The following is a 144,179-nucleotide window of genomic DNA, read 5'->3' on the forward strand; positions in this document are numbered from 1 at the left end:
AAGTGCAGAGACTGCGCAGTGGAAGATGTGCTCGAGAAACAGTTTTTCCTATGTGAGCCTGATTGCAGTGGTCGCAGAGCTGTGGACGTGCAGGAGACTAAAGCAAGAAGCAAGAGGCAAGCCGAGGGTCTCGGAGGGGAAAAGGAACTCCCAATACGAGTGGCCAGACTATAGACACCTGTTAAAGAGAAGGGTGTGGGTCCCCAGCGAGCCAGAAGCAGCAGAAGTTGAAGTGGAATTCAGTGCAACACACATCTCAAGTGTCTGAGAAGCCAGTGAGTGACGCACAGCATTCTAACACTTTGCGCGAGCCTTGCCAGTAACAGTATCCAGCTCCTGATTCACTCGCGTACGGCTTTTTGCGAGCAGAAGTTGTTTGTTGCAATCACAATATTATTAACAATGAACATGTAACACTCGCGTCTATTGTGAAAGACCTAACACTTGCGTGAGAAGCTAATATTGCTGAAATCCATTGTTCAATGATTTAAAGACTTGCTGTCTAATGGAGTGGTTGCATGTCCCTAATTAAGATGGGCTAACGCTCTCTAAACCATTTCCGAATACCTAATCTTGACAACACCCAAGTTATAAGTTATTAAGTGTGAGAACTACATCAAAAGAGGTTGCATGTGCCTAATTGTGAATCCCAAAGGAAGTCAGAACTATAACCTTTACCATTACACCAGAATACAATTCTCTATTTATCTTTAAACCTTGAAATCTACTTTAAACAGAGGCTGCGTGTGCCTAATTGTGTTTTCAACTGAAAGACTGAACCTTCTACTGTATTTAGAAGTGACATTCTTTTCATTTCTACGAAGTGAAGAGTCTAAACTATTAAAGAGAAGAACAAGCATTACTCAAGCCAAGAGGCACCCCCTTTTTTATAGTGACACCAACCTTTCGGAGAATTAAAGAGCCATCCAACTGCACTGTGAAGTTGGTAACACTCAAGTGGCCTATGATACATGTGTGCCAGTATTACCTGAACCTGAGAGAGTGGCACCAAGGCTTCTGGGTAATTACTTGGGCTGATAACTGCCAGAAAGCTGTGTGTAAAGCTGGGGAAGGGTAACTAATTGCTTGTGAAGAATATTCTGAAGTAGGCACAACCAGTGGTACCAAAGACTCTGGAAACCAGAGAGAAGTGAGTCTTATGCGCAAAACCAGGTTTTATTGTGGCAGACAAACAGGAGAGGCAAAAGTCTGCCCATTTTGAGAAAGTCACTGAAAGGAAGAGTGCCTTGCCAACCTGAAGCGGTTGAAGTGTATCTTGTCGGAGCCTGTCTAACAATTCAAAGTACTGAGCTGTGGTAGAAGTACTTAAACTGTGGTGGTATACAAAGTTGTCAGCAGATGTAACATTGAAGTGGTCTGAAACAGTAACTTATTCTGGTACAAAGGTGACTATTCTCATAGTACCAACAGTAGAAGTGTGGTTGTTGAAGTGGAAGCAGCAGCACAAGGAAACATCCTGACAAATATACCAATGTAAAGTTGTAACTAAAGAAGTCCTAAAGAATTGTTTATTATTGGCATTAGGGAATATTACACCTTCTTTTGAACTGTGGCAAACTATCTGGAATACGAGACAATTTATCATAACCAGGATTACCATTGGTGCTATTTCTTTTCTGGAAGTTGGAAGTGGATCTTTCATTCAGGAACAAAGATTTGTTACCAGTGGATTTTTGTTTGATGAACTTTTTGCTTGGCTTGGAAATGGCAGAGAAGGATACCGGCCAGGCTCAAAGACTATCTGTTGGACCGCACGGATGAGTGAAGAAGAGATCCGGGAAGCGTAAGTAGAAAAGAGTCTCAAAGTGTCAGATTCAGTCCTTACCTCTTTGCTCCTTGACTCCTTTGCTGAGAAGTGGTAAGGCCTGTCCTTCCAGGTAGCCACTGTGCAACCTGATTACAAGACAACAGGTAAGCACTGCGGCCGCCCTGAGAGCCAGGTCCCAGGGAAAAAAAACCTTGAGGGGGAAAAACTCCCAAGGTGCAGAGAAAGTGTCCAGGTAAGTTCAGGGATCCAAGGATGTGTTCCCTGTGGTTTAGAAGAATGCTCCAGTCCAGGAGACATTGTCCTTTTAGATATCTGCTTCTTACTCGTTATGTATGTAACCACTGCCCCTATTGTCTCACCCTGCACTGTAACTCTGCTCTGCTGTAAACCAAACTTTAGTTTTTTGTGCCTACTACCTATTCCTTGTCCTGCTTCGCTTTTTGCACTGTAACATTGCCTTACTGTAACCCAAGCTTTAAGATGTCTTGTGCCATGTTGCGCCCAGTTACCTATGGGTTTGGTGTGCCCTACAAATAAATAAACAAACAAACAAAAAAACACACAATGTGCTGAGAGTCCAACAATGAAAGTGCAGCAACGAAAACTCTGAATTCCAGGAAGTTGTTAGATAGGGACAGCCCAGCTGGCGCTCTGGGAGAAACACGAAGGAAGGCCTCTACTGAGCCGTGCCGAGGAGGAGGAGCCAACAGAAAGGAGCGGAGGAGTCACGAGAAGGCAAGGTAAGGCAAACAACTGAAGTAGCTTGGGAAACCTAGAGACAGAGAAGCGCGGTAGAACTGTGCTGAAGGCAGGGAAGCCAATGTGCTTCGGGGGGAAGCGCTAGGGAATCTGGAGACCAAAAGAAACAGACAAGGAAGGAGAGAGGGAGAAACAAGTAGGAATTTAAGCTCGAAGACAAGGCTACCTAGCGTACCGCAATATAGATCTATTGCAATGCGGCGAGCCTTCTGGCTGATCTCTATTTATTTCCAGATGGCAAACGTCCTGAACCACGCACGCGTGATGACGTCGATGCGTGGTATGAACGTCTGGGCACCATCTTGAGCCGGGATACAAAACGAAAGCGCTTCAGAAAGGAATCCTGGTCCAATAGGCGCCAGCGAAGCGAATGCATAACACAAAGTCAATGAGGGGCAGCATGTTTATTATGTTTTCTTTACAATGTTGCTGTGATGGGTTTGGTTTGTTTAATGGTGGTTATAAAAGGGATGTGGTTATGTATATACAGACCCAGGTGCATGCCGACATACATACGTCACCAGATCAGAGGTGGATAAATAAAGAGTGGCGCTGACTGGCGACAGTCACGTTCCAGATAACTATCATCCGTGTATGTTCATACAGGAATCCAGAGAGGCATCCCCTCTCCATGTAAGGGGCACCAGCAGCCCCCAACAGCCAGCACAAACAAACATGGACATATTTACATTGATCAAACGCATGGATCGTGGTGTTCACCGGAAGGTGCGCTAACACTGTTGCACCCTTGCCCAGCACATTCTAACCTCCTAGGACTATCCAAAAGTCCTGTCCTTTTGTAGGAAACAACAAGAGAAGATTACTAGTAAAGGTGGCCACAATCCTGAAAACAGACTCCCGCAGAGGCTCCTTAATTTCCATTATACTCTACTCCTGTTGCTCTTCTATAGATAGGGTATGGTATTCATAGATGCCAACTTGTCTCAGGTTCGACAGGTTGGTCAATTACAATGTCTATACCACTAGCCCACTCCTCACCTGATGATTCTGTGTGGGACTCAGAAGGCTCGTCGGAAGAATTCTTCTCCTTCTTCTATCTCTATCTCTATCTTCTATGTTGCAGTAGAAGGAAGCAGCCAAGTCTGAGGAGTGACTACAATGACCAGCATGCACTGGTTCCACCAATGCTTGAGCAAAGCTCCGCTACTCAAAGCAGTAGTCCTGGGGATATGTGAGACACAATCGGATGCCCAAGCATTTGTCCGGGAGGCATGTGGATAACACATTGTACGAATCACCCAATAGTGAAAGGAGGGGCCGTGAGTGAGGCACACACGCAGCGGTGCCAGACGCCGCGCACAGAAAACAGCGAAGGCTGGAAATTCGCCTGGAGAGAAGAAAGCACAGCAGAAGCCACTCGAAAGTGGAATAAGAATGCCACTGACGAACAACACAAGAGAAAGCGGAACAACACACAAAGGTACTGGGAATAATGGGGAAGGAACACGTGAAGGAGCGTAAGCAAACTCACTGAGGTAACAAAGTAAGGAAGTTGCAACGCACAGGTGCTTTTCATTAGCAGATATTTAAAGCAGCTACTGAAGGAAGACACCGCGCGTTGAAATTGAGTAATTAGTCTTTTTTCCATATCACCCATCTTCTCCATAGTTTCCATGGGCGATATGTGACAGTATGACCCCTTCTCACTGGTCGTCCTCCCTGCTTTCCCGGGTGTAAGCGATGGAACCTTTGGATGAGATGAGGTGCAGATATGTGTCGAACGGGTTCCCATGAACTCTCAGACATTGGGTATCCCTTCCAGAACACTAGATAGTGCAAGGTGCCCTTCTTGTACCTTGAATCAAGGAGTCTGGATATTTCCTATTCCTCTGTTATTCCATTCTGTTGGGATACGAGTTTCTTTACTTTTCTGGTGTGTGAATCTTCCACAAATTCCTTAAGTAAGGAAGAGTGAAACACTGGATGGATTCACCGTAGTTTGGCGGGGACAGCTAAGCGAAAGGCCACCGGATTGATCTTAGCCGTGATCTGGAAGGGTCTGATATAACGGGGAGAGAATTCTCCTTGGTGTAGCTACCTGGGTAGGTACTTGGTCGACAACCAGACTTTGGTACCAACGTCCCATTGAGGGTTTGGTTGTCGCTTGAGGTCTGCCCACCTCTTGCTTCTTTGACTTGACATCTCAAGGTTGGCTCGTGTTCTTTTGTGAAGATCCTGAAGTGTTTCCATAAACTGGTCCACCGAAGGTACGTTAGTAGAGACCGGACCAAACAGAGGAATGTGTCTGGGATGGAATCCGTAGGTACAAGAGAAGGGGCTCATGCCCGTAGACAAATGTCTGCTGTTGTTGTAAGAAATCTCTGCTATGGGCAGAAGTTGATACCAATCACTCTGCTCGTGATTGCAGAAACACCTGATGTATTGTTCTAAGGTTGCGTTGAGGCATTCGGTTTGCCCGTTGCTCTCTGGATGAAACCCTAGCGAAAGGGATCTTTTTATCCCTAAAGACCTTGTGGAATTATAAGGCAGGAGACAGGTGGATGCTGAAATAATATTTAATTCTGGGATAATAGTGGATGTGGAAAAGTCAATAAATGAAAATGTCCAAGTGGTTTCTTCACCGAGGATTCCTCCTTCCCCAATACACTGGTGAAAATGTCAGTTGTCTTCCATCTCGAGGTGTCCGGATAGGCACACCACTCCGTTCTTGCTTCACTCCTCTCCTCCGCGTCCTGTAAAAAGAACAGACAGAGTTGGCTATATTAGGCCGGCCTTTGTACTTTCCCCCAGCTTCAAACCCCCACCAATCACCAGGGCCCCTGCCTAGCTGTTCATTCATTGATTGGGGCGGCTTTGTCCTGCCTCCCTTAAAGGCTGTCGTCCCGGCCGTCACTTCGGCCTGCTTTCCGGAGTTCTGGGGAAAGACCCGAGGTGATTACATCAGCGCGGCTCGTAAGTGGCCATGACCAGGCTACATACGGGCAGACCCTGGCATCTGGCTTCCCTCCCCATCTGTGACGTGCCTTGTGACTGCTGTGGGGTGCCTCGTGGCTGCGCTCCTGCCCTCCCTCATTCTGACCTGCAGGATCCTCGAAGGTTGCCCCCCCCTTTCCGGCTCAGATCCATTGCACGGTGAGTAACGGGTCCTGCAAACGCTGCTAGGCCTAACATGCGCAGTGTTTCCTGATTGTGTCCCATTGTTGTTATTGTGCCGGGCTCCCTTGTTATGCAGCCTCTCATGGCCGTCCGTCCTCGGTGCACTGTCTGCCTTCCATGCCTTCTTCATTGGTTCCTCCTTACAGACTTGCACAGAACAGTCCAGAATTTGGATGTGAATTGTGAGCCGCGATCAGAAACTATGGCGTGGGGAAGTCCGTGTAACCTGACCACATCTCTCAAAAACACCTCTGCAGTGATACATGCTGTGGGTAATCCTTTCAATGGTGAAAAATTAGCTAATTTGCTGAATGAATCGATTGTGACCATGATGGCTGACTAACTGTTGGAAACGGGCAAATCCACAATGAAATCAGTGGAAATGTGTTGCCATGGACCTTCCGGTGGAGGTTCCTGCTGTAGGAGTCCTAAAGGTCTGCAGTAAGCATACTTGTTCTGAGCACATATGGGACATGATGCTACATAGTTTCTAACATCCTTTGTCATAGTGGGCCATCATAAATGCCTATAAATCAACTCTAAAGTGGCATTTTGTCCCTTGTGCCCCGCTAATGGTATATCATGACACCAGGCCATGACCTGTTCTTGAAGCTCTGTCGTGGGCAAAAACAAATAACTTTCCTTGAATAATAATTCTCCTCTTTGAGTCATTCCCTTGTTCAAAATGTCTTTTCCCTTGCTCTGGGCATTTTGTACTTGTTGAGGAAAAGAGTTAACAGTGTTAACAAAGGCTGGGCGTGGCCAAGGAGCCATGTGAGAGGACGGGACTTCTAGTGGGCTCCCGCAGATCCTACAATCATCCGGAGAAATATAGTGCAAAACTGCAGCATTCGACTACAAAATATAGGATGGTGCGTGTGAAGCCTGAGGGAACGAGGAGGTGCATTGCATACTTGATCCGGAAGGCGAGAGAGTAACGTTGCCCAAAATAAGTTGGCGAGACGCGGGCGAGCGAACAAAGGAAGATGGCCGCCGACTGAGAAATAACAGACAAAGGACCCGCTGCGGGCTCAGGAGATGCGAAGGCAGCCTCGAATAATGACACGGCGCCCTGGGAGGCACGGACCTTTGAAAGTTATGAATGGCACGCCGTGTGCGGAATTGATGCTAAGGTCAGATGAGGTTGGGAAGACAAAAGGCCTTGCGAAATGCGAGGGAGCTGAGCCAGTGCCTGGGAGAGCGAGAAACTGACTACGGCGAGATACATTATCGCTCCGCTCCGGAGCCGGATTAAGCAAATAGACTGAGCCACGTCAACGCACACGGCATCAGATACATTGTATCCACCGCAGCAACTGGCGGTGAAGCGGCCGCGGAAGGGGGGCCTGGGTGCAGAGGAAAGTGCACACGGCAGCATCAGGCTGAAAGGTGCCACAGAGAGCTACGGACTGGCCTCAAGTAGGCACAAAGGGCACTTCACCCCAACGTATGCGGCTGCAAAGGAGGAAGCACAAAAAAATGTGCAATGAGAACAGGAGTGTTCCCGGAGTGGAATTGGCACAGACAATTTGATAAGGCAGAGGGGCAGCAAGAAGCAGTGTGAAACGCAGAGATCCAGGGGTGCGGCTTACAAGGATTATAGAGCCAAACCGGGACAAAGAGAGACAATCAAGGCGGTGGTGTCACGCACCCCACACCAGGCAGACTCCGGGTGAGAGACACGGCCAAGGAACTTATGAGAAGGCTGGCCGTGTTCCCAAGTGGCACAAACGTGTAAAACAACGGCGTTGCGGAAAGGCACGAAATAGAGTCACATGCATGGCACTGGAGCTATTATCTGGGGAGAATCCCTGGGAAGAGATGAGCACGCCATGCCCGCAATGAAGCGCGTGAGACCCACACATTGAACAGGGCCTGGTGGCAAACAACTGGAAGGGAGCTAAGAAGCGCCGAGTGAGAAACACACCAACCACAGCGGACAGAACCCGAGCAGTAGAACCTGGCCCAGGGTGGGGAAACCAAGGCAACATCAGCAGCGGAGTACACACCCAGTAAACGGGAGGCCATGGGAATTGTCCCCAACAAAGTTTAAACACTATATGGGCTGAAGCAAGAAAGGAAGATAGTGATTACAGCCCGGGCAACGGCGAGTAGAACCGGAGTGGCATTGAGATGATGTCCACCTTACTCAAGACAAAACTGAAACAACAGACAATGGAGGATTATACGAAAACACCCCAATCATCTGAAGGGATAGAGACAAGAACCCGCAGGCGGAAGCAACCCTGCAGCGGGACGATCGGCAAATTCTAGATGCGATTACGGACCTGAAGTTCGCCTGGGAAACTAAACTAGATGCAGCCATGAACGAAATCAGAGCATCATTGGACCTCAAAATAGGGGCAGTACAAGAGGATGTCAACTTACTACGGCAAGATGTAAAGAAAATAGCAGAACGTACAGGTGAGCAGGAGAAGACAGCAACGACAAATACAGCTGCTTGTGCGTCACATAATTCAGAGATCCAAGTATTGCGCCAACAAGTGGGCAACTTGGAAAATAGAGCGGAGGAAGCGGAAGGACGGGCCCGAAGGAATAATATTCGCATAGTGGGGCTTCCTGAAGGAGAAGAAGGCTCTAACCCCACGGAATACATTGAAACCATGCTACTGCAAGAAATAGCAGGCAGGGTATTCACCCAGGGATTTGCGGTTGAGAGGGCGCAGAGGGCACTGATGAGGAAACCACCACCTGGAGCGCCTCCAAGGCCGAAAATAGCCAAAATCCTGAATTACCGAGACAGGGAGAAGATCCTGGAATTCTTCCGCAAAGGAGGCACGATACACAAGGCATCTGCCCCCATAACAGCTTACCCGGATTACACTCTCATGGTGCAGAGGAAGAGATTGAACTACGGTACTGTGAAGAAGAGGTTAAGAGCGACATGCCTTAAGTACCTGCTGATGTACCCAGCGAGGCTGAAAGTATTCCATAAAAACAGGGCTTTGTTTTATGATACCCCGGAGGACGCGACGGAGTGGCTAGATGCGCAGCACTGCCCCTCAGGGACGGATATGCGGAAGGAAGACGGCACTGAGAAATGACATGGTGGCCTGGGAGGCAGAGGTGCTGTATGACTTTAACACTGGGACTAAAATGTAATGTAATGCACATAGACTGGAATGGTTAGGACTGAATAATATAAATTCAATGCACATAACGAAATGTAGCAAAGGTGTGGGAGACACAGGGGCCACACTCTCGCACCCCAGAAGTATGGTTAGAAAGGCCACTGATAGAGGGGTGGCCTTCTACTGCACCTCTAGTACCGGTAACCCGGGACGGAACGTGGGATCGTGTGAGATCCAGGGATGGAGCTGGGCAATTGTTGGGGACGGGAAGGGAGGGAGGTTGGGGGGTGTTGGGGGAGCTGAAGTGTTATTTGTTGGGAGTAGTTTATAGAACGGAAAACGAGCTTACACACCTGTGCACATGCGCCTTATGCAGAAGAGAGAGAATGGCTGGAAAGGAACTGGATATAGCTGAAATATGGGGGACCTTAAAGCAATTACATGGAATGTAAGTGGGCTCAACAGTTATCTGAAAAGAAATAAGATTATGATGTATCTAAGAAGGAAAAAGATAGACATCGCCTTGATACAGGAAACTCATTTCACAAAAGAAAAACAGGAGGTGATCCAAAAGAAATGGAAGGGAACTGTTATTGGCGCGCCGTACCCGGCGTACACTAGAGGGGTGATCCCGTGGGTAGCCCTGCATGTCCCAATCAAACTATTACAGACCACAATAGATGCAGATGGGAGGATGGTGGCAATAAGGGGGCTGGTAGAGAATTAAGAAATATGTATTAAAAACACATACGCCCGAACCAGGACACGGTGTCGTACATCATACACCAAAGTCAATTCATACCTGGAGAGGGCGATGATATGGGGAGGGAACTTTAACTGTACCATGGTACATTGGATCCAAGGGTAGACAGATCAGATACGAAATGGGATAAACCTGCCCCGGCGGCTAAAGCCCTGAAGACTCTGCTGTGGGAGCCCTGGTTAGAAGACCTGTGGAGGGTACATCACCCACATGATAGATAGTACTCGCATTACTCGGCCCCACAGAAGCTATATACGAGGCTAGACTACATGTTTGCTACACAGGAAATGATGGTGGAGATAATGAGCACAGAATACAAAGCGAGGGTCCCATCGGACCACTCGCCATTGGTTCTAACGTGGCAATATCTGCCCCCGAGAGCTAGGATTCCAACATGGAGGCTTAGAGCGCAGGCATTACAAGATATGGAATTCAGAGAAGACCTGAGAGAAGAAATTATAGATTACTTCAAGAACAACACTGGCAGTGTAGATTCGGCGGGTACTTTATGGGAAGCATTCAAGGTGGTGATAAGGGGTGCAGCAATAGCTAAATCCAAAGGGCTGCCAGGAGGGATATTGAAGGAATTGCTAAAAGCAGAGACAAAACTGGAGAAGGTGATGGGCGAAGGGGGGGGACTCCGAGGAGGCAGCTGGAACCATAAGTCAACTGCAGCAGGAATGTGTGGGATACTGGGATAGGTTGTGTAATTTAAGCTACAAGAAATACACAGAGAGGCAGCATGCGGGCGGGGACAAACCGGGAAGAATGATGGCTTGGTTGTACAAAAATGAGTCCCCTAGACCAGTGATCAGAGCAGTAGTGGGGGAGAGTGGGCACATAGTGGATACCCAGGAAGAAGTCACTAGAGAGTTTCTGGAATTTTATAAGAGGGGGGTGGCGATAGCACAGAGATAGCGGAAACACTGGAAGACATTGGGCCTGATTACGACTCAGGCGGTAAGGGATTACCGGTACCGGTAAGGGCACTGGTACCGGTAATCCCTTACTGCCCTATTCCGAGGTCCCTTTGTGGGTCCTCCCTTAATGCCTGGTTTTACCAGGTGTTAAGGACAGGACCCGCAAAAGGACTTTGGAGCTAATAACGGTACCGCAATTAGCGGAACCGTTATTAGCGCCTTCCCCATTCCCATTGAGCCCTAACGGGGCTCAAATTCGAATGGGGAAGGGCCATGATGAATGGGGAATTACCACCCCCACCAACCTTGGAATGCGGCGGTAACTGCGCCATTCACCATGGCGGAATCGGTAAGGTTTTGGAGGCAACCATGGCGCAAATAGCGCCATGGTTACCGCCTGGGCCGTAATGAGTCCCATTGGCTTGCCTAAAATAAGTGCTGAAGAAAGAGAGGGTCTAGAAGCCCCAATCACAATAGAGGAAATAGAAGAAGTGGTGGTGCTATTGCCCACCGGTCAGACCCCAGGAACTGATGGGCTCCCAAGTGAGTTCTATAAAAAGTATAAGAATGAGGTGCTCACCTCGCTGCTAGCAATGTTGAACGAGGCATTCTGTCACGGAATTCCCCCGGTGTCTTCTTACGCACGGACCTGGTCTTGTATAAGCCCGCGCGAGCCTCTTCTGGCTCCAGCGTGCGTTCAGAGCTCCAGGATTCAGACACTCCGGGATCCAGGAACGAAGAGGGTAAGCACACAGCACACGAGTCCGGGAAACAAGGAGGAAGGAAGAGGGTAATGGGAATGGAATTAGGAGGTCCAGGAACAAGGACAACGGTGTAGCGAACTACGGACCACACGTCTAGTCACTGCTTGCAGTAGCATTGAGACGCGCGGGCCCGCGGTGGCGCGGCCTATTTGTAAATACGCTACATATGACGTAAGGACAAGGAAGATGTTGCACGTTAGACGGCCATGTTAGGAGTATCAAGGAGTGTAAGCCCCGTTGTGACAAGGACCATGAGGTCCAAAAGGGGCTTGTTGTACGGATCATGACAGCATGCCCCCTCCGAAGACTCGTTCCACCGGGTTTGCCCGGGTGTATGAGATGGTATCTTCTGAACAATCGAGGGGTATTCAGGTTAGAAGCTGGTTCCCAGGTTCTTTCACTTGGAGGATATCCTTTCCATTCAACCAGGTATTGAAGCTGACCCCGTTTATACCTGGAATCGCATATTCGGGACACTTCATATTCCACTTGGTCGTCCACCACCACCGGAGGGGGTCTGCAAGATTTCCGGGAAGATCGGATGTAGGGTTTTAATAAAGAAGTGTGAAAAATTGGGTGAATCTTCTTCCAGGAATCGGGTAGCTTGAGTCGGTATGAGACAGGATTTATGATTTCCTTGACGGGAAATGGACCATAGTACCGGGGGGCCAGTTTGTTTGGCCATAAGTGTCGGGGTAGTAGCTTCGAGGACAACCAGACTTGATCACCAACTGCATATGAAGGCCCTGGTCTTCTTTTAGAATCAGCATTTTGTTTAGTTCGAATTCTGGCCTTCTCTAAGTGTTCCTTGGCTTTCTTGTGTACATTGATAAGTGTTTCTATCCAGGAGTCAATGGTAGGAACAGGTGTGGGATGTGGAAGAACAGAGGGTAACACTGATGGATGGAATCCTTGACTGCAATAAAAGGGGCTGGTGTTGATTGCCGAATGATCAGAATTGTTGTATGCAAACTCAGCCACGGGTATTAGGAGCGACCAGTCGTCCTGAACCTTAGTGGCGAAACAGCAAAGGTATTGTTCCAGGGTCTGGTTTACACGTTCCGTAGCTCCATTGGTTTGTGGATGATAACCTGATGAGAGAGTGCATTGGATTCCCAGAATACGACAGAGATGTTTCCAGAATTGTGAGACGTATTGAGGTCCTCGGTCTGATATGATCTTGGAAGGAAGTCCATGTAGGCGGAAAATGTGTTCCAGGAGGATTCCAGCTAGCTCTGATGAGGACGGTAGATTATGCAGGGGTGTAAAGTGAGCCATGTGAGTGAACAAGTCAATGGTAACCATGATAGTCGTGTATCCCCTGGAAGGTGGCAATTCCACAATGAAGTCTGTAGCGATGAATTCCCATGGTCTTGTTGGTAGAGTAGGTTGTAGTAGGAGACCTGCTGGTCTCTTGTTATCGTGTTTGTTCTGACTACAAATAGAACAGGCTTGGATGTACAGTTGTACGTCTATCTTCATTCTAGGCCACCAAAATTGTCTTTGTATAAGACGGAGGGTGTTGGTGATGCCACAATGTCCAGAATGAAGGGTATCGTGGCAGAGGTTGATTATCCTTTGTTGTAATTTCTGTGTGGGATGACTAGAGCATTATCCTTGAACAAGTATCCATCCTTGATTCTTAGAATCCATTGATTCTTCCTTGAAATATCCTTCCAGAGTTCAGAGCATTGGGTTTGTATCCGAATTTCTTCGAGGAGACTGACTGCTTGGGCTACAAAAATTGTGCGGGGAAACATCTTGGGATAGGTCCGGTCTTCAATTGTTTCGTAGTCAGGACGTCGGGATAAGGCACCAGCAATTATGTTCTGTGATCCGGGGGACATGATGGATATGGAACTGGTACTGGGCAAAGAAGAAGGCCCAACGGGCCTGACGACTGTTCTTACACTCCAAGGATTGTAGAACTTGAAGATTCTGATGGTCCGTGCGGACCTGGACTGGATGTCTTGCTCCCAGGAGTAGGTGTCGACATTCGGTGAAGGCTTGACGGATGGCTAACAGTTCCTTTTCCAGGACAGAGTAATGTGTCTCACTGGGAGTCAGAGTTCTTGAAAGATAAGCAATAGGGTGTTCCATCTTGTCCTCAAACTCTTGCTTCAGCACTGCTCCTATGGCGTAGTTAGAGGCATCCGTCTCCACTATGAATGGTCGATTTATGCCGGGTTGTGCTAGGATGGGGGCTTGAGTAAACTCTGTCTTTAAACGTTGGAATGCCTTGTCTTGAGGTGTAGACCAGAGGAAGGGAGTGTCTTTCTTCAAGAGTGCAATGATCGGCTGAACAATCTCAGAAAAGGTGGGTATGAACTTCCGGTAGAAATTGGCTAGCCCCAGGAAGGATTGAACTTGTTTCACAGAAGTGGGAGCCGGCCAGGATAATATGGCTTTTACCTTTGACTGATCCATCCCAATTCCTTCTGGACTAAGGACAAATCCTAGGTAATGAACAGAGGTCACATTAAACAGGCATTTCTCGGGTTTGGCTAGGAGTCTATGTTCACGTAGTCATTGTAAGACAGCCTTAACATGTTCTTCATGCCTTAGAAGGTCCTTGGAATAGATCAGGATATTGTCCAGGTAGACGATGATGAAGATGAACAGCATATTGGAGAACACCCTATCCATGAAACATTGAAAGACGGCAGGGGCAGTAGCAAGTCCAAAGCGCATTACCAGATATTTGAAGTGTCCAAAGGGTGTTCGGAAGGCTGTTTTCCATTCGTCCCCTTCCCTGATACGGATCAGATGATAGACACCCTTGAGATCCAGTTTCGTGAAGATTACAGCTCCTCTCACCGCTTCCAGGCAATCCGAGATCAAGGGAAAAGGGTAGCGGTCCTTCAGGGTGCATTGATTTAATCCGCGATAATCGAGGCAATGTCTAAGTTCCTTGGTGTCCTTCTTGGGAGCAAAAAACAGTGAGGCTCCAGCTGGGGATTTCGATGGTGTTATGGTGCCATTTTCAAGGTTGGTATCCAAGTATTCTCGTAGGGCTCTCTTTTCAGGTTCGGATAGGATGAACATCCTCCCTAAGGGAATCACTGCTGAGGGTTCTGTGTCTATGGCGCAGTCTTCAGGTCTGTGAGGGGGTAGAGCCTGGACTATGGCAGTTGAGAACACATCAGCATAACTCTGATAGGCCTTTGGAACCGATACGATATTGGAAACCATGAGTGGACCTTGCTGATCTATTGATGGTTCTTTGGAAGGTGTCATTGATGATTTCAGGAATAGACAGTGAGACATACAAAACTCAGATCCAAGAAATAAGGATCCTGCTGCCCAGTTGATATAAGGATTATGCTCCTGTAACCAGGGCATACCCAGGACCATGGGAGAATGAGCAGACTTAATGATGTCAAATCTGATCAGCTCTTGGTGATGTTTTATTGAAAGTTGGATCTCTTTAGTCTGCAGGCTTATAGGCCCTGAAGTGAGGGGTCTTCCATCGATCGCTTCCACCGGTTGCATGGTACTTCGTGTCTCGTATGGAATGTGGTGACACGTAACCCAATCTTGATAAATGAATACTCCCATAGCTCCGCAGTCAACCAAGGCCAAAATGGAGTAGGTCTTATTCTTGGATGGCGATAGAAGGGCCTGTACAATCACTAGGCTGTTTTGTCCAGGAGAGTTCAAGGATGGAATAGACGTGGAGCAAACATCTCTCTCCCAAAGCGTTGCTCCATCTAGGATCGGGAGCTGGCGTTTCTCGAACGCCGCGGAGGGGCTAGAGGGCATTCTCTAACCAGGTGTTTATCCGAGGCACAGTACATGCATAGCCCGTATGAATCCTTCTCATCCTTTCTTGCGGGGATATGGGTCCACGGAAGGCTCCTATCTGCATAGGTTCTGGTTCAGTAGCTGACCCTGGATTTGTGTCAGTCTTGGAGGTAATCTCGAAGGAGGCCTTCGGGGGAGTTACTTTGGATTTCCTTTTTTCTGCCTTTCTTTCCTGGATACGAAAATGTATTTGCATGGCAAGGTCCAAAAGGGCCTGTAACGAGCTTGGGCGAGCCACTCTGGCCAATTAATCTTTGATCTCCTCATTCAGTCCCCTTCTGAAACGTGTAAAACTTGCTTCAGGAGACCAGTCAGCTTCCTTGGTCAATTGCTTGAATCGGGTTACATACGTAAGCATATCCTGGGATCCTTGATGAAAGTCTAGCAGGCGCTCCTGGGCACTATAGACCTGCTCGGGGCGGTCAAACATGTTTTTAAGGGCTTGTATGAAACCGTCGTAGTCATTCAGGAGGGCATCACCAGAATTGACTAAGGGCGTAGCTCAAGTTAGAGCATTTCCAGAAAGGTGTGAAATTATGAAGCCAACCTTAGCCCTAGGGGTTGAAAAGAAATAGGGCTTAAAAGTAAAGTGAACCAAACAAGAATCAAGGAATCCACGAAGGGTTTTTTCCGACCCATCGTATTTGTCAACAATCCCGCCCAGCAATACGCTTTCCTTTGTGGCAGAATCACGGGATAGAACTAATTGTTTGAGAGCTGCATTTTCCACCTTTAAATTTTGTACCTCGGTCATTAGTTCTTGCATGCCACGCATGAGATCCTGAACAGCCGCTTCCATGTCGGCTTCGACTTCGGTCGTTTGCCGTCTCAAACTGTCACGGAATTCCCCCTTTCTCACCTGGGAGCGATCCTTGTAGGATTTCTTGGGCGGTGTCTTCTTACGCACGGACCTGGTCTTGTATAAGCCCGCGCGAGCCTCTTCTGGCTCCAGCGTGCGTTCAGAGTGTTGCGCTCATCTGGCTCCCACAGAGGCATCGATCGGAACTGGACAGCTGCGGTCTCCACCAATGTGACGCGTAGGGCCGAGATGACGGACTGGACTGGCGCACCTAGCTTCGTTTGCTTGGCCCGTAGGAATATTCTTCTGCAAATGGAGAAAGGGAATTAACCACCCGTGGAGTTGAGCGTAAATCCCCCCACCCCCACTGTTCTCCCCACAGATCACCTTTGATGTCCCCTCTTATAGTCGCACCTGATGGTTTGAAAAGATGAGCTCTCCATCCTGCATTGAGCGCAGGGGCGCGTTGATAACCAGTTGCTTCACTGGCTCGAAGGAATTGGTGAGTTCCAGAACAATATTGACTCCAAGATTCCTGGCAAGACGCCGTAAGTATAAAGTTCGTAAGAGTTTAAATGCCTGACTTTCACTCTTGTCCGATTCCTTGCAGGTTGCAGCTTGACCCTAATGAAGAGTTCCTCGTGGCTGTTCTAAAGCTTGATGGTCGTGCAGATATTTGTACCTCCGTCCCTAAGTACCGCACAGGCAAGGCAAAGTATACTGCCTGTGCAGTCTTTAAGGCCATAGGTGTTGTAAGCCGTCAGACAGGAACTAGGAACACCGGAAAAACACCCCAGGAACCACTGTAAGGCAATGAATGGTTGTTAACCAAATGAAAGGACAACAATGCAATGCAAGCAATAGAAGTATTAAAGCTTACCCCCAATGTACAATAATGGTGCCTTGAAGGGACAGCTAACAGGTGGCAAGGTAAAGAGGCTAGGTTTCTGCAAGGCTTTGTGAGAAACAACACCTGGGTCAGCTGACAGAGACCAAACAGTATGGTTCCGACGATGTAGTTCAGGATACGTAGTTTCAAGGTGCCGAGGTTGAACAGAGGCAGTCTGGATGGCACCGAAAACAAAGTACCAAAAAACGGAAACCAGGGAATAGGCAAATCAGGTCCGTAGAACAATCCGAGGTCGAAAGGAGGAACAAACCAGAGTCCGAGGAACTGGCAAAATCAGGTCCGTAAAGCAATCCGAGATCTAGGTAACCGAGAATCGAAGAGTAGCAGCAAGTGTCACAAAGTCCCCACGGTAGTCAGCTGTGAAGCATTGTTTCCATGTTTGCGGCCGCTTTTATACCTGCTTGAAGCCGTCACGTAACGTGCGGCCGATCACGTGGTCTTGATCACGTGCTGTCGGGGTTGCTGTAGGAGGATCGGCGTGTGCCGCTTGAAGCCTGTACAACGAGGAAGCTGTCGGCATGTGAGTCTCTATGGCAACTGCCAGCGAAATGAAGGACGGAAGACTCCCGGGCAGCCGGCTGTTGTTCTTCATCGCAAGGCAGGACGCAGTCGCCTTATTGTGTGCATCATGAGTGACCTTGCAGGTGGGTGTAGGGGAGATCGAGTGCGTGCAACTGGGGGTGTAATGCGAGAATTGACCGGGGAAGTGATGCGGGGCGTGACAGTGGCAACCGGTAGTATTCTGGTAAGGATTTGTATTTTCCAACACAGTTCGATAAAATAAAGTCATTATGTAACCTGTTGCTTTCTCCCTTATTCAGGCGCTGAGAGAAAGTATGAAGTCTTGGGGAATAATACCTCCGGCGGTAAAATCAGGTAAGTCTATTGTGGTGAGGAGGGTTCCCCTTGTTAGTCCCTTTGTGTCACTTTGCTGTCCTTTTGTTTCCCCTTAGGGGCCGGGGTTCGGCGAAGATGCAGTGGAAGCTGCGCCGACCCGTGAAGAGGAAAAGTACCCCCAATGGTAAAATCAGGTAAGTCTATGGGGGGGTAACTAATATTCCTCTGTGTATTCCCTTAGCTCACCTTGCTGTTCTTGTCTTCTCCTCAGGTGCCGGAGTGCGGCAGGAACATGCAGGAGGATGCGGTGGAATGTGAAGATGCTGCGAAGGCCGGTGAGTTCAGCGCGGCGCTGCAGCAGGCGAGGCGACACGCATAAAATAACTTCTTTCTTCCAGCTCGAAGGCGCGATGGATCGGGAATTCAGGTAAGGATTAAAGGTATTGCTCTTGTTCTAACCTTTTCTCCTTCTTTGTCCCTTTTTCTAGGAGCTCCAAACTCGAGGCGGGCGTGGCAGAAGGCTGGATGCAGACTTGCAGGCACAGTGAGCTTTACGCTGCTGGATGCAGAATAAGGCGAAGCGTGTGCTACTCTTCGGGCGTGGTTTAAATAGCCTCCAAAGTAGTCCCAGGTAAGTATTCCTCCCCAGCCCCGCCCGAGTAAAAATAGTCCCTAAGTAAAGTAGTCCCTTCCAAGCCTCTTTTGGCTTGGAGCTCTTGCAGCATGGTCTGCATCAGGTAATTTTGCAGCATGGTCTGCAACAGGTAAGTTTTCATCTATGAGCCTGGCGCCTATGGCGCCAGGACTGACTCTCCATATGAGCCTGGCGCCATAGGCGCCAGGACTGGACCCAAATAAGCCTCTAGCAGGGGTTGTTGGGCTTGCTTAGGATAACTTGATGCCTGCTTCTGGGGTTGCTGGACGTGGTCTGGGTCCCCGGGGGTAGGCATCATGACAGCACTCCCCCCCCAAGGCCCCTCCTAAAGTCGTTCTTTCCTGTGGTTTCGGTTTGTCTGGGAAATTTCGTTGGAATTTTTTCACCAATCGGGGTGCATGAACATGGTCACTAGGTTCCCATGACCTTTCCTGTGGTCCGTAACCTTTCCAGTCGATTAAATAAAAGAGTTTTGACTTTATCAGCTTGGAGTCCAGGATGTTCTTAACTTCAAATTCGGGTTCTCCGTCTACAAGGATAGGGTCTGGTGGCTTGGTTAGTCTTGTCCCTGATTGCACTGGCTTCAAAAGTGACACATGAAAGACGGGCTGAATTTGCATATTAGCAGGTAAGTCCAACTTGACAGCCACCGGGTTGATAATGGCCTTAATAGAGTAAGGTCCCAAATATCTGGGGTTAAAGGTTTGTGTTTCCTTTAGAGGTATATGTTTTGTGGCTAACCATACTTGGTCCCCTATCTAGTATTGTGGGGTATCACTTCTATGCCGATCAGCATCTTTCTTGTATTTTTCTTTCGCCTGTTTTAAATGTGTAGTTGCTTCCTTAAAGGCTTGTGTAATCGTAGCGTGCAGATGGTCCACTGCGGGCATTTCTAAGTGTTGGGGTGAGTCAAGGTCTGAGTTTCGAGGATGGTGCCCATATAAGGTATAAAAGGGGCTTTGTCCAGTTCCAGAGTGTACTGAATTATTGTATGCATATTCGGCGATCCAAAGAATGTCTTACCAATTACTCTCCGTCTGATGTAACATACAACGCAGGTATTGTTCGAGAGTCTGGTTGGTCCTCTCCGTTTGACCATCGGTCTGGGGGTGGTGACTGGTCGATAACCTCACATCGATTTGCGCCAATTGACAGCATTTTTTCCAAAAATTTGAAATGAATTGACTGCCCCGGTCAGAGACCAATATGGACGGAAATCCGTGTTTGCAAACAATGTTTTCGAGGAAATCCTTGGCCAGGATTGAAGATGAAGGTAATCCCTTTAAAGGAATAAAGTGGGCCATCTTGGAAAAAAGATCTACAATAACTAGAATGGTGTTAAATCCATTGCATGGGGGTAGATCAGTAATAAAGTCTAACAATAAGGTGTGCCATGGTGTAGGCGGAATGTCTAAAGGTTGTAAGAGTCCAGCTGGTTTTTTCTTTTGACTTTTGTTTTGGGCGCAAATGCCACAAGACATCACAAATGATTTAATATCCTTTCGCCAGGTGGGCCACCAGAATTGTCTTTTAATTTTAGCTTCAGTTTTTGCAATACCTGGGTGCCCCTCCATTAGGGTATCATGATAACAGGAAATGACTAGCTCTTGTAGTTCCTTGTGTGGCAGAAATAGCCGCCCTTGGTAATAAGGCAGATCATTGGTGACAGAGTAGTCCAGGCCTTATTTTACCCAGTCTTGCAGGGTTGTAGGATCAAAGAGTTGCTGGATCTTTACCTGAATGTCCTCTAGTTTCTGTAGAGTAGTCATGCCAAGAATTCTTTGTTCGGAAATTATAGGTACTGGTTCTGGGTTCACTTCTGCCTCTCCCATCCCTATTCGGGATAAGGCGTCTGCTTTGCCATTCTTACAACCTGGTCGATAGGTTATTACGAAATCAAACTCGGCAAAGAACAATGCCCATCGGAGTTGACGTGACGATTAGGCCTTGGCTGTCTTTAAATACTGTAAGTTCCGGTGATCGGTGATCACAGTAATGGTATGCCTGGCACCGAGAAGATAGTGCCGCCAAGCCTTGAAGGCGGATTTAATGGCTAATAACTCTTTGTCGGTAACCGCATAGTTTAACTCGGGTGCCGAGAACTTTCTGGACTAAAATGCTACTGGATGAAGCTGGCCAGTTTCAGGGTCCTTTTGAGACAGGACAGCTCCCATGGCTAGACTGGATGCATCGGTTTCCACTATGTATGGAAGTTCAGGGCGCGGGTGCTTTAATACAGGTGCAGATGTGAATTTCGCTTTCAGCTCTTGGAAGGCATGTTCAGCTTCTTCATTCCACATAAAGCGTTTATTTTTTCGCAAGAGTGCTGTGATGGGATGTACAACATGTGAAAAATCTGGAATGAATCTGCAGTGGAAATTGGCAAAGCCGAGCATGCTTTGTACTCCTTTAACTGAACTTGGTGATGGCCACTTAAGGATTGCGTCCACCTTTCGTGAGTCCATTCGGACTCCCTTTGGGGTCAGGATAAACCCAAGGAATTCAACTTCTGTGGCATGAAAAATGCATTTTTCCAGTTTTGCATATAGTTTGTGCTGGCGCAATTTCTCAAGGACTGCTCGGACGTGCTTCACATGGTCAGATTCTGAAGAGGAGTATACTAGAATATCATCGATATATACGACAACACAAACGTCAATGAGTTCACGAAGGACATCGTTCATGAAGTATTGGAAGGCTGCTGGTGCATTGCACAACCCGAAAGGCATCACCTGGTATTTGAATAACCCATACTTAGTGCGGAAAGCAGTCTTCCATTCGTCGCCTTCTTTTACACGTACCAGATGGTATGCCCCCCGGAGATCTAATTTAGTGTATATACAAGCGTCCTTCACTTGGTCTAGTAGTTCAGGGATCAGAGGCAATGGGTATCGGTTCTTAACAGTTATCTGGTTTAATGCGCGGTAGTCTATGCACGTTCTGAGGTCACCTTCCCTTTTGGGCACGAAGAACAAAGCTGAAGATGCAGGGGACTTGGATGGGCGAATAAAGCCATTGGCAAGGTACTGGTCTAAGTAATGTCGTAGGTGAAGGTTCTCAGGTTCCGTAAGGGCATAGATCCTGCTACAAGGGGGTTGTGCACCGAGTATGAGATCGATTTGACAATCGTACGATCTGTGAGGTGTTAAGGTGTTTGCCTGTTCTTTTTGGAAGACGTCCTGGAATTCTTGGTATTCTGGAGGTAGTTGCATGACTGCTGTGGTTACTGTGGCCAGGCCTGCGTTCTGACTTTTCTTTGGGTAACAGGTTTGTGCACAATCCGGGAAGGTTATTCTCTTCTCTCGCCAATCAATACAAGGATTATGTGTTTCCAACCAAGGTATCCCCAGTATTATTTGGAACTGTGGGGCTTTGATTAGATCAAACACAATAGTCTCTCGATGCCCATCCTGACCCAATAGTGTCATCTCTGCGGTGGAATGAGTTACAGGCCCAGAGGCAATTTCAGTTCCATCGACTGTGGTGATGACAACTGAGGTGGTTTTTTGGCAGAGAGGTAGATTCATCCTGGAAGCCAATTCATAGTCCACATAATTTTCTATGGCCCCACTATCAATGTATGCCCTTACTGCGTGCATACGCGATGGCTGCCCTGGATCTACGAGGACCATTGGTATGATGAAATGCGAGGTCTGAGTATCCTTCTTCAAGCTCGGCAAGCGGACCTCTACGCTTGTCGGGTGTGGTTATTTCCTGAGTCTGACTCCATATGGCTTTTATCAGCAGCTCCTACCACCTTATTGGGTGGCTTTACAGGGCAATCCCGTAGAAAATGCCCAGAAGTTCCACAATATAGACACAATTGCATTTGCTGTCTCCTTTCTCTTTCCTTCTGGGTTAAGAATCCTTTAACCCCTCCGATTTGCATGGGTTCTGAAGCATCTGCTCCTTTGGGGTTAGCGTGGGTTTTGACCAACACCCGATTCTCAAACTTGGCTCGATCAGCTTTTCTGTTCTGAAGTCTGTGATCTAACTGGACCACTAAGTCTATATATTCAGCGCAGTCTTGAGGTGGGTTCACGACTTGAGCCAAGACATCCTTGAGTTCTCCTCGAAGCCCTCGATGAAATAACGTGATTCGTTTTACCTCAGGCCATCCAGTTTCTACTATCAACCTATTAAAGGTTGCGATGTAGGATAGAAGGTCCTGGTTACCCTGTCGTAGGGACAAAAGTTCGTTATCCAGGGCCTGTCCTTGGGAGTGCCGGGCAAACAGTCTTTCCATGCTCGTTTGAAAGCCCTGAAAATCCCGAAGAATTGGGTCATCCTGAGTAACTAGTGGAATTGACCAATCAGCTGCACTGCCGCTGAGATATGACAATACAAAGGCTACCTTGGCTTGATCATTTGGGAAGGCTCCAGGTCTGCATAAAAAGTGCAAGCGGCATTGGTTCATAAACACGGCAAACCTTTTGGGATCTCCAGCAAAGCGTTCGGGTGGAGCTAATGGAATATTTCCTGGTAGGTTTATTTGCACAGGGTTACTCGATAACACAGGAGCTGGATTTCCTCCGGAACCAGGTAGGGGTGCTTGTCCAGCCTGGCTTTGCAATAGTTGCCTAGCAAGGTCATCAGTTCGCTTCTTTGACAAAATCAGTTCTCTCCTAAGAGCATTGGTTTCTTGACGGGCGGAATGCACTTCAGCCCTCAGTTCCCCTAGTAATTGGGCCAATTGGTCAGTCTCTGAGGTATCCATAACGCCCAGGTGGGAATTTGTGGGTAGGCTTTGCGTTCTGTTACGCTCACCTGGCTCCCACAGAGGCGTCGATCGGAGCTGGACAGCTGCGGTCTCCACCAATGTGACGTGTAGGGCCGAGATGACGGACTGGACTGGCCCACCTAGCTTCGTTTGCTTGGCCCGTAGGAATATTCTTCTGCAAATGGAGAAAGGGAATTAACCACCCGTGGAGTTGAGCGTAAATCACCCCACCCCCGCTGTTCTCCCCACAGATCACCTTTGATGTCCCCTCTTATAGTCTCACCTGATGGTTTGAAAAGATGAGCTCTCCATCCTGCATTGAGCGCAGGGGCGCGTTGATAACCAGTTGCTTCACTGGCTCGAAGGAATTGGTGAGTTCCAGAACAATATTGACTCAGAGATTCCCTGCAAGACGCCGTAAGTATAAAGTTCGTAAGAGTTCAAATGCCTGACTTTCACTCTTGTCCGATTCCTTGCAGGTTGCAGCTTGACCCTAATGAAGAGTTCCTCGTGGCAACCGGTAGTATTCTGGTAAGGATTTGTATTTTCCAACACAGTTCGATAAATAAAGTCAATATGTAACCTGTTGCTTTCTCCCTTTATCAGGCGCTGAGAGAAAGTATGAAGTCTTGGGGAATAATACCTCTGGCGGTAAAATCAATTAAGTCTATTGTGGTGAGGAGGGTTCCCCTTGTTAGTCCCTTTGTTTCACCTTGCTGTCCTTTTGTTTCCCCTAAGGGGCCGGGGTTTGGCGAAGATGCAGTGGAAGCTGCGCCGACCCGTGAAGAGGAATAGTACCCCCAGTGGTAAAATCAGGTAAGTCTATGGGGGGGTAACTAATATTCCTCTTTGTATTCCCTTAGCTCACATTGCTGTTCTTGTCTTCTCCTTAGGGGCCGGAGTGCGGCGGGAACATGCAGGAGGATGCGGTGGAATGTGACGATGCTGCGAAGGCCAGTGAGTTCAGCGCGGCGCTGCAGCAGGCGAGGCGACACGCATAAAATAACTTCTTTCTTCCAGCTCGAAGGCGCTATGGATCGGGAATTCAGGTAAGGATTAAAGGTATTGCTCTTGTTCTAACCTTTTCTCCTTCTTTCTCCCTTTTTCTAGGAGCTCCAAACTCGAGGCGGGCGTGGCAGAAGGCTGGATGCAGACTTGCAGGCACGGTGAGCGTTACGCTGCTGGGTGGAGAATAACGCGAAGCGTGTGCTGCTCTTTGGGCGTGGTTTAAATAGCCTCCAAAGTAGTCCCAGGTGAGTATTCCTCCCCAGCCCCGCTCGAGTAAAAAATAGTCCCTAGGTAAAGTAGTCCCTTCCAAGCCTCTTTTGGCTTGGAGCTCTTGCAGCATGGTCTGCATCAGGTAAGTTTGCAGCATGGTCTGCATCAGGTAAGTTTTCATCTATGAGCCTGGCGCCTATGGCACCAGGACTGACTCGCCATATGAGCCTGGCGCCATAGGCGCCAGGACTGGACCCATATAGCCCCTAGCAGGGGTTGTTGGGCTTGCTTAGGATAACTTGATGCCTGCTTCCGGGGTTGCTGGACGTGGTCTGGGTCCCCTGGGGTAGGCATCATTACACAGAGCTCCAGGATTCAGACACTCTGGGATCCAGGAACGAAGAGGGTAAGCACACAGCACACGAGTCCTGGAAACAAGGAGGAAGGAAGAGGGCAATGGGAATGGAATTAGGAAGTCCAGGAACAAGGACAACAGTGTAGCGAACTACGGAGCACACGTCTAGTCGCTGCTTGCAGTAGCATTGAGATGCGCGGGCCCGCGGATGCGCGGCCTATTTCTAAATACGCTACGTCTGACGTAAGGACAAGGAAGATGTTGCACGTTAGACGGCCATGCTGGGAGTATCAAGGAGTGTAAGCCCCATTGTGACAAGGACCATGAGGTCCAAAAGGGGCGTGTTCTGCGGATCATGACACATTCGAAATAGGAACGCTACCACAATCCCTGAGAGAAGCGATTATTATCCCACTCCCTAAACCTAATAAACCAGGCATGGAGTGTGGATCATATAGACCACTGACGATGCTAAATCAAGACAGCAAAATACTTCCTGCGGTGTTGGCCAACAGAATGAAGAGAGTCATTGGCAACTTGATACATCCCGATCAAACGGGGTATCTCCCGAGCACACCATATCAGACAACTTAAAACGGCTCCACTGGGTCATGGAACGCACAAGAGGAGACCCGAGTGAGAGTGCTATGGTATCACTTGATGCAGTCAAAGCCTTTGACCCCGTCAACTGGCCCTGGCTGATGGCATCCCTGAGTAAATATGGGATGGGACCAGGATACCTCAGATGGGTGAAATTGCTGTATAGCACGCCGCTGGCCAGGGTTAAGACGGGGGCCTGTATCTCGGAGAAGTGGCAACTCGGCAGGGGCACCAGGCAGGGATGCCCATGGTCGCCAATGCTGTATATACTAGTGTTGGAACCCCTGGCAATATATATTTAAGACAACAATATGGAATAATCGGGATCCACACAAATGGGGAACCGCACCTAATCTCGTTATATGCAGACGATATGCTGCTGTACCTGCAATACCCTGCGGAAAACCTCCAATACATACTAGAAATCATGGAGCGATTCACGTTACTATCGGGCATTGCTGTTAACCCTAGGAAATCATGTATATTCCCATTGGGGAGGTACGTAGGGGTCCCAAAGGAACAACTGCCAGTCCTGCAAATACCATGGGAGACCGAGACATTCAAATATTTGGGGATAGACATTTATCACACGGTGGTAAAGGAACACAGGCATAACACTGAGAAAGCAGTAGCAAGCATAGAAAATAGTATGAAATTCTGGACTAAACTACCCCTGGCTATGATGGGAAGGGGGGCATTATTGAAAATGGTCGTATTGCCTAGATTATTGCATTATTTCGGAAACATACCGTATATGATACCAAAACGTTTTTTTTTGCCAAACTTTAGAGCATATGTAGGGGGTTCCTCTGGCACGGCACTAGGAATAGAATTGCCCTGTGGAAATTGCAGAACATGTACGACAGAGGGGGTATAAAACTGCCGTATTTTGAGGCCTATTACCTAGCAAGTAAATTGAAAGATGTGGTTAAATGGTTATCTGAGGACCCTACGTCCAGACTGTTGAGTTTAGAGTGCGGCCCGTACTTCCTTAAAGAGATGATATGGCTCCCTAAATCGGAGTTGAATGTGTGCCCGGGGATGCTGGAGTTGGGATGGGAGATATGGCGTAAGGCATGTCAGGTTATGGAGAACCCAACCCCATGTTCCCCGCAAGTGCCGTTAGTGGCATTCACTGAAGGGGATGAACAATTGAGGAGATTGATTTGTTGTCGATGGGATTCAGTGGGGGTAGCATCAGTGGGAGACATATGGCAAGAGGGGAAGATAAAAGAATTCGGGTTGCTGGTGGAGGAAACTGGCCTACAAGTGGGGCAATACATCACTTACACTAGAATGGTAAGGCGGATCAAAAAGACATGATCAGAAATAACGCTAGAAGAACAACCAGATGAAGCCTTAGAAATTATGTGTGACATGGCAGATGGAGGACATGAGATTTCCAGAATCTACAAGCTCTTAATGTCCAGGATTGAGAAAGAAGTGACCCAATTAAGACTAGACTGGGAAGAAGAGGCTGGGGAACCTATGAGTGTCGGTCAATGGGAAAGAGCCCAAGGGTACCATAAAAAGGTGTCCAGAAACGCGAGACTGCAGCAGATACAGCTATATGTAACCCACAGGGCATACTTGACTCCCCAACGGATAGCTAGATTTGAGAATGCTGAACGACAAACATGCCCTAGATGTGGAGAAGTTAATGCAGGAATGACACATATGTTTTGGGCATGTCCAGAAATTGGGAAGTTCTGGGGAGAGATAGCCCGTCGGTTAAAGGAGAAAGGGATAAAGATAAACGTGGATGATAGGGGGGGTTCCCTAGACCGCGTCAATTCATATATGTAAGCAAGCTGAAGGACTAGGCATACATACTTGCCAAACAGAGAATTGCCATGGGATGGAAGGCAAGCCACAGACCCAGAGTAGAGGCATGGTGGAGGTACCTACAGAAATGGACAGAAGTTGAAACAGCAGTATGGCAAGAGGCGAGCAACGGGGGGGGGGGAAGCAGGGTCCCTGATGGCATGGAGACTACTGATAGCTACATTATATGAGCCCACCCAGAATGGCCTCAGCGAGAATGAATCTGCTGAAGAGAAGGTTGCAGGCATACCTTGAAATGAAGGAATAGCAGAACGTGAGGTGGAGTAGGCTTGAGTTGGGGGGGAGGGTTAAAGGTAAACAGCAGAGGCTAAACGTCAAGTATTAGATGTTGCAGACTCATGATGTATATTGCTGGTTTGTTGAATGTTAATAGTTTGTTGTGAAAATTAATCAAAATATGTTTTTTAAAAACACAGTGTTAACAAACCTCTTCCCTGCCAAAAGAATCTCTTGACCCTGAGCTCCTCCAAAGTCTCCTTGACTGCGTGAGAGAGCGTCAGCAAGAGGATTGTCTTTTCCTGGTAAGTATGTCAGAACAAAATCAAATTGTGAAATAAAATAAGCCCATCTTGCATGTCTGGAGTTCTGACATTCCATCTTCTGGAGTACCTTCAGATTTTGATGATCTGTACGGACCTGGAATAGGCAAATCGTTCCTTGTAAAAGATGTCTCCACTCTTCGAATGCCTGTCTAATAGCCAAAAGTTCTCTTTCTAGTACTGAGTAATTTCGTTCACTAGGGCTGAGTGTTCTGGAGTAATAGGCGATGGGGTGTTCCATTTCGTCCTCCTTCTTTTGCAACAACTCTGCCCCAATTGCACCACCTGAAATGTCAGTTTCCACAATAAAAGGCGAGGACTGGTCCGGTTGTCTCAATATAGGAGTGGTCACAAATACTGTTTTGAGTCTTTGGAATGTTTGTTCTGTCGTTAGATCCCAAACATACTTAACACCCTTCTTTAAGAGGTTTATGATAGGTAGGATGATATCAGAAAAGTTTGGTATAAACTTAGGGTAGAAGTTTGCAAGACCTAAGAATCTCTGTACATCCTTCACTGAGGTGGGTACTGGCCATTGAGTTATTGCTTGAGTCTTGCTAGGATCCATTTGCACACTGTCTGCGGAGAGTATAAATTCTAGGTAAGGTACGGTTGTAGCTTCAAAGACATGTTGACGGTGTTCTTCCAGATTGGTAGAAAAAATGAGTATGTCATCCAAATGAACCACAACTGAAGAATATTGTAGATCTGCAAATATCTTGTACATAAACCGTTGGAACTGGGACCGTGCATTTACCAAACCGAAAGGCATAACTCTATACTCATAATGCCCAAGGGGAGTTCTAAAAGCCGCCTTCCACTCGTCCCTTTCACGGATTCTTAAAAGATGGTATGCTCCCCTAAGATCTAATTTGGTGAAAAGACGTGCTCCTTGGACAGCCTCAATAATGTCTTTCATTAAGGGCATTGGTCTCTTATTGTTAGGTTGTTTAGACCTCTATAATCGATGCACGGCCTTAGTTCGGTGGTTCCTTTCTTAGAGATAAAGAAAAGGGACGCCCCTGCCGATGAGGAGGATTCGCAGATGAGTCCATTCTGCAAGTTAGTGGCTAAATATTCCCTGAGTGCTTCCTTTTCAGGCAACGACAATGGAAACATTCTTCCAAAAGGTACCTCTGCATCTGGTATTTGTTCGATCTTGCAATCCTCCTTTCAATGAGGCGGAAGATTCCGTGGTTGAGTGTCCAAAAAGACATCAGTGTAATCCTGGTATTGGGCAGGAATCATATTGACACTGTTAATGGTTCTTTGTACCATTGTCTGTACATTGGATAGAGCCGGTTCTGAAGTCAGACAATGTTGACAGCAGTATTGGGAGTGGAATTCAACAGAGTTCAGACACAAATCTATATTTGGGTTGTGTCTTCGAAGCCATGGTATGCCCAATATGACAAGAAAATGTACTGCCCGGATAAGATCAAAGGATAAGTATTCATGATGATTGGACATCCAGACTCTTGTCTCCTGGGTCTCTTGACTGATGGGTCCAGAGGTTAATGGTGTGCCATCAACTCCTTCCACTGGAATCGGTCGTATCTTGGAGCGTCTCGGAATTTGATGATTCATGGCCCATTTAGCATCCACAAAGTTACTGGCTGCTCTACAATCCAACATGGCCAAACATTCAATAGGTTTCCATTGGTTCCAGTCCAAAAGAACCTTGATTACCATGAGAGTGTTGCTGTTAATCAGGGCTGGTTGAGCTACTGCACAGAGATTTATCGAAGACTCCCCACCCTTATCCCTGTTCAAGGTCGGGGTCTTTCGTTTCCCTGTCTTCTGGGAGGCACCTCAGGACAGTCACGTAACAAATGAGTGTTGGAGCCGCAGTACATGCACAGTCCGAGATCTTTGCATCTCTTTCATTCACTTGCCGTAAGCGGTCCTCTTGCTGTTCCTATCTGCATGGGTTCTTCGGCGGGAATCTTTTCAGGTGTTGAGGGTAGACTAGGTAGGGCTAAAAAAGAACGTGGTCTCTTCTTCTCTGCTCTCCTTTCGGACATGCGATACTCTATCTGCAGTACCAAAGTCACTAGTTCCTGAAAAGATGCAGGTCTGGCTACTCTAGCCAATTCGTCCTTTATGTCTTTGTCCAGACCCCAACGAAAAATGGCTTGTTGAGCCGTCTCCGGGCAATCTGCTTCGGTGGCCATTTTCTGAAAGTTGGTGACATAGGTTTGTAGGTCTGAGGTTCCTTGACGTATTTCTAACAGATTCTCAAATGTTGAATAGAAGACTTCATGTCTTTCAAATCTTTCCTTAAAATGCGTTACAAAAGAGCCATAGTTGTTTGATGCTGGGTCTGTATTAGTCACTAATGGAGTGGCCCAAGCCAGGGCGTCACTTACCATGTTTGAGATCAGAAATCCCACCTTAGTCCTGTCCAACTCATATGTTTTAGGGCGAAAGGTGAAATGTGTAGTACAAGCATCCAGGAATTCCTTTATCTTCTTTGGGTTGCCATCGAATTTACCACAGGGCATAGAAATGGGAGGTAAGTCTCCCTTAGTGTCTTCTCTCTGTTGGACTTGTTGTCTCAAAACGTGTTATCGGCTCGTAGGTTTTGTACTTCGACAGTTAGAGCCTGTATGGCATGTGCCATTTCCTGAAATTGCTCGAGACTAGCCATCCTTTCTTGGTGTTGCAATCTCTCAGGTTCGACAGGTTGGTCAATTACAATGTTTATACCACTAGCCCACTCCTCACCCGATGATTCTGTGTGGGACTCAGAAGGCTTGTCGGAAGAACTCTCCTCCCTCTTCTCTCTCCAGGCTGTTCTTGTCTTCTTGGTGATGGTCTAGCCCTTTTGCTTGAAGAGATAAGGACGAGCTCGCCTGGAGGCCACTTTGCCTATAAGGCTGTTTGCCTGGCAGCGGGGACTCCAGGGAGCCCACCCCAAACCAGGGAAAAGCTGGATTGAAAAACCCTGGTAGGTCTTGTTGAGGTAGGTTGCGGTTTGTGAAGTTCGCGGAGTAATCCAGCAGTAGAAATGGTGCAAAAGTCTGTAGTTATTGTCTTCAAATACCAGAATGCACTGGTGTGTCACAGTAGAAGGAAGCAGCCAAGTCTGAGGAGTGACTACAATGACCAGCATGCACTGGTTGCACCAACGCTTGAGCAAAGCTCTGGTGCTCAAAGCAGTAGTCCTGGGGATATGTGAAACACAATCGGATGCCCAAGCAGTTGTCCGGGAGGCGTGTGGATAACACGCGGTACGAATCACCCGATAGTGAAAGGAGGGGCTGTGAGTGAGGCACACACGGCAGCGGCGCCAGACACCGTGCACAGAAAACAGCGAAGGCTGGAAATTCACCCGCAGCGGAAGAAAGCACAGCAGAAGCCGCTCGAAAGTGGAATAGGAATGCCACTGACGAACAACACAAGGGAAAGCGGAACAACACACATAGGTACTGGGAATAATGGGGAAGGAACACAGGAAGGAGCATAGGCAAACTCACTGAGGAAACAAAGTAAGGAAGTTGCAACGCACAGATGCTTTTCATTAGCAGATATTTAAAGCAGCTACTGAAGGAAGACTAGAGCGCACTGCGTGTTGAAATGGAGTAATTAGTCTTTTTTCCATATCGGCCATCTTCTCCATAGTTTCCATGGGCAATATGTAACAACTTGTCACAGTGGGCTCGAGGGTCACTTCTGTGTTGCTCACACACCCCTGGCTTGCACTCCATAAATTTGCATAGCCCCACCAACCTCCATGCAAGTACAAAATGCACATTGAAGACAGCTGCAGTAGATTTAGAAAGAAGTACAGTTCTCCTTTCTTTAGCTTTTTGTAATAGTGTCTAATGTGTAGATAAGTGTCTCCTCGGGATGGAAGAGAACTGGAAGAGAAAGGATAGACTGTATTCATGGCCCAAATACAAGTCCACTTACCCATCTTAAGCAGGAAACTGTGGGTCACAGTCGCAGTATCCCCAACTTGCCAGCCCAGATAGTTATAGGGAGTAGTGTACCCTACTTCGACCAATTGGTCTCCCACATTGCCCAAGTTGGGGTAAAAATAACAACCCGATAGGGTGGACCTCCCCATTTGATAGAACCATCTCACCCAAAGGTAGCAGAAACCCCATTGTTCTTTTTTGAAGACAGCAACATTAGGTGCTTCTCTCTTGACTTTCAAGAGTACAGAAAAAGTAAAGAACTAGTAAAAGTGGACCTCTTAGATCATTTTCTCTTGAAGGACAAAGAGATCAGCGTTTTAAGGGCAAAGGTACGTGATGAAACTGAAGATGTCGTCCCTTCTTCTGACAAACCGGAAATGCCCAAAGACTATAAGTATCCCTCTTCTGAGGGACAAACTAGTACTGGGACGAGGAAGATCACTTCAGAGAAACAAAGTGAACGGTCTACTTTAATACGCGATGTCAATTTCTGGAATGGAAGCAGATGGCCGGCACAGGAGTTTAAAAAGGATCTCAGCTGTAAAACAGATGAGAGAGACGAGCCTGAAGGAGACCAGTCTGAGGGAGATGAACCCCCGAGAACGAGATCTGATAGAAGGGGTTTCTGAGAAGACACAGCTGGTTGCCTGCACCAAGCAAGCTGAGGGAAGCCAAACAGGAAGCCATGGAGCGAGGTAGAGGAAAGGCTGACGAAAGTCCAAGTTCGAAAGGACTAAGTGCGTTTGTGCCGGTACTTACCCTGAGGCTATCCGAGCTCTGATGACCCACTTGCAGCGCAGGACGCGCAGTGGGGAAGGGAGAAATGCTGCCCAAAGTGCTGCAGAAGCCACCACTCTCCGAAAAGCTGTTTGAACCTCACCAAACAACACGCTGGTACTGTTCAAGAAGACGAAAACAGGTATGCGGGTTTACCGCACATTGTTAGAGGTCCAGGGAAGCTTGAGAATAATCCAAAGAGATAAAAGAGAGGGTCTGGGACCCACAAACAGAATCAAAGACAGTTACCCACTTGGCAGGAGAGTCAACCAAGAGGGAGCAATGCCACTGTGAGTCTGGCATCTGCACCCAAAAGAGAGAGTCTGGGGCCCAAAAGAGAACCAAAAACAGTTGCTCACTTGACAGGAGAGAAAACCAAGGGGGAGTAACGGTGCTGTGTGACCCTGGGATCAGCACCCACATCAGAAAGCAAGGTCTAAAGACAAGAGGGTCTGGACCCTGTAAAAGAGACATTTATTGAGAATTCCCCAGTTGACCAACAGAAGATGCCAAACTATCTTTTAAAGTCTAACCCCTACATAGCAAATTGGAAACCAGGGAGACCCTGGTAATAATAAAGAAAAAATCTAAACTTGGAAGAGAGATACCGGGGGTCAATATAATATAAAGACTGGAAATATTGAGACTTTACCTTATCTGTGATCCAGCCTCTTGATGGTGGAATAGGCTAGGGGAAAGGAACTCTACCCCAGTCTTGGAACTTTGTGTTTTTTTAACATTTCTTTTTTTATCACTTTACTACCAGCTAAACTGGGATCTTTTCTGGGGTTTTTAGAACATCAAGAACATAGTTTTATTTGGTAAAGAATACCCTTAAACAGTTATATTAGAATGTACGTGTTAGGGGCAGAAGTAGGTTTTTGGCACAATGGTGACAGACTGTTTTGTTTCATACTTCCTGATATTTTTATACATTTCTTTAGAGGCGGGGACCCCCCTTTTAGTTTTAGGGAAGAGAGGTATTTTTCCAACCCTTTTTTTCTTTCATGAAAGCCTTTATCCAAAATCATGCTAACCTTGTGTCTGACTCTGACTTCTGCACCCTTACAATCCCCACATCAGCATCGCCCCTTCCCAAAACACCCACCCTCAAACTCACCCTTCCCAAAACACCTGTCACTCACCGTACAGGGGTGGCCTGGATTGGCGACTACGTCTGTATGGTTGGTGATTTGCTTGAAGAGCTCGGGTTGGAGCCTCCACCCGAGCCTCCTCTCTGTGAGGGATAAAGATCTTTTTAATGATATGGCCCTCTACTGGTGAACAGTACAAAGGACCCGATCACTCAAAAGAGCGGGGAGAACACACCGCCACGGTACCAGCTGCAAGGAAAAAAAGAAACGGTGAGTAACGGGTGACAGGTAAAATGACATAAACTATATCCTTGCTCTGGTGTATACTTGATAAGTCCTCCCCCCTGATTAGTGGCTAGAAACACATGGACGCCTTCCCACCTAATGGTACAAAACAAAAGAAATATCAATGTAATAGGCTGGAATATAAACTCTTGATGGAGTACCCAAAAAGGATGATGTCAGATCTTACCAATGAATGTACTGGTTCGACTTCCAGAGAAACAACGACAGGTATAAAATTAAAAAAAAGGGAATTAGTGATTAGTAGGGAAACTAGACCCGGGCGGCACGAGGGGCGCTCTAGTTCCGGGTTGGTGCACAATCAGCGTAGCGTCCCAAGTGCACGTAAGTAATCATCAACAGGAGGAATGCCAGTACAGGTTGGAAAAGGGAAGTTTAGGATAGGCAGTCCAATAACAGCAATAAGTCACTAATTAGCGAGTGGAAACACTCACATTACCGGAGGACCCAGATCCAGAGGATGTATAGCGAGTTGCTGAAGATGGGATGTCAACGGCAATCGTTATGAGGTGCAATCCGTGAGAGTAGCCAAGGGTCTGGTACACAAGCTGATAAGCCAATAACAAAATCGTAATCAGAAGAAGTCTGTGAGAGTAGCAGGGTCTAGTACACGGGTCGGGAAGCCAAGGACAGAATCATAATCTAATTCAGTCCGTGAGAGTAACAAAGGGTCTGGTACACAAGCTGACAAGCCAATAAAAAAATCGTAATCAGAAGAAGTCCGTGGGAGTAACAGGGTCTAGTACACGGGTCGGGAAGCCAAGGACAGAATCGTAATCTAATTCAGTCTGTGAGAGTAGCAAAAGGTCTGGTACACGAGTTGAAACGCCAGGAACAGAATCGCAAAGCAGGGAAGTCCGTAAAGGAAAGCAGGAATCAATTTGGCACGGAAGCAAGGAAGACGTGACTTCGGGGAGTAACTTCAATTAGAAGCAGTGAAGAACGTTTCACAGCTGCTTAAGTAGGCAGAGCTTCTTCATGACTGGAAAACATAGGTCACCTGACACAAGCATGGCAGCTTGGGAGATGTAGTCCCAATACAGGCACCTGTTGTCTAGTGACGCCGAAGACACCATCTAGCAAAAAATGGTGCAACAAAACGGCGCACACCATGCAGGATTGCCACAGTTCTGTGCGCAGTCCCACGGCGCCCGCAAGAGTGTTTATCCAGGAGCACGGGGAAGCCGAACCGCCGCACGCGCATAGGGTGAAGTGTGATGTGACAACACCCAACCTCAAACTCACCCTACCCAAAACACCCACCCTTAAAATCACCCTTCCCAAAACACTCACCCTCAAACTCACCCTCCCAAAACACCCATCCTAAAAGTCAGCCTCCCAAAGACACCCACCCTCAGAACACCCCTGCAGTGTCCAACTGTCATTTCCTTCCCCTATTGGCCTTGCGTTCCTGCTCCTTGTCAGTGAGGAGGTGCAGTGAATGACTCCTTGGGGTGCTGGGTAGGGAGCCCTCTGTGGGGTTGCATAAGTGGATGGGTTAGAACCCTGGGCCTCGATGTACTGCAGTGTTTGCTGAATGGCCTGGGCCATCGACTCTGTGATGTGGGGAAGAATCAGTATGCTCAGGCACTCTCTGCCCCAGTGTTACCATGGGTGCAGGGGCATGGCCGAGTGAGCAGGCAATCCTGCGGGTGCACCCCTGCAGGCAGTCCTGCATCGCCTGCATTTCTTGCAGCTGCTGGCCCACAAGTGAGTGAATTTCTGCCTGCTACCTCTCTATGCCATCCTGCCTCTCACGTATTGTGCGCATGTTGGTCTCAGGCAGTGGTGGTGGACTGTGGGGGCTTTTTGACTGGGGGGGGCTGAAGCCCATGTCATGGTCATACTCCTCATACTCCTCATACTCCTCATCCTCCTCTTCGGTGGTAGGGACATGTGCGCTGCCGGGATGTGCCAGTGGCTGCTGTAAGGAAGGCATGGTATCAAACAGGGAAGACAGACACAAGTGATCACAGTTCAAGTGTGTATATTGAACTTCAATGGGCTGGTAAAAAGCCTATCGAAACCTAAATCTAAGGATGGGAGCAAGCTACGACCATCAAAATAAAATGATGCAGTCCTAGTGGAGTCTACCAAAATAAAAGGGCCTATACAAATAAACCTACTGCCAATCCTTACTTCTAAAAAAACAAATGGTGTGGGAAAACAATGTATGCAAGAGAAAAGTGTTCAAGAAATCATATGTCAGGATAGTTGAACAGTTAGCTTCCCTTCCCCACGTTTTCAGCATGGGGCAAGGCGGCACATGCGGGCTTCGCACACACACTAGCTTCTTGGCCATGAGATAACAGTTCAACACAACCGCTTTAGTCTCTCTCACAATGACAGTCTCTTATTGCACAGGGCCTAATGCAGCAAACAAAACACAAAAGTTCCTTTCCTTTGTCACGGTTTCACTTTCGCAAGTTCAAGACTGGTCTCCCTCCTTCGGGCTCGCACCACGGGTTGCCCTCATCCGGGCTCAAACCCCTTTTCTACAATGTTCACAATTTGGTCTCCCTCCTTCGGGCTCGCACGATGGATCCCCTTTCTTTCGGGATCAGATCCCCTTTTGATACCTGAATCGAAGATTTTTGAATGTGCAATGAGTTTTGCTTAAACCGTCGCAGGACCACTTCGATTTACTTCACACAATTTGCACTTCACATCGATCTTCTGCTTTTGTTTCCTTTCGTCAAGATATCGTAGAGACCTTTGATTGTGCACATTCACAGTGCCGGACCACTCTGTCAATGGTATTGTATCCTTTCTTCTAATGTTCAAATATTCACTAGCAATTTAACTTCATTTGCGTCTTTCATCACACGCGTTTACCAATGTTCCTTCCAGCACTCACCTTGACTTCAACACAGATCGGTCTCCCCAACTCACCAGCTGTGTTGTTCTCTGTCGCTTCTTTGTTCTTGGAGCCAAGGACGATACCACAGCATCTGCTGCTCCTCCCCAACTTGGTCAGTTACGCGGGAGGACCCTCAATATCTCCGACACACACTGAAGGATTCTTATCCTTGTTTCCTGGTCTTAGTTTTTCTGTCATGAAGGTTTCTTGAAAGTAAAGGCTTCCTGTCAACGAGGTCAAGGGTGTTGCCCCTCTCACGAACCTCCCATGCGTGGCCGTCTTTCTCCCCTCGTTCAAGTGTAATGGAGGTCAGGTGTGAGTGATTGTCGATAATTGCCTGACCACACCTGACCATAGTATTGGGACATATCATGTACACGGCTCAGGTGTGAGTCTGCTTTCTACAAGAGCGGGTTGTCCGTGTAAATGTGTTTGTGCAGGAAAATGTGGGGGGGGGGGCGATTTCTAAATCTTCCATCAGGTAGGATGGGATAAAGAAGTTAAAGAGAAGAGAGGGAAACTGCGTCCCAACATTCGGTGTCCCACTACCACTCCCTGAGGACACCTCACTCAGGAGATTCTCCCGCACTGGTTCACCCCCAGGGTCTGGATCCAAAGGCAATGGCCGTGCCCTGGCCACCTGAGAGAGAAATCTGCAGGGACCAGCGGGCAAGACACCTTCAGGTTTCTCACACTGCCCTCCACACGATGGCGATTATGGCGTATTAGCTCCTTGGAGTCTGTGTACCACTGCTGTGATGGTCACAGTGTGTGCCACTACAGGCGGTGGCTGTGACATGACACTGGGAGCTGTAGTGACAGCTGTGTCACCGGCCTGGCTGGTGGGGGGCCACTGACCGCTGCACAGGGATTGTGTCCCTCTCAGGGCTTCATGGTGTGTCCACAGCAGTTGTAGGTGGTGGTGGTGGAGGTGGCGATGGAGTTGGTACTGGTGGTGGCAGTGGAGGTGTTGGTGGATTTGGTGCTGTTGTAGGTGGCGGTAAAGTTGGTGCTGGTGGTGGCCTGGTAGCCATGCCCTGCTGCTTGCTCCTGCTGGTGAGTGGTTTGGCCTCTGCAGGCATGGGGGCAGTTGATGTGCCTGCGGTCAAGGGTCCGGCCTTTTCACTGTCCATGGACCATGTTCCTGTTGGAAATGTAATGACATATTGTTAGTCATCTAGCAGACATGTATGTGGACTTGCACTACACTCATGCGACATTGTGTGTGTCTCAGAGTTCCACATTTCATGTGGATGGCTTGGGTGTTAATGCTCTGATGGGTGCTCCTGCACGTATGTGGTGTTGGTGCCTGCTGAGTGTGTACACAGTGCATGCATGTGCACATTGCCTGTTGGCCTTACAAGGTGGGTTTTTGTTGTGGGTGTGGTGGGGCATCACTTTCTGATGTGGACAATCTTGGCACACATGGGTGCTTCTCATGTGTCCATGTGCATGCATGCATGTTTTGGCTACATTGCATGTGCATTGGTACGTTTACCCGCATCCCCTGGCATGTGTGTGTGTGCTCACTGGCCATTTGTAGTTCCCGCATGTGTAGGATGCTCCTGGCCGTCTCCTCCCATTGCATGCAGTGGAGAGGGTTCTGTGAGGAACTCATGGTGTCAACAAGTAAGACCTACACAAGTGATCACAGTTCAAGGGTGTTTATTGAACAATGAATTGTATGTAGGTTGGAAAAAAGCCTATTCCAAACCTAAATCTAAGATGGGAGCAATCATTGACCATCAAATGAAAAGTAAGGCAGTCCTAGTGGCGTTGTGTCAAAATAAGAAGGGCATATACTAAGAAACCTATTGCCAAACCTCGTAACTAATACAAAAAAGGGTGTGGGATATTTCTCAAGAAAAGAAAGAAGTGTTCTCAAAATAATATGTCAGGATGCCGTAGCCTTGGTTTCCCTTCCCCACGTTTTGACCCCATGGAGGGAGAGGAGTTTAGAGCACAGTACAGTTTCTGGCTTCTTCAGCATGAGATGACAGTTCCAATGGCAGCTTGCAAGACCGTTGATGGCCAAGTCTCGTTCCACTTGAAAGTCTCTTGCCTTCGAGGGCCTGGCGTGTTCAGCTAACAAAAACAAACGTTCCTATAACAAATGAAAAGTTAATTTCCAATATTTGTTGGGTGATGGGTTCACCCCCGGTCTCCCCTCTTCTGGGGCTGACCCTTCTTGACTTCACATTCACTTTACTCTCAAGTGTTACAGGATTTGCTTCCCTTGTTTTCTCTCGATGCAGGATTTATGTCCCTTGTTTTCTGTCAATGTAGGATTTACTTCCCTTGCTTTCACCTAGTTTGCAGATCAAAGTCTTTCTATTGTACAGGGATGGATTTTACATGACCCTCAGTGTAACCCCTTTTACCTATTCCACTGGCTCTCCTATGGCCTGCTGGTATCTGTAGTTTCTCTAGATAGGGATCGACCAGAGTCTCTTGAGTTAGCACCCATGTGGTGCCGGTTTCCCTCTGCAGCTGGTCTCCCCTTTACACTTTTACAGTTCATTCACAGTTCCTTGAACTTGGTTCAAACTTGCCACTTTGCAATTCTCTCACTCAACACAGGCCAGTTCTTATATATTCTCCCCTCGACTCACCGGCTTCGATGAACCGCTTGGCTTTTGGCTTACCGGGAGTCAAGGCCGGTACTACGGGTGCGGTTGCTTCCCTTGCTCCTGCTTATCGGCATAAGCTTGCTCCGTGTACTGTTGACATCTGCTGCAAGATACTAGTGCTATTGTTTGCAGTCTTCAGTTCTCTTCCATGAAGGTTCTGCAGGTCTGGTGCAAAAAAAAGCGAAGGTCACTTTTCTCCTCGCCACTCTCTCGAATTCCTGCCGCCTTTCTCCTTCTCTTAAACTGCAGTGTGATAGCCGTCTCGTTGTGTTGTCTGCCGTGCTCGCCTTGCTCGTACTGTGCTCTCTGGATCCACCTTTTATCCCTGTGGGGAAGGGAAACGGCCATCAGGTGTGTGTGATTCTGATAGATTGTCTGACTTTAACTGACCCTTGTATTGGGACATGTCAGGTAAACGGCTGTGGTGTTAGTCAGTTGTCCCTTGTGTTTTGCGAAAGTGTTCATGTTGGAAAAGGGGGCAGGCAGTGGTTTAGAATGTCCTACATGAGAGTAGGGGGAAAAGGTGTCAGGACCCCCCATCCTGGGGATCCTCAATCACTGGTCCACCCCCAGGAACTGGATCCAATAGTGATGGCCCTGTCCTGGCCACCTCAATGACAGATCCCCAGGGGCTAGCTAGAGAGACACCTTCAGGTTTCTCATACAGTCCACCATGACTCCTCCTCGGATGGTGCACTCCCTCCTGTACGTCGCAAAGAGGCTATGGACCCTTGCCTTCAGGACGTCCCAGTGTTGGCAGTAATCTCTTGTACTATGTGCAACAGTCCCCACAGCCGTCACCCTTGCTATCACTTCTGCCCATATGGCCTTCTTCCTCTGCACATTTGTTTTCCTGTGCTTACTCCCAAAACTGTCATCAGAATGCTGTACCACTGCATCTGACAATGCAATGAGCTCTGCCTCTGATCTGACAATTTAGGCTAGCAGAGCCGGAAATCTAGTGCCTGGGACTTTTTATGCTGGGACATGTTTTGCCAGCACTTCTGGGACTGGATGGCAGCAGGAACTGGGGGATTCAGGGTGGATTGTGTTTTTTAAATGGCTGCCGCCAGCTTTCCCTTTCTGGCAGTGATGCTATTTCCAGCGCTGGTAATACCGGTGTCAGACGGCCAATTGCTGTGTCGCCTGTACAGTTTCTGGCAGGGGATGTGCGCCCCGCTGGTCGCCCTGCCTGTAACGGTGATACTGGTATATTTGAGTATCAAGGTTCCATAATCAGAGCTCAATCATCCACTCGCAACTTTTTTCCTCCTGCAAAAGACACTAATTAAAAATGAGGATACTGTGAAGAACACTAGAAGGGATGGGCTTGATTTCATTAGTTTGACATCTTTACTGCTAGATCTAAGACCATAACGAATCAAATCGGCTTAAGCCCCTGTTAGCAGGCAAGGCATTGTAAATAAGCAACAGACACCAGCTGAGGATGAACACCTTCTTTATTCCTATAACACATTCAAACTCCCTCTCCTTCCCCTTGCTCCTCCTTCTCATCTCCTTCCCCTCTGCATCACTTCCTACCATGACGCTTCCTCTGAGGACTACCTTAAAGGGACAGTCCCCCAACAACATTCCCAGACAAATGTCCTTGCAAGGAATTTAACTTAACTTCTTTAACTGCTTCTCAGCTTTCTTCTACTAGTCTTGGGGGTCTCTTGATGACCCTCTGGGGTCGTTCTCGTGGCTCTTGACTTGAGCCACCATCAGTATTGCTGAATGGGTCCGACTGACGTGGAACCTGCGGTTCGAGGAGAACCCACTCCTGGTCATGTATGTCATAGTGTTCAGGGTCAGGGTCGACAGGTGGAGGTCTCTCTTCCTCTCCTCTGCCTAGCAGCTTCATATAAAGGGCACATGGGTAGGAAATGCACTTCCTCTTCATCGTGTAGTTTACATAAAGGGCATTCCCAATGATCAGTAAACATGGCAAGGGGCAAAATGCCAAGACGAAATTTTGTATACAGAATTTTCACTTGTGGCAGGACTGGAGAGTCAGTGTAGGGTTCTATGGCTAAATGGGCTTTGGATGATATGTAGTTTGATGATAAGGGGCGGGAAAAACATATATCTACTATTCTTTCAATACCCAGTCATAAAAAGAGTTCCTAAAAATGCTTTTAAACTACACACCATATTTCATCGGTTTGTTCCATAGTGCTTCTAGTCCTAAAGTCAAGACCATACACTTCTCGTATTTAAACCACGGAAGTGATTTACCTAGAGGGATGTTGTCTCTATAGGGAACTAGCACATTAGAGTTACACATGTTTAACCAGTATACCCAGCGATTTCAGCGTGATTTCGTATTTGACCTCTGTAAGGCCTAACTCTAGTGCTGTTGGTACAGAAGGTGCACTGCATGGTAAGCCCAAAAGACGTTTCATAAATGTATTCTCTGCAGTCTGGATTAAGGAGCAAGGAACATGACCCCATGGCTCTGCTCCAAACGTGATTGCTGGCATGGCTTGAACTGTGTATATCTTTGTGGCAAAAGAAAGTGTTCTCCCGCCAAAACGGGAAGAGACATTTGCAAACCTTGTCAGGCAGCTGTTATATTACTCTTGTCAATTTGGCTAGCCTATTTCAAATTGTTATAGAAAACGATTCCTAGACATCCAAAGGAATCAACAGATTGTAATAAAAGATTGTTTAAATAGAATTTCAGTGATACGTGATGACCACTGCCCACGGGACGGCATGTCATGACTTTTGTTTTTGAGGTATTCATTAAGCCTTTGTTCCTGCATATAGTCGCAGAGACATTGGTGCTGCAGGCACACAGGGCTTTTGGCTATAAGTACAGCGTCATCATCTGCGAAAAATAGGAGACTCTATTTATGTTGGCCTAAGGTCGGGGCATCCACTGATAAGATGTCAATCAGGGAGGCAATATTGTTAATGTATAAAAGAAACAGCAGAGGGGCGAGCACACAGCCCTGCCTCACTCTGACATTGATATCTACTGGGCAGGTACATTCGCAGTTTGAGCCCCATCATGTCCGTGCATGGTAATTATGATATAATGCACAACCAAGGTTTGTAGCTACCTGGAGTTCATCTAAGGTCTAAGATGATAGAATTCCACTACTCACACCCCTACCCCTCAAATAGGACCCTCTGATAGATTTTCCGGCACTACAAGTCTTGACAACATAGACTGCATGCAACACTTTAACTTTCAAAAAACATATTTTGCTTACTCAAAATGTTTTCAAGCAAAACATAAAACACTACCCTCACCTAACACAGTGCAGTTACTAACACTAAAACCACAATATCTAAAACCTAGGCCTCAAATTATACACATACCCAAGACACAAACGATATCACATAACAAAATACAAAAAACCTCAATGTGTCATATGACACAAAATATTGTTGTTTTTTGCATTCTCCAGTCTAAAGTAATTGTAGCCTCAATGCATTTCTTTGGGGACATTTACATACATGCCAACCCTTCCCGAGTTAGGCTGGAGTCTCCCGATTCTTTTCATGAAAAATGTTGCTATATTTTACTGTCTCCTGCCTAAAATAACTATATCCCCAATGCAATCCTATGGGAAAAAAGCCTTCTCCCGATTTCTGTAGTGTCATCTCCCTCTCAGGGGCTCCAGAATGTTGCCATGTCTGCATTTATGTCTCCCGATTTCCCTGACGAAATCTCCCTCCCAGGTGTGTCAGAATGTTGGCATGCATGATGACATGTCACAGCCCACATTTTCAATTTTCAGTTGTGCTTGGGCAGGAGCTGGATGCACTCTTGCAGCATGCACCCCAGCAAATCTCCCTGCCTACTACCTTGGCACAGATAAATGCCACAAAGGGACGATTTTACTCGGCAGGCCACCTGCCCAATGCTATTTCAGCCATCGACTACACCCATGTGGCCCCCCTAAACAACAGAAGAGGTATATCGCAACAGTAAGCAGTACCAGTCACTGAATGTACAGGTAACCCGTGATGCTGACCTCACCACCACACACTGCTACGCCCACTTTCCTGGTTCCACCCTCGACGCCATGGTCCTATGGAAGAGCACACTGCCTGCCTACATGGGGAGCCCTAGAGAGCAACTGACATGAATACTGGATAAGTACAAGTGCCATGGACATTACAAACATGCATCACACGCAAAATTGATCCTGAAGGTGGGGGGCATTACAATGACTGATTAATGCATTCCCTGTCACAGCCATGTGTATGTAGGACCTGCCCTGTCACCCCACATGTTACAGCCACCACCAACAGGACTAGGCCTTGCAGCACAATGCAGTAACATAACGGCAAAGGATATTGCTCTAGCAAGTAAGTAATCCAGTAAGAGAGGACTACAGGTACCGCAATGCATAGGGACACTTCTCAGACAATAGCACCGTTTACCATTTCACAATGATAATGCAACATTGCCAGACAGTGATGGCATGTACGCTGCAAACTATGAATGTCATTCCATAAGAACAGGATTGCACAAACCATGTACATTCATAATACAAACCCACTTCTCAGGGAAAATGCATCACAGCACAGGACCACCAGAGACAACATGTACATTTCTAATCCTGTCACAGGGAATGAATGTTACAACTGGTGGTTGAAAGATGTGTGAAATGGGAATCCCAAAGCAACACTGCATGTGTACCCCCATAATACCTGACAATTGATGTAGAGACATACAACCATGACGTTCACCAATGCGCCCTAACTTCATCAAGAGAGTGTTCCTCAACATGCCATGAAAAAATTCGACACATCCTCAGGTTTTAGTTACTGATAACTGTGGCTTTTTGCCCTTGCAGGTGACTCTGGATACACACAGCTTATGTGGCTGATTACACCTGTGCGCAATTCACTCACACCACAGGAGGTAGCTTACAATATGGCACACCTCAGAACCAGGCTGTGCATTGAGCGGACCTTTGGCCTACTGAAGGGACGTTTCCGGTGTCTCGACCTGACCAGAGGAGCCCTGATGTACAGTCCAGAGAATGCCATGCTGCACAACATCTGCACCAGGAGACATGTCCCTGTACCCCCAAACGTCCACATGTCTCTCCAAGAGGACAACTGCTACTGCTGAAGTACTGCCATGCAGTGAGTGTGATGAAGGCAGAGACGGCTGTCTGGTGTGGCAAGAGCTCATTGGCAATTTCTTTTGAACACATTTCTTTGCACCAATGTCACTCACTTGTATATAGCCACACATTAAATTGTTCACTCACGCTCACAAATCATTAACCTTGCATTTGTTCAAATAAACATTTTATTTATTTTTAGTGATGGGAAAAAAACACCCATGCCCTCACTCAATCCTCAATCCACAATCCCCAACACATGCTCTCTGTGAGAAACCAGAATGTGTCTCACCCACTATTCCCGGGGATCAGTCATCTGTCATCCAGGTGGCCAGGACACAGCCATCACCTTTGGATCCAGTTCCTGGGGGTGGACCAGTGCAGGAGGATCACCTGGGTGAGGGGTCTTCGTGGAGTGGGACACCAGATGCCATCTCGAAACTGCTTTTTCTTTGTGTGCTTTGCCTTGCTCAGAGTGTGCTCTCGTGCTATGCCTTTTATCCATATGGGGAAGCTTAATGGACGTCTGACACCCCAGCACGGGACAAGGCGACCCACTGGAGCTTAGTACAGTCTCTGGCTTCTCTAGCACGATGATGCAGTTCAAAACTTCAACATCATGGCTTTCTATGCAAAAGTCTCTTTGTCATTCAAAGACTCTTATTTCAAAGGGCCTGATGCAACACAACAAACTTCAAAAGTTCCTTTCTTCTTCGTAGGATTTCACATGTAAAAATTCTCAGGTGATTTTCTGTTCACCCCGGGTTCCCCTCCACCGGGCTCAGACCCACTTTAACACAAAACTTTCAATTGATCTCCCTCTGCCGGGCTCGGACCAACTTTATCTACTTGGCCAAACTTTCTTTACTCCAAAAATCAAAGACTTTTGACTGTGCGTGGCATTTTGCTGAACCTGTCGCAGGACCAATTCGATTCGCAATTACTCACTCTCGCCTCAATATAACTTCTTTCTCACTTTTACTTTTGCCACTTCTCAGCTGAATACCTCACAGATACCTTCGATTGAGCACCCACGTGGTGCCGGACCACTCTGTCAAAGGTATTGTAAAGGACGCTATGCTGAGAGATCCTGGTATGCCTTAGAGACTGCATCCTTATAACAAGAAGTCAGAGTGTGCTCCAGGTGCTACGCTGCTCCGACTTGTCCCGTGCTGAAAACGTGGACAAGGGGAAGTTACAGTTCAGTAGTCCTGAACTACCAAGCCCCGTGGAACTTTCATTTGTTACTCACTGTTTCTTTACACACGTCATTATCCCACACCATTTTGTTCTTTAGAGTAAAGTATGACAATAGGTTTATTAGTATAGACCAGCTTTGTTTTGACACAACACCACCAGGACAGCGTTTTCTTTGTCCGATGGGTGTAGCTTGCTCCCATCTGTAGATTTAGGGTTAGATGGGCGTTTATCAAACCTCTTTGTTGAACTTCAATAAACACCCTTGAATTGAACTTATTGTGTCTGTCATACTTTTGGTACCATGCCTTCCTTACACCGTGTAAATCAATAGTCCACCGTTGTGTGTCAAAAACCCCCTTAAAGTTGGAGAGGTTAGACGATATTACCAATTTACAAGAAGGGTGATACCATCAAATTATAGACCAATTTCTTTAATAGATTCCCTTGCCAAATGTGTTCTAAAATCTTATTAAACCGACTTGAAGAGTGGGCTGATAACTCTAACCTTCTCTCAGCAGCACAAGCAGGATATCGCAAAGGGGTCTCCACAATAGACCAGGCCTTTAGAATATGGGCCTTGTTTGGAGTTTGCCAGTGCAGTAAAAACCTGCCGGTAATTCTGTTTACCGGCATGTTACTGCACCGGCAAAGTCCAAGTTTGCTGGTAGGGTGGCAGGAATTACCTCCAGCCAAGAGCTGCAGGTAATTCCACCACCCCACCAGCAAAAATACTGGGAAATCCCCCCAAGGAGTCCCTTTGGGGGACTCCATGTAATGATGATTTAGCACCATTGCCGGCCCTTGTAATCCAGCGGTAACACCACCAGGATACCGGCAACCTTATAATGAGGCCCTCTGTCTTATCTTGCAGAAATGTGTGAAACTGAAAGCTCCATGTATTTGGCATTCATAGATTTGCAGACCGCCTTTGACACCATTCCAAGAAAGCTGTTATGGCAGCCCTTAGATGAACATCTATTCAAATAGGTACAACAGAATCCCTATTCAAATATGCTCATCTTACTCCACCAATAGGAATATCGATATATATCGTAAAATAAAGAGTAAGATGATAGAATTCCACTACTGACACTCTACCCCTCAAATAGGACCCTCTGATAGATTTTCCGGCACTACAAGTCTTGACAACATAGACTACATGCAACACTTTAACTTTCAAAAAACATATTTTGTTTATTCAAAATGTTTTCAAGTAAAACATAAAACACTACCCTCACCTAACACAGTGCAGTTACTAACACTAAAACCACAGTATCTAAAACTTAGGCCTCAAATTATACACATACCCAAGGCACAAACGAAATCACATAACAAAATACAAAAAACCTCAATGTGTCATCATTGTGAAATGGTAAACGGTGCTATTGTCTGAGTAGTGTCCCTATGCATTGTGGTACCTGTAGTCCTCTCTTACTGGATTACTTACTTGCTAGAGCAATATCCATTGCCGTTATGTTACTGCATTGTGCTGCGAGGCCTAGTCCTGTTGGTGGTGGCTGTAACATGTTGGGTGACAGGGCAGGTCCTACATACACATGGCTGTGACAGGGAATGCATTAATCAGTCATTGTAATGCCCCCCACCTTCAGGATCAATTTTGCGTGTGATGCATGTTTGTAATGTGCATGGCACTTGTACTTATCCAGTATTCATGTCAGTTGCTCTCTAGGGCTCCCCATGTAGGCAGGCAGTGTGCTGTTCCATAGGACCATGGCGTCGAGGGTGGAACCAGGAAAGTGGGCGTAGCAGTGTGTGATGGTGAGGTCAGCATCACGGGTTACCTTTACATTCAGTGACTGGTACTGCTTACTGTTGTGATATACCTCTGCTGTTGTTTAGGGGGGCCACATGGGTGTAGTCGATGGCTGAAATAGCATTGGGCAGGTGGCCTGCCGAGTAAAATCGTCCCTTTGTGGCATTTATCTGTGCCAAGGTAGTAGGCAGGGAGATTTGCTGGGGTGCATGCTGCAAGAGTGCATCCAGCTCCTGCCCAAGCACAACTGAAAATTGAAAATGTGGGCTGTGACATGTCATCATGCATGCCAACATTCTGACGCACCTGGGAGGGAGATTTCGTCAGGGAGATCGGGAGACATAAATGCAGACATGGCAACATTCTGGAGCCCCTGAGAGGGAGATGACACTACAGAAATCGGGAGAATGCTTTTTTCCCATAGGATTGCATTGGGGATATAGTTATTTTAGGCAGGAGACAGTAAAATATAGCAACATTTTTCATGAAAAGAATCGGGAGACTCCAGCCTAACTCGGGAAGGGTTGGCATGTATGTAAATGTCCCCATAGAAATGCATTGAGGCTACAATTACTTTAGACTGGAGAATGCAAAAAACAACAATATTTTTCACTGAAAAATCGAGAGTTGCCTGCCTAAATCAGGAAGGTTGGCATGTATGTGCCATGTAGCATGCCCACAGTGGGCTGGTAGAGGTGCCTGTGGCTAGGAAATACAGCACCGATATGAGCTTCAGCATCAGTGATAAAGCTGTTCAGATGTTTATCCTGCTCTGGATGTCATTCTGGATCAGGGAGATAAGCTCAGCAATATCTCCCTGTTGAGCCGGTAGAGAGTTATGAGCTGCCCATCTGTTAATGCCCAGGGTGATGGCCTGCCACAGGGAAAAGGCACTTTCCTTCCATGGCATCTCCTCCACCTGTCTGCTCCATGCGATCTTTGGTGCTGTTCCTGCCTCTGCACTTAGGGTGTGGGCCTTATGTAACTTTTCTGAGTCCATTGGGTGCACCATTGGTTTAATGTGGGCTCACCTGTTTGCACTTACCTCCTCATTTTAGGTGGAGGTAATGCCACTGTATTTTTGGCAGTATTAGCACCCATTTTGGGTGGTGTTCCAACTTGTAAAATGGCATTATTACCATTTTCTATGATGGCGCTAATTCTACTGGAGGAATTAACGCTGGCTAATTCCGTCAGTATTTCTGCTGTGTTAATTCTGCCAATGGAAGTAACACCCATTTTCTGGAAATATCTAAAACGGCAGAGTGTTAAAAGTGGTGGTATATCAGGAAGGCCCTAAAGGTAGAGGTGTGCCCACAAAGCCAAAGGGAGAAAGGCACACAAGAAGCCGGAGTACAAGAAGTCCTGCAGACAAGAAAGGATAGGCAACAGAGGCAGTGAACAAAAAGAGGCAGGGAATACAAATAAAACAAACACGTTTGGTTCCCTCTTGGGGTGTACACAGAATGGGGGAAGAGTGTTCCACGGAACCAGGTAAACTCCAGCCTTCTGAGCAGATTGCTATTACAGGGGCCCACTCTGAATGCTCATGGAAAGGAGCAACAGAAGTGGGTGTCTGTCTGAACCCTAAGGCACGAACAAGGTAACTACTCACAAGACTGAAGCCTGTACGGGTCCAGCAGGAACTGAACAATGACTGCCTCCTGAAACAGGAACCAGTACACTGTTAACAATGACACTAGGTACAATACTGAAACGCGACAAAGGAAGGGGCAGAGATTGCCTGCTGGAAATCCAGCAGCCAAACTCAGAACAAAGGAATTACATAAAGCACAAGTGAAGACAAGAACAGTAACAAAAATATCCAGGGGAAAAAGGGAAGTCAAAGAGAGCAAGGTTCAGGACAGAACCAGGAGAAAAGAAAGGCAGAAAACTAGTATCCAAGTGCAGGGGAAGGAGACTGGAAACTGTACACTGGAACCAAGAAACAGTAACTCGGGACTGGAATGACAAGAGTAAGCCTGCAGAGAGAAAACAAGGAAACTGTACCTCTGCAGTGGGATGAAAAGGGCAGGACTGAAGACTCAAGGAAGCGAAGGACAGGTAACATGGGCAATGGGCACAGCACACGGCAGGGAAAAAGATAATTGATGGTAGAGAGCAAGGGGCTGTAGACAGGGAACAGAGGGTTGCAAGCAGGGAAGAGAGCTAGGGGCTGTAGACAGGGAACAGAGGGCTGCAAGCAGGGAAGCAGGGCTGCAATAATGGAAGCACAGAGGTGCAGGACAAAAGGCAGGTGTGTGAAGGCAGAGTAGCATGGCTGCAATCCAGGAAGCACGGGGATCTGGAACAGGGGCAGGTACTGGAAACAACAGGACACAGCAGAATTCCAGGGAACAAAGGGCTAGAAGCAAGCTCAGTGCAAAAGACCTGTGCTCCTGCAGGCAGCTGCTTCAATACTGACCTGCCATGTGCTGAAGCAGGCTAATTAGCAGCACCTGGAGCAGCACAAGTGAATGTAATTGATCTCCTCCCTCTCTAGTCCTGGGAAAGCGAAAGCTGCACTGAACTCTAAGGCTTCTGGGGATTGTAGTTCTAAAACTGCTGCATAGGATTAGCCAGGGAATGGGAACTGCCACAAGGTGCATTATGGGACGTGTAGTTTGTAAACGTAACTAAGAAAGTTCAAAAACCTTGCAAACGGAAAGTAAAGACAATAATGTGAATGGGTGTTGTCCAGAGAGTATTGCGGAGATGAATGAGTCGCAAATAGTCCATGATGGGTGCCAATTGGTGCACCAGTGGCACAGTCGTGACATGGTAATTCGGTTACCGCCACTTTTATCAGTTTCTGCTCTACTCATAATTTGGTCCTAAGAACCATGGCACTCCCGTGCACAGGTTATCTATACACATGCAGGTGTTGTGTACGCCTCACGTCACCGTGTTGCGGGACGTGAGGCGTGTTCAATAAAAGCCCTGCCCCCACAGGAGGGGGCAGTTCCGGGCAAGCCACAAGCCAGAATGTGTGTCTCTTTCATTTGTGCTCCGCAGCCAGGCCTCAGCCCACCGAGCCCCACGTGCGTTCTCCCTCACCGGCGCACTGGCGGGAGAAGCCATTACACTGGCGACGAGGACACGAACTATGACACACCACGTGCGTGTGCCTCTACAATAAGCCCTCGACACAGGCGACCTTTTTGGAAATACGGTGGGGGGCCCATCCCCCACTGGAAAAAAATAATATATAATAATTTTTTCTTCAAAAAAAACAGGGAAGACAACTTTCTTTCCTTCTCTTACAAGAACAACACCATTGACGCATGCCTGAGGCCACTGCACATTAGGAGCCCATGGCTGGAGCCAGCCAACAGACCTCTAGGCAGTCCAGGCAACACAGCACCGCCAGCGACAATCCATCCCCCTGAGGTGAGGAAATTTTGGCGCACGCTCTGCACTACAGCCCTCATCTCAGCACACCATGGCGACAGGCCTATCTACACCCAGGCCTGGCACGCCATTGAGGATTGCGGCCAACCTAACGCCCACAGCACCGTCCCCGGGATCGCAAGGAGGTACCACGATGGTATTCAGACCTTTTGACCCATACACAGACCCCTCATCTGTGGGCCCCCGATGGCTGCTGTGGGTCCAGAAGTTTGAAATGGCCACGGACTGCAAAGACGTCACAACACCCAGGAAAATGAGATCACACCTCCTACTCAACGTGGGTGACGAAGTCCTGCGCATCTTCAACTCGCTCGTCATCGGAGATGGTCTAAACGTCTACCAGCTAGCAAAGGACGCTCTCACAGCCCATTTCATGCCTCAACTAAACCCAGACTACGAGACGTTCATTTTCTGCACCACCATCCAGCTAGAAGAGGAAACGCTTGACGCATATCACACAAGACTCAGAAAACTCGTGCTCTCGTGTGAGTTTGACATCGTTGAAAAAGAGATCAGATGTCAAATCATCAACGGAATGCACTCGGAAAAACTACTCAGGATGGTGTTGAGCGAAAAGGGCATCTCACTGGCCAGAATCCTTGAATACGGATGTCAGAGGGAACTACCACACGCGAGGGCGGCACACATGAGCACCTCCCTGCAGAAGCTCCAGCTAACACCGACGGCAGCGACGATAGTGCAAATTGCCAGCCGCCAACAGTCAAGAGAAGACTCCAGCGATGCAAACAATCCATCTCGGTGGCAATCAAGGATCCCAGGGCCCGCCGAATGTGGATGGTGTGGAGGTGTACGTCATGGAAGGCAAAACAGTCCAGCACAGGGAACCACGTGCGGTGCATGTGGCCGGAAGGACCACTACGCAAGAGTCTGCAGATCGTCGGGACCCGCACAACGCCCCCACCACAACAAGAAAAAGGGGCCCAGAGAAAAAAGAAACAGATCACAAGCGCACCACCGAATCCTGAACCTATACAAGCAACAGAACGGGGGTCATCAAGATGGACCGCGATCAGCGTTGACTTCTGCACGGTCCAGGAAGGCACGTACCTGTTAGTAGCAATCGACGACTACTCAAGATATCCCGAGGTGGAAATCGTGTCATCCACCTCTGCAGACATGGTGATGCCGGCTCTGGAGAAGATCTTCGCCACCCATGGCCTACCTCGCTGCATCCTGACCGACAACGGGCCACCCTTCCAAGGGGCGGAAATCAAGAAATACCTGGATGATCTGAACATTCAATATCACCACATCACGCCGAGATGGCTCAAAGCCAACAGAGACGTGGAGAGGTTCATGCATACCCTCAACAAGGTGCTACGCCTATCCCAGGGGCACTCTAGCCCCTGGAGGGTGGACCTGTATCGATTCTTAAGGAACTACAGAGTGACGCACCACAGGGTTACCACTAGCAAATGTTATGTATAGGACAGTGATAAATTCATCCTTTCCACACCACCCAAGCCGGGGCACAGATGCCTTCGATAGTGAGCGCACTCACCAAAGAAGGATCACAGCGAACGAGCGCATGAGCACCAAGAGACATGCAAAGGAATCCAGGCACCAAGTCGGTGATCAAGTGTTAGTGAAGAGGAACCCCTCGAAAACGAAACTGGACACCTAATATGACGTGGCACCCTGGAACATGACCCAAAGGTGAGGAACCATGATAACGGCCACACGAGGGCAACAACAGATCATCAGGAACGCATCATGGTTCAAGGGAGTGCCACGACAAATGTGGACTGATGGGGACCAGCAGCCCTCGGAGGAAGCAGGGTCACCGCCGGAAGATGAGTACCAACAACCCGAGGAGGAGTTGACCGAGGAGCACGAGACAGACGGACTGCTAGAGGAACTGAGGGAGGCGTCTCCAAGTAAGGCAGGTGAGCCGAAACAGAACACGATCGAGGGGGACAGCCCCTAGTTGTGGGCGCTACACCTTAAGAACTGCGCCAAGAGCCCCAGAAAAGTTAGGAGACTATGAGTGGTAGGCATAGCTCTCAATCATTTGTCTCGCAAAGGCGGGTGAAATCACCCAATTTTGTTTTTGGCAGGTGAGACGCCCATTGGAATGAATGGGCGTGCAGGAGGCTTGGCGGGTGAGTCAGCCCTTTGCAAGGCGGGTGACACCCGCCAAAAGCGGCTAAGTTGAGAGCTATGGTGGTAGGACTATTACGTGCGCTGGACTAGAATGCACAGTAAAGTTAAGTTGAATCAGTTGGACACGATTGTAGTTAGTGTGTTGTGTTTTAAGTTGTTGGAAAGAAGGAGGAACGCGGGACGTGAGGCGCGTTCAATAAAAGCCCCGCCCTCACAGGAGGGGGGCAGTTCCGGGCAAGCCGCAAGCCAGTGTGTGTCTTTTTCAATTGTGCTCCGCAGCCAGGCCTCGGCCTGCGGAGCCCCACGTGTGTTCTCCCTCGCCGGCACACCGGCAGGAGAAGCCAGCATATGCAGACATGCCAACATTTGGGAGCCCCTGAGAGGGAGATTTCTCCACAGAAATCGGGAGGATGTATTTTTCCCATAGGATTTAATTTGGGTTATAATTATTTTAGGCGGGAGACAGTAAAAAATAGAACAATTTCTTGTTGAAAAATCGAGTCTCCCACCGAAATCGGGAGGGTTGGCATTCATGCATATGGTGGCTAAGCCAGACATATAACGTTATTATTGAGTTTCTCGTTTGCTAGATGGAGTGAGACTCCAGATCCGTTTTTTCCTTGGAATTCTTAAAATTTGTTGCCCTAAATTTAAAGTGGAAAAGACAAAATTACAAGGAAAAACCAGGACTGGATGGATTTCTGGAGCTTGAGACCAGAACACTAGAGAGCGCTGTTCATAAATGACAGCCAACACCCATTTCTTTGCGTGTGCTTCCCCGTTACCCACAACCTACTACTGCGAATGTTTTCCAAAGCGACGGATCATCTACCACTTTTTACGAGCACTGAATGGGTGAACTCTTGTATTGGTTTCGTATGTTCACTATGGACGTGAACAGTTGTAGCTCATAAAGAACTGTGCAGTGCATATTATTTTCTTTTGTAGATAGTAACTGTCCTTAAGTGATTCGTTTATGTCCATGATTACGTGTTTCTTTTGACTGGGGTTGGGCTCCAGTCCTTTCCTGAGCAGGGAACGGATGACAAGGCAACCCTGACGCTTGCGCAGTTTTGTAATCGAAGATTTTAAATGTAAACCTCTCTGGTCTCTTCCGGTTCCACCTGTTTTCTGTGATTGGACGAGGGGGGCCGTTTTTACACGATTCTACCAATCGAATCCCCCTTCTGTGTTTCCATCAGCCCGGAAGCGCAGAGCTTCATGGGATCGCATCTAGATATTATCGAACGGTGTGATCCTTAGCTTACGCTGTGTCAGTGTCGCTTTGAGGCTCTTTGGTTGCAGACAGATTTTGCGAAGGAACGATGGCAGAGGGTGATAACCGTAGCACCAACCTGCTGGTGAGGAACGGCGGATTTGAAGAAAGGGTTATGTTAAGAAACTGAGCATGGGAGTCGTGGTTGATGTGCTATGGGCGCCGTATGTGTTAAGAGCTGGGGATGTGCTTTATTTCTGTTGAGGGTGGTGTGGTTGTTCATGGGTATGGTGGGGAGGGGGGAGTTGCTAGGTCTAGAAAAGACCCCGGGCTAAGCTGATGTCGGAACTGTTGGGGCTAGCTAGTCTTTTGGCTGTAGCTTCTGAGATTCTATCCGGGGCTACAACCAAAAGATCAGGGGCTATAGCCCCCTTAGCCCCCCCCCCCTAGCAACGCCCCTGGTGGGGAGGCACAGGGGGTTGGGTATCTGTGAAGGTAGAGGGGTGGTCATCTGTGAAGGTAGCGGGGTGGTAATGTAGTATTTATTGTACATGGTAGATCGACCTGCAACGTTGGTGTCTTGTAGAGTTCACGTTTCTGTTTAGTGGGCAGGAAGATCATGTGGTTATTTCGATTCGTGTATATGAACTGGGGCGTGTTGCACCCCGTTTTGTGCGCGGCAGCGTTTTGCAGGTATTTGAGTGTGGTGCGAGTGTGTCAGCTGCTCACCGTGCGTTATTATGCGGACGTGGACACGCGTGACACTGGACAGCCCTTCGTTGTTGTTGATGAGATGACCTAACTTCCCGTTCAGGCCGCAGAGACCGCACGCCTCGAGGAGCATCTGCAAGGATGGGGAGAAGTCATCTTGGTTTCGGATAGAGTTCTTCGTTGGGAAAAACCTTGGTTTCCAGCTGCTGTGATCGGAGCAATTTCTTCTGTTTTCCTGTAAGTGACGCGGATTGTTTAAAAATGAGATGTCGTTTTATTAATGGCCAATGACTAGTATTTCAAGAGAAGGAGTCCTTAAACACAGACCATGGCATGAAAATAATTCGGTGGCTTCTTATGGCACATCCTTCTGCAATGAACTTTGCTGCACTTAATTGGGCCAGATGAGTAGACGTTTTAATGGTTCCAATGAATTTTCGTGTTGCTCATTTAGTGCCACTTCTTGGAGGTCACAGAAAACACACCTGATGGGGCAACAAAAGTATATTTCACAAGAGCCAAAATGTTAATGGGTGCACGTTTCCTAACTCATGCACATTGGCCTATTGAAAGGCACACAAAGGGCTACAGGAATTAATTCAGTTCAAATTTACCTAGCGAGTTGTTGCTGGACGGTAAACTGCCCCCACCCCCCAGCGTTCCCTGAATCAGTGGTGGTTGGACACACCCTAGTTCAGCAGTCCATAGATGATTTGTGTGCCCGGCTACAAGACTTTTTAATATCTGGGTGTACAGTCGGAGAGACGGTGGCAGCGGGTGAAATTTAAAAGAAAATAGAATTCCAGTGTACATTTTTGCTACAAATTTGTGAACCCCACCCCCCAAAGATATATGAATAGTGGGTTAAAATGGTGCATTACAAAGTAGATTTTTTTTGTGAAAAATTGGGTAAAAAGCCAGTTTGGTTTGCATTTGGTTTTGTCGGGTAATGCATGGGGAAATGCAAGTCACCAATGGTCTACATACAGTAACGTTTACCAACGAATTTTCATGCTACTTTCCCCCAAATATATGGCCATATGCTGCACTGCCCATACATTTACATGATGGCTGCACCTATAGATGCCAGCATTCCCTATATAAGAACATACTCGTGTGCTTTGTGCGTTCCAGTAATTTATACTACAAGAGAACCTGTCCAAGCTGGCTCTACCAATATATGCCAGTACCTGCTCATCGTATTCTATTGGCTTTGCCATTGAAAATGCCATTCCACAACAAGAAAGCCTACCCGAAATATAATGGTACTTATGCTTTCTTTATCACAGGTGCTCAATGCCCACCAGCCCATTTTCTCAACCTGACTTTAGAATGTTTACTTGAAGCGCCTCTGCCGCTGTTCGACTGCCTCAGATGGAAGCGCCTACCGCTATTACTGAGCGCTTCCTGCAAGGCACAGTTCCCACCCACTCTGTATGTTCCCCTAGGATCATAGCATCATCTAAAAAGCTGTATAGATATCTGTGTGATATGCACATGATCACTGTATTGTAGACTGGACTAGACGTGCATAGCATATTTGCGTCACCCAGCCGCTTGCCTTTTCTGCTGTATTAGCACCCTGGCCCGCTGTGTTGAACACTGTTTATGATGACCTCTGACTCATTTTATTGTTGTTATCCCGCTATATTAACCTATTACGTTATGCTATGTGCACTGCGTACCTAGGAATGTAACCTCGCTCCACCGTCTGAGTAGAACCAGTCCTGTACTCGTACTGCCTATTCTAATCCGTTCACTGTTATGCCCCGTACTGAACCTAACCCGCACTAGACTGTTGTATGAGAATGCCTCAGCTTTTCCGACTACTTAACTGTTTCGCTCATCCTTGCCAACATGCCCTATGAGTCTTGCCTAACAGCTCTATCTTGACTGCTAGACCTTGCCTTAGACCTATTATTGCTGATTCTAGGATATTAGGTAATATACTTATCGCTAAGCATTGGCACCATTATCTGAGGATTATATGAAGCACCTAATTAGCATTGTATGACTAGACTATATGCATTTGCATCTGCCCCTATCAGACCCCTACTACACACGTAGCTTACTGTTGTGCTGGTCTGAGAAAGCAGTACCGTTATTCTACTGTATCTAATAGACCATGCTGATAGACCCGCACACCCCACTAATGATCAGCTAGCACCTGCATCCTAGTCACTACTAGTAGTTTTATTGGGACTTGTCTACATATCCTCTGTTACTTAGCACTAACTAGTACCCAAACCTATTAAGACCAATACCCAATGTGATATTATTAGCCAGATGCATACGTACAGTACATTATGCACGGGGCACATCAGACCTCCCGATTATTCCTGTGCCTTAGCACTAAACTCACATACTACATATTAGGCACCAAACTCATCTGACCCTGTGTAACACACCCTCCCACTATGAATTCTGAAATTAGTATGACCAGATCTAATCTATACCTGAACAACCCAGCGTTATGGATCGAACACTTCACAACCAAACCAACACCTAATCAACCTTGCCCTACTAATTACAGGAACCTAAGACTAGGCTATAGACTCGCACCCAGATCTTCACCATCTATCTCTAAACCTTGCCACTATTCAAGTGCACACACACCCGCTGTCACTTATAAAGAACTTGGCACTCTCAACAATACTTTGCACCAAGCAAAGGACACCTTGATCAAATGTGCCCTTGTCAATGCTAGATCTATCTCAGCACATGCGTTAGACATTGCTGATTTCATCGAATATGAAGTTTTGGATTTCCTAGCCATAATGGAAACATGGTTACATGCAGCATCAGGCCCCACCCTATCTCTTGCAGTACCACAGAACTATGCCATCATTAGATGTGATGGAGACTCTCCCCTGCCCAAAGGCGGATGAGTAGCATTTATCTTCAAAAGAGGTCTTAATCTCAGACAAGAGAGATGATCTCCACCCTACAAACTAAAATGAACACCAAAAAATGCAGCCTTCCTACAGACCACCTCTTCAACCCCTCCTCTCACCCACACACACAATCAAACCTTTCAACTTCTCCCCACTCTCCAATTGGGAAGTGGAAAACCTCATCAGAAAGATCAAACCATCTAACTGCCAAGGCGATGCATTCCCAGCCCCAATCGTTAAAGAGGCTGCACATGAACTAGCTCCCTTCATCACCTCATTTATTAATGCCTCCTTTAAATCGGGGTCGGTCCCTGACAACCTTAAGGACGCCTGGGTTATCCTTCTAATCAAAAAACCTACCCTCGACCCCAATAACCCGGCCAATTACAGACCTATCACAACTGTGCCCTTCTTACTGAAAATTTGGGACCGCAGCCTATCTTCAAATACAGGCCTACTTCAAATACAAGCCAACAATCTCCTGGGTCTTCGCCAGTCGGGTTTCCGACCAAGACACAGAACTGAAACTGCCCTAATCGATTTAAAAACTCAAATGGAGGATCTAAAAGATAATGACAAATTTGGCTTTACTACTCCTACACGACCCGATCAGCAACTTTTGATCTGGTGGACCACCAAATCCTATGCCACCATCTCAAAACTGCGGCTCATTTCTCTAAGGAAGCCACCTCTTGAATTAAATCCTTCTTGGCTAACAGAACCATGAGGGTCTTCTCAACCACCGCATCGGCTGAACCATTACCTGTGCTATGTGGGGTTTTGCAAGGACCCTGCGCATCACCCACACTTTACAATTTATTTACCAAGCCACTCTTTGATATCCTTGACTATCTGGGTGTCACTTGCACGGATTATGCAGATGACCCCCAGATACTCATCCCTATCTCGGTTGACTATGTATCTGATTCAAAAGCACTCGACAAGGTTTATGCGATCATCCAGGCTTGGATGGCCCACCACAGGATTTGTTTGAATGACGAAAAACGGAGCTCCTCATTCTAAGCTCCCGCTTTAGACTGATCAAACTAAACCCAGCCTTTAAAGCACTCAAGATCGATGGGAATACGATCAATGTGTCTAATGATACAAAAACTCGGTATATATCTTGATTCCACTATATTCTTCAGACAAACTAATGCCGTGGCTTCAGCAGCAGCCTATACATGCAAGCTCATAAGAGCCAGTAGACCTTTTCTCTCTACCTCTAACTGCATCATCCTTGCCAGAACCCTCATAGTATCAAAGATGGACTACTGCAATGCTCTCTATCTTGGTACTAGCCTCAGGAACATCAACAAATTACAGATAACCCAAAATAACGCCATCAGGGCTTCCCTCGACATATCTAGGAAATCTCACATATCTGATACCAGACGGAACCTCGCTGGCTCCCTATCAAAGAATAGCATTGAAAACACTCACCCTGACTCATAAGTGCCAATTAACTGTGCACCTGATTACTTATCAAACCGTTTCTTAGCTCACACATCCACATGACCTATGAGATCTACCTAAATACTTTCTCTGCACATACCCAAATTTAAGCAACAAAAAGCAGGGGGAGGGGGCAGCTTCCCAGTCCTGGCAGCCAAATTAGGGAACACCCTCCCTAACACACAGAGCTGCGCCCTCCGTCCACTCCTTCAAGCATAAAGTCAAGAAATGGCTCTTTGACTAAGACAACTCCCTTGCTGCAGGTCCTACTCCATAAACCTAGTCCTGCTTCTGATGTAATGGTGTATCTGTAACTCTGTATATATACCCATGTATGGTGCATTCATGTAAAGGGTAACTATATATCTGTATATACCTATTTGTAAATTGCTTTAATCTGTATATATGCTCCTCAAAGAACTGTTATTTTTGTAATGTATGTAACCACCTCATCCTCATTATGCGCCCAGATGCCCACGGGCCCGGATACGCTATATAAATACAAATATCATGCACTGCAACTGGCAAGCAATAAAAATTCACTTGTAACATGTGGGGGAATTGGCATTCTTTGCAGATGGCAAGTGCGTTTTATGCTTTACTAGCCGCGTGCAATGTGCTGTTTTTACTTCTATGTGCATTCTTAGAGCTCAGTCCAGACATTCCATTTTGTGACTTCTTGCAGATGGTTCTGGAGGAGGTGGCCAGAGACAAACCTGGTCTTGAGAACAGGCTGGAAGTACCAGTACTATTTTATTTATTGGTAATTTGTAAGGTGCTTATACAACTAAAAAAGCGTTTCACAGCGCCACAAGGCAAGAAGGGGAAGGGGGAAAAACCCTGACGATGTAGAGAAATTTAAAAAAACAATGACTAGAACAAGACACAACGGTCCTACTAGGCCTTGTGACATTCAGAGCATGCAAGTGCAGAGAAGATTGATTGGCTTCAATAGCTGAGTTACCAGCAGAGCCACACTGACTGGAGTCGGGGGGGGGTAGGAGGGGGGTCTGCGCTCAGTAAGAGTCTGGTGGGCTTCATCGGCACTTTCATGTAGTGGATAGGTAGAACCGTGATTGTGCTCTAGAAAAGAAGACCAATGTGATTGGTACTTGGTTTGGGCCTAGCAGATTGTGTCTGTCTGTTAATCTTCCTAGGGATTCACATGGTCCTATATTGGAGTGGGGGAGGGCTGTTCATGTCTTGTCTGTAATGGAGGATGCATGGCACTAGACTGTTGTATTTTTAATGTGACAGTATGCGTCTCCTTTGCCATTATAATACTAACCAGTTTCTTTACCTTTTTGCAGAATGATTTACTACGTGGATCCGTCTGTCCTGTCGGGTATTTCGTCTTTTATAATGCTGCTATGTTTGGCAGATTACCTTGTCCCCACCCTTGCACCTAGAATCTTTGGTTCCAATAAGTGGTGAGTATTCAATTGAAATTGTACTGTATTATAGCTGTTGTTGCATCTACTTTGAGTACAAAGGCACATTAATGAGAGTAACCTATTTCATGTGGTGTTCGCAACTCCAAAGAGAAAACTGGCTTGTTGATGTACCAAAATTCCCCCCGTTTTCACCAGCGGTTGGGATCACTTAAGTAATACACTGCAGTGCCGAAGGAATGCAGGCTGCCCACAGTTGGGATCACTTAAGTAATACACTGCAGTGCTGAAGGAATGCAGGCTGCCCACAGTATAAAATGGAGATGTGCCGTCTTCCCTCTGTAGTACCAGCCTAACGTACTGCACTGGTACGCAAAACTGATGTTAAATATGCTGTATCAGTTGTGTTGGGGCATGTATTTGTACAGTAAAAATGGACTAGGCCTTTTGTGGAGGAAAGGGTGTTTTGCAGACTTTGGAATGGATACTCCATGACCCATATGACTGAGGAGATGCCCTTTGGTGATGGACCTCTTGTAAAATCTGAGATTGAGAACCTATGTGATGGAAGCCCTCCCTGCAACTGTGCTCGTGACTAGATTTTAAGCCCTGGTGTGTTTCCAGACCTTCTTTAATGGCCAGCTGTGACATCTACATAGCACCTGCCAGTGGGAAACTGAGGGGAGCCTATCTGCTGGACTGGCAACCCTCTGCTGGACCATGCAGCCCACACAATCATTGGGTTTGTTGGTGCTCTGCTGTTAAGGTGTGTGTGCGCGCTAAGGGTTCCAGAACCAGAAGGAGCTACTATGTTAGGGATGCAACCCATGTGGTAAAATGGTGATCAAGTGAGCCCTGTCCTGGGGGCCTTAGTGTCCAGGCACCTGTCCATCAAAGACTCATATATTCAAGGAGCATCAAGCAAGAGAAGTCCTAGCTGATCAGAGACTTGCTTCCCGGGCCCCTGGTTTGAACACTACTCCCAAACCCAGGTGTCTGGTTTGAAGCCAATTTGACAAAACAATGACATCCAGTTTCGTAAACTGGGCAAAGATTTATTTTGTGCTCGAAGGCTATTTTTGTATAGTGTCTTGCCTGTTAAAAAGGTAGAACAAAATGGCAGAAAACCTCACTGTGCTGTACTAATATCAGGAAATATTTTTGACTCCCTGAAATAAGTTTACGTTTACTTGTTTGTGTACTTTGGTTTGTGAGTTAAGGTGCACACAGGCACAATAATATATCTGAGTGCTTGGGCATATTCTTTCTTGAAGGATGCAACACCCCCTCTTCCCTCTTTGTACAATAAACCATTTTTCTTGTCTTTTTGATGAGTGTGTGCAAATACTAGCTTGATCACCTCTGAGCATTGAAACGTAATTACTTGATATGCTATGCCATATTTAAGTACTTATGGTGAATTTATAGAGAATCAACCATAACCCTCATCCAATGATGCAACCCCTCACAAAGTCCCAATCAGGATTGGGGGGGGATTACATTACAAAATCACCCGGCCCCAGTTGCTTATTGTGGGTTGCAGGAGCAGGATTCCTGTGTCTGGAAAAATCTGCAGAGCAACGGAGGCCGGGTAGAGGTGCAATTGGCAGCAAGGGGGAAGCTGAAGGGGTCCTGAAAGCGAAGACCCTTGTGGAGCTGATGACAACTGATGGGAGAGTGAGGAGCATGGAGTAGAAGAGGAGGTATCCGCAGAAGGATGATTGCTGTGGGAGAACATCAGGCCAGGTAGGACTAGAGGAAGGGTTGGCCTTGGTGTGACAAGGAGGAGTTAACGTTGCATTGAAGAGAGTACCGTTGCATTGATGGCAGTGGTACAGAGGAAGCCTGGGGAAACACAATCTGGACAAAGGAAAGACGAAACTGTAACCTCGGGTTGCAAGGGAAGAAATTAATTCGATAAAGCATTATTTTCGTTTGTTGACCATAAACGCAATGTCACAAACATTTCGTAATCGCACAAAAATCAATCATGTAATACATTGTAAGTTAACAAATATATAGATCAGTACACCATGCACTTATGCACAAGATTAGCATCGTGCATCACAAATTGCTGTCAAAATAACCTAAGAATACATAAATGAAAATAAGACTTCAAGATCGAGCCAAGAAAGTCCAAAATACTTTTGACAATTAAAATGGGCTAAATTACTTTAGACACAGGTGAAGCTATATTCCATTAAAACCTCAGGCTCCGGTTTGTACAAAGAAGCAATAGCAGTTGATACAACGCAGACTTCCCCTTCATGCCCACGTCGCGTAGCTTACAAGTGTGTACTGCCAGTTCATCATTTGTTTACATATAATGCCAGTGCTTGCTGACTAGGTCTGACAGCTCCCGTTCTAAGTAACGTCTTCAAATACTTTCCTGATTTCAAAGTAGTGGGGGCATAATAACAGAAACGTCACGTTCTCAATTTCATTCAATTGCGACAGGGCAATTTAGTGCAGTCTTCATTCTTTCATTTATGCACTAATTCAGCAAGTGGTAATATGCCTAGGCGTAGCTTGATGTACAAAGCCCCTGAACATTTGGGATATGGAGCATCGGGTACCGTTCATAAAGGTTTTGTTTCATCTCGCAATATCTTGTTGCACCCTCACTGGCTTCAATGTGATTTAAAACTACAGTTCATGTACTGGGGCTCAGTCCAGCACTCATTATGTCCTATCGGAGTGAAAGCTTCTTTTATCTATTTTAGTTGAGGTACAGATTGACCACCCTCTTGCAATAAAATGTCTTCCAGGGCCAATTTGTAATTAATTAAGCCAGGGGTGGACCAGAATCTACTCTGATAGAGTAGCAGTTTTGACTTGCAGATTGGTCCAAGATCAACCTCCTGGGACTACTGGAATGTTAGGGGTATTTCTGGCGAGACCTAACAGATTTTTCACTGGTTCCTAGTTGATTACAGTTGGTGCTACCCATAATTCTGCGTTGTTAAGAGATGTTTGCCTATCCTTGGTTTAGTAAGCCTCCCGAGGCACTTTCACTGCCCCATTGCCATGATCACGGGTGAACTTAGCAATAGCTCTGCTATAGCGAGTAAGAGTAACAGCCTTAGCAATCTGGGACCATTTACAATTTTTGGTGAATCTGGCACCTATATGGTCCTTTTCACTGACTTGTTCAAAAGGCTCTCCATGAAGTATCGGATGTAGTTTGTGGTTCCTTTTTGGTTCTACTTTTCCTAAAAAAGATTTTTTAAATGTAGCCTGTTTGCCTCACAGAACTCCTCAAATTCTAACAATAGTTTTTTTTGTGCCAGATGCAGTCGAAGGTAAAAGGTTCCATTTAATGATGTCCCTGCAAAATGTCGCCTGGCAAAATTTTTTATTTTTGCAGGGACATTACAACGAGCATGCAGGGGACTCTCCTTTTTGTTTTCTTCAAGAGGAGCAGGGCCACCTCGCTCCCCTTGACACCATATATATGGTAACCATATAGGTCGCCACGACCATCCTAGTGACATTATGTATGGGGACCAAATATGGGGAAAATATTAACAGATAAAAGTGCATCTGCATCTCCTAACATTACATTTGACTTTTTTTTTTTTCCCCATCTAAAACCTTTGCATCACAACATTAACTTGTGCATAATACCATTAATAAAAAGACTTTTGGGCGCCAGAACGCACCCTTGATGCACTCCGATCTGAATAGGAACACTCTCAGTAATCCCGGCATCACTGCTCCACCTGATTACAGCCTCATTACCTGTGTGTAATCTTTGGATTGCCCTAAAGTCTAAGCAAATGTTAACATCTATAGGGATGTTGCCTAACTTGGGCACCCTGTCATACTTTTGACGTCGACACATCGCATACAACATCTTTCTCAGGGTCACATATTTTTTGCAAAGGAGGTTCAGTCTCGGGAATTGGTCAATGGTACTGAACTGATATTACCCTGGAAGCCAGCCTCCAGATGATGAATGATATCCATGTCCTCTATTCAGGCTTCCAGGTGTACCAACCATGCTTTTTACTAAAACCTTGTGCATCAGCAGGAGAGAGAAAGTGAAAAGGGAAGGTCTTGAGTTGCTTCTGGAACCGAACGTGGTTCTGCTCAAGTTTGAGAGGCAGGGATGCTGTTCCAGAGGGAGGTCCCAGCCGAGGAGATGGATCTGCCACCAACTCTCTGCTTGGAGAAGTGTCCCCCCCCCCCCCCACATCCCCTCTCGCAGCCAGACTGCCATACTTTTTCAATTCTTCTCTCCATCTGCTGACAAACGGGGACCCCTTTTTGTCAGTGAATTTCAACGGCCCTCAAGGGCAAGGATCGTCGAGTTTTCATCGAAGTCATGGTCGGAAGTTCCCTTTTCAAGATCTGCACTAGATGTTGACTGTGGAACGTGTTTGTGGAGGACCAACAACTTCAATGCCTCTGGCTTCATCCAGACCACAAGGAAGGAGATTGCGAGATCTGCCTCGGCTTCTTCAAAAGAATGATGAAGGATCGACAGTACACTGGCAACGTCGCTAAGCGCCAAGACCTCTGCCCCGTGTCCCAAGCAGGTTCATGCCTCACCCAGGACCGGCAGGTCCAGAGAGCAGGCATCTAAGTCTTTTTGAGGGTGATCATCCGTGGGGGCCGAAGACCAGGCCAAGCACCACGAGTCTGGGTTGCTGCGCAAGCAGGTCTCTCGATGGGCAGGGCGCAATCAACCTCAACATCTGTTTCCATTGCCAGCCACCGAACATGCTCCTCTTCAAAAGAAGTTACCCAACCTGGCTAAACTGCGGGAGAAGCCTAGGGTGGAGGAAAAGACAGCCGACCTGCCCAAGAAGGCCCAGGTGGTGCAGGAGAAATCGTTGTGGACGATTGAGCTGGTGGTGGCCGCTCTCTCTAAAGCTGAAGGTAGCCCTTACTGCACCCAGGGTGTCCCTGTGCCTGAGGTGGGAGGCCTCAGCCGGGGCAGTAGTGAAGTCTGCTGGCACACCGGAGAAGAGGATGCCGTTGGTAAGCCTGGTTCAGACCCCTCAGCGTGCAAAAAGTGGGGTTGGCGATCACAGGCCATACCCCAAGACATGGATGTTTTGTCTTCTGGCGACGAGGACTGGGAGTCCCTGCAATAGTCCACAAGGACATGGAGGACGGCAGCAGCAAGGCCGAAGTGATGACCGCGCAGGACCTAGTGTGCCCGTCATGCCTGCTCAGCTGATAACTGTATCCCTGGACATCCTTTCGACCCTACACACGCTGGTGTCAGAAATCCAGAGGAGGATGGCGCAATCTCTGGCCCTGGTTGCTCTGATCGGCCTCCGGCTAGCTGTCAAGATCCATGCCCCTGACCCCCTCAGGTATAACGGCCCCCTAGCAGCAGTGGGGCTAAAGCCCTTCACACTGGCCCCAAGGACCTTTAAAACTCCATCAGAAACATACATGGAGTCAGTCCTGGCACCTTTGGCGCCAGGCTCATTATCAGGAATAAAGCAATACCAGTTTTGGACCTTAATCCAACATGGAGGCCTAATACACAGCTCAGTTCTTTAGAACCAAGCCATGCGGTCTAGTGTCTTGGGTGTGGCTGGGCCTGGAACTACTTGGCCTGGGTTATTTAAACCACACCCAAACAGCAGAACACGCTTCGCGTTGTTCTGTATTCCTGCAGCATGACGCTCACTGTGTCCAGCTCCTGCTCATCTGGCGGCCCGATCCTGAAGCCCTAGATCTGGATTACATTAATAACCTGGAAGAACAAGGACAGCATTAGCAAGCAAGAACACTTACCTGTGAAGTAACCGGTCTTGAATCCATCATGTGCTTCGCTTACCTCGCCCATCTCTGGGTTTCACTGCAACCTGCAAGGGAGAAGGAACAAGTTCAGCATTAGCAAAGCACTTACCTGGGCAAGCAGCGCTTCGATCGCTTATAGCTCCGGAACATCACCGCAACCTGTACAAAGAAGGGAAGAGAACACAGGTCAGCAATTCATGCCAATAAACAGCGCAGCGTTCAGCATCACTAACTCACCGTGGTCTTCGCCAACGGCGCAGCAACTCCGTGAAAACAAGGGGACATTGTTAGGGAACAGCATAGTGGAGCAAGACGCCAAGAAGACAGGAAACGGAGGGGAAGAAAGAGGCGGAACTAGGTCCACGGAACGCCCGCACCAACCATGCGCCTCTGTACAGAGACGCAGGACTGAGTTCAACGTACAAAAACCTAAGCTGAGCAATAACCCCAAGGGAGGGGATTTGGACCAGAGGGAGGTGGGAGTCCACCCATCACAGAACCAGTATCTAAACCCTCCATTCTCCTGTTATAGGCGCTACCCAACGTCTGGCACATAACCAAGCATAGGGGGGGTCCGGGATAGAGCTTGGGCCTCCGTCCAGTATCGTGTGGGGCCCCAGTGGATACCAGGTGACCGTAACACTAATGAGAGGAAGCATCTGACCTCCCCAAAGCGCCCCCCCATCTGATGGAGATGGGGGACAGACTCCACGATGATATCGTCAAGGTGGGCAGATTGCTGCGACTGAGGGCGTCCCCACCGGATGAGGTGGGGTTGTTTCATGCCATGGTTGCCAAAGCTTCCGAGCTTTTCCAGCTGACTGAAGAGGCCAAGAAGGAGGGCTTCCTATACCAGATGCGTGAGTCCAAGAGGAAGACTATTATGGCCATGTCCCTCCTGGATGATGTGTGGGAGAAAGGCCTAGCCCTCCTGAAGAATCTGTGCACAGCCCCGGCCAAGCAGGGTAGGCTGGAGAAAAAGTACTGGGTGCTGGAGTACCCAAGTGCCTATGGGTGCAACAGTCGCCGGACTCTGGTCTTGGCAGCTGTGAGGAAGATGTCTAACCCCTCATCGTCCATGGTCCCTCCAGACAGCGAGGGGAAGAATTTGGGCGCCATGGGGAGGAACATCATTTATTTACTCTAGCATCAACCATCAAGACAGCCAACGCATTGGCGATCCTGACCAGGTATGACTGAGAACTGTGGTGCACGCTGGCCCAGAGTCTGGAGTTTCTACCCAACGACAAGTGGGTGTAGGTAATCTCACTCATCCAGGAAGGTGAGTGGCGTTGGACCATGCCATTACAGTGGCCCTGGACATCGCCAACACAGCTTTCCGGCAGATGGGAAACTGTGTCCACCTCGTCGAGGTTGGCTGAAGGCCACCAATTTCCACCAGGAGGTTGCAGACGAGGGTACTAGACATGCACTTTGACAGGGATAACCTCTTCGGGAAGGCCGACTAGTCCTTGCAGGCCATCAAGACTGATACGGCTCATTCCCTGGGTACTCAACAGCGCTGCTCTTCCTTTCGCACAGATCCGGCAGATCACAAGGTTTTGGTGGAGGCTCCTTGTGTGTCAGCCCTCCCGGTCCACGACCCAGGAGGCCTACAGAGGCTGTTCCAAGGCTTTCGGTGGAGGTGGCCAGCGCCTTCGTCACCCCCAAGGCGGAACACAGGTGCTGAAGCAGGACTGAACTGGCCAGGGTGTCGGGGGACCCCCAACCATGCACCCTGGTGCGAGGCTGCCTGACTGGATACGTCAGCCAGTGGGAAAAGATCTCCACTGAAAGAAAGGTGCTGGACGCTCTTGCCCATGGACCTACTGAGTTTCAGCAAAAGTGTTCTCGGATCCCTCTGGTGACCCGTCAGGAGCAGCACATCCCTCAGCGCCTGCACGAGGTGCGGGCCATGCTAAAAAGGGGCGAAAGAAGACGACACTTGGGCTCTGAGTCTACTCAAGATACTACTTGGTCAAATAGAAGACCGGGGGCTGGAATCCCATTCTAGACCTGCAGCTTCTCAAGTCCCAAAAATTCAGGATGGTCTTGTTGCAGCACCTGCTCGGCCAACTGGAGGAAGGAGACTTCTTGACGTTGCTGGAACTGGAGGACTCCTACTTCCACGTCCCCATTCACAGGAAGCATCGAATTACGCTTCGTGGTGCTCAGAAGGCACTACCAGTTCAAGGCCCTCCCTTTCGGCCTAAAGTCAGCTCCCACAGTGTTCACGAAGTGCCTGGCACCAGTGGCAGCCCATCTACGTCTCTGATTGGCTCATCTGGGCCAATACAAGAGAGGTCACTTTCGAACACACAGATGACCGTCCAGCTGCTTACGGATCTGGGATTCTTAGTCCTATTTAGCGCAATCGCAAAACGCACTGTTCCTAGGAGCCAAGCTCGACAGTCTGCCTAGCGTCGCCCTTGGAGGAAAGGATAGCGGCTGTGCTGAGAAGGTTCAACAGCTGTTTTCACTGAAGACTGCCATGGTGCGGACCATCGAGTCGCTGCTCGGCATGTCGTTGTGCATCTACCTATCCGGCTATGCAGGTTGAGGATGCAGCCTTTTCAGGCGTTCCTAGACGCTCGCTGGATACAAGTGTCCGGAAGCTTTGCGGACAAGATCCCTCTCGACTAGGAGTTTGGGTGTACACCAACATTGCCCGGGTCACAGGGTTTCTAACCCCCCTCCCCCTCATACCATGAGACTGTCACTACGGATGCTTCCCTGGAGGGCTGGGGAGCCCACACTGGATGTCTGCACATCAGAGGCCAGAGGAGAAGGATCTCCACCTCAAGAAAAGGATCTCCACATCAATGTCCTGGAGCTGCGTGCAGTGTTCTGGACCCTCGCGTCATTCCTGTCGTCTGTGAATGGGAGGGTGGTGAGAATCTTCACCGACAACACCGCCACAATGGTCTACACCAGGAAGCAGGGGAGCACCCGATTCCCCAGCGCTCTCCAAAGAGGCGCAGAAATTGTGGCACTGGGCTGTCGGATAAGAGATGTTCCTCATCCACTTTCCCCTGGCGGGAGTCTAGAACACCATCGCCGACTCACTCTGCAGGGAGTTGTGCTCCTGCCACGAGTGGGAACCTCGGCAGGACTAGTTGGCCTGTATCTTCATCAAGTGGAGCAGGCCACAGATTGCTCTGTTTACGACAGCAGTGAACTAAAATGCCAGTAAATTGCCAGCAGGTTCCACCAGCATGTTTCTGTACGCTCTGCCCCCACCCCCTTGTTGCGAGTCATCAGTCAACTCAAACGGTGCCAGTGCAGGATGACGCTCGTCATCCTGGTGTGGCTGAGGCAGATTTGGTATCTGGACCTTTTCAGCCTGTCAGTGTCCCCTCTGGTCAAGCTGCCAGTGGTCGCGGATCTGCTCACCAGAGGAGGTGCAATCCTGCATCACAACACCCAGGATCGCTGAACCTGAGGGCTTGGCTCCTGCAGCCCTAGAGTTTGGAGGCTACGAGTTGCTGGCGGACTGCAGGGAGGTCCTTGTCAGAGCGTTGTCGACTCTTCAGTGCCAAGTCCGCAAGTGGAAGTGTTTTTGCTACGTGGTTGCCGGTCGCAGGGTCACAGCCCTGCAGATTCTTCCATACTTTTGGCCAAGGCAGGGCTCGTGCATGCCTCTATCCAGGTGCATCTGGCTGCGATCTCCTGCTACACCAGGTCGACTGGAAGATCTTCTCTTTGGTCCCACCGCCTCGTCAAGGAGTTCCTCCAAAAGACTGTTTCTATCTTTTTTCTGCCGGTGAAGGCTCCTCCCCCGGCGTGGGAACTCAACGTGGTGCTGGCGAGGCTCATGGGAGCCCCCTTCGAGCCTATGCATCAGGCCCTCTCGTGGAAAACTGCTTTCCTTGGGGCCATCACCTCTGCCAGGAGGGTGGGTGAGATCCAGGCCCTATGCTGCAGCCATATCTGACTTTCTACGAATCTAGGGTGGTGCTACGGACGCACCCCTCCTTCATGCCAAGAGTTCCATTGTAATTCCACCTCAACGCGCCTTTTGGTGTTACCTGTGTTTTTTCCGAAGCCTTCGTTGATGGCTGAAAGGGCTTTGCACTCGCTTGACGTTGCTTGTGCTCTGAAGTTCTACATGGCATGCACAAGGTTTTCAGAAGACGTCTCAACTGTTTGTGAACTTTGGTCCTGTGAACCATGGGAAGGCCTTGTTCAAGGCTTCCATCTCCAGGTGGCTCTCCGGCTGTATCGCACACGGTCATCAGTTGGCTAACCGACTGCTGCCTGGCCGTCCGAGAGCCCATTCCACCTGAGCGATCACTGCAACAACGGCATTCCTGTCTGTGTGCCCCTGCTGGACATCTGCAGGGCTGCTACTTGGAGGTCTACGTACACCTTCACAAGGTTCTACTGTATCGACAGGGATTCCAGAGTCGGCCAAGCAGTGCTACGCAACCTGTTCGCTTGAAGTGAGTCTGTTCCAGAGGTAAGAGTTTTTTGCTTCTTTTGAACCTTGCCACCTCCTGTGGTTGTGTTATGTGGTACTGGTATATATTTATTCACGAGCATGTGAATCCATGCCCGACCCCATGCTGAAGAAGGAACAATTTACTTAGCTGTAACTATTGTTCTCCAGCATGGATTCACATGCGAACCCTCCCTCCTACCCCTCTGCGGCTCTTCTTGGTTGTACTGCCCCTGTACATGCTTACCAAATCTGAAGATGGCTGCCAGAGGAGGGGTTTAGGGAGAGGGCAGCCATTGGTTCGGGCAGTATGACCCAGAGTACAGTGATTGGTTTAGAGGAGAAATATAGTTTCTAAGTGACACTGAAACTGGTTATTCTTTTACTGAGGATTCCTGACCAGTGATGGGGAATATTCATGAGCATGTGAATTCATGCCAGACCCAGGCTGGAGAACAATAGTTAAAGGTAACTTGTTCCATACATTTGGTGTTACTGAGGGGCATTAAGGATGTTTAGTAGTATGAATTTGGAGGGTAAAATACTCTGTTGCCCAGAGGCGTAGCCAGGATTGTTTAACAATTGGGGCCTGATGCTAATGTAGTTGGGCCCTCTGCAGTGACGTTAACATCTGTAAATGCCCATACAGTGCTAGTGAGTGGGCATTTACAGATTTTGGGCGGGCCTTGCCCGCTCAGGCCCTACCCTGTCTACGCCTCTGTTGTTGCCAAATGCAGTTAGAACGATCTGGTTCTGTAAAAGCCCTTGTATTTTTCTATCGGGACCTACTGCTGCTGTTGACTGTTTCTTGAGTACCATTTTTCGATTAGTGTTGAATGCTTTAGTAGACTTGCAGGGATTGGCAGGTGTCTGATAGCGGAACAATTAAAAAACGAGGGGTTACATAGTTACAATGGGGAATATCCTAGTATTGCTCTTCCCTTGCACCTTTCCCTTAGCTGTGAAAGATTTGCACTTCATTTTGTGTTGCTTTGATAGCAAGGGATGGTGGCCTTCCAGACCAACAAGAGTCCTATTTTCACTGGGATTGTGTTGCAATAAAGGTTCCTGTTTTCACTGGGGTTGTGTTGTAATAAAGCTATGTGTTGAAGGAAAGTGAACAGGGTATGTTACCATATAAAGTAAAGGCCATAAACATTGACTTTTGAATCTGGCACCAGCTTGAAGCTTGCACAGTAAGTTATGTTAGTGCTTTTTGGTTGTGAATGGATGATGCTAACCTCGTGGTGTATTCATGAAGGCATTTGGTTTAGGTTTAAAAATTTGACCTAGGTTTTTCTTTTTCTTTCTCTTCTCCTATTAGGACCACTGAACAGCAGCAAAGGTTCCATGAGATCTGTAACAGCCTTGTTAAAACTCGCAGAAGAATTGTTGGATGGTGGAATCGTCTCTTCTCTTTGAAGGAAGAAAAGCCTAAAATGGTAATTGCAAAACTGGTTTTCTGTTTGTTTGGGTTCTGTGCATAAATGTGATTTGTTGTATTCTCCCCCCCACCCCCCTATGGAAGTTGGCTTCAGTGGTGATCTAGAACAAAAAATAACAATCTGGACCAGATTCTTCACCAAAGGCCATCATGCAAACTCTCAAGCGTACTCGCTGCTGCCAAGGAAGCTGCTGAGGCTCATGCTGCTCTGTTCTTCAACCACACCAACAAACTATCCTTGTCCTTTCCTGGATGTCCCATTTCTGCTGTCTCTATAGGTGAACCTTGAATAACGGGCCTTTCCTGCAGTATTCTCAAGCTACTACCTCCATCCTCTGAGGCAGGTAAACTGTCCTTGAGGGTGACTGACGAACCCTGCATTGTAGATTACTCTCCTTTCTGCTCATGGCTTGTCCCCTTGATCTGTAGGCAAGGTGATGTGCTAAATCTTTGGGTCCATCTCAGTTTTCCTCTCGCCTCAGCGCCAGTGTGATGTTGCTGGAACTTTCTTTGGTTTCCAAACCATGTGTGGAGGGACTGCTCCTGGAAATCTCCTTCTGCATAACTTCTTAGATCCACGGTATTGCTATCCCAACTTTCTTCCGTTGGGCCTTTATCTCAGGGGTCCTTGTTTTGATGCCTCCACCACACTCCAGGTAGTTTTTTTTTACAAAGTATCTTTATGTACAAGCCTGCCCAAAAATGTACACGTTGTTTGCCCATAGTCGCTCTAAACTTTTTATTGCCCAAGAAACGCATTTTGCTTGCATGGAACTGCATTTTTCTCTTCTTGGAAAGAGTTTAAACTGAGCTTTTTTTTTTTTTTTTTTAAAAAAAAACATTTTAAATTGTGTTTAGTTTATAAAAACTCTTCACAAGACATTACAATACATTGGCAAAAAATGTAACATTTTCAATGAGATGTCCAGCTTAAAATCTTCGAGCAATGAACCAATTGAGCAAGGTTACAGTACATTTGTTTATGCTTCTAACAACTATTCCGAACCACATCTTGCAAATTTCCATGTTTAAATGGCTATTTCTGGCCAGAAAAAATCATGTCCTCCAGATTATGAACAAACTCACCCAGGTCTTTGGTTTACAAGTATCCTGTTTTTTCTCACAGCATGTCAATACTTCTCTAATACGTGGTGTTTTACACAATGTACAGCTTTGCTCTTCCACTGGTATACCCCTAAGCGACCCTAAAACTCCAAGTGTAGGCAATTGGTTTAACCGTAATAGTAAAATGAACCATTTCAGTGCAGGAGCTGGACACCAGGTAAAGTACTTCTGAGGTTTACATATTCAACTTTTTCAGTCCGGACAAATTATGATAATTTTTTCCCCCAGTCCCGTAGGAGTTCAGTGTACTGCTGCATAAGGGTATGCTCCTCTTTCTCCCATTGAGTTAACCACCCAAAACGTTCAAATATTTAGCAACAAATTGTGTTAAGGGTTATTGACTCACTCAGTTTTTTCCCAACGCATCTTCTGACCCAAGAGATATTTTAGGGCTTTGATGTATAGCCAACCTTGCTTTAGAAGGACAATGCCAGTTAGGGGTGTAAGCCTTCACTCTAGCCTTCATACCTGAATCGGGATACATTGTGGCAATCCCAGTAATCCCCTCCAGATCGGGCCTTCCAGTAGGCATGGCCAATCCATATTCATTTGATAAATAGCCTCAATATGTCACCGCCGGAATTATACATTGGTGGTAGTTATGCCACTCAAACCTGCGGTATTATTGACACATTTTCTGATGGTCGCTGCAAGTGCCAGTGTGTTGTTGCCTTTAACCTATCTCAATTTGCAGTTTTTGTGGTCCCGACTTTGGTAAAGGCCCAGATATCTATACACAGATATCTTATATCTGAGGGCATTTGATGTGTACATTGGACTGGAAAGACTTCCCTATACAGTCTTTTCTGAATTTATAATTGGCTAATTTGCAACCGCATTTCTTTGGAGCTCCTGTGCAGAACGACCTAGTCCCACATGTGTGATTACGCAGAACCAAGTTGTCCTTATCGGAGATCCAAATTGCATGTTGCGAGCCAAGCTTTGGATGGACATTATTAACCTTGGTCAGCTGAGTTGGGAGTTTGGCTAGGTTAGGCCCCTTATTTCTCTGGTGCAGGCTCCCATATTGTCCGACCTAACCTGCATCCTGGTATTCTGAAAATCTTAAAGCACACATAACAAGGTGCCAGGAATACTACAGCTCTCCAGTTTCTCACAAAGCTTAGTACTATTGACAAAATCAAAAGCTGACTTCAAATCTGCATGCAACCGATGTGGTGGGAGGGGTTCCGTGCTCTTGAGCTCAGATCCTCAACTTATTTAACAGCAGAAGATTATGGGTGTTGCTTTCAATCTAGTCTGGAAAGGTCCCAAAATGTTGTTCTCAACCCAGAGTTTTAATTGCTCCAAAGCCAGTGTCCCAAACAACTTCCTGTTGCATCTAACATAGATAATCCATAATTATGTGGGTTGCTGCGTAGGGATATTTTATACAGGGGTACGGGGATAGCCTTTCGCAAGGGTGCATAATGTCCGGGCCAGCAGCCCTAGAGCCCTTAAGCCTTGAACTGAGCTTTTGAGAACTATTAAACTCGCCTAATGTGTTTTTTTTTTATTTTTTTTTTTATCTTGCCTTTTCCCTTTTTATGCTTTTTAATAAATAGCGTTGCCAATCTGTCTCGTGGGCTGTTTGTGAAATCTATACAATACCTGTTAACTGCTCGTCTTGGGTTGCTCCTCTCCTCTACCACTTAGGTTTTGCCAGGCTCTCCAGGGTTTTGAATTGTCTAGGGCTGCGACCTATTTAGCTCCTGGTTATAGCGAAGGGCTCTCCTAAGGGACATTTAAAGCATATTCCATAATGTATTGTAGAAAAAAAGGTAGTTTGCATCTAACTATGTACTAGCTCCTGGTTCCCCAGAGATGGCTCCTTCCTAAAAGGTGATGTTGGATTCCTAGGAGCTGCTTTTTTTGCTCCTAGTCAACAAATACTAATTTCAACCCCTGCTCTCTTGGTACCTACTTAAGACCTACCTGAAGACCATGAGCACAGGATTTACAAAAACAAAAAAATCTCAATCTCTCTAACAGGAGTCTTAAAGCATTTCACAAAATACCAAGCAGATCGCCTAGAGAGGCTTTAGAGTAAGTCTGGTTTGGAGGGGAAAAATTCTAAACCAAAAGTGCAGGGCACCCATATCAAGTAAAAGCAGGCTTTCCGCCTAACCTGCAGAAAAAAACTGCTCCTGCTACAGTCCTTAATATCCCTCACCGTAGGCACTATCAATGTGTGCAGCGCTCTCCCTCTAATGAGAACACCAGAATCTGTTTTGAACTGGTATCCCTAGGGTCTATGAGAGCAGGCTATTTAGCAAGGCCTAATATTCTGCTTTGATCTCATGAAATGCTTGTTAGTATTTGGGAATGGTGAAGGTGGCTTTTTCCTGTCTCATTTCCTTAAGGTCCTGTGTTTTGGGTCCTCTGGCATTGTTGGGTAAGAATTGGTGCAGTCACTTATCTGCTTGGTATTGGGTAACCCACCTTTTTTTTTTTTTTTTTTAAAGTTGTTTTTTTATTAGTTTTTCATTTAAACACAAGGTGTCAACAATCCCCCCAAACGTCCCTCCACCCCCCTCCCATGCCCACCCCCTTCAGGAAGAGTTAGCTGAGTTCCTTGTCATCCAGCTTCTATGATGTGAAGATGTCCGTTATTCTTATGGTGTGTGGGCACCACTGCATCATATAGTCCGACTGTAGATAGTCTATTACCCCCCCCATTCCTTCGTGAAGGAGTCCCGAGTACCCTGCAAGTTATGGGTGATTCTTTCCATGGTTATTTGCGACCAGACTTTTTGTAGCCAAGTGAAGATCAATGGTGGGTCTTGCTTCTTCCAGTTCTGCGCGATTGTAGCCCATGCTGCGATAACCAGGCCCATGAAACTTCTTCGTTGTGCCTTGGTATATTTTTGGGTTTGTTGGTCTCTCAGTCCGCACAGCCAAACCCTCTCTCCTGCTAGGTCCGCGTCTGGGAATATCTTTTTCATTTCTGATATCAATTCTGTCCAAAAGCCTTTGACCTTTTGACATTCCCACCAAATGTGTCTCCACGTGCCTATTTCTCTGCAGCCTCTCCAGCAAAGGGTTTGACGTTCCTGGATACATGCCATTTAGTCTCTCTGGGGTATAGTGCCACTGTGTGAATATTTTTATCCACATTTCCCTAGTCTGGATTGCTCTTGTAGCTTTGGGGACGTCAGCCCAGAGTGTTTGCCATTGCTGCTTCGTAATTACTTCCCCCAGTGTGTGTTCCCATCTTTTCATGTATGCCCAAGTTACATCCTCTGCTTGTTTGTTTATAAAGTTGTAGAGTGTGGAGACTAGTTTCTTGTCCCCTGGGTTGGTGAGGAGATATTTTTCGAATATGGTCAATTCCCTGGTTGCCGCCTGGGCCATCTCGGGTGTTGCTAGCCAGTGCCTGAGCTGTTCGTATTTGTATCTGTCAGAGTTCGTTAAGTTCCACATGGTCTTGCATTCTGCAAATGATCTAATTTCACTGTCCTGGAACATCTCCCCTATTTTCCTGCATCCTGCGTCTTCCCATTTATCGAAGGCCCCTTGTTCTTGTCCCGGCGGGAACTGGGGGTTCCTGCATATTGGTGTAAATGGGGCGGTAGCTGTAGTTAAATTCCCTTTCCGCGTTTGCTCGTCCCAAGCTTTCAACGTGGCTATCATGATTTCGCTGATTCGCAGGTTTGGGTGTCTGTGTTGCTTGAGTTTCCACAGGAGGTCTTCTAGAGGGGTTCGTGCCACTGCCCTGTCTTGAGTCACCCAGATTGTTCTTTGGTTGTCCCCCAGCCACTCTTTCAGGACCCAGAGTTGTGCTGCGTGATAATAGTTTTTGAAGTGTGGGAGTGCGAGTCCCCCTTCCCTGACGTGGGACGTGAGGACTGTTCTGGCCACTCTAGGAGGTTTCCCATTCCAAATGAATCTTGAGATTGATTTTGCCAGGTCCCTAAAGAACGCGTTAGGGATTGTGATCGGGAGGGCATGGAAGTGATATAACAGTTTGGGTAGTGTGTTCATTTTCACCGATTGAATTCTCCCCCACCATGAGATGTTTAGGGGGCTCCAGCGTTCCAGGTCTTTTTTGATTTTGGATAGCAGAGGGGGGTAATTTCTTTTGTAAAGTGCTTCAACTTTATGCGTCAAGGTTACGCCCAGATATTTAATGCCTTCTTCTGCTATAATCAGGTTTGATGCTCCCGCCTCTTTATCCAGTAGTTCTCTATTCCCTGCTAGATGTAGGATCTCTGATTTTTTCTTGTTGATTTTCAGGCCTGAGATATCCCCGAATGACTCCAAGACCCGCATTGCATTAGGGAGTGTATTCGTTGGGTCTTCTAGCGCGAGTAGCATGTCATCTGCGTAGGCTATCACCTTGTGTTGACTGCCCGCCATCTCAATCCCCTTGATTTGTGTAGTTTCCCTTATCTTGATTAGTAGTGGTTCCAGAAATATCGCGTATAGGAGGGGGGAAAGTGGGCAGCCCTGCTTTGTCCCCCTTGTGATCGATATCTTTTCCGTGACTTCTCCGTTGACCGCGATTCTTATTGATGGGGATGTGTAGTTGGCTTTAACCATGTTAATAAAGTGGTTCCCAAATCCCATGTGTTCCAGGGTTTTAAAGAGTATGGTCCATTCCACCCTGTCAAATGCCTTCTCGGCGTCGAGTGATAGTAGGATTGCTGGGGTGTGTGTAATGTTTATTTTCTCAATTAGGTGTATTAATCTCCTGAGATTGTCATGGGTTTGCCTTCCCGGGATGAAGCCCGATTGATCCGGATTTATTAGAGAGGGTAGCAGTGGGGAAAGCCTGGCAGCAAGAATTTTCGTATATATCTTAGCATCAAGGTTTATCAATGCAATGGGTCTGTACGAGGCTGGGAGGGAGGGGTCCTTCCCTTGTTTATGGAAAACCAGGACCTTCGCCTCATTCATGGATGGGGTTACATTTCCGTTGTCTTTGAAGGAGTTTAGGAGTCTTGTTAGAATTGGGGATAGGATATCTGCATATTTTTTATAGAAGTGGGCCGTGAACCCGTCTGGGCCGGGTGCTTTGTTGAGTGGGAGATCTTTTATCACCTTTTTCACTTCACCTTCGGTTATCTGGGTGTCCAGTGCCATTTTGGCCTCTTCTGTTATTTTTGGGATGGGGAGTGACTTCAAGAAGTCGTTCTGGAGTTCCTCGTCCGGGTGATTCGTGGCATATAGTTCTTGATAGAATGCCCTAAATGTCTCCCCTATGTCTTTGGTACGCATCAGTGTGTCCCCTTGTGCGTTTCTGATGTTGAGGATGGTCATGGATTTTTGCTTTGCGGCGAGTTGTCTTGCCAGAAGACGATCCGCTTTGTTGGCTTTAATGTAGTATCTTTGCTTCAGGTATAGGAGGGATCTCTCTGCCTTTTTGTTGCGGAGGAGTTCCAGTTGGCCCTGCGTATGTTTTAACGTCCTCTTTAAGTTTCTGGTGGGGTGGGTCAGAAGTTCCTCTCTGATCTCATTTAGTTTCTTCTCCAGTTCTCGTTCCCACCCATGCCTTTGTTTGTCTCTTGAGGTCTTCAGTGCTATCAAGTGTCCCCTGATTACCACCTTGAATGCGGTATAGGTCTGTATTTGTATTTTGTGTTTGTTTTTAAATTTGTATCGCGCACATGACGGACCAAACCGTATAGCGGCGCAGTTGGAACAACAAGTTCATGTACATCAGAGCCAAGCCCAGAGGGGTGCAACCAAAAATATAGCCATGAAATAACCCTATCTAAACAAAAATGTCTTCAGGGGCCCTACAAAAAATGGTATGATGATTCTAGGGTCCCACTTTCAATCGGAAGCAAATTACACCATTTTGGGCCAAAGACTGAAAATCCTCTGTCTCCCCTTGTTTAAGTTAAGTGTGGAATAGACAAAAGATGACAATCTCTGGATCCCAGATGTCTTGAAGGTTGATAGGGTTGGATCTTTTTCCCTCAAGTATGCTGGAGTGAGCCCATTCAGGCATTTAAAGATAAGGCAAGGTACCTTAAATCTGTGATCTTCTGCTAGCAAGTGCAGAGCACGGCGAGAAGGTGACATGGGCAGTTTTGCCCAGCTTGAAGATCATTCCAATTGCTGCATTCTACCAATCAACTGGCTATTACAGTAGTCCAGATGTGCATTTGTCAAGGCACCCACCACTGAGGCATGATCCTCGTTTGGAATATAGGGGAGTACCTGCCGTAAGTCTCAAAGCATAGTGCATGCCTGGATCTTGGCTCCAACCTGACCTTCACTGCCAAGATCATCCTGCCAAAAACAGGCCAAATTCTTGACTTTTGAGACACATTTTAGATTGGTTCCTAGAAGGGTAGGGATAGGCAGTTTCTTGGCAGCAGTATGTGGGTGTCTTGGGCCGAACAAGAGAAGTTCAGTTTTGGCTGCATTTAGTTGAAGTTGATTACTAGACATCCAGTGACCAACATCAGCTAGCCACTGCCCCAGTCTACTAAATGCATCATCAAACTTCACAATCCTGATGAAGATTTGAGTGTCATCCGCATAGGAATTAAAACTCGTCCCATGTTGTCTCAAAATCTCCCATCAGTGGGCGCATGTACAAATTGAACAGTTAAGGCCAGACTGATCCCTGCGGGACGCCGAGTTCAACTTAATGGAGTCTGACAGGAAACCGCCCAATATCACCTGCTGAAGACATCTGTCAATGATAAATCTGTCAATGATTTGAACCAACAAATTGCATGATCAGAAACCCTTCCTACCACTTGCAGTCGGTCCAGGAGAATGTGATGGTTCACCATATGAAAGGCCGCAGACAGGTCCAGCATCACCAAAAGGGAGAGCTCACCATGATCTGCAGCCATCCTGGACGGATAAGAGGGCAGTCTCTGTTCCAAACCTCAGTTTGAAACCCGATTGGAACATGTCAATAGCAATTCTTGCTCCACAAATTCCTGCAACTGGCCAGTGACCACCTTCTCAAGAATGTTTGCAGGCCAGGGAAGACCTGCAATCGGTCGATAGTTCTGCAGAATCTGGGTCCAAGGTAATTTTGTAGAGGTGTAATTATAGTGTTAGATTTTGAGCTACTATCCCTACATCAGGCTTTATTAATGAACCTAGTCGCAAAAGAGTTGGATCCGACGATAGACGTTTTGCTGCATATGCAGGAAGAGGAAACAGGGAATCGTTGGTAGGTTTAAGGGCCTCCGACAGTCAGTGGACAATGGTCTCTGAATCTGAGAATCAATGAATTTCACTGAAGGTTGAACAGTTATCGATCCTGCAGAAATTGAAGCTGTAGCCTGCGTTTTAATTGCAATGTCAGCCTTAAGTTCAATTTTATCAATTAAAGAGTTAAAGATAAGCCTGTGCAGAGGAGGATTCAATCAATGTAACTTTTAAGCTAAGTTAGCAGAATAGAGACAATGGAGAAAAGCTCTCTAGGTAAGTTACTTGAAGCCTTTATCTTTTTACAAAGAAAATCTTCGCTTGAAAAAAATGGCCTGCTTGTAGCAAATCAAAGCTCACTGACCGAGAAAATGCCAGGAGATATAACAATCTAGAAGCACTAGAAAGAGAGTAAAGGTGGTTTAAGGATCACACAGGTGAAACATGGTATCCACCTTTTTCAAACCAACATAACCCTCCCCCGCCTTTATGTGCTACTCTGAATTGTCTCCCCTCAATTTTCCTCATTCAACCTACTACAGTACTGAGACGAGGGAGGCGACTAGGAGTAGTTAACACCAGTAGGTATTTTCACCACTCTAGTACTGAGACAAAGCGAGTACCTTTGGGGAATCAGGCATGTCCCACAAATAGGCTGCATAGAGGTCAGGCAATTAAACCTACTGACCAACACCTGTAGGCAGTATAAGGGCTGGGGCTGCACACCATGGAGGAGAGCCGGGAATGGAACTGGCTAGAGAGGAGCATGTCATAGAAACCAGAAGCGGGAACCACATGAGACCGGAGAAGGCGAGGGGCAGAGTGTGGGCCACAAGAGGGGGGGGGGGGTCCTAATGGTCTGGCTGAGCTCTGGTTGCCAACAACTACAGCGGGAGCTGTACTAAGCCCACAGCTGCCACGGGAGAGCGAGGGAAGCCCTATGGCAGCTGCGAGAGGCGAAGCTCACGGATCCAGGAGCATCAAATGGAGAACCGGCAAAGCAGAGCGATCACGCACACCCACACCCAGTGAGTGCAATCCAAGGAACACTTGGTCCGGGGTGCCCGCTAATACTGGTACATATGAGATCTGTGAATGACGAATATCAAAGTAATGGGACATGAGCCTGAATGAAATATGGAACACTTTTTGAATACTGAATGAATTGAAGGTCCCGACAATTGCCTTTTGGGGAAATACAATTTAAAGGCAAGTAATGAACACTTGAGAATGGGATGTTAAGCAAAAATTGAATACAAAACTGAATGATAAATTTATGCGCAAAGCTACGAGCTGATGAAAGGTAAATGCAAAAGTGCTCATTTTGAAAGCGTCATTCGAAATGAGAGCAAGTGTGGAAGTTTGCAAAAGCATGATGGAAAGGTGGGGAAGAAATGAAACCACCATGCCGTGAACCTTGTGCATGATTACAGTGCGCCAAGACTGGCGGAGGATATGACGCATTGTGGCAAAGCCAAGCGTCTAACCAGGAGAAGTCAAGTGAATTTGAATCTTTACACACAGGCAAATACAGAAGAACCTGTTTGGGCTGAAGAGCATAGGGTTCCTGGTTGTGCGACATGTAATGGGTGTACTGTGTGGTCTGACAACTGCGTCTAGATCAGGAAACCCTCACTTGTGAAAGCCAAAGACATTGTGGAAGTAAACCAAGAAGGAGTCATTAAGTTGATCAGAAGGCGTGTCAAATTGAGCTGGAGTTTTCTTGAACATTAAAAGACTGAATGTAAGTTGGCAAGTTGAAGCCTTGGGGAAGGGAACCCTGCAACTTGATTAACTTTAATACTGTCTTGAGGGCGGTGCTCTCAACTTTTTTGACTGTGGAACTGTATTACCTTGAACTTGAGAAAGGTAATCTGGAGACTTTTGTGTTACTTCCTTGAACTTGGGGAGCTGAAAAGGAAGCTAGGCGCTGGAAGCGGCTCAGAACTTTGCTTTGGTCACCATTTCTTTTATTGTTGATATCCCTACTTATTTTTTAGCTTTAGTTGTGAGAGTGGGGGTAGGTTTTGGACACAGACTGACATTTAAGTTGAACTTTCTGACCCCCGACTTTTCTTAGTTTTGTTCAGGTAGGGAAATCTCACCTTGGCATAAGGCAAGTTAGGGCCTCAAACATCCTGACATTTGAGTTAATTATTTTGACTTTGAATCTGTTGTCTGTGTCTTGCTTCATGATGCCTTCACAGCTCACAAAGATGGGCCTGGGGTGCTCAGCCACGACAAGGATATAGAGTGGGGTGGTTCACAATTATGCCCAGCTTTTAACACCCAATGAGAGAAATTCCATGCACTAGATCTGTACAATAAAATATCTTCATGTTAAGAAATGTCAAAGAAAAACTATACGCTAACGGGTAAGTCAAACTTTGTAAACAAAAAAAAAGGTCATAGTATAGCAAGTATCACTTTTTTAATAAGAGTTCCTTTTAGAGTCAGCACTTCTGAAAAGGAATCCTGCCTGTCTTCGGCGTGAGAGTTGCCCCAGTGCAAAATTGCCCCAAGGAGCAGTCATTTGAGCCCCTCTTTGTGAAGAAAAAATGCCTGCCAGGAGACCAATACTCTGGAACCTGGTAAGCCGTTCTGCAAGGTGCAGTTGGATTCCAGTGGAGGTTACTGTGCACGTTCAATGACCTGCTCTAGCTAGGATGTACCTATTTTTGGCCCAAAATCCTATTTGGGAGTTACTTTCCTCCATAAATCTGAGTACAAACGCCAGAAAGATGACCCAAAATATGGGTGCTGTAAATACATTTGCAACCGCTTTTAAACCTCGTCCAACTCAGAAAACTATGAAGCCGAGAGTCACGACTAGAGGGACCCTTCTAAATTACAGGTAATTGAAAACCATTTCCTTTTGTAGGTAATAGATCCTCCCAAACTGTGTTCTGGTGTATAAACTCCATATTGTACTAGGCATTTCACCGCTTGTCCAGACATGTTAGAGCACTGCTTAAGATGTGGCTTTCAACACGGTTGAACGCCAAAATTGCGTACTCCAATCTAACCCAAGATTTTGTGCCTTAAATTCCTAATCTAGAAAGATCACTCGGTGCATCCGGGCCTTAAATCATTTTGGTGCGGTCAATGTGTCCTTTTTATGGCTCAGTAGCTCTGAATAGATTGAACCTTTGAAATTGTGTGAATGCAAGAGGGCCTGGGGTTGGATGCTACCCTAAGTCTGTAGATTACTTGTACATTTCGAGTGAGGTTATCCAGCTGTATCTTAAATGTTTAATGCATAGGCACAAACGACTGGGTATCGCAAGGCTACATTTTATCTTGCTTCCCTTGAACGCATGGGCAGTTACATGAAGAATAGGGACTTCAGTTATAACAGTTGTCCCTTCTGCCCAGAAAAGGACGGAACAAGCTTACATTTTATATTTTTATGTCCCCAATATGCCCAGCTCTGGGCCTTTTATTTTTGGTACTGATATTTAACATGTTTTAATGTCTGGAAGTGATATTTAATTACCTGTAATGAACATTGGGCATTCTTCCTTGTGAATACCCTTTTTGTAGGGAAAGCACTGCAGCTGCACACATATGAACATATGTCTGCGTCCTGACTATCGATGATTTTTACTATTTGTATTACTTTATGGTATTTTTTTTTAAAATGATTGCATGCTGTATTACTGCATACTATATTTGAATAGTACAATACAATTCGGTAAAGTGTATGCGCACACGGCTCCAGCTAGGATCCAAGGCAGGCCCTTAGGAAGGGTGATCATTTGAGATTTGACTATTCACTTATCTGGGGGGGGTGGAGGGGGCAGTTGCCTGTGATGCAGTCGTCCTGTTCCTCGGGCACATGATTCTGCTTCTGAGGTGTCTGACTTTGTGGAATCACAACAAATGTGAAGTACACCGGGAAGGGTTGGCTACAGAAGATGGACTGGAAAGGCGAGTTCAGTGGTGCAGCCAAAGGAATGGAAGCTGCATCAGCCTTTGGAGCTTTCCAGGTGATGAGACTGATCCAGAGAGCCTGCTTGGGGGTCCTGTGGTGAAGGTTTTTGGGTTGGTTTGGCTCCTTCTGCGACCTGAAAGTGATGGGGCACCTTCCTCCCTAGATAATGCAACCCAGAAGGTCGGGAGCTTCAAGGAACCCAGGTCTCTGAACGGAGCTATGATCAAGTGTGGACAACTGGATCAGTGGAAAGGAGCACCTTGGAAGGTTCCTTCTGGTCTTTGCTGGGGCAAGAGCTTTGCGGTTTGTTCAGGACATATGCTGGTGCAGAGCTTTGGTCGTTACTTGAGCAACAAGCCTTCCAAAGTGCAGGTTTGGAGATGCATGTGAGTGGGCAAGGGGTTATGCCCCCCTAATCCCCCTCCCCCAAAATTGTGTTTTGGTGGCAGGTATGGTGTTCATGGGCTGGTTCCTGAGCATAATTGAAACAGAGGGGTGGTCAGACAATGGCAATCTATTCCTGCAAGTATACCTGGGCATTCCGGAAAAGTCTTGTGCACAAAGTAAAGAATCAACACTGTCCCAGACAGGCATCTGCTGGTCTCAACTTTCAGACAGCCCCAGTCCTTGGACAAATGCATAGACGCACACATCCCTTTTGCTTGTGCCGCGCTCCCTCCATTTTACCCCCCACTGCAATCCCCATTTTAATTAGGAGGCGGTGGGGGTGGTAAACAAGGGACCCAGCCCAGTGTGATCATTTTACCGAGCTGAAAAAAGTCCCTAGCCATGTGACCAAGTGTACTGTATGGGAGGCTATAAGGTCCTTCTGAGGTACCCTTGCCTTGGGAGTTGTATAGACTCTTAAGGCAGGGCAAACACGTGGAGCAACACTTTCTGCCTTGAAGGAAAAAAAACGGTCCTAAAGCAGAGTACATGGGGCTACCACATTTTGGCAAAGATGGCTTTCAGTCAAACACAAGGGCTGTTGATTGGGTCCGTGGCATTAGTGGTTTTATTTTTTTGGTCCTTCGCGCCCACAGTTTAATGTGCCGCAATGCTGAATTAGAAGTTAATGGGTTATCATTTAGCTACATTCTGAATAAACAGTCAAATACCACGTTATGTGGTAGCATGGTGAACCCCCTGGGCTATGTATGAAATAGGCCTTTTTAGCGTACTGACATCTTTTAATGGTTACCCACCCTGGATTCACTTCCTGGAGTTTGCGAATTCTTTCTGACATGACCCAGAGGCTCGCCTTGGCCAAATCCTTTGCCTCTGATGGGCTGCATATAATCAGTGATGGTAACAAAATCAGCAAGGATTATAAAAAAAAAATACTGCCTGTTTTAGCACCCACCACATACTAGCCTATGGTGGTGTGTACTGCCAGATGTAATGAGAGCTGTTGGCGGTAAATGCCACTTGATTTGAGTTGGATTACTTCAATTTTTACTTCAACGCCAGAGATGGTAGTAAATGTATACATGGTCCCATCAAGTTAAATGCTTTATATAATTTTTTTTTTTTTTTTTTGGGGTCTTGTAGTGAAGGGAATGTTTATGATACTGGGATTTATACTGCTGAAATGCACATGCTTCCCTTTTTCTGCAAGGGAATTCGGTCAAAGGGGAGAATAACATTGGCTTCTCTGATTCCCTTCTATAATTCAAAGCTGGATCCAAGATGTTCTCCGCTTAAGTTAAAAAAAAAAAAAGGGGGGGAAAGTCCATCTGCCTGTTGCACTGCTGTACATAGTCCTTGAGGATGGAAATGTATTGCTTTTTATTATTTATATGCTTGAAGGAGGGGGGCGGGGGCACTTGCGCCTGAAATGTGAAATTAGACCTTTTCTGCCAAGTACATGCCACAGTGGCCATCACTGGAAGGTCACCCCCAGTTCAGAGCCACATGAGCAAATCATGGTAGGTATGCCAATTGTTCTTCTGTTTTCTCCTAGTGTGCTGGCACATGTAAACCACCCAAATAACTGATCTTTCATGGGTCCATTGGGCTCTGGGAGGGGGATCCATACCCAACCATTGGTTTATTCACTCCCATGAAGCCTCACTCTGAAATTTTGCTTTTAGGTGGTTCCAAAGCTGGCAGACAGAATGGGGTTAGACTTAGAATCTCATGGTTAGTCATGTACTTAATTGCCCTGTGAAGCATTGTGGGTCATCTGGTGTCATCCTAATGATGCTATTTATCAGTGGACATTAAACATGGTGACTGACTTAGTCCCAGAGGATTGCTTGGTGTTGGTGGAATAATAAAGTAATAAGCACATTTCGTTTTGACCAATTATCTAAATGTCCTATGTTTTAATCTGTGTTAATGTTGTGTATAGACCTTGGGTGTAGTTGGTGTGCATTTTATTTTTGGGGTTAGGAGGGGTCCTTTCCAGACTGGTACTGCTCCTGCCATTTAACACATTTAATCCACCAGCATGGTGGTTTAGTCACTGCATAATTGCATTTTCATCTTTGTCTTCCACAGTACTTCATGACCATGATCAGTACGCTTGCGGTGGTGGCTTGGTTAGGACAACAGGTGCACAATCTCCTCCTTACCTACCTTATTGGTGAGTATTTTCTGGTAGGGGAGGGTTATTTTTTTTATTTTTTATCATGCGAGTGATACTAAATAATTGTTAAGGTGAAACTCTACACCACATGTGCGCTCAAGCAACAGTAACTCCAGCTCTCCTGTTGTAACTTCTGCTCCAGTAATCCGCCACAACACAAGCATTGAATTTAATTGTATTGCAGGAACTGTGCTACTCGGTGTGTTTAAATGAATTCAGTAAAAGTCACTGTATATATTTACTAGCCGAACGGGTTCTGTAGGCAGACATGACCACACTCAATTGTTGAAAATCAATGCTCCTGTAGCTGGCTGTTATGATTCGCTTATCGCTTGATGTTGGGGTGAATGTAATTGCAGTGATTAACATCTACTGAAACCCCGCCTGTCTCAATCCAACTCTTTTAAAAAAAAAAAAAAAAAAGTGTACCTTTTTTTTTTTTGGGGTGAATCCATCTCCAATCTGCTCCCTAAAATAAAGACCTTGCATGGTTCCACAGGAATAATATTGTCAGGCGATTTTTAAACTCCCAGTTTGTAACATGTTTAAGGGGAGATTGGTGGGTGGGGGGGGGGGAGATGAAAAACAATATATTGGAAGCCCACCATAAATGATGGGGAAATGGCAGGCTTTTTTTTACAGACTGGAATCTTGTAATGGGAAAACCGGGGGACGGACATCGGCATTACTTGGTCTAGGGGTCTGGTGGGTTCAACCATATACCAATTTCTGTCCAAAGATTGGTTTGCCAGATGTTAAGGTTTTCGGGTCATAAGGGAAGGTACTAGCGATCATATGTTATCGGGTATTTTCACCCAAAGAAGATTGGGTGTGACACTGGGCTCTCCATTCTGACCTGTTATTGAATAATGGCAGAAATGGAGTGTCAAATTCAGTCAATGTGGTCTTTTTGAATAAGAATTTTTTTTTTTTTTGTGGGGTTTGGAATCCCTGATGACGCAAAGCCCTCTAAAACGCGAGAACCATGTAGATCATTTCGACAGGGAAATATGGCTCAGGAAGAGAGCACTGAGGCAATCTATTAGGTCTAAAATGTACAACCACAACACCAACAATTTCAATCAGAATCAATAAATCTTGCGCAATAACAAGTAATTTTTGGATGCTGGTTAATTCCTTTCAGGACTTGCAGAGTTATTTCCTAAGTAATGTTATAGCGTATTCTATTGGGTTTCATTTTGTTTAGGGGCCATCTATAGGAGACCCATAACCTCAACCAGAATGAGCGCCTATGTAATGTGGAGGTTGACCCTAGTGAAGATCTATCTAATTAAAAGTTCCTCCTCCTTACAGGGCCGCTGGACCAAATGGATTGACTGACTAATTTAATACTTAAATCCACTGAGAATTATGGTCAATAAATTCTCGAGCATGGGAAACACTTTCCCCCTACAAACTGTATTTCTCCTCTAAACCAATCACTGTTAGGAGTCCTACTGCACCCAGCCAATGACAGTCCTCTCCTTAAGCCCCCCACAGTGTTGGGAGTCTTCGTGTTTTGCTCCGTGAGCCACTTTTACAGTTTATATTTTGATTTTCGATTGGAAAAAGTTTCTATTTTTGTGAAGAGTCTGTCTGCTCTTCTGGCCAACAGAGGGGATCCGTTTATCGGTGAATTTCAGTGCCCCTCAAGGGCAAGGATCATCAAAGTTTCCAGAAGGCCATTGGGCCGACTCCGCACCTCCGGCCATGACAGAGCAGAAGTAAGGAAGATACCCTTTCAAGCTCTGCACCAGATGTGGACTTTGGAAAGTGCGAGAGCTGCTTTAGCTTCTCCAAGAAAATGATGGAAGGATCGACACAGTAGACTAGCGGAGTGGCTGAACGCCAAGGACTCGCCCCAAGCAGGGTTATGCCTCACCCAGGACCGGTCGGTCCGAGGGGCGGGCTTCCAAGTCGTTTGAGGGCACCCCCTCTGTGGGGGGCCCAATGCAAGGCCAAGCACTGGGAGTTGATTCCATCGGGAACGCCGCTCAAGTGGGTCCCACGATGGGCAGGGCGCGATCAACGTCACCACCTGCCTCCATTGCCAGCCAGCAATTGAGCTCCTCCTCAAAAAGGAAATCGTCCAACCCGGCTAAGAAGGCCTAGGTGGCGCAGGAGACTTCTCTGATTGTCCTCGCGGGTGTCCTTGCCTCTGAGGCAGGAGGCCTCAGCGGGGGGTGGTGGCAACGCCTGCTGGCATGCTGTAGAAGAGGATGCCGACCCTGACCCCTCAGGGTGCTAAAAGGGGGGAGGGGTGTCCCAGGCCAGCCACAGGCCATTGAAGTTTCGTCCACAGACTAGGACCTGGAGTCCCTGCACATGGTCCACAAGGATGTGAATGATTACTGCAATGCCAATGATTGCGCTGGGCCTAATGTTCCGACCATGCTAGCTCAGCCGAGAGATATATCCCATTGACCCTACACACGTTGGGTGTCAGAAATCCAGAAAAGGATGCCACCATCGGACGCCCCCATATCAACCTCTGCAGCAGGTGACCTCCCCCCACACCCTGTTAGACACGGGGACGGACACGGCAGTGACTGACGACAACATTGTCACTGCGGGTGGATCTCTGCAACCGAGGGCGTACCCACTGATTGAGGTGGGGTTGTTTCATTCCATGGTTGCCAAAGCTTCCGAGTTTACCCCCAAAGGAGGGTTGTCTGTACTAGAGGCGCGTGGCCAAGAGGAAGGCCATCGTGGCAGTACCCCCTCCTGGACGATGTGTGGGAGAAGGCCTGGCCCTCTTGAAGAATCCTTGCACGACCCTGGCCAAGCGGGATGGACTGGCAAAAAAAATACTAGGTGCCGTCCGCACCCAAGTGTCTATGGTCACAGCCATTGCCAGACTTCTTGAACCCTTCCTCGGTCCCTCTGGACAGCCTGGGGAAGAAGTTTGATGCCATTGGGAGGAAGGTTATTTACACTGTGACGTCAACCATCAAGGCAGCCAATGCACTGGCAGTCCTGGCCAGGGACGAGAGGGAACTGTTACAAGCTGGGCCCAATGCTGGAGTTCCTTCCTGACGACAAAAGGATGGAGGCAGTCCTCTTCCAGGAGGAAGAGGTGGCTTCAGACCATGCGACATGCCCTTCGACTGTGATCACCTCTTTGGGAAGGCTATCGCTGAGTCCTTGCAGGCCATCAAGGCGTATATGGAGACGGCCCGTGCCCTGTGAATTCTCCAGCAACACTGTTCTTCCTTTCACGCCTCCAGAGGAAAGTCGGGCAGGTTAAAGGTTTCTCCTCGTCGTACCACCAGCCCAACGACTCAGAGGCCTACAGAAGCTGTTCCAAAGCCTACGGTGGAAGTGGTCAGCAACGTCATCACTCCAGGTGGGATGCCGACCCCCCCGAAGCGGGACTGAACGTGCCAAGATGTTGTGCCATCACCCATGCACCTCAGTGGAGGCCGGCTGACAGGATTCATCAGTGACCGAAAGAAGATCTCCACCAACAGATGGGTGTGGATGCTCTCACGCACGGACACACCCTGGAGTTTCCGCACAAGTGTCCGCGGATCCCTCCGGTGGCCCTACAGGAGCAGCACATCCCTCAACTCTTTGAGGAGGTACAGGCTATGCTATGAAAAGGGGCGCTCAAGCTGGTTCCAAGATGACTTCAGAACTCGAGTCTATTCCAGATCTTTTTTAGTCAAAAAGAAAACTGCAGCTTGGCGGCCCATTCTGGACCTGCAGTGTTTCAACAAGTACCTCGAGTCACAAATTCAGGATGGGCACGTTGCAGCACGTGCTCAGCCAATTGGAGGAAGGAGACTTCTTGACTTTGCTGGACCAGGGGGATGTCTACTTCCACGTCCCCATTCACAAGAAGCACTGAATGTTCCTCCGCTTTGTAGTGCATGGCTGGCACTACCAGTTCAAGGCCCTCCCCTTTGGCCTGCCCCCAGGGTGTTCACAAAGTGCCTGGCACTGGTGGCGGCACATCTGTACCTACGGGGAATACATGTGTACCTGTACTTGGACGCCTGGCTCATTGGGGCCAGTTTGTGAGAGTTGGCCTTCGTACACATGGAGACAACCGTCCGGCTGCTGACAGATCTGGGATTCTCCATCAAATATCCAAAGTCCTGCCTGACACCATCGCAGAACGAGCTGTTCCTGGGCCCAGACCCGGTACAGTCTCCTGCCTAGCGTCGCCCTTGAGGGAGAGGGTAACGGCAATTCTCCAGCATTGGATCTTTAATGGATTCACATGCTTAGAATATTCCCTGTCGACAGACTGGGAACCCTCGGTACGCTTATAAAGCCGTTTCCCATAGGAAAACGTTCGACACTTTTGTGTCCTATCTACGTCGTTTTGGGCCCGCACACGCATGCCCCACTAGGACGTAGCGGTATAAATGCCCCGCCCCCGCAGCTCCCTTCAGATTTCAACCGTCTCCAAAGTAGTGGGAGCACCTCGTGTAGTCTATTTTGTCTAGGTTGTGCTGCTGAGTTTCTCCTGAAGTCAGGGAAAGCGCTGTTCTGCCCATGCGCTACGTGCGGGTTGAAGGTGTACGAGGGGAACGAATATATGGATTGCATATATTGTCTACACCCTCATCATTCGGCATATGTAAGGGCTTCTCCCAGAAGACTCTGAAAGATCGAAGACTTGTGGCATGGTTAAACGATGGCGCAGGGGCATACCCGCCTTCGGAGGTGGGCTCCACGCGCAGCTTGGCTTAAGTGTCAAAATCTTCAGGGGCCCCGCGCCGCTCGACATTGTCGGAACCCCCGGTGAAGAAATTGGGACCGGCGCAGAATCATCGAGAAGCCATTCTAAGGACTCTTCCTCGAAGAAAGCCTCGTCATCCTCCTCTTCAACGGAGAAAGACAGAAAAGAAAAATTTAAAACCTCCTCGGGCGATCATCATAGATCGACCTCGAGTCGAGATGCAAAGAAGCGCAGGTCGAGTTCGGAAAAGGCGGGAACGCCTCAAGGACCTGCACGACCACCACTGTCGTCGACGGCAGGGCAGTCGTCGACCACTTCTCTGCCACTGACACAATTGGTCTCAACCGTTCTTGGACCGCAGACAGTAACGACGACGGGGCCAGCTGTTGCTTTGTCGACCGAGATCCCCCCCCGCAAGAGGCCCGGCGACCAGAGGTATACAACCCAGTTTTGCCAGAGACATTACTGCAGCAAGAGGCCTTGTCGGTGTCCTCGGGACATGAGGATGTGAGAGTAGCTGGCCCTGCAGACCTCGGGTTACGAGGGATTACCAGGCCCCTCTCCGGGAGCATTCTGCGGTCTACCCCTCTGCTCAATCTGCAGTCACTCTTGTCGCTGGAGGTCTTATCCACGTTGCTGAAGACACTGGACGACAGACTACCTCAAGCAACTCCGGCTAGGTCGGCCACCTCCGTCAACCCCCGCGGCATTGCCAGCGGGTGGAGACCTCTCGGCTGCACGCCGCGAGGAAGGAGAGCTGATGGATTCGTACTCGGACAGTAGAGCCTTATCTGATGTCTTGCTTTCCCCCTCCAGGGATCCAACCTGGGAGTCCGAAGCAGATTTAGAAACCCCGAGAAGCCCGGGTCAGCCGTCTCCCCGGACGCCATGATGGCCAAGGCTTGTACAGAATTCGGGCTGGCCCAGGAAGAGGAGAAAAGGGACTTTTCTTTTCGACCACATGGGAAAGAGGAGAAGGTCTGTGTTTTCAGCACCCATCCTGGATCATGTGTGGCAGGAGGGGTTACAGACCATGCGCCACCCTTTCTCGGAACCAGCGATAAAAGGTTGTCTGGAGAAAAAATTTAAGGCTCCCGAGGCTACCCCCCCAAGTGTCTCTCCTCCCAATCAACTCCTGACTAGTGGCGGCGGCGAGAAATGAGGGCCCAGCACATTGTGCACAAACACCCTGCTGTACCCCCCCCTCCCCCTCCGGAAAGTGATGCCAGAAGACAGGATGCTTACGGCTAAAAAGTACTGTCGGTAGGTGCTACCACAGTGAAAGCAACCAATTCTCTGGCCATAGCCAGATACGATAGGGAGATGTGGCACCGACTGGCTCCTATGTTGGAGCATCTTCTGGAAGAACATCGTAAGGCGGCGATGTTACTGGTCAGGGAAGGTGAAGAGGCCTCCAATCATGCCATAAACATCGCGGTGGAGGGGGGGCGTGGCCAGATGGCGACGTGAGAGGACGCTTCTCAGGGGAGCTCCGCAAGATCCGACTCTGATCCTGGACGAAAGTGACTGTTGGCAGCTAATGTGCGTACCCCGTGCGCATCGGAAGGTGCATGAATACAGTGTGCACATGACGAGTGCCCAAACAGCCCGCATAAGGGCTTTTTCGCGGAACCGGAGTTTGTAGAAAGAGGGGACCGTGCTACGAACTGGACATTCCCCAAGATGGCCCCTGAGGGACAAAGGGCCATAAAAGGCCCACGAGGCCGAAGAAGATAGTCTGCTGACACGGCGTACGCCTTATCGACTGTGCTGGCCTGGATGGTGCGAGGTGCCCTGCATTGAAGCACCGTGGAACTGGCCAGGTGGGCTCCCCAGCAGAGCCAGAGCACACAAAGGGACCGGGACGCGGACAACAGGGTCCCTGCGGCGGGGCAGAAGCTCCTGCAGTCCCCGTGCCTGTGAATGGGTAACAAGCACGGAGCGAACAGAGCCGAGCCGCCCGGATTACAGACACTTGGAGCCGGCGGTGCTGTAGCGCCGGAGGATCAAAGGTGCACGGCGAAGCCCTGGAGCGGCTTTGCCGGTAGAATCCTGGGATGGTGCGAAGGCAGGCGCGGACCCCCGGGGAGAAGCAGGCCTTAACGGGAGACGGCCGTGGGGGGCTGGTGGAAGGCGGACTCCAGCGGGTGCCCCGGCAGACCATAAGGAGAACTGGCGGAGTGACACAATCATTGAGCTGCCAAGGGACCTGGGACAAACACATTCTGAGCACCATGACACTGCATGTCTGAGCCCATCATTGAGAGGTGATACACCCGGATTGTAGCGAGGCCTGGTATAAGACCCCCTCACTCAGCATATTGTGTGGCTGGGGCTGTGTAACGCTCACCTGATTCCCACGGAGGCGCGGGTCTTGGCAGGAAGGTGTCTGTGACTCAAAGTGATGTGCAGGACTCGATTGGCTTCTGGGGTCGAACCTCTTCACACTGTGTCGAACTCGAAGAGTGAGGTTTCTGCAGGTGAAAGAATATGGGGGTTAATGGTCTGGGTTGTTGAATGTCTGTCTCTGTCTCTCTCTCGCTCTCTTCCCCCCCCCCCCCCATCTCCCCCATCCCCCCCCCCCCCCCTCCCAGGTCAACGTGCTCACCTTAGATAGGTGAATGCTGGGCTCTGCGTCTGGTGCAGGGTGCCGTTGCCAGTTCCTTCACTGGTGAAACATTGGCCTCTTGACTTCAGAGGATGATTACCGTCGTTATCTGCACGAACGGTGAGTTTCTGGACACCTTTTGTTTTTATAGTCTTTAAATGCGTGGTACGTTAATATTGAATACTCTATATAATGCTTTTCCCTTATGTATTGCAGGACTCTTGAGATGGAAGATGGAGTGAAGCGCCTGGAAATTCGTAAGTATGGTAAGCGCTCTAACTGTCTCTTTCTTGCAGCTTAGTTCGTGTTAACGAGACGCCGTATTCGCAGGCGTTTTATTGCGATGAGCGCGATGGGCGTAAGTAAATACCTGCTTAATGTCTTTTTCTCTTGTCTTTCAGATGTTGGTTTGCAGCGCCGGAGTCAGCGGAATGCTAGTAAGTTTTAACAATACTTGTCTTCACAGGTGGCGATGCAGAATGAAGAAATCCGGAATTCACGGCGTGCCGGTAAGTATAACAATGCTTTTGTCTTTGCAGGCGTAGGTGCAGCGCGAAGACACGGCCGCTGCCGATGGATCAGGTGAGTAAGCACTGCGTGTAGAGTTTGCCTTGCTAACCTGTTGTTTCTTGTCTTTTGCAGGTGCTGATGTTGACTGGATACAGGAATGGTAAGTATAATTCTTGCAGGTTCAGGATCAAAAGAAAAGAGGCTGGAACAGACTCGGTGAGCGTTCTGCTGCAGATGCAGAATAACGTGAAGCACGCTTCATCTATCGGGTGTGGTTTAAATAGTCTAGGAGTGATGAGGCGTCTTCTTCCACGGCCCCGCCTAGGTAAGAAAAGAGTTCCAGTGCTGTATCCAGGGAGTGGAGCTGCCCCACCCAGGTAAGAAAGTAGTTCCTGTTCTGTTCACAGAGGGCTTCAAGTGGCTGGTAAGTAAGCAGCATGGTCTGCTGCAGGTAAGTCCACCCAAGCATCTTCACACATATTATGAGCCCGGCGCTTCCAGTGCCGGGACCGATGGTTTTGATGAGCCTGGTGCCACCGGCGCCAGGACAAGGTCCAAAAGGTCCCAGTGGGGACCGGCTGGTGCCTAGGATTAGGGGCCTGCTTCCAAGGACGTTGGGCTGGTCCTGGCTCCTTGGAAGCAGTGATCATGACAGGCTGATTGCTTTGGGACCCAGACTGTGCACCCTAGCAGGTGATGGAGTGGGGGCAGCACCCATGCTGGAACACTAATTGGCACCACACTGAGTATATGATTGCCCTAAGAAGTGCGAATAAGGCCCGAGTCACATGGGCCACGGCTGCAAGCTACTGGAGCGCGATCACGTGGGAGGCTAACTTTGAAGCTTTTGCTGGCCCCTGTACTTACCACTGAATGACCCATGTGACTGTGTAGCGTGACCGCAAGACACATCACAGGGTATTGGATGACCCCTGTGGATGGGGAGCGTGGGGTGGAGGCCCAGGGCAAGCTCGCAGATCATATGATCTTGGAGCCCACGGAACACCGGAGCAATAGAGCGTTCGGTTAATGGGTGCACGGAACCACCAGCCATAAAACGCGACACAGTTGAGACTGGTGGAGCGTTACTGCACGAGCGCAGGTACGTGGGAGGACGCAACCCACTCCGGAGGTGGGGCGTGCGGCAAGGACATACTTGAACACAGTTGCAACGGCCCCGGACACGTCAGGAGAGGCTTGACCCCCGCTCTCCTGCGGGAGGGGTGGCGCAGCTGACCCATGTCTGAACAGCATTGCATGATGTCTGCCAGAACTGCCCGACCCAAAAGCGAGCAACCCACACTGGAGGCTTACGCCAAGTCGCCCACTGGAGCAGAAGGCGCTAAGGGCAAGGACACTACCGCTGCTGTAGCGGAAACGCCGGGCACGATCCAAGAAGTGCTGGCAGCGATTGCAGACTTGAAAATCGCCTGGGAGACCAAACTGGGCCTGGCAATGCACGAATTGCAAGTGGGTCTGGACATAAAATTGGTGCGGTCCAGGAGGATGTTAATCTGTTGAGACAAGATGTGCGCACGCTTGCGGAGCGCACCGGAAACCTGGAAAAGGAGATGGCCCCGAGCACGGCAGCTCGCACCGCCCATGGATCGGAACTTCATGCCCTAGTGCAGCGTGTGGGTAACCTGGAGACCAGAGCGGAGGAGGCAGAAGGGCGTGCCAGACGCAATAACATTCGTATCGTTGGCCTGCCGGAAGGAATGGAGGGACCTAACCCAACAATACATAGAATCCATGCTCCTGCAGGAAATAACCGACGGTACACTGACCCAGGGGTTTGCAGTTGAGAGGGCGCATCGGGCCTTGGCAAGGAGACCGCCCCTGGGAACATCCATCCTCCCCCCCCCCGGCGCGGCTGCTGATCGCAAAAACTAGCGGGATCGCGAAAAGATTTTGGAGTTCTTCCGGAAGGGGGGAACGATTGAACGAGGGCCGGCGAAAATCACAGCGTACCTAGACTACTTTGCACGTACAGCGTAGCAGGATGAACTTCGGGGCGGTGAAAAGAAGGCTGAGAGAGGCCGACCATATGTTGCTCTACCCGGCCAAATTGAAAGTGAACAAAACTCTGTTCTTCGAGAGGCCGGAGATCTCCATGGACTGGCTGGACATGCAGGGTCGCCCTCAAGAACCAGACATCCAGTTGGGAACTATAGGAGATAAGTAATACGTGGCGTGGTCATCTTTGGGGACTTGCCAAGTTACACTGGGGCTGGAATTTATTATTTTAAATAAAGCCTGTGGGAATAGTGTTGCAGCTATATATGCTGGCTAGACACTCGTACATGGAGTTACATTAAGCTAGTGGGAATTTGTTGCAATAAATATGCACTGGCGGGATCCGCAGGATGTAACTTTCCAATTCAGACAAGTGGGAGCTCCTTGGAGTCATCCCTCGAACCCCTTAGTAATACACTTAGTTAGGTCACTGTTAGACCGGTGACACCCTGCAGGGTCCTTGTTCTCGGCCTTGAGAAGGGACCAGACGCGGGTGGGCCTGAGATCCAGGGATGGAGCTGGGCATTTGTTGGGGTGGGGGGAGGGGAAGGGTTGTGTGCAGTGGGGGCAGTGGGGGCAGCGGGACAGAGTGGCAGAGTTTGGGAACGGGAAGGTGGGGAGGCGGGGGGGGGCTGTTGAGGGTTGTGTGTAGTTGGCGAACAGGGAGGGGGGGTAATTGTTGAAAGAGGGAAAGGGTAGAGTCGGTAAACGAACCATCAAAGGGAGCATTAAAGGGAGTGGTGGGTTGGGAACAGACCGAGTATATGGCATCGGGTAATCTCCGAATTGTGACCTGGGATGTGCGGGGCCTTAATAGCTATCTGAAACTAAATAAAGTGATGCTGTACTTAAAGAGGATGCGCATTGATCTAGCCCTGCTGCAGGAGACTCATCTCACTAGGGAGAAGCTGGAGGTGGTCAGGAGAAAATGGAGGGGTAATGTAGTAGGGGCTACGTACTCGGCGTACGCCAGAGGCGTTATCACCTGGGTGGCGCCGCATGTGCCGTTTCAGGTGCTTAGCTCAACGGTAGACCCGGAAGGCAGAATGGTGGCGGTAACAGGGCTCCTGGAAAACAGGCAAGTGCATATCATAAATCTGTACGCCCAAACCCCGACACTGTGGCTTATTTTAGGTCCCTTTATGGCAAACTTGGCCCACTGGCTGGGGGCGCGGTGGTGTGGGGAGGGGACTTTAATTGCACCCTGAATCCCAAAATGGATAGGTCAGTTGACAAGGCGGGGAAAATGGCGCCGGCGGCCAAAGCGCTTGGGACATTGTTGGAAGACCTGGCCCTGGAGGACGTCTGGAGAAGGCTGCATCCTATGGACAGGCAATACTCGCACTACGCAGCGCCACATGACTTGTACATGAGGCTATATGTGTTTGTAGCATCTGAGATAGCGGGAGAAATGGTAGGAGCGGAATACAAGGCCCGAGTATTATCTGACCACTCGCCTTTGGTGGTAGAGTGGCGATACCAACCCCCCCACCCCCCCCCCACCCCCCCCCCCCCCCCCGATCGCGGATCCGAACATGGAGACTTAGGACAGAGGCACTGCAAGATGAGGGGTTCCGGGAGGATCTGAGGGATGCCATTGAGGAATATTTTGATATAAACACGGGCAGCGTACGCTGTGGGAGGCGTTTAAGGTGGTGGTGCGAGGGGTAGCCATTTCCAGGTCTAAAGGGCTCCAGGGGGGTATCGATGGAGAACTTCAGGAAATGGAAAGGGAGCTGGAGGGGCTCACACGACATGAGGATACCGCCCGTGATAATAGAACCAGGATAAAGGATCTACAGTGGACCTGCAGTGCACTCTGGGATTGGCTGTGTAGATTAAATTACAAGAAATATACAGTGAGGCCACACGCAGGCGACGACAAGCAGGGCAGATTGCTGGCCTGGCTGTATAAGAGTGAGACCCCCCGCTCAGTGATCAGTGAGATTAGGGATGGGGGTGGTCGCATTTGCAACACCCAAGAGGGGGTGAAGAGGAGTTCAAGTTTTATAGACATTTGTATGAGGACACAGGGGAGGACATAGAGTCAAGACATACTGGACACATTAGAGGACATAGAGCTGCCCACCCTGGACGACCTAGAACACGCGGAGTTAGACGCTCCTGTCACCTTGGATGAGCTGGAAGTGGTGATTCAGAACCTGCCCACATGCAAAGCGCCCAGGTTGGATGGGTTGCCTAGTGAGTTTTACAAGATTTACAAGCAGGAGCTGCTTCAGCCACTGCTTGCCATGTTCAACGAGGCCTATGAGCAGGGGGAAACTTCCATTGTCCCTTCGCGAGGCTGTCATCCCACTCCCGAAACCAGGTAAGCTGGCCGTGGAGTACGGGTCCTAAGACCTTTGTCCATGCTCAACCAGGATAGCAAAATACTTACGGCAGTGCTGGCGAATAGGCTGAAGAGGGTGATCGGTAAGCTGATACACCCAGATCAGACGGGCTATGTCCCAGGCCGGAACATCACTGATAACCATTGGAGGCTACACCACATTATTGACCAAACTGAGGAAGATACGGGCGAGCTGGCTATCGTGTCGCTAGACACGGTCAAAGCCTTTGATTCGGTACGGTGGCCTTGGCTGAAAGCGGCCCTTAGGGGATACGGAATGGGACCTGGATACATCAGGTGGGTCCAGTTGTTGTACAGCACCCCGATGGCGAGAGTCAAAACAGGGTCCATAGTCTCAGATAGTTGGCAACTCAGCAGGGGGACCAGACAGGGATGCCCCTGGTCACCCATGTTATACATACTAGCACTAGAGCCTCTGGCAATATGCCTGCGGCAACAATACCGGGAGCTGGGCATGAGCACAGTAAGTGGTAGACACCTGGTATCACTGTACGTGGATGACATGCTCCTTTAACTGCGTCATCCGGAAGAGAACTTGCAGTATGTGCTGGAGGTGATGGACCGTTACGCCACTCTCGGGCATATCAGTGAACCCTAGGAAGTCTAGTCTGTTTCCCTTGGGCAGATACAGGCACGTCCCGTTGCAGAGGCTGCCTATCTTGCCAATACCATGGCAGATTGAGACATTTAGGTATTTGGGAGTAAATATTTACCACAAGATTGAGGCGGAGCATAAACATAATACAAAGAAAGCAATAGAGGGGGTCAAGAACAGCATGGTGATTTGGTCTAGATTGCCCCTGACTATGATGGGGAGAGCGGCCTGCCTAGACTCTTGCATTTTTTTGTGAATGTCCCGTTTTTGATTCCCAGGAGCCTGTTTTTGAGACTTCATAGTGTGTGTAGGGGTTTCGTGTGGGGTAACTCCAGAAACAGGGTGGCCCTGTGGAAACTCCAGAACCCGTGCGATAAGGGGGGCATAGGCCTGCCAAATTTTGAACTCTTATTATCTGGCGGGGCAGCTGCTGTATGTGGCCAGGTGGCTGTCGTCTGAAGACTCAGCCCCATACTTTTTGAGGGAAGTGGTGTGGTTGCTGAGGGACAAACTGGTGGGAAGGGGGCGGCTACTGAGGCTGGGCTGGGAGGTCTGGCGCAGAACATGGAGAATGATGGGTGATTCCGAGCCGCTCTCCCAACAGGCCCCACTGGTGGCGCTGTGCCGGAACGACTCAACTATTTGAGTCGGTCCGTAGATACTGAGAACCGGTAAGCTTGGCCACCCTTGGGGACATATGGCAGGAAGGGGAGGCATTGGACTTTCAGAGGTTGCAAGAAGAGACAGGGGTGCATAGAGGCCAATATATAACCCATGCTAGGCTTATGAAACGAGTTAGAGAGAGATGGCCGGAGACGGTGTTGGCTGACGACCCTGATGCCTCCCTGGAAACTATGTATGATGTTTTGGAGGGCGAGCACAAAATATCGAGGATCTACGAGCTCCTGAGAGCGAGGGTTGGGAAGGAGCTGCCCCAATTGAGACAGGATTGGGAAGAAGAGGTAGGTGGACCCATGACAGACGGGGACTGGGAGAGAGCCCAGAGGTACCATTAAAAAGGTGTCCCGGAACGCGAGACTCCAACAACTCCAACAACAACTCCAACTGTATGTAACCCATAGGGCCTATCTGACTCCTGGGGAAAATTGCAAGGTTTGGAGGCTCGGTTACGCAGAAATGCCCCAGGTGTGGGGAGGTGGAAGCGGGGCTGCTACACATGTTCTGGGCTTGCCCGGAGGTGCACAGTTTTTGGGATGAGGTTAAAATGAAACTGGCTGGTGGGGGAGTGGTGTTGGATGTGGGATCAGCTTGGGCATGCATGCTCGGGATTTTTCCCAGACCCCGGGACTTAAAGCACATAAGCAAGATGAGGGATTTAGCTTATGTCCTGGCCAAGCGCAGGATTGCTGTGGGCTGGAAAGCGGCCCACAGACCCAGGGTGGGGCTATGGTGGGCGGACCTCCTAAAATGGGCGGAAGCGGAATCTGTAGTTTGTTTTGAAGCGGTCACTAGGTGGGGTGAGGAGGAAGTAGGGCACCTGCTGGCCTGGCGGCGATTGGTGGCCCCCATGGCAAACCCTCACCAGGGTAATAACGAATCGGAGGACTCGGATGATGAGCGCATAAGTACTGCGCCACTCGATAGTTTGAGTGGGGGGAGGTTGGGTAATTATACTATAAAATGTGATGGTTTAACGATGCTTCTATGTACTGAAACAGTTGTATTGTGTGGTGTTTGGTTTTGAAAATAAAATAAATAAAAAAAAAATTCCGGTGGACCTCGCGGAATCGGGGTTTAAGCAGATGAATAAAGGTGTGGTTCTCCGAAGGCAGGCATGGCTGAAATGCACCAACTTCCGACCAGAGGTGCAATACAAGGTGCTGGATATGCCTTTTGAGGGAGACCTTCTGTTCGGCGAGAAGGTGGAAGAGGCCCTGAAGGGCATGAAAGAGGACTCGGACACGGCACGTTTCTTGGGGGCCAGTGGTCGAAGTTTGCTGTCTCTTCGTCCCTTCAGGGGAGCATCGGGAAATTCCAGATTCTCGGCATCGAGAGACAGGTACTTCAGCAGGCCAGCATACCCCTCCCAGGGATACAGACGGGCTTCTCAAGCGGCAAAACGACGCCGGGACTACCAGGTCCCCAAGAAGAGAACAATGACGGGCATCGGAACGTTCTGGGAGGCAGGGTATCGTGCTACATCAACGAATGGGAGCAAATAATGGATCAATGGGTGTTGGACACTGTAAGATACGGACATTCCCTGCAATTCAAAAGCAACTCTCTGCACATTCCACCAGCGTTTGTAGCTCAACCCCATCTGAGAGTGTTGCAGCAGGAAATGGCATTTATGCTACAAAAAGGTGCTATAGAATTGGCTCATCGTCGGAGGCGGTAAGGGGTTTATTCCCGATACTTTGTGGTGAAAAAAACAAACGGAAAGTGGCGTCCCATTCTAGACCTGCGCGATCTAAACAAATCATTGAAATGCCTAAAATTCAAGATGCTCACGCTCCAAGAAGTGATCCGGTCAGTTCAAGAAGGGGACTTTCTGGCGTCTCTGGACCTGCAGGACGCGTACTTCCACATACCGATGTGTCAGCGACACAAAGTTCCTCGGTTTGTGGTAGGGCGGACTCCCTACCAGTTCACAGTACTTCCTTTTGGGCTGAAATCCTCTCCCAGAGCGTTCACGAAATGTTTGGCCCCGGTGGCAGCCTGGCTGAGAAGGCAAGGCCATCATGTATACCCGTATCTCGATGACTGGTTGGTGAGGGGGGTCCTCCCCTATGTCGACTCACACAAGTTTGCAGGCCTCCATGCACCTCTTACAATGGCTGGGGTTTGCGGTAAACTTCGAGAAATCCTCGTTAACGCCGTCGAGAAGCTTGGTGTTCTGGGCGCACAGTTCGAGACCCAGTCAGGGTTAGTGAAGCCATCCCTCGACAGAATCACCAAACTCAATCGATTGGCAGGTCAGCTGAAAATCAATACCAGACTGTCAGTGAGAAAATGTCAATTCTGGGCGCTATGGCGTCCTGCATTCCTCTGGTGGGCAACTGCCGCCTGTTCATGAGGCCGGTGCAAGAGTTTCTGGCAGACCGGTGGACGCAGGTCCAAGGGCTCTGGTCGGACAAACTGACCGACGACAAGCTCCTACTAGCTCTTCAGTGGTGGCAAAGCTTCCAGAATCTATCCAGGGGTACCCCTACAGGAGCCAGAGTTTCGGCTAACCATAGTGACGAACGCGTCCCTGACAGGCTGGGGAGCACACATGGGACTCTACAAATGCAAGGTCGTTGGTCTCGGAGGGAATCTCTCCTGCACATCAACGTTCTGGAATTGAGAGCAGTGCGCTGGGCCCTGAAGTCGTTCCTGCCGCACATCAGAGGGTCCATAGTGAGAGTATTGACGGACAACACGATGGCGATGTTTTACTTGAGGAAGCAAGGGGGCACACGATCCAGAACCCTTTCCACCAAGGCTCAGAAGGTGTGGCATTGGGCTCTGAAACACGATATATCCATCGTAGCTCATCATCTTCCGGGGGTATAGAACGAGCAAGCGGACTCGCTCAGCAGAAATATGGACCAAATTCACGAATGGGAGATCGACAGCGTTCAGTTGTCGAAGGTCTTCAAGAAATGGGGATGGCCTCCGCTGGATCTCTTCGCTACGAACAAGAAGTGCGAAATGTATGCCAGCGGGTGGCCACAGGAAGGCTCTCTGGGGGGCGGGGGGGAGCATGCTCCTTCCCGTGGACGGACCAGTTCCTCTACGCCTTCCCTCAAATACAGAGAACTTTGCAGTGGATACGCAGGTACAGGTGCCGGGTCATCCTTCTGGCACCGTGTTGGCCGAGGCAGCTGTGGTTTTGCGACCTGCTTCACCTGTCAGTGGATCAACCAATAACGTTCCCGAAGGTTCCCAATCTCCTGTCCCGGGACGAGGGAACAGTGTGGCATCACAATCCAGACAGTCTCAATCTCACAGCTTGGCTCCTGACTTTTCAGAATTTGGTGCCTTGAGCATTTCGTCGGACTGTCGGAGGATCCTGCAAGCAGCGTGAGCCCCTTCCACCAACAAGTCGTACAAGTGTAAGTGGAGAGAAGGTTCTGTATGTGGTGTCAAGGACAGACGGGAGTGCAACCTCTAAGGATCACTCCAGAACAGCTTCTGCCATATCTGCTACACCTAGCGAAGAGCGGATTATCTTTTTCATCAATAAAGGTACACCTGACGCCATCTCTAAGGTTCACGAGGAGAAGGAAGTCGTCTCACCGGTTTAGTGACAGGTTGGTGAAACACTTCATGAGGGGTTTGTTCCGGACGTTGCCTCTGGTTAAACGTTTTCCATCAACATCCATTGTCCTGCCCACCTTTTTCGCGACCCCCCCCCCTCATCGGCTGTGGAAAAAGTCCTACATACCTTGGACGTCAGAGCTCTAAAATGTTACCTTCATTGGACTCAGCAACTTAGATCTGCGCAACAACTCTTTGTAACATATGGTCCTTCGGCAAAAGGAAAAGCAATTTCAAAGCGGGGACTGGCCCGATGGGTCTCGTCGACGATTGCCTTCTGTCATTCAAAAGTGACAAAACCGCTACAAGGGCGTCAGAGCTCATTCCACAAGGGCAACTTCGTTGTCGACGGCGTTGTGGGCAGGAATCCCACTGACAGACATTTGCCAGGCGGCGGCATGGTCAGTGCCTCACTCATTTACCCGCCACTACTGCCTTGCACGGCAGCATGCAGATGAAATGCAAATGGGAAGAGCTGTCCTGCGCCATCTGTTTCAATAAGGTAAGCCATTTTAAGAAGGGTCTGTGCTTTATTTTGACATGTGTATACGGATGTGTGTGTGTATGTATGTATATATATATATGTGCATGCATTGTTGCGCATTTTAAATTGGCATCCTACGTAAGCGTGGTTCGCTATACATATGCTTGGGAGGGTGCCGGATTGCATTCACAGCTCCTTTTTCAGGATCACTGCTGTGCATTCTATTCGAAGCATGTGAATCCATGAAAGATCTAATGCTGGAGAAGGGAATGGTTTCTTACCTGTAACTCAATTTCTCCAGCATTGGTATCTTTCATGGATTCACATCCGGCCTCCCCGGAATGCAATCGTCTTGTATATCTAGGTTTCACCCCGTTCTGCTTTGGAGGGGTCGAAATCTGAAGGGAGCCGTGGGGGCGGGGCATTTATACCGCTACGTCCTAGTGGGGCATAAGTGCGCGGGCCCAAAACGACGTAGATAGGACACAAGTGTCGCACAGTTTCCTATGGGAAACAGCTTTATAAGCGTACCGAGGGTTCCCAGTCTGTCGACGGGGAATATTCGAAGCATGTCAATCCATGAAAGATACCAATGCTGGAGAAATGGAGTTACAGGTAAGAAACTATTCCCTTCTGGGGAAAGTGCAACGTCTGTCACTGAAGACCGCCACAGTGCGGACCATCAAGTCGCTTCTCGACATGTTGTCTTGCATGTACCTTATCCAGCTCTGCAAGTTATGGATGCGACCTTTTCAGGAGTTCTTGCACGCTTGCTGGGTTCTGCTGTCGGAAGCTTCGGACAAGATACCGCTCGACAAGGAGTTCCATTGGACAGTGGTGGGGTGTTCAATCAAACGTCACCCATGACACAGGGTTCCAAAGGACCCAACCCCCCCTGTACCAAGAGATGGTCACCACTGATGCTTCCCTGGAAGGCTTTGGAGCCCACACCGGACGTCTGCACACCAGAGGCCTGTGGCAGGCAGAGAAGGATCGCCACATAAATATCCTGGTGCTGCAGGTAGTGTTCTGGGCTGTTAAGTAATTCCTTCCGTCTCTGAAGGGCAAAGTGGTGAGGATCTTCACGGACAACACCACCAATGTTCTTCCTCAGGAAGCAGGGGGGTACTCTGTCCCCAGCGCTCTCCAAAGTGTTTGATAAGAGATGTTCCTCGTCCCCTTTCACCTGGCAGGAGTCAAGAAGGCCGACTCTCTCAGCAGGGAGTTGAGCTCATTCCACGAGCGGGAACTTTCAGCAGGCCCCAGATCGATCTGTTTGCGACGGCGGCAATCTCCAAGGCCAGAAGTTTGCTAGCAGATTTCCCCCACCCGGGGAACATGGGGGATGCGTTCTCCTTCCCATGGGAAGGGCTGTATCTGTATGCGTCCCCACTATTGCCTCCCCTGCTGCGAGTTATCCATCAACTCAGTGCCGATACAGGATAATACTCCTCGGCATGGTGTGGCCGAGGCAGATTTGGTACCCGCACCTTCTCAGCTTGTCAGTGTCTCCTCCAATCAAGCTGCTGGTGGTTGCAGATCTGCTCGCTAGAGGAGGCGCAATCCTCCATGACCCTGGATCGCTGAAACTGAGGGCTACTGCAGCCCTAAGATTTGGAAGTAGGAGTTGCCAGCAGACTGCAGGGAAGTCCTTGCCAAGGCCAGAGCGTCGTTGACTGGTCAGTGCTACGGTCACAGGTGGTTTGCTACGTGGTGCTGGTCGCAGAAGATCACCCTTCTGAGGGTCATGGCCCCAAAGATTCTTCCATATTAGTTGTCCTTGGCCAAGGCGGGACTCGTGCATGCCTCTATCAAGGTGCATCTGCCGGCTAACTCCCGCTACACCAGATCTCGAGAAAGATCTTCTCTTCAGTCACACTGTCTCGTCAATGTTTTCCTCAAAGGACTGTTTCGATCTTTGCCGCCGCTGAAGGCTCCTGCCCCGACGTGGGAGCTCAATGTGGTGCTGACGAGGCTCGAGGGAGCCCCTTTTGAGCCTATACATCAGGCCCCTGCAGTTCCTCTTGTGGAAAACTGCTTTCTCCAGCATGGGGTCTGGCATGGATTCACATGCTCATGAATAATCCCTGTTGTTGGGCCAGGAAGCCTCGGTAAAAGAAAGTTTCACTTTCACTCAAACTGTCTTTCTAGTATAAACCAATCATTGAGCTCTGGGTCATACTGCCTCCAGCCAATGACTGCCCTCTACCTAAGCCCTTCATCTGGCAGCCGTCTTCAGATTTTTTTCCGCATGTTCGTGTTGGGAGTCGTCATGTTTCGCTCTGAGCTTTTCTACGTTTTGGTGCTTTTTTGTTAAAAAGCTTCTATTTTTGTCAAATAGTCTGTGTACTCTTTCTTCTTCAACTGGCAAGCAGGGATCCGTTAGTGTCTTTCAATGCCCCTCAAGGGCAAGAATCTTTGCGTTTCATTGAAGATTCCAGAAGGCCATCGGGCCTACACTGCACACCGTACCATGTCCGAGGGGGGGGGGGGGGAAGAATGGCGGTTCCCTCTTCAAGTTGTGCTCCATCTACGGATTGAGGAGTGTGTTCCATCCAGATCACAAGGAAGCGGATTGTGAGATTTGCTTTGGTTTCTCAAAGCACACCATCCAGGATTGTCAAAGTAGGTTGGCGGCGTGGCTCAATGCGAAGGCCTCTCCCCTGTGTGGCAAACAGGGGGGCATGCCTCACAGGATCGGTGGGGGGGGGGGGGCTTCTAAGTCCTTTGATGGCGCTCCATATGTGGGGTCCAAAGACACCGCCAAGCACTTTGAGTCTGTTTCCGTTGGGGTCACCGCACAAGCGGGTCCCACAATTAGCAGGGCACGCTCCTCTTCACCGTCTGCCTCCATCTGAAGTCATCGCTCCAGCTCCTTCTCAAAGACTAAGTCTGCTAACCCAGGGAAGCTGCGGGAGAAGACAAGGCGCAGGGTAAGCTATCTGACCTACCCAGATGGTCCAAGCAAAGTCATCCGCGACGATGGGGTTGGTGGCAGCTGCTCTCAAAGGCGAAAGGAGCTGACCCAGTACAAGGGACCCCCGACGGCGCCCAGAGGGCCATTCCCTTCCAGGCGGGAGGCTTTGCCAAACTGGTGGAGAAAACGCTGGAGAAGAGGATGCCGTTCCTGAGTCCGAGACTGACCCTTCGTGACGCAGTAAAAGGTGGGTGGTGGAGTGGAGGCCTCTGCTGTGCTCCAGGGCACAGATAGTTCTTCTTCGGATGAAGAGAACATGGTCTGTTCACACGGGCCCGGAGGACGTGGGGGATGACGGAAGGATGATGATGGCTGGAATGCTGATGTGGGCACTGGGCCCAGTAAGCCTATTCCAACCCCTCCCCACCTCCCATGGACGTATCACTGGACATCAATTTAATTCTCCCCCTGCTGGTGTCGGAGATCCAGAAGAGGATGCCGATGGCTGGCCCTGTGGACCTGGGCCCCCCCGCCAGCGAAGAGAAAACTGCACCGTACACCACCTCAACTGCCGCACATGCCCTCGCCCCCCCTCCTTCCCCCTATGGATACAGGGACGGACACAAACGACGAAGGTGGCGTTTCCCTGCCGCCGAGGGCTTCCCCACCAACAAAGTAGGATTGTTCCATGCCATGGTTGCCCACGCATCTGAGCTATTCCAGCTGACGCCTGAAGAGACCGAGGAAGGTTTAGTTTATGAACGCTGTGATGCCTCTCCGGGACAACGTGTGGGATGAGGGCCTGGCGCTGATGAGGAAGCCTGCCTCTGCCGCGCTGAAAAGAGACAGGCTGGAAAAAAGTACCAGGTGCTGGAGTCTGCACCCAAGTGCCTGCGGTTGCAGCCCTCACTGGACTCTGGACTCTGGTCTCAGCGGCTGCGAGGAAGAAGTCTTCAAACTCCTCGTCTTCAGCCTCCGTTTCCCCGGACAGCGAGGGGGGGGGGTAGGGCTAGAAAATTGGATGCCATGGGTAGAAAGGTGATCTACTCGCAGCGACGGCGGCCAAGGCAGCGAATGCAATTGCAATCCTGGCCAGATACCACAGGGAGCGGTCGTCTAAGATGGCCCTGCTGCTGGAATTAAACCGGTCGAGGTGCTGGAGATCCTCCAAGAGGGCGAGGTGGCATCGGACCATGCCATCACCGTGGCCCTTGTATTGCGGACACTGGGTTCCGACAGATGGAGAACGGTGTCTGCCTCCGTCGTTGTGGCTGGTTGAGATCCACCAACTTTCGGCAGTAAGTTAAGACGCGGGTCCTGGACATGCCTTTCGACTGGGACTTTGGGAAGGCTGTTGACAAATAGTTGCAAGCCATCAAGACCGACACGGAGACGGCCTGTGCCCTTGGCACGCTTCAACATCGTCCTTCCTTTGTGCCTCAAGAGGGAAATCTGGCAGGTGTAAGGGTTTCGGCAGGGGACCATCCTCGTACTGCCAGCCTTCTCATTCCACGACCCAGGAGGCCTACAGGGGTCGTTCCAAGTCTTTCGGAGGTGGCTGCCATCGTCGTCGCTCCCAAGGAGACACTCGGGCCCCGAGCAGGATTGAACCGGCCAGGACGTCGGGCCCCCACCAATGCACCCTGTTGGGAGGCCGGCTGGCAGGCTTCATCAGTGAGTGGGGAAAAGATCTCCACCTGAGGATACACCTCTGCTCACCCCAACCTGGTACAAGGGACCCCACCAATAAGACTCAGACCAAATAAGTCAAGTCATTCATTTATTCAATTTAGGCTTTTGTGAAAGGGCATGACTCCCTGCACACTCAGACTGCGCAGGAGTGAACTAAGCATTCAAAGTTCATACTTGTATACATTTTGGTTAACATTGCATTCGATAGCTGGCACGTAGTCAAGACAAAAATCTGTTAAGTCATTGGCAGCTGGTTGCACGCCCTGTTTCATGTCTTCGTTCGTCCAAAGGATTTCTTGCAAACTCATTCCTGTAGCTTAAGTTATATCTGCAGCTGCACACACCACGCCTACTTTAACCTCAGGCGGCTTAATTTGGGGAAATCGCTCGTGTGGTTGCCTAACTAATGCATATATTCTGCGACAGACGTGCGTCCCACCCCTGCTCTGCTCTTCTTGGAATACCAAAGGTCTTATTCATAAGCTATCAGCCCTTCCACCGAAGTGTCAAAGGCTTCTGAGAAGGGTTTATCTTGCTGAAAACATAAGTACCAACTGAAGCTACATGGCCTGCCCTCCTATTCAGAATCCACACACCGACCGATGGGTGCTGGAAGCTCTCGCTCAATTCTAGAAGTGTCCATGGAGGCCACTGGTGGCCTGGCAGGAGCAGCACATCCCTCAGCTCCTACAGGAGGTACATGCCCTAATAAGAAAAGGGGTGATAGAGCTGGTTCCAAATCGACTCCAGCGTCTACTTCAGATACTTCTTGGTAAAGAAGACTGGGGGGCTGAGGCCCATTCTTGACCTGCAGTACCTCAAGTCCCAAAAATTCAGGATGGTCACATTGGAGCACGTGCTCGGCCGACTGGAGGAAGGTGACTCCAGATGTCGCTGGATCTGGTGGACGCTTACGTCCATGTCCCCATGCACGAGAAGCATCGGAAGTACCTACGCTTTGTCATACAAGGAACGCACTACCAATTAAAGGGCCTTCCCTTCAGACTGAAATCAGCGCCCAGGGTGTTTACGTAGTGCCTGGCATCAGTGGCGGCCCATCTGCTCCTACAAGGGATACATGTGTATCGTACCTTGAAGCCTGGCTCATCTGTGCCAAGTCGAGGGAAGTTGCCGTCGAACACACGGAAAGGACCGTCCGGCTGCCGATGGATCTGGCCCTTTCTGTGAACTATCCAAAGTCCTGCTTGATTCCATGGCAGAACACCCTGTTCCTGGGGTCCTGGTGGCCCCCTTGGAAGGGAGAATACCTGCCATACTGGGCATGGTGCAACCGCTGTTGGCACTGAAGATCGCCACGGTGCGGACCATCAAGTTGCTGCTTGGCATGATGTTTATTTACCTGATCAGACTGCAGGTTGTGGATGCGACCTCTTCAGGAATTCCTAGACGCTCGGTGGATCCAGGTGTCCAAAAGCTTTGCGGACAAGATTGTTTGAGGTGTTTTATTGAGCGATAAGATGGTGGGGTGTGCGCTCCAACATCTCCGGGTGCACGGATTTCCAGAGGCCCTCATACCATAAGACAGTCACCATGGATGCTTCCCTGGAGGGCTGGGGAGCCCACACCAGACGTCTCCACGCCAGAGGCATGTGGCTACCGGAGGGGAGTGATCTCTGGAACTGCTAGTAGTGTTCTGGCCCCTCGAGTGCTTCCTTCCGTCCCTTGAGGGCAAGGTAGTGAGGGTCCTCGCGGACAATACCACCACAACGTTCTACATCAGGAAGCAGGGTCGCACGAGGAACCCCAGGTGCTCTCCAGAGAGGTGCAGGACTTGCGGCAATGGGCCGTCGTCCATAGGGGATGTTCCTCATTCCCTTTCACCTAGTGGGAGTCAAGAACACCATTCCCAACTCCCTCAGCAGGGAGCTGCGCTCTTGCCACTAGTGGGAGCTACGGCAGGATCAAGTGGACAGCCTCTTCCTCAGGTGGGGCAGACCCCAGATTAATCTGTTTGCGACAGTGGCGAACACCAAATGGCCGAGATTCGCCTGTAGTTTACACCAGCTGAGGAGCATGGTGGGGGCGGGGGGGTGAGGGGTCACATTTCCCTTCCAGTGGAAAGGCCTCTTTCTGTACATGTTGCCTCTCCTGCTACGAGTCATCAATCTACTCAAATGGTGCCTGTGCAGGATGATCCTAGTCGCCCCGGTGTGGCCAAGGAATATTTGGCACCGGGACCTTCTCAGCCTGTTGACGTCGCCTCCAGACAAGCTGCCAGTGGTCGCCGATCTGCTTGCCAGAGAAGGTGCAATCCTAAATCTCGACCCAGCACCGCTGAACCTGAAGGCCTGGCTCCTGCATCCTTAAGAGCTCTGTGGGTATGAGCTACTGGCAGGGAGGTAATTGGCAGCACCAGGGCGTCATCGACTCTTCAGTGTGACTGGCACAAGTGGAAGTGTTTCGCAATGCGGTGCCGGATGCAGATCAACCCTCTACGGACCCTCAGATCCTTCCGTACTTGTCCTTGGCCAAGGTGGGGTTTGCACACACCTCCATCAAAGTGCACCTGGCGGCTATCTTCAGCTACACCAGGTCTCCAGACCGGTCTTCGCTTTGGTCACACATTGTAGTTCCTCAAAGGACTGTTTCGATCGTTCGCGCCAGTGAATGCGCCTGCCCTGGCGTGGGAATGCAACGTGGTACTGAAGAGGCTCCTGGGGTGGGGGGCCCCATTTGAGCCTATGCATTAAGCCCCTCTCGTGGCCATCGCCTCTGCCAGGAGGGTAGGTGAAATTCCGGCCCTGTCTTGCAAGCTGCCTTGGCTGACTTTCCACGACACAAGGGTGGTGCTGAGGATGCACCCCTCCTTCATGCTGAAGGCTCCGTCGGAATTCCACCTCAACTAACCTTTGGTGTTGCCTGTGTTGTGGTTTTTTTTTTTTTTTTTTTTTTTTTTTTTTTTTTTTTTTTTTCTGGCTGAAAGGACTTTGCAGTCGCTGGATGTGGCGCATGCTCTGAAGTTTGAAGTTCTATGTGGCAAGCATGAAGATTTTCCGGAAGGTGTCACAACTATTTGTGAACTTTGGTCCTGTGAGCCATGGGAAAGCTTTGTCCAAGGCTTCCATTTCCAGGTTGCTCTCTTGCTGTATTACACAATCACTGGTTGGCAAACCGACTGCTGCCTTGGCGTCCGAGAGACGATTTACCCAGAGCAGAGCCCATTCCACCAGAGTGATCGCTACGGCGTTCCTGCCTGGTGTGCCCCTGCTGGACATCTGCAGGGCTGCTACGTGGAGGTCTCCGCACATCTTCACAAGATCCTATTGCATCGACGGGGATTCCAGATTGAGTTCGGACTCGGTCAATAGTGCTATGCAACCTGTTTGCCTGAATGTGATCCTGTTCCGGAGATGAGAGTAATTGCTCCTGTTGAGCCTTGCCACCTCCCGTGGTTGAGTAATGATGTACTGCTATGTATTCTTTATTCATGAGCATGTGAATCCATGCCAGGCCAATGCTGGAGAACAGTTACAGGTAAGTAACTTGTTCCTTCTTCCTCTTCTAAAAAAAATCTAATCTGGAATCTTCCACTGTCTAATTTTCGTCTTTTCTCACATTTCCAATGAAGCTGCTTGAAGCTCTGGTCACTCCTCATCTGCTCATTTCTGGTGGACTCTGGTTGTCACTACCCTTTCCAGTCTGGGTTAAGGCCTGGCCGTGGATCAGGATGGTATTGGTGCACTAATCCTGCTGGACCTCTCTGCCGCATGGACCATGGCATCTTAATGCTGAGTTTGTCCTCAGCCGGCATCTCGGGCCAGGTCATGGACTGGTCATTTCTCACTGGTTGTTCCCAGTCTTTCTTCCACCCCGCCCCCACCCTTCCCTTTAGTGCCCAAGTCCCTCACCTGTGGTGTCCCTCAAGGCTCTGCTCTTCCCCCCTCTTTTTTTCAAATCTATATATTCAGCCTCTTGCTAAACTGATTCACTCTTGGTTTTCGGTGTTCTGTTATGCCGACGATGCAGAGACGCACCAGGATCTGTGTCTGTCGTCTTATCCATTGGTGGGTAGGAATTGGCTGCAGCTTAACGGAGACTGATTGTTAGGGAGAATTTCCATTTCTGTGCCAATTCCCTTTAGATCCCCCAGCTGTTTTGCTGGACTTGGGACTTTTTAATTTTTACTCCTGAGTGAGTGGGACCTTTTTCTCACTCACGTGTTTTCCTGACTGTGATTTTTCTATGTTCCTTACTGTACGGAGTCTGGAAAACTCCATAGGCATCAGCTTTTGCATTGATACTGTACCTTTTGTGCAGTGCCACTGAGCAGTCCCATGGACTTCTTTTGTTACACTAACTCACTTGACTGGCTGCTGGCAGTAGCTTTTTTTTTACTACCTAGTAACATGTATCTGCAGGCCGATGTACCTCCAGCTGCAGTGCTGCACCCAAGTGTGACCATTTTCACAAAATGGCCTGTCTTCTTTTTTTGTTGTTTCTTCTGGGCTTTCATGTATTTTGCCTTTTTTTGAGTGCTTCATCCCTGAAGCCCACCCAGGCTCCTGTATGTCTGGAAAGGCAGTGAGGGAGGGTCCTGAAATGTCCCTTTCCTTTTGTCTCTAGGTGTTCCTGAGTGAAACCAGTTCCAATTTGGCCGGCTGTCTTGGAGACAGCCACCCTGCTGGGTGATTAAAGGCTAGAGCTATGAATTAATGGGGTTTTTGGGACGAAGTGCAGAGTTGACCACTGGAGGGCATCCAAAGCAGAAGACGAGACGCCAGCAGCACCCTCCGCTGCCTGGAGAAGCCCTGCAGCTGTGCTGACTCGGTTTTCTAATTGACAGGTATGGGAAGATGTCCTCCCTTTAAACTGGTGCGACCAACTAGTCTCAAGAAAAACTCTATTTTGGCGCAACCCCTCGATTAACCGCCCCCCAACCCCCAAAGAACATTTTTCTGGAGAGCAGCAGAACTTTGACTTTGCTGTCATGGCTTCCTAAGGGTCTCCTTCTGAACCTATTGGCTTTTTGCCAGTGCTTGTACAGGTTTTAAATGTTGAACACTTTAATGCTGGGATAAAAGACTGCCGACATCCCTTTGGGAGAGTTTTTTTATAAAATATCACCTTTCCCTCCTTAATGACTCAATATTGCAAAGGTGATCCAGTTATACTGACCTCAAATGACGTCTCTGGGTGGGTGCTGGAAAATGGGTAGCATGTAAATGAATTACTCGCCTGCTTTATTTTTCACTTTAAGAATTGAATCCTAATTTGGGATTAATGTTACAGCTACTTACTGCCTTATAAAGAATGCTTTAAATTTGTGTATAAATAATTTGTTACTTTAGTGTTTACTTGGATACATGTATTTACTGATTTCATTGTACAGCTCGCATTACCCCCTCTTAAAATGAGCTGTTCAGTCACACTACCAACTTGTGTAGTTGTTAGGGAGGATTCTCCAAAATGTGCTAATTCCCTCCACGTTAGAGACCCCCAGCAACTTTGCTGGATTTTGAGGACTTGATTTTTTTTAACCTGGAGAGATTGAGACCTTTTTTTTCCCACTCATGTATTTTGATGTGAATTTTCCCCTTGTGTGTTTCTTTTGGCTATGGAGTCTAACAAACTCCATAAGCATCATCTTTTAATTGTGGCACACTGCACCTTCAGTGCAGTGACACAGGGGAAGTCTTTTTCCCAAGGTTTAAATACCTTCTCTGGGATAAACTACTGTTTCCCAGAACAGTAAAGTGAAATTGAATTTACTTGGGTTGTGCTGGGTCTAGCAAGTACACTATCTTACAATAGAGTGCTGGAGGGGTTACTTAGTATCCCCTGTGTCTAACTGCTCATGTAACATTTTTGATGCTACCCTTTCTTTGCAGAATGGCTGGTGGTTTCGTTCTGAACTACCATGGTTTGTATTTACTGCAGCTGTTCGCAGCGCCGGTAATGCTAACCGCGGGAGCCATCTTTTTCAAAATGGCACAGAGCCATCTTTGACAAAATGGTCCCATGTCTTTGTTTTTTGCCATGTCTTTGTGGAAAGGTCCTTCTAGAGTTTCTTTGCGCGCCAAACCAGGTTTGGTCTCTTTGTTCATTTCACCTTTGGTGGGGTTTCTGAGAGAAACCCACCTCTGGTGCCCGAGTGTCTGGGGTAGGCAGGAAGTGAGGGAGGTGCCAGAATCTCATGTGCTTGGTCTCCTAGGAGACCCAAATGCACTATGGTGATTGGCTGACTGCCCAAGGAGAGCTACCCTGCTGGGTGAGTGACAGCTAGGCTGGAATGAATGGGAGACAACTGAATAAAAGGCAAGTCTTTTGGTTTGGAAGGCAGAGTCGACCACTGAACGAAGGAACTGAAGAATTTTAAGAGGACGCCTGCTGCTGGTGTAGCCTTGCTGCAGTGCCAAGTTCACATCGACAGAGAAGCCCCTGCAAGGACGACTTCTCCCCTTGAGTTGGTGGGACCATATCAACACCAAAGTAAGCCACCTGGACACCCATCTCGGTGCTGGTTGAATTTCCTCTACCTCCTCCTGCTGCAGGGAACCATATAGCCAGGGAGAGGGACATCAGATTGTGTGCATTACTTTTAAGCTGGCCTAAAGCTTTTGGAAGATCCTCTGGACTCCCACGAAGCAGGACTGACCAAGCCTGAGCCCCCCTCAGCAGGGTGCAGGACCCCAGAAACAAGCACAGTCCACCTTGACAATCAGGAACCGTGTTGTTGCTATTTGCGGTAGCTGACATTCGAAACAGCCAGTGAAAGTGAAGTTTTACTGGTTGCAGGTTTTGTCCCTCTTGTCCCCATGACTGGGGCCCAGGACCAGAATCGGCTGCATCTTTTCTTCTTTACCAAGGTACTGTAAAACAAGTCTAAGAGAACTTACCTCTTATTGTAGAAGTGCTTGTAACTTCCACACCTCACAAGTCTAATCGGCTTGTTGGCCCTACGTTTTGATTCTTCTTTTCATCAAAGACTCCTAAGAACTTGTCCAAAGACTTCTCAATTTACTTAACAGAAGTGCTTTATCCTATCGGAGACTTTTGCCCTTTGACTTTGGCTTAGCCTATTGAATTGAATAACTCTTCTAGTGAACTCCTTATCTGCACTGCTTAAGAAATTTGAACTTTTTCTGAATGCCAACAGTAAGATATTTAATGTCCCCAGCACCTGTGTTACTGAAGTCACCTGTGGGTGTAGGTTGTCTGTGGGCCATCCCAAAAGGGTCTTGTCTGATTCAGAAACTCGGTGTACATTGCTCCCTTCTGAAGAATGCTTTATAACTGACTGATAAATTAATAAGTGTTTATGCAAGAAACCTTGAGTGTAAGAGTTTATTTGAATACCTTAACTGTGAATCTTTGTTACTCCACTGCAGTACACAGTTCCCCTCTTGAGATCAGCCTGGCTGCTCAACATGCTACCAAAACTGTGTAGTACAAGCTTATACCAAAGTTTGGGTTGCCTATACCTGTAGTCATAGTTGTTTGTAGTGTTCCCAGAGGGTACTGCATTCAAACTTTGCTTAACAGCAGTACAGGCCTATATTAAAAGGTGGGTTACTTAATCCCAAGAGATGTCTTGTCTAGTCCCACATCAGTTGGTTGGACTGCCCTAATTCTTACATAACACGGATTGTCTGATCCACCCAGAATTTTCTGGGTGGTTCTCTACCTTTTGCCTCACTGAACTTGGCCCTCTGGCCTTGCCAGTTGCTAAGAACCTGGGCATTAAGTTCTCAGTCCTCATCTAAGCAAAACCAGATTAGCGCGGTTTGCCAGTCAGTTCATTTTAAGCTGCGCATACTTGGAAAGTTTTTGCTTTTTATCTCCCCTTTCACCTCCGCTCCTTGGCTGTCCTCTCACATGTCTGGCTCCCTGGACTATTGCAACACGTTTTATCTTGCTCAGCTGGCTTTTCTTCAAAACCTCAGCAGCTGAGCTTGCGGTTGGGGCCCTCCCTTTCTGCCCCACCTCCTCAATCTTGAACAATTTGCACTGGCTGCCAGTGTCCAAGCAAGTTAAGTTGAAAGCTCTGTGTGGTCCATCAGGCTTTTTATGGAAGAGGGTCTGAAAACCTTCAGACCAAATGTTGTCACTACACTCCTTGCTCTCTGCACTCTTCCACTGCTCTTCGTATTACGGTGCCCCATTATAAACATGCTTGTTATTGTTGGCCACTTGTTTTCTGTAGCAGAGGCACAGTTATGAAATGCCACTTTGTCTCTTCGAGCGACAGTTGACCATCTCTCCTTTAGGTGGGCCCTAAGACTTGTTCGCAGCCTAATCCCTTGTCTCCTCCACCTTCTTTCGGATGGTTTTTCTGCTTTTCAGTTCCTAACCCAGTAGTGCCATGATGCCCTAGTTGGTGTAGGTGCGCTCATATCCTTATCATAACAGCAGATGCGCCCTGCATTTTAGGGGGGTGGTGAGCCATTGGCGCCTGCAGGGGTTACCACCCCCAAAATGTGTGTTCCCTGCAGTGGTGAAGCTGGTCCTGATGTTGGCCTGTGGTTGAAACGTATAGATCCTTCAAACTCAATTGAATGTGCATCTGGTTGTACATTGGACTTGTAAGTAGGTTGAAGGCTGCTGGGTTTGGCACTGTGGTATTTGTAAGATGGCTTGAGTGTAATGAAATGAGAACAGCCAATTGCAGAAAACAACTATTCTTCAAAGGGGTATGATGGCTACGTTGTTTGTCCAGCCACATTCGATGTAACCATGGGCAGTGCACTACTGGTATGGTACTAAAATGAGTGTGGCTCTGATTCTGTAACGGGTCTCCCTTGTTCAGCTATTCTTGGTTAGGGGTGAGATGTGATGCTTCTAAATATTGCAAGTGTTGGGTGGGCAATTGTTGAAGTTGCATTGTGTCCAACTTAGTTTGTGCAAAATTGTTTTTTGGATGGTTCTTAATGACTGTTTTTACCGTGCAAGATTTGCCTCTGGATTAAAGGGGTCCATGCTGCAATTGATTAAATCCACATAAGAAGCAGATCTCTGCTGCTCTCTGGAGCAATCTTGGGAGTGGGATCTTGGAGTGATGCGCTGATTTAAGTGCCCTATGTTCTATGAGAGTGTTGTAATAGTTTATCCCAGAATTGCAGGAACCTATTAGGGGCACACCAACTGTGACTGGGTGGAGAATGGTTGTGGGTATCCTCTAAATCAGTTGGTTTGTGTCTAAATTTGTGGAATGAGATCCTCTTGGAAGGCACTCAGCAAGAGTAGTGGTTACATGTTTGCCACTGATTACCTATCTCTTCTGATGAAGGTAAGACTGGGAGGTGTAAAGGGGCAGAGTGCCTCTAATTTGCCAAACCGTAATGCACCCTATCTAGAAGTTCCGGCCATGCAACATAGGCACTGTTGTGGGAAGCATGTAAGGCTTGGGGTGCTCTTTGCACTTGTAGCAAGAAGGGAATTGAGGGGAAAGCAGTAGTGTAAGGCAATGGTCCTGGAGAAGTTATGTGGGTTGAATTAGTCTGCTGCACAGGTAAAGTGTTTTTTGGGGGAGGGGCATTGCACAAAGGTTTGTACAAAATCAACTTTAGTGTCGTTGCTTGGCCTACCTAGGGGAAATGTCAACATGCACTTATTGGACTTAATTCTAACATAGTGTGTGTGTGTGTGTATATATATGTATATATATATATATATATATATATATATATATATATATAATTTGTTTTTTAAACTAGTTTTTGTAGTGTCCGTGTACGGAACCAGTCCCCTAAGTGTGAAGCCTGATGTCTCTGCTTAGATAACCATTGAGAGTTTGGAAAAACAGCGTGCCCCTCCCACCTACATCCACTCAGGACATGTCTTTTTCACGCCCCTCACCTTAGGGCTGTCAAACGATTCATAGCAATGTTTTATATGCTTTAGTGTTGTGTGCAGTTAATTAGACCGGATAGTGCTCTTTTGTGGAGAGTAAGCAGTGCACTATTAAACTGTAAAATGGATGGATATGTTTGGTGCGTGTTGTACTTTGGAGCTAATTTTGTCTTTTAACTACTTGTTCAGTATTTAACTTTAATATTCTGTTTTCAGTGAGTTTCTTAATGCTACTGCCTGGCCTTAACCAGCATGGACTTATCACGAAGTATGTTGGAATGGGCAAAAGGGAGATCAACAAACTTCTGAAACAAAAGGAGAAGAAAAATGAATGATGGCAGAAAGAATCCTGCAAAGAAGGGATCGTGATTTCAAGGGAACAGTTGTTGTGCGTCATTATCTGCTGTTGTGTTTTTAATTATATAAATGTTTGTTATTGTTAATGTTTGGATTGCACTGAATCAGTATGGAAACAGATGAACTGCGTAGTCTTTACATGGCTGCTGTTCAAACCTTGTCGTTGAAATGACTGCTGTAGTTACTGAAACATGTAGCATGTGAGTTGGTTTTTATGTATCTGGTCCTGTATACAGAATGTTTAAGACAAAGTCTACAAATTTGTAAATATTCCTGTCACCTTTTTATTCTTTCTTTTTCTCACTAAATATTTCTCACCTCCTTTATGCCTGTCCTGCGTTTACTTTACACATTTTAAAAGAAATTCTCTTTACTTGTATCGGAACAGTGCCATTTAAATCTTGTTCCCAATTTATGTGTAGGGGAAGCATCGGTTTTTAGTACATAAGGAGTGCAGACAAGCTGGATTTGAGCAAGGATAATGAGGGGTGTGTGTATGTGTCTGTGTGTTGGGGTGGTGGCACTTTAGTGTTTACACCAGTACCTACTCTTTACATCGCGTTTACCTGCAGTATTGTTATTTCTATTATCGGGGTATTTATTGAAGATGGACCTCGCTTTGAGAACCCATAGAGTGCTTTACAATCCTAGGGTCAAGAGCATGGTCCTTCGCTGCACCTCATGGTGTTTTTGCTCATATTGCTTGATTGTTGAACTAAAGCACACACCAACCCAATGTTGTCAGATGGGATATTGGGATATTATTCAAGCAGCCAAGGTGCCACATGCAAAGAGGGAAACCGTTAACCTGTGGTGGGACAAAACCGCTTGGCCCACAGTTAGCCACAGTATTCGAATTGCTGCCCATCCTGACCTACAGCTGTCTGGTCACAGGATTATATCATGGTTCACCTCACTAACATCACTCCTTACTCCAGAAGTTCTGAAGTTACATCCTCAAGGGCTTGCTGGGGACCTTCCCACCAGTGCCAGCACTGACTCCAAACTGGAGTCTCAGCACAGTTTTAACGACAACAGCACCTACTTACAAGCCCATCCACAAATGTAATCTAATTTCCTCTCAGATAGGGTTTCTGTTTTAGTGGTGATCAAGTCAACAGATGAATCTGTGCATGACAAGCCTTGTATATGGATTCTGTTTAGTCTTCTTCTGAGTTGTTGTCGGACTGAATGCAAAGTCACCCCCCCCCCCTCCCATTGGGGTCTCCTAGGAGACTAAGCATGGAGTTTTGGTCAACTCCTCACTTCTGCCCACCCCAACCACCCTGGACCCTGAGGCGAGCTTCACTCGTGAATCCCGCCAAAGTGAACAAAGGGACCAAACCTTGTTTGGTGCGCAGAGTAAATCTGAAGGACCTTTGCACAAAGAAATGCCAAAAAAAAGACCAGGGCCATTTTGTCAAAAATGGCACCCATGGGTGCTTTACTGTAGCTGCAAACGCAGCCCACGGTAAATGCACACCACAGTAGTTAAAGGTAAACCACTGCCACCAGCTATTCAGTGAGGAAAGGATAACATTAAAAATGTTACATGAGAAGCTAGACAATTGGGATACTAGGTAACCCCTCCAGCACCCTATTGTAAGATAGTGTATGCTGGGTCTTTGAAAGTTACAAATGTAAGTAAAGTCAATTTCACTTTACTCCTCTGGGAAACCGTAGTTTATCCCAGAGAAGGTATTTAAACCTTGGGAAATCTGAAAGACTTCCCTGTGCCACTGCACTGAAGGTGCTGTGTGACACAATGTAAGAGGTGATGCCTATGGAGTTTGTCAGACTCCATAACCAAAAGAAACACAAAGTTCAGAAATCGCATTAAAATACATGTGTGGTGGGGGGGGGAGGGAGGGGTCTCACACTCTCCAGGTAAAAAAGATCAAGTCCTCAAAATCCAGCAAAGTTGCTGGGGGTCATTAAGGTGGAGGGAATTAGCACGTTTCTGAGAATTCTCCCTAACCGTCATCACAGGATTGCCTGCATAATCATCAGTTTGCTGACCGACCTACTTTCCAGCATTCCCTTCAGTCTACATGCCTATCACCATATTGCTAGCAGTTGTCTACTGTAGACCTCACCCTGCTTCACTATCAAAGCTTTAAATTCACATACAGACTAATCCACCATACGTATCGGTAACATGAGTTGATTATTTGTGGAAGGATATGTGAAAGCTGTCCTACATGTATTTTGTTAAATTATTAACACAGCTTGGACCTTAGCTGTTACACAATTACACAGTGCCCCTGTGGCCAAGGCTTTTGTGAGCTGTTTGTGTTCTATGCAAGTGCTACAGAAGCAATGATGCATTTTCTACTGCTCTTACAAAACACAGCAGAATAGGGCTCACACAACTCTAGGATTGCTTACAAGCCTCTAACCATTAGCACAGTATGGCAGAAGCTAAAATAGCATATTTTATCCCAGCTTTTTGGACTTCCTATGTCCACCATGCATACCTTCAGTTTTTGTTGATCTAGAGCACTCTAGCTGCTCTGGTGCTGTAAACTGGCTAATCTTTGGAATAATTTTTCAATTGATGTTTGTAGAATGGAAAGCGATCTTGCTTTCAGGAAATGTATCCATGCCTCGTTTGCTTTCTGTTGGCATGTGCACTGAAATACGTTGAGTTGTAACACACTGCCCAGTGTCTTTTCAATGGCCAGGCATTTTGTGGAACAACATCAAGTGTCTGTTATTCTGGAAGTGCTGGGTAAGACCATACAACATATGAACTTGTATTGTATTCTTGACCAAAGGTACATTCTTGCTTGACAGATTGTACCCAGTCATCCCTGGGGTTGTCTGTCATCTAGACCGATGACAACCATGAAGGGGACCCTGGCTTTGGAGGGCTGGCAATCGTCCACGCCGAAACTTTGGGGGTATGGTCTTCCCATTCAAAATATTGGAATCACACTTATGATTTCAGTATGAATTTTTTTTAAATGAAGGGTGGCTATGACCAAATTAGCCTGAAAATATGAATCAACCCCCGTTGGGCAGGGTGGAGCCACATTAATTGGGTTGGACGCAACTACCACACATATATGAACAATTCCAAAGTGTGTTAGTACAAATCGGCAGTCAGCTTAGTGGCTGCTATTTATTAACTGAATTTTCAGATCATTTCTGATGAATTCATCTTCAACAGACTTTGATAAAGCATATTAGCAGTAGAGAACACATTTTACAATGTCAAAGTGCATTTTTGGACAATGAACATACAAATGTACATACAGTACAAAGTGGCTTCTGTATTCAACAAACATGGTGTACAAAAATTCTAAACCAAGCAGTTAGTGCATACATGAACTTGTATCAAGTGAGCAATCCACAGACTAATCCAGCTTTGGAAATTTTTCAAAGTTGCGTGATCCCCTGCCAGATGAAGATAACATCTATGTATCTTTTCCAATTGGTGATGTTGTTTAGGAAAGGGTTGAGTTCATTGAGTACAAATGTTCTCTCGAATTCAGCCATAAAGATGATGGCGAGGCTGGGAGCAAAAGTGGACCTGCCGGACACGGTCGATGAAACATCACTCATCGACAAGATCCTTGTCGTTGACCCCAAGGCCACTGTTGTCCACTAAAACTGTTGGCATAGTCTGCCAGTCTGGCGGTTCTGGTTTTTATCCTGTCAACAGTTACTGTCTCTATGATAATGACGGCTGCTTCCAGGGTAGCATTGCCTCAAAGGCCTCCATCATCCCCAGTTGGGTCTGCACCGATGACACTACATGTCTCCAGGTGTGCCTGGAATAGCCACCTTCCCGAGAGGTGTCGGCATGGACAGGGACTTACCACCAGCACTCGCTCTTCTGCCGAAGTCCATCAGGGCTCTCATATGCAGGCCACATCCCCTGTGAGGCCTCACAGTGCATTGACCCCGACTCCTGGGGTTCATTCTTCTCTTTTGGAGGAGGAAGAGGAGGATTTTCTGGAAAACTTCTGCCCAGAGGGTGGTCATGGTGACCTCGTTCTGCAGCCAATTCAGCCACCTCACCCTACGAGTCCCTGGCCTCATGCTCTGCTTCTGAGTGAAAGCTGGACGAAATAGAGCCTAGCCTGGTCCTGCACTCCAGTAGAGGGAGAGGGGTGCAGTTGCTGCACAGTGGGACAAGGCGCATGGCGTCCCAGTGAAGGAGAGAGGTGGGAGTTGTCTGAAGGAACCCCAGAGCAGAATGTGTAAGACCAGAGACAGAATGCCTTCCCCCAGCGCAGAGGACACTAGAGGGAGAGACTTGGTGTTGGTGCACCTGTAGTGAAGGGAAGATCTAGGTGTTCAGGGCTTGTAGGAGTGAGCCCCTGTGGGTACTTTAGGAATGAGCGGGCACCCCAGATTTTAGCAGTAAGCCATGACTGCTTAAGTGCTATATGCTATACCCTGAACTCTCCCATGTTGGATGAAAGGCAAAACGAGGAGAGACCCTTTCCAGCTCTGCATAAGATTGCCTGGGTAAGTTATTCACTGCCATACTGGGGCTTACTGAACCCGACCGGAGGCAGGAGCCAGCTGTGCCAGCCGCAACTCGGGCCATCTGGTCTGCTGGCCGCGACTCGGGTCATCTGGGCCTCCTCCCTGGGCCAGTTGGCACGGCGGCCCGCCGGCTGTGCCTGCACTGACCCCACCGTCCAGGGGCATCGGCTTAAGGCACCGTCCGTGCCCTGGCGTGGCTTGCAGCCTTCTCTTCCCCTGCCCTGTCTGGGTGGCTTAAGGCACCACCTCGACCGAGGCAGACTTTGCTGCTGGTGTGTTTGATTACGATGGTTGGTCCTCTGGAGATCTGTCAGGCTCCACACTGATTTCAGCTTTGATGAGGTCACTGGTTCTGCTGTGGTGGATGCCAATCAAGTGGAATCCTGAGGCCCATGTGTTCTCCGGCATCCGTTCCCATGTTTGTTACGTTCAGAGGAAGAGGAGATATATACGAATGGCAATTACACAAAGACATCGTCTTAGACGTCTTCACTCAATGGGGATTCCCGGAAATAGACCTGTTCGCAACTCTGGAAAACTCACAATGCCAAAGTTACGCCTCCAGGTACCCCCAGAACCAGTCCAAGGGGAACGGTCTGTCGATTCTATGGTCAGAGAAATTTGTTTACGCTTTTCCCCCGACTCCCCTTCTCAACAAAGTGGTGCACAAGATGCATCAGGAGCAGGTTACAATGATACTAGTTGCCCCAATGTGGGCCCGGCAGCCATGGTTCGCTCACTTGATGGAGATGTCCCTATCTCCCCCAGTGAAACTTCCCTGCCCGTACAACATGCTGTCACAAGACAAGGGCAGAACACTGCATCCATGCCCTCAGACCATGAACTTAGCAGCCTGGCTCCTGAGATCATAGAATTTGGACATTTACAACTCCCACAGAGATGTATGGACATCCTCAGGGAAGCCAGAAAACCTAATACTCGACACTGCTATTCTAGCAAATGGAAAAGATTCGTTATCTGGTGTAGAGGTACTAGCATCAACCCAGTTGACTGCTCTCCTACTGACATTATTCTATACTTGACCCATTTACTGGATTCAGGTTTAGTGTTCAATTCCATTAAAGTCCACCTAGCGGCACTTTCTGCATACACCACTTCACAACTTAAAGTGTCGTGGTGGAAGATACCAGTTATCAAAGCCTTCATGGAGGGGGTAAAAAGGATACACCCTCCGATAGCTAACCCAGCTCCCGGATGGGACTTAAATGTGGTACTTTCCAGACTCATGGGCCCTCCCTTCGAACCCATGCACAAGGCAACTCTTAAAGATATCACCCTTAAGACTGCTTTCCTAATAGCTATCACCTCCATTAGGAGAGTAAGTGAACTACAGGCTCTTTCTGTACTAGACCCCTTCGTAACAGTTCACAAAGATAAGGTGGTTCTACGCACACACCCAAGGTTTGCACCTAAATTCATCTCGAAATTTCATGTAAACCAAACTATAGAACTACCAACGTTCTTTCAAAACCCTTCCAGCTCGGGAGAAAAAAGTCTGCATACACTAGATGTACGCAGAGCTGTCATGTTCTACATGGAAAGAACCAGACCACTGAGAAAGACTAATCAGTTCTTTGTCTCGGTGGCAGCAGGAAGAGAAGGAGATGCGGTCTCAAAATCCACTATATCTAGATGGATTGTTCAATGCATCACTCTCTGTTACACTCTTGCTAAGAGAGAACTACCCTTCAAGCCAAGAGCACATTCCATTCGAGGCACGGGGGCTTCCATAGCATTCATTGCAAATGTTCCCCTTGAGTCCATCTGCAAAGCGGCAACCTGGAGTTCGGTGCACACCTTTACAAAACACTACTGTCTAGATGCACACTCTAGATCTGATTCCCAGGTTGGGCAGGCAGTATTAAGACATCTTTTTTCTACTGTTCCTTCTCATAACCCACCGCCAACTCCGGGTACTGCTCGCTAGTCTATGCACAGCATGTGATTCTAAGCAGATTAACAAACATCAGAAGACAATGCATTACTTACCGTAAAAGCATTTCTGATGGTTGTATCTGCTTAGATTCACATGCGCCCACCCTTCCTCCCCGCTCGGATGGAAGGAACATAGACATCCTTTTATATATATTTCTCTCTTTTCTGTACTCACTCACGGCTAAAAGGCTCCCTCAGGGCAGAAAAATACAAACAGAGGGACCTCGACGCGCGAGGGATTGTGGGTACAACGCACGTCACTATAGGGATAGTGTTACAGACACGCCTGGTCGACGTCCCCTTTTCGACTACGAAAAACAAAATGCAATACTCCGCAGTGACCACTGGATGTCGGACCTATGCACAGCATGTGAATCTAAGCAGATACAATCATCAGAAATGCTTTTACGGTAAGTAATGCATTGTCTTCTCCAGCATGGGGTCTGGCATGGATTCACATGCTCATGAATATTCCCCGTCAGGCTGGGAATCCTCAGTAAAGAAAAAATCAGTATCAGTTTTGTTTCTGATCTGTCTTTCTTAGTAGTAACCAATCACTGGTCTCTGGGTCATACTGTCCCCAGCCAATGATTGCCCTCTCCCTAAGCCCTGCTCCTGGCAGCCATCCTCAGATTTTTGCCGCACGTTCGTGTTGGGAGTCCTCGTGCAATAGCTCTCAAGCTTTTACTGCATTTTGCGCTTTTTTTTCTAAGATTTCTAATTTTTCAGTTTAATCAAGCCTCAAACTCCACCGTTTCTACTTCCAATCAACGGGGGCCCTTTTTGGATTTATCTACGCCCCTCAAGGGTGAAGTTTTCATTGAGTTGCGCTTCTTGGAGAATTCCAGAAGTTTCTGAGGCCTACCTCGCGGACGAGAAGAAGCATGGCCCAGGAGAAGGAAAGCTCGACTCCCGGCAAACTGTTCAGGATCTGCCCTGGATGCAACGTACAAAATGTGTTCAAGAAGGACGAGCATTCGAAATGCCTTTACTGCTTCCACGAGGACAAAACGCACGTGGAGAAGGACTGTGCATTTTGCGTGAACATGTCACATGGCACTATGAGGGATCGTTGGACCCGTCTCCAACTGGCTGGAAGGCAAGAGCCCAGCAGGTGAGAAGAAGTCTGAGCGTTCTTCTAAGTCCTGTGAGGGCGCCATGGCGACGGGGGCCCAACAGAAGGCAAAGCTCCGTGGGCACCGGGAGCACTGAACGGTCGGGCTCCATGGCTGCCAGGCAGGCTGCTCCTTCACCGATGCCATCAACCACGAGCCAACGCTCTGGCTCGGGGAAGAGAACATCCGAGAACCCGGCTAAGCTTCTGGGAGGCCCCGGTCGATCTCGAAGGAACCGGCCGAGGGGGAGCAAGGCTGTGACTCCCCCCCCCCCCCCCAAGGTGAAGGCCTCAAGTGCGACCAAGGTGGTGAAGGCCTTCATTCACCCGGCTAAGGCCTGTATCGAGGGAGTCGCTGCGGCCTTGGCGAAGCCTGTGGAGCCTATCCCAGTGGAGGCGACCTCAGGGCCCAGAGTTTCCATGCCTCCGCAGAGGGAATCCTCTTTTAAGCCCATCGAGAAGACCCCGGTGGAAAAAGGGGGGGCGGTGGCCGTTACGGACACAACCTCTGAGGAGGAACTGACTGAGAATCTGGAAGAGGCCTGGCCCCACGGGAGGAATCCCGACGAGGGGGACGACGAGAGCGAGGGTGGCAACGGTGATGAGGTTTCAGTGGAGGAACAACTGTCGCTCCCGGCACGCCCGTCGCAACCTGAGCCGCAGGACAACTAGGCGGCCATTTTGACGACAATCCAAGCCTTATGCATGGAGATCGGGACGAGATTGCCCCTACCCCTGACGGACGATCCAGCTGAGCTGGGTCCATCGGGAAGCCCTCCAAACAAGAGGAGAATTCATCCAGTGCCCCTTCAGCCCTCACGGCCTTCTCAGCCGTTGTCGCCTTCCCCGGTCCCGATGGACGACATGGGAACAGACAAGGCCACGATGGGGACGGATAACGACGGCGGTGGCGACAGGACTGACCTGTCTCCGTTTCCTCAGGCATCCCCACCCGACAAGATTTGCTCCTTCCACGCCATGATTGCCAGGGCATCCAAGCTTTTTCAGCTCCTCCCCGAAGAGGAAGGCTTCTTCTACCAACGGTGCGAGGCCAAGAGGAAGACGTTGCTAGATGACATCTGGGACGAGGGACTTGCCCTCCTCAAGAACCCGTCCACGACACCTGCCAAGAGGGACCAGTACGAGAAGAAGTACTGGGTCCCTGACGCCGCCCCGTTGTGCCTTAGGGCACAGCTGACCCTGGATTCGGTCGTCTCATCAGCGGCCAAGAAGAAAGCGGGGGGGCATCAGCTTCATCTTCAACTTCCCCACCGGACGGCGAGGGAAAGAAGCTGGACGCCATGGGACGACGAGTCATCTCGTCGACGACGATTAAGGCGCCAACGCCCTAGCAATTGTGGCCCGCTACGACAGAGAATTGTGGTACAAGATCGCCCCCCCCCCTGTTGGACTTCCTCCCGGACGACAAGCGGGCAGAGGCCCTGGCGATCCTACAGGAGGGTGAGGTGGTGTCGGACCACGCCATAACTGTGGCCACGGACATTGCCGACACTGGTTTCCGCCAGTTGGACAACAGCGTTTGCCTTCGACGGCGGCCAGGAAGGTAAACCACGTCCCTCAACTGCTGTTAGAGGTAAGGGCGATGCTCAAGAAAGGGGCCATCAAGCTCGTCCCAAAGAGACTCCGGGCTCCGGAGTATACTCAAGATACTTCCTCGTCAGGAAGAAAACAAGAGGAGGGTGTCCCAACCTGGACTTGCGTCGGCTAAACAAATACATCAAGGCACAGAAGTTCCGGATGGTCACCCTCCAGCACGTGCTTGGCCAGCTGGAGGAAGGCTACTTGATATCGTCGTTGGATTTGGAGGATGCGTACTTTCACATCCCTATGCTAAAAGAACACCGAAAGTTTCTCAGGTTCGTAGTCCAAGGGCGGCGCTACCAGTTCAAGGCCCTCCCATTCGGATTGAGGTCGGCACCCAGAGTGTTCAAGTGCCTGGCACCAGTGGCGGTGCAGCTGTGCCTGCAGGGGATCCACGTCTACCCCTACCTGGACGACTGGCTCATCCGAGCAGGGACAAGGGAACTCGTCGTCGAACACAGCAAAGACTGTCTGGCTGCTCACGGACCTGGGATTCTCCATCAACTTCCCCAAATCCCACCTGGTTCTGTCGCAGGTCGCGCTGTTTCTGGGAGCCAAGCTCGATACAGTGGCATGACTGGCCTCGCCGTCGGAGGAAAGAACGCAGTCCATCCTGGGCAAAGTACATCGTCTGCTGGCCACAGACGTGGCCAGAGTGAGGTCCATCAAGTCCCTTCTCTGGATGATGTTCTCTTGCATCTATCTGGTGGGCCTGTGCAGGCTTCGGATGTGCCCTCTGCAGGAGTTCCTCGATGCCCGTTGGATTCAAGCGATGGGCAGCTTCGAGGACAAGATCTCTTTCAACGAAGTATTCCGCCAAGCAATTCGATGGTGGGGTACCCGCACGCATCTTGCGGCGGCCATGGACTTTCAGACCCCAGCATACCAGGTGACGGTGACGACGGATGCCTCCCTGGAAGGGTGGGGAGCGCACACCGGAGAGCTTCACGTGAGAGGCCTGTGGCTCCCGGCGGAGAGGCTGCTCCACATCAACATACTGGAGCTCCGAGCAGTGTTCTGGGCCCTCAAGTCATTCCTCCTGTCCATCAAGGGCAAGGTGGTGAGGATCTTCACCGATAACGCCACTACAATGTTCTACATCTGGAAACGGGGAGGAACCAGATCCCCAGCCCTGTCCAAGGAAGCCCAGGATCTATGGCACTGGGCCATTGCCCAGGGGATGTTTCTGGTACCTTTTCATCTAGCAGGGATAAGAAACGCCATCGCCGACTCACTCAGCAAGGAGCTGCGCTTGTGCCATGGGTGGTAACTATGCCAGGATCAAGTGGATCAACTCTTCCGGCGATGGAGCAAACCCCAAATCGACCTGTTTGTGACGGCGACGAACTCCAAGTGCCAGAGGTTTGCCAGCAGGTTCCCCCCCAGCTGAGGAGCATGGGCGCGATGCTTTCTCGTTCCCCTGGGACGGCCTGTTCCTGTATGCGTTCCCTCTGTTGCCATTGCTGCTCAGGCTCATCAAACAAATCAAGAGGTCCTGGTGCAGGATGATGCTCGTCTCACTGAGGTGGCCGAGACAAATATGGTTCCCGGACCTTCTGGACTTGTCAGTGTCTCCACCAGTCAAACTGGCAACACACGCAGATCTTCTCTCCAGAGAAGGAGGTGCCATTCTTCATCACCACCCAGAGCTGCTGGACTTGTAGGCCTGGCACCTGCAGCACTAGAGTTTGGAGGGTACGATATCCTGGCTGACTGCAGAGAGGTTCTTGCAAAGGTCAGGGCGTCCTCAACTCTCAAGTGCTACTGGCACAAGTGGAAGAGGTTCTCTGTCTGGTGCCGTGCACAGAAGATTAACTCTCTAGGTGCTACCGTACTTACTGTTGCTGGCCAAAGCTGTACTAGCTCATGCTTCCATCAAGATAAATCTGGCAGCGGTTTCCCGATACACCAGAACTGCAGGACGGTTGTCCCTGTGGTCTCATCGCCTGGTGGAGGAGTTTATGAAAGGACTGTTTTGATTGTTCCCGCCGGTGAAGGCTCCAGCGTGGGAGCTCAACGTGGTGCTGACCAGGCTCATGGGCCTGCCATTCGAGCCCTTGCATTCGGCTCCGTTGAAGTTCCTGTCGTGGAAGACAGCGTTCTTTGTGGCCATCACCTCTGCACGACGCATGGGAAAGATTCAGGCCCTATCCTGCCAGCTTCCATACTTGACTTTCCACGAGACTAGGGTAGTGCTGAGGATGCACCCCTCCTTCATGCCAAAGGTGCCGTTGGACTTCCATCTCAACAAGCCCTTGGTGTTACAAGTCTTTTTCCTGTCGCCTTCGTTGCCGGCTGAGAGGACTTTGGACTCGCTGGATATAGCTAGAGCGCTGAAGTTCTACGTGGACCGAACGAAGAGTTTTCGGAAGACATCACAGCTGTTTGTGAACTTTGGACCTGTGAACCAAGGGAAGGCTCTCTCGAAGGCTTCAATTTCCAGATGGCTCTCGGGCTGCATCATGCACTGTCATCGGTTGGCAAACCGACCGTTGCCCGGCTGTCTGAGAGCCCATTCAACCAGAGCAATCGCTGCTACCACAACGTTCTTGTCTGGTGTGCCCCTGCTGGACATCTGCAGGGCTGCTACGTGGTGGTCGACACACACCTTCACGAGATTCTACTGCGTTGACTGGGATTCCAGGGAGGAGTCCAGAGTCGGCCAAGCAGTGCAGCCTGGTGAGGAGGTAAGAGATGCTTAATGTTGAGTTTTATGTAATGCTTAATATTGAGCCTTGCCACCTCCCATGGTTGTGCATGTGTGTACTGCTATGTATTCTTATATTCATGAGCATGTGAATCCATGCCAGGCCCCATGCTGGAGAAGGAACAAGTTACTTACCTGTAACTGTTGTTCTCCAGCATGGGTCTGGCATGGATTCACATGAGAACCCTCCCTCCTTCCCCCTCTGCGGCTCTTCACTTGGTCATACTGCAACTTTATGTGCTACCAAATCTGAGGATGGCTGCCAGGGGCGGGGCTTAGGGAGAGGGCAGTCATTGGCTGGGGACAGTATGACCCAGAGACCAGTGATTGGTTACTACTAAGAAAGACAGATCAGAAACGAAACTGATTTTTTCTTTACCGAGGATTCCCAGCCTGACGACAGGGAATATTCATGAGCATGTGAATCTATGCCAGACCCATGCTGGAGAACAATAGTTACAGGTAAGTAACTTGTTAAATTGGTGGATGTGTATGTGCCCGGGCTCGCAAAAGCTACTAGCATTGGTGAGTAGTTTTTATGAAGGACGAGTACCAATTGTAATATACTCAACCTTGCTGGTGAGGTTACAAACGTTTTTTCCATTTACTGCAAACGCCCTTTGCAGTAAATGGCAAATGCACGTTTCAATGGGCATGCTTGGCAGCATTACACCAAATATGAAGTGTGCTTATGACGCCATGCACCATTTTACAAAAAGCACTAGTAAATATTTTGTCACCAGTCCCTTTGGGGCGAGTGCAATTCTCTTGGGTTCAGTATCTAAACTAAGGAACTTGCCCTACAGGTCCAGTGGGATTTTTAACAATTTGCAAGGCCTGCTTGGTGGTATGTTGAAGGAAAGCAGTTGTGTTCTGTCCTGCTCTTCTTTTGTGTTATGTTCTAGTACAGGATGTGTACTAAATCTTATCTCCCTTCCTGCATGGAGGTACACCCTGTTTTGGCACCGCCGTTTCACAGCGGGCTGGTTTGGCGTACCTATTTTGGTGCAGAAGCCTTTCTGGTGCTGTCGATTGGGACGTGGCTGACATTGCAGCCACGTCTAAACACCCTTGTGCCAAACAAAATGGGCAGGAAAAAACGCCCAAACCGGCCTGTGGCAAAACTTAGTGTTGCCTTGTCCATGGCATCTGTTTTCACAGCACTGTAAAGCTGCAAAATGGAGGTCATGCGGGCCCTTAGAAATATATTACAGCACTTGTAAGGGTGAATAGCAAGGCATTGTGAAGGATGCAGGACTTTAAAGACAATTTCTCCAGCATGGGGTCTGGCATGGATTCACATGCTCATGAATATTCCCCGTCGTCAGGCTGGGAATCCTCGGTAAAGAAAAAACCAGTATCAGTTTCGTTTCTGATCTGTCTTTCGTAGTAATAACCAATCACTGGTCTCTGCGTCATACTGACCACAGCCAATGACTGCCCTCTACCTAAGCACCGCCTCTGGCAGCCATCTTCAGATTTTTACCGCACGTTCATGTGTTGGGATCCTCGTGCTATTGCTCTCGAGCGTTAGTGCTATTTTTTTGCGCTTTTTCACAAAAAACTTCGATTCTTTCGGTCAAAAGAGCCTCAAGCTCCACCGATCCTACATCCGATCAACGGGGACCCGTGTCGGATTCATCTGTGCCCCTCAAGGGTGAAGATTTCGTCGAGCTACACTTCGGAGGACTCCAGAAGCTTCTCAGGCCCGGTCTCGGAGATGGCCCAGGAGAAGGGAAGCTCGACGCCCGGAAAGCTGTTCAGGGTCTGCCCTGGATGCCAGCTGCAGAACGTCTTTAAGGAGGACGAACACTCTTTCTGCCTTTACTGCCTTCATGAGGACAAAACGCACGTGGAGAAGGACTGTGCGTTTTGCGGCAACATGTCGGAACGGACCATGAAGGACCGTCATCAACGTCTCGCCAACTGGCTGGAGGGTAAGAGCCCGTCTGGCGAGAAGAAGAAGAAATCCGAGCGGTCTTCTAAGACCTTTGAGGGCGCCCCGGCGACGGGGGCCCAACATAAGGCCAAGCACCGCGAGTCCGCTGGCACCGGGAGCGCCGAACGGTCGGGCTCTACGGGCGCCAGGCAGGGCGCACCCTCCCCGGCACCATCAACCACGAGCCAACGCTCTGGGTCGGGCAAGAGGAAGGCCGAGCACCCGGCGAAGCTCCTGGAGAGGCCCCGGTCGAGCTCTAAGGCAGAGGAGGAGCGTGGCAGTGCCCCCTCCCTCAAGGATAAGGCGGTGAGCGCACCTAAGGTGGTGAAGGCCTTGATCCATCCGACCAAGCCCTCTATCGAAGCGGTCGCGGCGGCCCTGGCTCAGCCTGTGGAGGCTGCACCAGTGGTGGCGACCTCAGGGCCCAGAATCTCCCTGCCTCCTCGGAGGGAATCTTCTTTTGTGCCCATCGATAGGACCCCCGTGAAACCCTCCGTGGGGAAGAAGAAGGGGGGGCAGGGCGTCGTCGTAGATTCGGCCTCAACCTCAGAAGAGGAGCTGATCGAGGTCTTAAGCCACGGCCTAGGCGTGGAACAAGGCCAGCCCGTCGGAATGGACCCCGACGCAGGTGACGACGACATCGTCGAGGATACCGACGGGGCCCCTGCTCGCCCGTCGGATTCCCCTCTGCCAGCGCCGCAAGACAACTCGGCGGCCATTTGGTTGGCCATACAGTCCTTATGCACCGAGATAAGGACGAGGCTACCGTTACCGACGGAGGAACCTCTCCCGTCGGGGGATCCAGAACCGGGACCTTCTGGTGTTCCCCCTACCAAGAAAAGAAGGATCCATCCACCACCTCCTTTTCAACCGTCGCGCCCCGTCCAGCCCTCCTCCCCGTCCACCCGAGGGGATGATACGGGGACTGACACGGCAGCGACGGGTACGGACGACGAGGCATACGACGAGGATTTTCCGTCGTCGCCTCCCACCAGGGCTTCTCCGCCCGACGAGATCGGATCTTTCCACTCCATGATCTCCAGGGCTTCCGAGATTTCCAACTCTGCCCTGAGGAGAAGAAAAAGGAAGGCTTCCTTTATCAGCGGCGCGAGGCCAAGAGGAAGACGGTCCTCGCAGTGCCTCTGTTGGACGACATTTGGGATGAGGGCCTTTCCCTCCTCAAGAACCCTTCCACGACGCCAGCTAGAAGAGACCGGTACGAGAAAAAGTACCGGGTCCCGGACACGGCCCCCCTATGCCTCCGGGCGCAGCCTACCCCGGACTCCGTCGTCTCCGCGGTAGCCAGGAAGAAAGCGGGGGGGGTGCGGCCTCCACATCGACTTCCCCGCCGGACGGCGAGGGAAAGAAATTGGATGCTATGGGACGTAGAGTCATCTCGTCGGCAGCGACGACGATTAAAGCGGCCAACGCCTTGGCTATCGTGGCCCGCTACGACAGGGAGCTCTGGTACAAGATAGCTCCCCTGCTGGATTTTCTGCCGGACGACAAGAGGGCGGAGGCCCTTGAGATCCTGCAGGAAGGTGAGGTGGCTTCGGACCACGCCATCACCGTGGCGACGGACATCGCCGACACTGGGTTCCGCCAGCTGGGCAACGGCGTTTGCTTTCGACGTCGTGGATGGCTCAAAGCTACGGACTTTCGGCAGGACGTCCAGACCAGAGTCCTGGACATGCCCTTCGACGGGAACAACCTGTTTGGGAAGACAGTGGACGATTCCCTTCAGGCCATCAAGGCCGATACTGAGACGGCCCGGGCCCTTGGAGTCCTGCAGCAACGACGGACGCCCTTTCGGAGCGGCGGAGGCAAGGGCGCCTCCAAAGGTTCCGGCGGCGGTTTCGCTTCCTACCGTCAAGCGGCCCGCTCGTCGTCGCAAGAGGCCTACAGAGGACGAGGCAAGTCTAGCGGACCCCGCCGTCGTCGCCAAGGAGGTCAAGGCGGCAAGGCCGCGTCCAAGCAGGATTGAACCGGCCGTGGGGTCGGGCCCCCACCGAAGCACCCCGGTGGGAGGCCGGCTGGCGGGCTTCGTCAGCGTGTGGGAGTCCATCTCCACCGACCGTTGGGTGCTGGACGCCCTGGCCCGGGGCCACGCGCTCGAGTTTCAAAGAAGGTGCCCGCGCGTCCCCCCCGTGGCCAGGAAAGAACTTCACGTCCCTCAACTTCTCCTGGAGGTAAAGGCGATGCTCAGAAAGGGCGCCATCGAACTCGTCCCAAAGAGGCTTTGGGGCTCCGGAGTCTACTCGCGATACTTCCTCGTGAAGAAGAAGACGGGAGGATGGCGCCCCATCCTAGACCTGCGACGGCTGAACAAGTTCATCAAGGCGCAGAAGTTCCGGATGGTCACCCTCCAGCACGTCCTGGGTCAACTGGAGGAAGGAGACTTCCTATCGTCGTTGGATTTGGAGGATGCCTACTTCCACATTCCCATCCTAAAGGGGCACCGAAAATTCCTCAGGTTCGTGGTCCAAGGGCGTCATTACCAGTTCAAAGCCCTTCCCTTCGGACTACGGTCGGCACCCAGGGTATTCACCAAGTGCCTCGCACCGGTGGCGGCGCAGCTGCGCCGCGAGGGGATTCACGTCTACCCCTACCTGGACGACTGGCTCATCCGCGCCAAGACGAGGGAGCTCGCCGTGGTCCACACGGCAAGGACCGTCCAACTCCTCACGGACCTGGGATTCTCCGTGAACTACGCCAAATCCCACCTGGTGCCCGCGCAAGTCGCACTGTTTCTGGGAGCGAGGCTCGACACAGTGTCCCTTCTGGCCTCCCCGTCGGAGGAGAGGACCAGGACCATCTTGGGCAAGGTGCAACGGATGTTGGTGGCCGACGCGGCCAAAGTGAGGTCCATCAAGTCCCTCCTCGGGATGATGTCTTCCTGCATCTACCTCATTCCCATGTGCAGGCTCCGGATGCGCCCGTTGCAAGAATTCCTGGATGCGCGCTGGATCCAGACGACGGGCAGCTTCGAGGAAAGGATCAAGCTCGACGAGAGTTTCCGACGAGCGATACGGTGGTGGGGCACCCGCGCGCATCTGACGGCGGGCATGGACTTCCAGACCCCAGCCCACCAGGAGACTGTGACCACGGATGCCTCCCTGGAAGGGTGGGGAGCGCACACCGAAAATCTGCACGCAAGGGGACTCTGGCTCCCGACGGAGAAGTCCCTGCATATCAACGTCCTGGAGCTCCGTGCAGTGTTTTGGGCCCTCAGGTCCTTCCTTCCGTCCCTCAAGGGCAAGGTGGTGAGGATCTTCACCGACAACACCACCACCATGTTTTACATCAGGAAACGGGGCGGAACCAGGTCCCCAGCGCTGTCCAAGGAGGCGCAGGACCTGTGGCATTGGGCCGTCGCCCAAGGGATTTTTCTGGTGCCGTTTCATCTGGCAGGGATAAAAAACACCATCGCCGACTCACTCAGCAGGGAGCTGCGCTCGTGCCACGAGTGGGAACTACGGCAGGATCTGGTGGATCGCCTCTTCCGACGGTGGGGCACCCCCCAGATCGACCTGTTCGCGACGGCGACGAACACCAAGTGCCGGAGGTTCGCCAGCAGGTTTCCCCAGACGAGGAGCATGGGCGATGCTTTCTCGTTCCCCTGGGAGGGCCTGTTCCTCTACGCGTTCCCTCCCTTGCCTCTGCTAATCCGGCTCGTCAACCAGCTCAAGAGGTCACGGTGCAGGATGATCCTCGTCGCACCTGCGTGGCCGAGGCAGATATGGTTCCCGGACCTTCTGGACTTGTCAGCGTCCCCGCCGATCAAGCTGCCGGCGGACGCGGATCTACTCTCCAGGGAAGGAGGCGCCATCCTCCACCACGACCCGAAGTCGCTGAACTTGCAGGCCTGGCTCCTGCAGCGCTAGAGTTTGGAGGATACGACATACCGGCCGATTGCAGAGAGGTTCTTGCAAAGGCCAGGGCGTCCTCGACTCTTAAATGCTACGGACACAAATGGAAGAGGTTCTCTGTCTGGTGCCACGCACAGAAGATTAACCCTCTACGGATTACGGCTCCCCAAGTACTGCCGTACCTGCTGACGCTGGCCAAAGCTGGTCTGGCACACGCGTCCATCAAGATTCATCTTGCTGCGATCTCCCGATACACCAGAACCACGGGGCGGACGTCCTTGTGGTCTCATCGTCTGGTGAAAGAGTTCATGAAGGGACTGTTCAGATCGTTCCCGCCGGTGAAGGCTCCGGCCCCGGCGTGGGAGCTCAACGTGGTGCTGACCAAGCTCATGGGACCTCCGTTCGAGCCTCTGCACTCGGCCCCGTTGAAGTTTCTATCGTGGAAAACAGCTTTTCTTGTGGCCATCACCTCCGCACGACGAGTGGGAGAGATCCAGGCCCTTTCCTGCAAGGCCCCGTACTTGACTTTCCACGACACGAGGGTAGTGCTCAGGACGCACCCCTCCTTCATGCCCAAGGTACCGTCGGACTTCCATCTCAACGAACCCTTGGTGTTACCTGTGTTCTTCCCGTCGCCTTCGTCGCCGGCTGAGAGGACTTTGCACTCGCTGGATGTAGCTAGAGCGCTGAAGTTCTACGTGGACCGCACGAAGGGTTTTCGGAAGACGTCACAACTCTTTGTAAACTTTGGACCTGTCAATCAGGGGAAGGCTCTCTCGAAGGCTTCCATCTCCAGATGGCTCTCCGGCTGTATCATGTGCTGTCACCGGTTGGCAAACCGACCGCTGCCTGGCCGTCCGAGAGCCCATTCCACCAGAGCGATCGCAGCTACCACGGCGTTCCTATCTGGTGTGCCCCTGCTGGACATATGCAGGGCTGCTACGTGGAGGTCGACGCACACCTTCACAAAATTCTACTGCGTCGACCGGGATTCCAGGGAGGAGTCCAGGGTCGGCCAAGCAGTGCTGCGCAACCTGTTCGCCTGAGGTGAGCCTGGTGAGGAGGTAAGATGCTTAATGTTGAGTTGATGTGATGCTTAATGTTGAGCCTTTGCCACCTCCCGTGGTTGTGCATGTGTGTACTGCTATGTATTCTTTATTCATGAGCATGTGAATCCATGCCAGACCCCATGCTGGAGAAGGAACAAGTTACTTACCTGTAACTGTTGTTCTCCAGCATGGGTCTGGCATGGATTCACATGCGAACCCTCCCGCCTACCCCTCTGCGGCTCTTCACTTGGTCATACTGCCACTTCACGTGCTTCCAAATCTGAAGATGGCTGCCAGAGGCGGTGCTTAGGTAGAGGGCAGTCATTGGCTGTGGTCAGTATGACGCAGAGACCAGTGATTGGTTATTACTACGAAAGACAGATCAGAAACGAAACTGATACTGGTTTTTTCTTTACCGAGGATTCCCAGCCTGACGACGGGGAATATTCATGAGCATGTGAATCCATGCCAGACCCATGCTGGAGAACAACAGTTACAGGTAAGTAACTTGTTCCTTCCATAACTTCTGTTTGTTCACCTTGCTCTGAGTTTGAGTCTGCGCATTTTCTAATGAAAGTTGCATTACATAGGACATTTTCTGCGGAAAGATCAACAACCCTCATACAATTAAAATCTGCAGTTATGGTCCTGTTGGCCATGGATGGATGGGGGCACATATGGTTAATTGACGACTGAGTTAACATCTATGCATCGGAGGCGTTCTGCACATAGTTTTGCCCTGTGCACTTTTGGATAGTTCCAATAGTAGTGCCATGCCACTGTGTAGGAGTGCAAACCTGTTAAAAGTCAAGAAGGGGTATGGTTCTACCCAGGTAAAATGTGCCGTTGACTTCTCAGTGAGCAGATGGTACCTTTGACAGGCTTCCTCCTATGCTGCGTTTGGAGGTTTTCAGGGCAGCATTTTGCCACCTCTCTTGAATATTCATTAACATATTATTCGGCAACACATAAACTGCTCATTGTTTTATAATGACATGGAATACATAAAGAATACTTGTACAACATGAGCCCTGGCTGTTTATGCTATACTTACACTGCAAGAGCATCCATAGTCTGCTGCAGGTCTTCCTAATTTGGCCCTTACATTATCCAAAAGTCTCATCTCTGTCGGGGTGCCTGCTCATTTATTTATGAACCTGTAACTCATGCATGTTGCAGGTGCAGGCTCATAATGTTTATAGTGCACTTCGTGGTCTTCCTGCGCGGAAATGTCCCTGCGCGCTGGCGGCTGGGCCAAAACGTCCCGAGCCGAATTGATCACACCCAAATGTCCTTCTCCGCCTGCATGGATGCTGTGATTTCATGATAGAATGTTCTGTGAGTGCATGGAATGTTTGGGTTTGTGTGAGAGTTCCATTTCAGGCAGTTGGAGATAGTTAGCCTGGGTGGTGGGAGCCAGTGGGCTCCCAAGAAGATCTTGTTCCTGATCTCCATTATCTGATGTCCTGTACGAAACCTGATTCACCATGTAACTGAATAAAGAGCTTGAGGACTTTCCTGCTGCTTGCCTCAGAAGTTGACGTTATTACAGCTGACTCCAGCTTTGGACAAAGGTGTCGCCCTACGCTGCCAAGGTTGGCTCAAGGCTACTAACTTCAGGCATGATGTGCAAGCCAGGGTTGTCAGCATGCCTTTCGATGGGGATAATCTGTTCGGCAAGGCAGTGGACGAATCTCTCCTAGCCATTAAATTGGACACACAGATGGCATGCTCCATGGGGTCACTTCAACAGAGGAAGCAGTCCTTTCGTTCCTCAAAGGGGAAGGGGTCTCTAACATCTAAAGTTCTCAGCCAGCCCTCTCGCTCCAATATGCAGGAAGCATATAGAGACTTCGCAGGCCTACGCAGGGGGTTGTGATAACCCAAAGGGCACTGAGGATGCAGTGAACAGGGTTTGGCCCTAATAAGCTAGTATTGTAACACAATAAAGGAGGGCATCACACAACTGGATATCATTTAAAAAAAATAGGCAGTATGGGGGATCTCATTTAGAACGAGACAAAGGCGCTACAGAGCAATGGCCAAGGAGATCCAGGGTCGGATTTGGAAGACAGCAGGATAGAAGAGAAATAACTGTCTGTCCCTGTCCTAGCCCTAAAAATAGGGAAACAAAAACACTTTCCTTGGGGAGCGCTGATGTGCCGCTTACCAAAAGGGGGAGGGACAGTAGAAGAAGTCTAAGAGAATTTATTTTTGAAAAAAAATAACAACATAAAGGTTGTTAGACTCCTGTATGTCCTTGGTCACTCTAAAACCTCTCAAAGGGAAAAAGGCAAAAAAGTGTAAAAGTAAAGTTTACATCTTGGACTGAGAACACATATACAAGGTAACAAGTCTGGACTGTCTATTATGGGTACATACTACTTTTATTAACCCGTAGACAGATCAAGACTTCCCAGGGTGTCTCTACAATTAAAATCTAGGAGAGAAAAAAGGCTCAAAACAATGTCGTTTCTACTGCTGTAGTGTAAGTTTTTAATACATCAAGTACTCCCTGGTGGGGATGGGCCAATTTTTCCAGTGAAGACAAATGACAACAAACATGTAGGCCACGTGACCCTTCCAACAGAGTATTAGATGGTAGGACGGGGTGTGAAACTATGATAAAAGACACATAAAAGGTTGTTCATGATAAAGGTAGAATGTGTTTTGATTCTCCACCATGTAACAACCACTGTCTACCGGTTTCAGTGGTGTATTTTGGGTGTAACCACTTTCTTCAGGACACTCTTCTAAAATGGGGGAAGGAAGGATATTATGGTGATACTCTATGTTCAGTCACCATGTTTCTGCCACAGGGTTTATACTTTACCCCATTTTCTAGCGCGAATGCAGGAAGGTTCAGGAGGGGAACCTATGGGAAAACAAAATGATACACCAAGGTCACTTCCCAAACACTGCCATGCGCTCTGATGTCAGGAGTCAGCAAGCTCAAATAGCTGCGTCTCCTTATATAAATCATGGAAAACCCAAACAATCCATTGTGCACATTGATGATACATACAAAATCAGATTCAATTAGCATAAAACCCAGCAGTGAAGGCTATGATTGTATTTATTATCTCAGGTGGTAGTGCATCGTTGTTTATTGTTTACAAACACCACACCCACCTGTGTCCAAAAACCAGACCAAAACCAGATGTAATAGGAAATTAGGATAAAACAACAGCCACACATTATGGTCAATGACATCCTACACGTCATGACCTTACTGGCTGCAATGGGTATATGCCGTATTAGTTATGCTGGAGGCAGAGAAACAAAAAGTAGTCCAGAGTGGGAGCCACTGTACAATGTGATGTGCTGTTGGAGAGGAAAAAACACACAGCAACATCACTAACAGAATCTGTGTGGTCCTTCCTGTCTTCCATTTATGCTAATTAGCTAGAATCAGGTAGATCTATAGCATTAACTTGCAGCCAGCAGAGATCGCCTTTGGTCGGCAGACAAAACATTGGGGGACTTTGTTAAAGTCCGTAGGGCAGGGTGGATGCAAATGCACCCATCCTGAAAAAACCCTGTGCGCGTGCATCCATGATGCAGGGGAAGACTGTGTGCGTGCGCCCACATAGCAAAGGGCTAATGTCTCCCGTGCCGTCCTCACGTGCTAAAGTCTACTTACTTGTGACACCGGGCTCGGACCAACAGCTATAACCCCCGACGATCAGGGGAAGCTGTGGCCGAGTCCGGAGTTAAGTAGGAGGCTACACAGTGTCATGTGAGAAAAAAGGTCACCTGTGCGTGACTAGCTTCCGGCCCTGGATCTCCTTGGCCACTACGCAGGGGGTTCCCAGCATCGTCGTCCCCAAGCTACCAGGACACAAGATGCCGAAGGAAGCCTGACCAGGCCCAGGTCCTGAGGTCTCAACTTCAGCACCCCAGTGGGGGGGCCGGCTATCACAGTTTGTCGACAAGTGGTGCAACATTTCCACGGACAAACAAGTGCTCAGCATCATTGAGCAGGGTCACACCCTAAAATTCCAGGACAAATTGTATTGTATTGTTTATTCATTTATAATGCCCTTGCATTCCTCCCCTGAATAAGACAAGAGCCTCATGGAGCCCAGCTCCTCATGAAGTTCGGGCTATGCTGTGGAAAGGGGCCATAGAACCTGCGCCTCCGGAGTATACGCGAGAAACTTTCTGGTTTGCACGAAGTCGGGCAGGTGGAGACCCATCCTAGACTTACGACGCGTCAACAAATTCTTGAATTCCCCAAAATTCAGGATGGACACATTACAGCACATGCTCTGCTAGAAAGACGCATATTTCCACATCCCCATTCATCCAAAGCAGTTGAAATTCTAGATGTTCGTGGTCCTCTGAAGACATTTCCAATTTAAGGTCCTGCCCTTCAGCCTCAAATCGGTCTGAGGGTTTTCACCAAGTGTTGGCCCTGGTGGCAGCGTTCATTCGCTGCAAGGAAGTGTATGTCTACCCCTATCTGGTCGATTGGCTGGTCTGGTCCCGATCTCACGCCCTGGTGATGCTACATACAGCAGAGATGGTCCACACTCTAATCTTTATGGGATTCTCTATAAACTATCCTAAATCCTGCATGCTGCCGTCCCAAGAAGCACTATTCCTGGTGGGCCCGACTCGACACAGTATTGTGCTTGGCGACCCCATCGGATGAAAGGATAAGGACCATCATAGAGAAACAGCTGTCGTCGACCAGCTTTGCAGCAGTCTGGTCCATCAAATTCCTGTTGGTATGATGTCCTTGTGCAGCCATCTGGTCCCTCTTTGCAGATTGCGAATGAGACCAGGTGGAAGCACATCTCTGACTCATGGAACGACAGGATAGCCCTCAAGCTTTCTGCCAAGCCCTGCTTTGCTGGTCCGTTCGCTCTCGTAGGGAGCTCCCTTCAGGACACCTGCTCATCAGGAGACAGTCACGACCCATCGCCTCACTGGAAGGTTGGGGCGCCCACACGGGCCAACTATATGCCAGAGGCCTACGGCTCCCAGAGGAAAAGGTGTTGCTGTCCCTGCCTGCCTGCAGTGTTAAACCGGCAGCAGCAGACCAGCGGAGGGAGAGTGTGGAGGCAGGATTGGGAGTGCTGGCGGGAGCCTGCTGGAGAAGAACTGAGCTCCGAAATACCTCCCCCAGCAGCTGAAAGCACACAGGTCCCACTCCCCGACACCCGCTGTGAGCGAGCGGAGAGGATGCTCGGGTCGAGAGGAACCCCACAGACATTGTGACAGCCCGTGAGGTACGTGCTGCAAATAACATATATTCGCCATCCCCCGCTCTGTCGCCAGACGGCGCCCTGGACTCGGGCTTGCGGCAAACGCACATGTTGACCCGCCACTTCAGGGATAGTGGGCGCGATAGATCGCTACTGTGTGCAATATAACCAAGCCAAGGTGGGTGGGCGTCGGATCATGACGCTCCTGTTTGTCTGTGAATACTCTGCCCACCTTTCCCAAGAGCGGAGGCTTGAAAGACTTGAGGGACCAGAAAAATGCCCATAGTTCCAGGACGTTGATATGCAACGCCTTTCGTGCCCCTACCCAACACCGCCTGAACACTGTCATGGTAAAATAACTATTAGTGTACCATGTGTGGTGCGGAGGCCCCGCCACTGGACTCTGCTCCTTTTGCCTACTGTGCACGTATCCTCGGAATGCAAGTCCCTGCGGAGTGTGCTGACCCTGCCCCCGACAACAGCAAAAGACTGTTTGGAACGGCCATAACAGACGCGCAGGGAGCCTTGCCACGACAGACCGCATGGGCAGCCCCTCGGTGAGGAACCGGATTAATAACACCATAACCAGCAGCACTGGCAAATACCTGGCGATAGAACTAGCGGGCGCTCCTCTAAGACCCGCGCACTGGGCCCCTGGATTGACCTGGCTGATCGGTACGTGGAACACTCTGTCATGGCACTGTGCACACCTGCTGGCGGTGAAAACTGTTAACATACTGGTGTGAATCAGCAGTCCTTAATTTGAACAGCACACCTGCGTCCTGGACCCCCTTAGAGATGAACAGAGGCAGACACACTTAAGGTCTGTCACAGAGAAGGGGGGCAGAGGGAGCCTCCAGGCAGGCAGGCATACACAGTGGTGCGCAATACATCATCTCCTGAATCCAGTGACAAGAACCAACTCCGCGCCCAGAGGTATACATCAACCACGACTCCGACTGGCTTCCCCATATTCCACAATTGCATAGTCATGCCCAGGGGCAACAAAGGTGGTAGGAAGGGCCTCATGGATGCCTACACTAGCCCAAACATGGAGGAAAGAGGTGGAGTACCACCACAGGTGACATCCTCATGTGTTCAGGCCCCCACCAGGGACATCGCTGATCCCTACATGACA

General features: G+C 49.0%; 1 protein-coding gene across 1 annotated transcript; it reads left to right on the forward strand.

Annotated features, from left to right (window-relative positions):
• Positions 1–53,729: 53,729 nt before the first annotated feature.
• ARL6IP1 (ARL6 interacting reticulophagy regulator 1) lies at positions 53,730–119,416 on the forward strand. Its single transcript, XM_069645601.1, has 6 exons — positions 53,730–54,057; positions 54,727–54,860; positions 60,283–60,402; positions 71,889–72,006; positions 86,692–86,776; positions 118,952–119,416. The coding sequence occupies exons 1-6, from the start codon at positions 54,022–54,024 to the stop codon at positions 119,068–119,070; spliced, it is 612 nt and encodes a 203-aa protein (XP_069501702.1). The 5' UTR covers positions 53,730–54,021; the 3' UTR covers positions 119,071–119,416.
• The last annotated feature ends 24,763 nt before the right edge of the window (positions 119,417–144,179 follow it).

This window comes from Ambystoma mexicanum, chromosome 2p (genome assembly GCF_040938575.1).
Source record: "Ambystoma mexicanum isolate Mex_15411 chromosome 2p, UKY_AmexF1_1, whole genome shotgun sequence".
In the NCBI taxonomy this organism is placed as follows: Eukaryota; Metazoa; Chordata; class Amphibia; order Caudata; family Ambystomatidae; genus Ambystoma; species Ambystoma mexicanum.

What these genes read in the sequence shown, in the direction of transcription:
- ARL6IP1 (XM_069645601.1), top strand. Translation starts at nt 54,022, where the DNA reads ATGGCAGAGGGTGATAACCGTAGCACCAACCTGCTG. An exon ending in ACCGTAGCACCAACCTGCTG is followed by an intron (nt 54,058 to 54,726) that starts GTGAGGAACGGC and finishes CTTCCCGTTCAG; the next exon opens with GCCGCAGAGACCGCACGCCT. An exon ending in GCAATTTCTTCTGTTTTCCT is followed by an intron (nt 54,861 to 60,282) that starts GTAAGTGACGCG and finishes ACCTTTTTGCAG; the next exon opens with AATGATTTACTACGTGGATC.